Source organism: Sorex fumeus, unplaced genomic scaffold, assembly GCF_029834395.1.
Source record: "Sorex fumeus unplaced genomic scaffold, SorFum_2.1 ptg000047l, whole genome shotgun sequence".
Lineage (NCBI taxonomy): Eukaryota > Metazoa > Chordata > Mammalia > Eulipotyphla > Soricidae > Sorex > Sorex fumeus.
The window spans coordinates 12075214-12188050 of NW_026606104.1; the positions used below are offsets into that span (position 1 = coordinate 12075214).

Genomic DNA, 112837 nt, shown 5'->3' on the forward strand with positions numbered 1-112837 from the left:
TTACAAATTTTCGTGCTTGAGTTTCAGTCATACAATGATCGAGTACCCATCCCTCCAACAGTGCCCATTCTCCACCACCAATGATCCCAGTAGCCCTCCCAACCTCACACCCCAACCTCCCACCCCACCCAGCCTCTGTGGCAGGGCATTCCCTTTTGCTCATTCTTTCTTTTAGGGTGTTGTAGTTTGCAATAGAGGTATTGAATGGCTATTGTGTTCAGTCTGTAGTCTACTTTCAGCATGCATCTCCCACCCTGAGTGGGTCCTCCAAACATCCTTTACTTGGTGTTCCCTTCTCTGTCCGAGCTGCCTTTCCTCCTAGCATGTGAGGCCAGCTTCCAAGCCCTGGAGCAAAATTCCTAGTACTTACCTCAACTATTCTTGGGTGTTCGACTCCCATTCTGTTACTTTATATTCCCCAGATGAATGCAGTCTCTCTTTTTCTGTCCCTCTCTTTCTGGCTCATTTCACTTAGCATGATACTTTCCATGTACTTTCCATGATACTTGTATGTAAATTTCATGACTTCATCTTTCCTAACAGATGTGTAGTATTCCATTGTGGAGATGTACCAAAGTTTCTTTAACCAGTCATCTGTTCTCAGGCACTCGGGTTTTTCCCAAATTTTGGCCACTGTGAACAGTGAAGCAATGAACGTAGAAGTGCAGATGTCATTTCGACTGTACTTTTTTAACTCTCTGGGATATATCCCAGAAGTGGTATTGCAGGGTCAAATGGGAGCTCTATTTCTAATTTTTTGAGAATCGTCCATACTGTTTTCCAAGGGCTGAACCAGTCAGCATTCCCACCAGCAGTGAAGGAGGATTCCTTTCTCACCACATCCACGCCAACACTAGTTGCTTTTGTTCTTTTGGATGTGAGCCAGTCTCTGTGGTGTGAGATGATATCTCATTGTTGTTTTGATCTGCATCTCTGTTGGCCAAACTTTAACTACACAGCAGTTTCCAAGCATTATAAACTGTAATCCCTGTGATAGAGCACAGATTAACTACATCTAGATGCTATAACAGCTACAGGACAATGGTAATCACAAAATTGCCAGCTGTCATTTACGTGAACACAACTCAGAGCCCAACCACCCGCTAACTCTTGCAAACTTAAACAGCCCATAATTGCTCAGGCCAACTCAGACTCAGATCACCACTTCTAAGCCCTCATATAACACCAGGTGCCATGAAAAACTGTAAGATTAGGTTGCTTTGATGGATAGGGACAAAAACCCAGGAAGAGATTCAAAAACAATATAATTTTCAAAACTACTTTAGAAAACCTAAAAACAACAGTGCTATCAATGTGCGATAAACTGAAGAGACAATAAGCTTAATTAAAAGTTCACGGTTACGGTCCTCCCGTTGTTCATCGATTTGCTCAAGTGGGCCCAGTAACATCTCCATTGTGAGACTTTGTTGTTACTGTGTTTGGCATATCGAATACGTCACGGGTAGCTTGCCAGGCTTTGCCGTGTGGGCGAGATGCTCTAGGTAGCTTGCAGGGCTCTCTGAGAGGGGAGGAAGAATCGGACTTGGGTCTGCCATATTGGCTGTGTACAAGGCAAACGCCCTACCATTCTGCTATCGCTCCAGCCCTAATTAAAAGTTAATGGGAAAAAATTTAAAAACTCATTCAAATAGAAATAAATTAAGGGACCAACACAGTCACCAACCGAAGAGGAGAAAAAAAACAGAAGGACATCAGATCAGAATGAAAGAAGCTGAAATTAAATTAGTAACCTCAATGACAAGGTACACAACATTACAAATGAACAAGAAATTAAAAAGGAATCCATTTTCCACAGCCCCTGAAAGTGTCATCATTTCAATAAGAAAATTAATCACTGTCCCTGTCCTCCTGTTGTTCATTGATTTTCTTGAGTGGGCCCAGTATTGTCTCCATTGTGAGACTTGTTACTGTGTTTGGCATATCGAATACGTCACGGGTAGCTTCCAGGCTTTGCCATGTGGGCGAGATACTCTTGGTAGCTTGCCAGGCTCTCCGAGAGGGCGGAGGAATCAAACTTGGGTCGGCCATGTTGGCTACATGCAAGGCAAATGCTCTACTCACTGTGCGATCGCTCCAGCCCAAGAAAATTAATAACCACAAAAAATAGATGCATACACCGGATGGAAGAAAAATGAATCGCCGATTAAACTCGCAAAGGAATTCTGCACAGGAGTAAAATTTGGGACTGTACTATGTATCCAAGTGTAGTACACCTCCTAAATGTTGCCATCCAGACTCCTAAATTTATTCTCTATCTTTCTGCTATCCATGGAACTCATGCATCACTCTATACATGACTCTTAAAAAGAATAAAGTTGATGTTCAAGTTCATGATCATATATCACCTCTTAACTAGAATAAAGTTCATGACTGTGGTCCAAATGCTTTCTCAAACTCATTTCAATTACCTTGTTATGCTGCCTGGCTTTAGTGGACTCTAGCTGCTTCCTAATCCTTCTTCGATAATTTTGTAACCTATTTGTTCATTGTCTTTGCTTTAAATTACATTTTATATAATCTGCACTGCACTGTCCTCCTGTTGTTCATCGATTTGCTCGAAAGGGCACCAGTAACATCTCACAACAAAGTGTGAGACTTCTTGTTACTGTTTTTGGCATATCAAATACTCACAGGTAGCTTGCCATGCTTTGCCATGTGGGCGAGATACTCTCGGTAACTTGCATGGTAGGCTCTCCGAGAGAAGCAAAGGAATAGAACCTAGGTCGGCTTCACGCAAGACAAATGCCCTACCCATCGTGCTATCATTCCAGACCAAGAATGTCTACATAACTTTAAATAAATTATAATATTGAAGTGAAAATGATAAAGTCTTACACTGAAATTCAACAAAAATACAATCAAGACATGTCAGATAAAGCCCAATTAAAACCATAAAATCAAAAATTAAGAAATGCTGAAAATTCCAGTGACTAACCGTGACAAATATGATAAGGGGAGGAATGCATACTCATCCAAGAATGTTGAGCATTAATGGTTAGCATTACATGCAAAATCCCCAATACCTTGCCACAATGTGTTCAACACTGTGTTCAAGTATGATTTATGACAGGAATATAAGGATGATACAATACTAGCAAACCAGGTATTCTAATTTTGTTAAAAGATGAGGACAGAAAGATGCCTCTGGAGAGTGCACCAGGCTGAGTCTCATATCTGGGGCACTCCAGAGGGGGCCAGTGGAGCCTACCATCCACCCACACAGAGCCCCTGCACTTAAAAACCTACATAATCCAATATCTGCCGTGCTCACTGCCATATTCCACAGGCTCAGGACGAGCCTCATTCAAAAGGAATCTGTTGAAAATTCGGGTACCCCCATTTTGTGAGCAAAGTCTCCATCGATTTGGGCATGTGCAACTTCCTCCCATTCTCCTGTTCTTCCCAGAGCCTGGCAGTAATGTCCATGACCTGCCCCTGGCACCATATAATCTCATTAAATAGCCATGATTCAAAAACTCATAAATGAATCTCCAAAGAGATCAACAAGCTATAGAGATGCATCTAAAATCCAAAGTCACCATTCAGTTAAAAATTTAACTCCAGCTGTATCACCCCATTCAAAATTTTTTAATTTCTGGAGCATGTGGCCATGACATCTCATACTCTGCACCTCTGTAGCATCAGGAGTAGCATACCACATTCCATGGGATATAAAGTACAAGACAACCAATCTCAATTAAAACATAAACACACAAGGCTCAACCTGTAACAACATGTCAGTAATTTCTTATACAATGTCTCAAAGGCTCCAGGGTGAGATACAACAATCTTCACACACTTTTTTCTAAGGGAATCTTTTTTTGATCATTTTTAGCAAATTATTTGTAACAAGCAATATAAAATAAATTATTTAGGGCCTACTGTTTGGGCAGACTTGGGTGGTGGTTGGGAAATTGGAAATAATGGTGGTGGGAAGGTGCAATGGTGGTGGGATTGGTGGGGGAATTTCGAATGTAATAAATCATCAAGAACAACCTTATAAAATTTTAATATGAGGACACAGTACAATACATGAAAATCAAAATGATGTTTTAGTAAATTTCCTATATCACTTGATCACTTGATACCCCGTTACTCATCGATTTACTCGAGCGGGTGCCAGTAACGTCTCCATTCATCCCTGTTGCATGCTAATGTAGCCCAATGGCATCTGCTCGTTCTAGGAATATGCAGAGCCTCAAACCGATCATTCAGGGTCTTGATGAAGAAGTCTGACCATCTTGTAGGTGGGCATCCACGCAATCTTTTGACGTCCCGTGGAATCCAGTCAGTAATGGCTCTAGTCCAGCGGTCATCTCTAAACCTTATTACGTGTCCAGCCCATCTGATTTTTGATGCCTTGGCAAATGAGACAGCGTCCCTGATTCTTGAGCATTGACGGAGATGGGAACTCCAGATTCTATCTCTCATTTGAGTGAAGCGTGATACTCCAAACATAGCTCTTTCAATTCCTCTTTGAAAGACCCGAATAGCATTCTGATCCTGTTTTCGTAGGGCCCAGGTCTCTGAGGCATATATTAAAGCAGGAAGAACAGTGGAATCGAAGAGATGTGCCCGGAGCCGGAGGTTCTTTGTCCTCTTAGTTATTTCTTCAACGCTCTTGAAGGCATTCCAAGCCTCTCTCTTCCTCCTGCATAACTCAGGTGCCAGGTCATTCATCATGTTGATTTCTCGACCTAGGTATATATAACTGTTGCATTCAGAGATGGTGGTTCTGTTGAGAGTGAATGGAACATCAGGAACAAGACTGTTCTCATGAACATTGTCTTTGTGAGAATCAGTTATAATCCAACATTTCCACACTCACGGTCGAAGTCGGTCAGCATTTGTGCCACTTGGCTAATGTTTAGTGTTATTAGAATGATGTCATCAGCAAAGTGGAGGTGGTGTAGTTGCTGACCATCTATCTTCACTCCCATTCCTTCCCATTCCAGTCATTGCATGATGTTCTCGAGCATGGCACTGAAGAGTTTTGGTGAAATGGTATCAACCTGCCGAACTCCTCTCTTGACATGGATGATTACTTCTTTGTAGAATGGTGAGATCCTGGTAGTGAATTCCTAATAGAGCTCAAGGAGGATCCTGATGTATTGAGTTTGTACGCCCTGATTGGCTAGGGCTTCGATGACCGCTTTCGTCTCAACAAAATCAAAGCCTTCTTTAAATCAATGAATGTTGAACTCCTGAGAAACCTCAATGGGTTTAGTTATAGTGTGGATATGGTTGATGGTGCTGAATCCTTTTCGGAACCCGGCTTGTTCACATACATGGTTGTCCTTCATCTAGTGTTCTGCCAATCCTATTGAGGATGACTCGAGTGAACAGTTTGTAGATGACAGACAATAGGCAGATTGGGCTATAGTTGCCAATGCCGTGGATGTCTCCCTTCTTGTATAGAAGTACAGTCTTGCTGGTTTTCCACTGGGATGGAACCTTGCATTCAGACAGGTAGCGTGTGAAGAGCCAAGCCAGTGTATTGATGAGTACTGATGGTAAATTCTTCAGGTGTTCAGGTCTGACCTTGTCTGGGCCAGGTGCTCTTTGTTTCTTTACTGACAAGATGGCATGTTGGATTTCAGAAGGGATAACATTGGGGACAACATATCCATCCTGCAAAATTTGGTATGTGGGCAAGTGGATGTGCCTATTAAAGAGATCTGAGTAGAAGTCATGAATAATCTTCTTTATTGCCCTTCTGGAAGATGTGATAGATATACTGCTGCTCTCCTGTCTTTGAGGTCATCCTTGATCACTTATCTGCACTGTTTTGCCAGCTTGGAAGTTCGCTTGTGGTTGCCAGAGGCATGTGCCAAGCCACGTTGGTGAATAAGTTCAAGAGTGTTCGAAGAAAGGCGATTTTTTGTGGTTATCTCTCTCTTGGCATTCCTCGCACAATCATGGAGGTGCTGAATCATTCGATCATATTCCTCATCAATGTTGTCAATGACGTCATCTTCCCCTGTTGCCACAACAGAGCCAAAGAGCTCCCAGTTGGTGGTCGTTCTGGGAGTTCTATTCTTAAACTTTGCATTCTTTTCTCCCCGTTCTGTGAGGTAGAAATTTCCTATATATAATTCATACATATAACAATATTGTTATGCTGAATTTACATATGATGGAAATATCTTAACAATAGGAAAAAATCATTGTCACTGTCACTGTCCTCCCATTGTTCCTCAGTTTGCTCGAGTGGGCCCAGTAACATCTCTACTTTGAGACTTGTTGTTACTGTGTTTGGCATATTGAATACATCACAGGTAGCTTGCCAGGCTTTGCCATGGGGGTGAGATACTCTCAGTAACTTGCCAGGCTCTCCGAGAGGGGCTGAGGAATCGAACCGGGCTTGACTGGGCTGGCTGCGTGCAAGGCAAATGCCCTACCACTGTGCTATGGCTCCAACCCAATAGAAAAAAATGCTGAGACTATTTATAGAATTTTTCAGTTTTCAAAGATATCAGTTATGTGTTTTTCTTTTCACTGAATAGTCATTATTTTCCTTTTACATTTTTTGTTTTTTAGAGACAGACTTTCATGATTGCTTTTCAGTCCAACAATGTTCAAGTATCCACCCCTCCACCAGTGCACATTCCCCAAACCCACTGTTCCCATTATCCTTCCCCCCACTCCCACCTCTTCCCACCTTGTGCCTCTGTGGCAGGCACAATACCCTTACTCTCTCTGTCCTTTTTGGGTGTAATGCTTTGCAATATAGGTAACAAGCAGTCATCATGTTTGGTCCATAGTCTACTTTCAACATGCCTCTACTATTCCAAGTGATCCCTCTAACCATCATTTATTTAGTGCTCCTCTCTCCATCTCAGCTACTTTTCCCCCAGCGCATAATATCGGCTATCAAGCCTTAGGTGTTAGTCTCCTATTATGTTGCCTTACATTCCACAAATGAGGGCAGTCCTTTTATGTTTGTCCCTCTCTTTATGACTCATTTCACTTAGCATGATACTCTCCGTGTTGATCCACTTATATACAAATGTCATGACTTCATTTTTTAACAGCTGCATAGTATTCCATTGTGTAGGTATACTAAAGTTTCTTTCACCAGTCGTCATTTTCTATTATATTTATCTAAATGTGTGGTCAAGTTACATTGTCTTTCTCTCATACTCTAGCATAACTGAGCCACTGAAATATGAGAAAATTTTAGAAATGAAAATAACTGTAAATATGGAACAAAATATTTTTGTTACTCTATTATAAAAGCAATGTTTGATATATATGTAAATTTACACATATCCACACAAATAAGTTTATTCACTAAAAATATCATAGCTAAAAGCAATATATATATATATAGAGAGAGAGAGAGAGAAAGAGACTTCTATGCAGTGCACAGAAAGCCCTAAGGTCACTCCTGGCTCTAATTTGTGAATGGGCCTAATGTTTCTGTGTCACATCAGAGGTGCTTGGGGGCCACCACTGCTACTCCTGAAAGTGCTCAGAGCAGCATGAAGATTCAGTATTTAAATTCAGGGTCTAAGCATGCAAGGCATGTGCCCCAACACTTTGAACTCTCTCCCCATATCAAAAGCAAAATGTTTCTAAAAAATAAGTGAACAAGAAAATTTAAAAGATAAAATACTCACCCAGTTAAAACAACTCACTTCCTGAAAGACATAATATGAAACTCTCAGATGACTGGGCATGACCCACCTGCCTGCTTCACTGTGTTTGTTGAGAGATCAAGAAAACAAATCAACTGTGGAAGAGGAAAAGCCTGAAATTTTAAATCAAGCGTAGTAGAACTTCAGATATTCTCAACCATATCAGTCTTATTCACACACACACACACACACACACACACACACACACACAGAAAGAGAGAGAGAGAGAGAGAGAGAGAAAGCGAGAGAGAGAGAGAGAGAGAGAGAGTAAAATACTCCCCCTTCAAAAAAATTTTAAAAACAAGTCCTTTCACTTTTGGTTCCCCTTTCTCTTTTTTTCTTTTCAATTTTTATTTTCCTCCCTTTTCTTCTCTATATGATTGTTGTTGCAGACTGAGTAAAATACCTACTGGTTGTGATGCTCACACATTTCAGCTGTCTGTTGTACTCTCTCTAGTAGGTCATAACAAGTGGCTGCTTATTCAGTAAACCTCAGTGCTAACACACAGCTCTTGAGTTGTGTTGCTCACACACTGGCTACTGTGTCCAGAAGTCGCCCATGGCACTGCCCATATACACAACGGAGCTGTCATGTACAACCACCAGAGCATCATGATGACACTCAGAGGTACCAGGTACTAAACTCATGACTTTAAGTATTAAAGGTAGATTCTCTAACCCACTGGAATATTTCCTAGGACACAGACTTAATCAGAAAACCCCTCTTCTTCATCCTGTGCTCTGTAGTTGCTACTCTCTTTTCCTCCATAGTCTCTTTTTCTGACTTTCTGAGACTGGATAAGGTGTCTGCGCTTTGTTGTTATCTTCACAATAACATTTTTAAATAAATACAATGGAAACAGATTTTTCAAATGTTATACAATTTCAAGTGTCGTGTTCATTATTTTCTCCCCTTGGGCTTAATGTAGATGGCACACAAACATCAGGTACTCCAAATATACAGATAAATAAACACATGAGCCTTCATCCAACAGGTTCCCAAATTAACATTTCCTTAATATATCAACTGCTTTGTTTGTTGTCAAAATAAACAGCCAGTTTTAGGAAGTTCCATAAAAGGGACTCAGAAGCAAAAAGAACCTGCGCTCATCAGAACAAATGAACCTGCTGCCCTGTTCTGTCAAGAGAACAGGACATGCCTCAAGCTCTGCATCCTTGAATCATTTCCTTCACGAAACTGCCCAGCAATTACCAGAACATGCTTAACTCACAGCATACATATCATGTTTTAGTTTTTTTTATAAATTTATTTGCACTTGCATTTGCACATTTACACCTCCACTACCCAGCCACCTACATGCTCCAAGCCGCTTGCTGGACGCTCAGGCTGAGACTCACACATGAGTGAAGCCCCACAGAACCAGGTAAAGTAGAACTTTGTGATCTTGGACTCTAGCCTGAACGGGACCCAGAAACAAACTCTGCCTGCTTCCACCAATCTCCAGCGACCCAGGGATCACACCCATAAGATCCACCCTGCCAGAGCCAGATAAAGGAAGACCTTAAAGAGAAAAGAGCAGCAGTGGTGGCAGATGTGGCAGAAGCTAAGAAAAAGATTCACAACGCCGGTCTGTCCTTCACCAACTACAAGACAAAGATGACTGTCCTCCAACGTCCTGATGGATCTATCACATCTTCCAGAAGGGCAATGGAGATTATCCAAGACTTCTACTTGGATCTCTTCATAGCCACATCCACCTGCCCACATACCAAATTCCGCAGGATGGATATGTCCTTCCCAATGTTCTCCCTTCCAAAATCTGACACACATTTTTGTCGGTAAAGAAGTGAACAGTATCCAGACCAGACAAGGTCAAACCCAAACACCTGGAGAACCTACCATCAGTACTCATCAATACACTGGCTCAGCTCTTCACATGCTACCTGTCTGAATGCAAGGTACCGTCTCAATGGAAAATCAGCAGGACCGTTGTATTGTACAAGAAGGGAGACAACCACAACATTGGCAACAAGTGCCCGATCTGCCTTTGTCCGTCCTCTACAAGATAATCACTCGAGTCATCCTGAATAGGATTGGCAGACACTAGATGAAAGACAAACATGCGAGCAAGCCGGGTACTGAAAAGGATTCAGCACGATCAACCATATCCACATGGTTACCAAGCTCACTGAGGTTCCTTGGGAGTTCAAGATGCTGCTCTGTCTAATATTTATTGATTTAAAGAAGGCCTTTGATTCTGTTGGGACTGAAGCAGTCATCGAAGCCCTAGCCAAACAAGGCATTCAAACTCAATACATCAGGATCCTCCGTGAGTTGTATTACGGATTCACCACCAGGATCTAACCATTCTACAAGGAAGTGAGCATCGACATAAAAAGAGGGGTTTGGCAGGGTGATACTATTTCACTGAAACTCTTCAGTGCTACCCTATAGAACACCATGTGATGACTAGAATGGAAGGAATGGGAGTGGAGATAGATGATCAGCAACTACACCACCTCCGCTTTGCTGATGACATCGTTCTAATAACACTACACATTAGCCAAGCAGCAGAAATGTTGGCCGACTTTGACTGTGAGTGTGGAGAGGATGGACTGCACCTGAATCTCATCAAGACAATGTTTATGAGAAAAGGACTCATTCCTGACGTTCCATTCACTCTCACTGGAATGAATATCTCCAAATGCAACAGCTATATGTACCTAGATTGAGAACTCAACATGATGAACGACCTTCCACCTGAGTTGCGCAGGAGAAAGAGAGCAGCATGGAACACCTTTAAGAGCATCAAAGAAACAACTAAGAGGACGAAGAACCTCTGGCTCTGGGCACATCTCTGTGACTCCACCATTCTTCCTGCATTAATATATGCCTCAGAGACCTGGGCCCTGCGAAACCTGGGCCCCCCAAGAATGTTATCGGGTCTCCCATAGAGGATTTGAAAGAGCTATGCTTGGAGTATCACGCTTCACTCAAATGAGAAAAGGAATCCGAGTTCTGACCTCTGTCAACGATTGAGAATTAGGGACTCTGTCTTGTTTGCCAAGGCGTCGAAAGTTAGATGGGCTGGACATGTAATGCAATTTGGAGAGGACTACTGTACTGAAGCCGTTACTGACTAGATTCCACGGGACACCAAAAAATTGCATGTCTTCTTCATCAAGACCTTTTTTGAATGATTTGAGGCTCTTCATGCTCCTGGAGTGAGCAGATGCCATTGGGCTACACTAGCATGTGACTGGGATGAATGGAGACATTACTGGAGCTCGCTCGAGCAAATCAATGAGTATCGGGATGTCAAATGATCAAGTGATCAACTAATAAATTTATCTATTGGGTGCTGGAGAAATAGTTCAGCAGGTAGGGCGTTTGCCTTGCACGTGGCTGACCTGGTTCGATTCCCAGCATCCCTTATGGTCCCCCGAGCACCGCCAGTAGTAATTCCTGAATGCAGAGCCAGTAGTAACTCCTGTACATTGCTGGGTGTGACCCAAAAAGCAAAAGAATAATAATAAATTTATTCATTGAGTCACCATGAGAACGGCCTAGGCTGTTACAAAGAATGGTTACAAGCTTTCGGGTTTAAGTTTTGGTCATACAAAGATGAAACATCTGTCCCTTCGAGAGTGCACATTTTCCACCACCAAAACCCAAAACCCCCAGTAAACCCCCATCCCACACTCCCTCCCCCTACCTGTGTGGCAGATGATTTCCACATTACTCTCTCTCTACTTTAATTACATTCAATATCTGGACACCAGACCCACCATTATTACTTGGGATTTTCCCCCAACACTCAGATCTTCCAAAAGGCAATATTAGTTAATTTGTTTTCTATTACTGATTATAAATAGCATATGATGTCTCATGGTTTTGGAATTCTGAAATTTTAGTAACTAATCTGTAGGGAAGGGGTCTTCTTGGAGAGCCCAGCAAGCTACTGAGATTATCCCACCCACACTGCAGAGCCTGGCAAGCTCCCCGTGGCATATTCGATATGCCAAAAACAGGAACAATACGTCTCCAATGGAGATGTTACTGGTACCCACTTGAGCAAATCGATGAACAATGGGAGGACAGTGCTACATGCTAAAATCTTGGGGGATTTCTGCCAAAAGCTTCTGGGTTCTGAGATTTGTTTGCAAGGCTCTGGGATCATGGCCGTTAAGCAGCTTAATCAGTAGCTGGATTAACCATTCTTGGGCGGCTACTCAGGGTCTTTTTGGGGCATGTGTCATTTTTATTATTATTATTAATTTACATGAAATACAGAAACAAAAATTTCATGTTTGAACTTTGATCGTACAGTCATCAAACACCCATCCCTTCATCTTCCATCACCAAAATCCCCAATATCCCCCCCATTCCAGACCTTCCCCTGCCTGTGAAGCCAAGTGTCATGTTTTAAGTAGGAAATAGTCAAAGTATCTTGCAAACCTTTCAACTACAATTCTATCTATGTTCAAGGAGTTTCAGTTAAAAGCAAACTATATTTTCATCTGAGAATCCATTTCTGATTGAATCTGACACAGCCTGGCAGATAAGAGGAATCTACAAACTAGCTTTTCTTTCTTGAGGGTAATGAATTGGTGCTCAGTAATTTGATTCCTCCCCCCCCCCCCCACAAACACACACAAAAGGGATGCAGAATCGATTTTTCCATTTTGCTTTTTATCAAATCTTCCCAACTCATGTGACCATAATATAAATAAAAGACAGAGACCAAAGGATCATTTCAACATGAAATCATCATAATGAAAGGAAAGATGAGATGAGATGAATAATCGAAACCAAAGGAAAGGAATCATCCTCAGTTTCAAATTCAGCAAAAAGTCATGAGAGGTAGAAATAAAGTTTGTATCCCTAGAGAAAGCTTCAGGAAAAATGATATACCTCATACTTAAAAATTAATACATAATTTTACTTAAGAAATTATATATCTATAACAGTTTTTTTAGCAATCTTGTTAGAAGACAGCTCAGTCATTCTTTCCCATGATGCTTCAGTGCAATTAAGACTGATCTGTTTCCATCCCGCCTCCCCCAGATGGAACCCCGGTGACCAGAAGCCTCTACAAGCACAGCTCGAGTATGCGGGAACTAGGACTTTTCCTCAAATCTGCCGGAACTACAGCTCCCAGGTAACCTCTGATTCCGGAAGTCACGCCCACAGCCCACCCCCCAGCGCCATCTTTACAGCATACAGCCGGAAGAGAAGGGCCACATGGCTGATCTGTTTGGACATGATAACCTCTCAGCATCTGTATTACAAACCATAATGCCCAAATGGAGAGGGAGGGAGAGAGGGAGAGAGAGAGAGAGAGAGAGAGAGAGAGAGAGAGAGAGAGAGAGAGAGAGAGAGGAAGAAAGAAAGTGCCTGCCATAGAACCAGGTTAGGGGGTGAGTAGTGGGAGGAAACTGGGGTCATTTAAAAAAAACTGGGGTCATTGTAGTAGAATATGTACACTAGTGGAGGAATAGGTTTTGGAACACTGTATGACTGAAACCCAACCATGAGTAGCTGTATTTCACGGTGATTCAATTAAAAAAAAAAAAAGACTGATCTGTTTGGGCATTTCTACATTCCTTCTGCTTTCCCCAGATATATCTAAAACCTGCTTCAGGATTGCTTCTCTCTCCACTGTTACGAGTATAGTTTTCACAGAACCTATTTTTATTGGAAACTTTTAAGTATTACTAACACAAGGAGATATGTGAATGAAAGAGTTCTCAGTGACAGAGAAATAGTTAACAGGTTCCAGGGCTGGATCGATAGCACAGCGGGTAGGGCGTTTGCCTTGCACGTGGCTGACCTGGGTTCGATTCCCAGCATCCCATATGGTCCCTCGAGCACTGCCAGGATTAATTCCTGAGTGCATGAGCCTGGAGTAACCCCTGTGCATTGCCGGGTGTGACCCAAAAAAGAAAAAGATAGTTAACGGGTTCCTTGTGCACGGTCAACCCAGGTTCAATCCTTGGCACCACATACGGTCCCCAGAGCTTGCTGAGAAGAGAGCCAAGAGTAAGCCCTGAGCACTGAGTCAGGAGTAAGCTTTCAGTACTGCTAGATGTGATCCCAAAATAAAGCAAAGCAAAAAGACATAACATCAGTACACACTATGCACACACACACACACACACACACACACACACACACCTATATTTCCATATCCTAACAATGAATAGTTGGAAACTAAAATATAATACCACCTACAAAACTTTACAATAACAGTCAAAATGAAAATGATAGATTATGCACAAATCTAACAAAGGGTCTCTATTCTAAGACCTATGAATTAGATGGTAAGTAGGAAATAATACACTAAGCTCCTTAGATTCCATCCCCTAGTAGCTACTTCTTTATTTTAATGTTTTGGGGATTCTTCCAAGCAGTGCTCAGAAGACCCAGTGATACTCGACCAGCTGGACCAGCAGTTCAGAGCTACGTTTCCAAGAGTATGATGCTGGTCTCAAGGCAGGCAGTGTCAGGGATAGATCTGAAAGCTTTGCTATGTCCCAGCTCACCCTTCCAGATAGCTTTTATGTATCCTTTACTCAAAGTAAAGAATGTTTAAGGCCCTTTTTGTTTTCTTACCATTTTTGAGATATCGTGACCTACAATATTGTTAATCATACTTTTCATGCATACACTATTGCAACACCACACTCATCACCAGAGTTAAGACCCTTTTTTCTGGGGGGTATGGAGCCAAGTTCTTATCAGAACTTTTTTTTATGACATCTTATTGTCTCTTTCCTACTTTGGACAAACTTGCAGGCTATCGAATGTAGCCTGCCCACAGGGCAGAGTCTGGCAAACTCCCCGTGGCGTACCAAATATGCCAAATACCAGTAACAATGATGGGTCTCATTCTCCTAAAGAGCCTTGAATATAATCTCAGGACTAGGATGAAAGAGACGTTACTGGGGCCTGCTCGAGGCAATCGACGAACAACAGGATGATGAAATGAAAAAAAAATGAAATGGAGCCAAGAGCAGGTGAATCTGTACCTGTGAGGCGAGTGCATCAGCAGCCTGATGGCGCCATCAGCCTTCCAGATATCCCAAAATTGCTGCTGTGCCTTTGGCCAGACCCCAAAAACTTGGGGCAAAATTTACCAAGAAAGTAAACGGCCAAAAGCTAGTTATATGGGAGACTCACCTCCAGCTCAGCTATATAATTGGAGGCATGGCCACTCTGGTTCCTGATCAAACTGCTTAATGGCCAAGATCCCAGAGGCTCAGAAACAAATCTCGAAACCCTTTCCTCCCCATCCCAACGAGATCCTGAGTCGCCACCCATGAATGGCCTCTCTGGCTCTTGATCAAGCCATTTAATGGCCATGATCCCAGAGCCTCAGAAACAAATCGCAGAACCCATGGCTTGTGGCAGAAATGTGTCCAGTTCCTGCAGTAGGTTACCGGCGCTGGGCCACCCCAGGTGGGAATAGGTTTTGTGCCTTGCCCTATTCCCCCTGGCGGCCCAGTGGCCACCATCCTCCAGAGGCCAATGGACAGTCAGGTTTTTTCCCACAGTGACGAGACACTTGGGGCCTCACAGAATGGGGGTGGAGCCAGCCCTTTCCTCCCCATCCCAACAAGAACCCGAGTCATCACCCACAAAAGGCCTCTCTGGCTCCAGATCAAGCTGCCTAACGGCCATGATCCCAGAGACTCAGAAACAAATCTTGAAACCCAGCGGCTTCTGGCAGAAATGTGTCTGGACTGCACAGTAGGTTACTGTTGCCAGGCCACACCAGGAGCAAAAGGGTGCTGTCCCTCCACCTGCTCCCCCTTGGCAGTTCAGTGGCTGCCATCCGCCAGAGGCCACTGGACAGTCAGGTTTGGGCCCGCAGTGACGAGACATGCAGGGCCTCACGGGATAGGGGTGGAGCCGGCTCTTTCCTCCCCACCCCAACAAGACCCCGAATCGCCGCCCACGAATGGCCTCTCTGGCTCCTGATCAAGCTGCTTAACGGCCATGATCCCAGAGACTCAGAAACAAATCAAACAAATCTTGGAACCCAGTGGCTTTTGGCAGAAATGTGTCTGTACCCCGCAGTAGATTACTATCGCCAGGCCATTCCAGGGGGGGAAAGGTGCTGTCCCTCTGCCTGCTACCCCTAGGCGGCTCAGTGGCCGCCATCCTCCAGAGACCATTAGAAGTCAGGTTTGGGCTCTCAGTGATGAGATATGCAGGGCCTCACGGGATGGGGGTGGAGCTGGCCCTTTCCTCCCTGTCCCAATGAGACCCCAAGTCATCGCCCACGAACGGGTTCTTGTTCTCTGGCTCCTGATCAAGCTGCTTAATGGCCATGATCCAAAAGACTCAGGAACAAATCTCGAAAACCAGCAGATTTTGGCAGAAGTTCCTCCAGATTTAGTTGTTGAAATTTTGCAATTTCAAAATCGCACGGCCACTACTGCAGCCATGTGACATCATATGTTATTCATTATCAGCAATCATGTTATTCATAATAAGCATAAAAAAACAAGTTGTCTACTGTTACCTTTTCAGCAGGTCTGAGTGTTGGGGTAAAATACCACATAATAATGGTGGGTCTGGTATCAAAATACTGAATGTAATCAAAGTAGAGAGAGAGAGAGTAATGTGGAAATCATCTGCCCCACAGGTAGGGATGGGGGTATTTTGGGTTTTTTGGTGGTGGAGAATGGGCACTGGTGAAGGTTTGGGTGTTTCATTGTATGATCGAGACTTTAACCCAAAAGCTTTGTAACTGCTCTCACGGTGATTCAATAAATAAAATTATAAAAATATATTTAAAAAAAGAGTAAGGTGGAATTCATGCCCAGTTCAATCAGCTAATCAGTGGCTGAATAAATAGCAGTACTCCTAGATTTTAAAAAAAGACCCTTTTTCTAGAATTATACATGACAAAAACATGCCTAACATTAAATTCCACTGATCATTAAGTATTTGTCCACTGTGTGTATTAATTAGGCTTTTGTTCAACTTGAAAGAGGATAAAATATGGCCCAAAACTCAGAATGAGAGATAATATGCCTGCCATGAATGGACACATCCATCTCACTCCTTCCAAACACTGAGAGCTTTTAGACAGGGAAGCTCATAAAATATAATATGTTGTGCCCAAGTTTCAGGTCCCAAATTGCGAAGAGACCAAGTCCACACACGATAATGCAAAAGCAAAGGAATTTTATTACTAGCTTGAGCCATTGCTAGCTCGAGCTAGGGTCCAAGTCTAGCTCTAATGCAGTGGAGTCTTGATAAGGATCCCAACTCCAAATCACAAGCAGTTTTTATAGGGTTCAGAATTAAGTATCAATTTATATAGTGGTTTATTTTTAGCATCGGCCTTATTACAACAATGATCAGCAATTAGACAATGGTTGTAACAGTTTCTAAGGAGGGTACAGTGACCACTCCTGACTGGCCAGACCCAACTGCCGAATTCCTTATCTAGACACATTACTCAACTGGGAATCTACCAGAAACTGCAAGCTCTGCCTCAGGGAAACAGAAACTGAAGCCTAGTTTGAGACTTAATGTTAGCTGTAGGCTGTCATGGCATCAGTTTCGCCCTCACAAATCCAAAGGGTTGGAATACAGATGACAGGGTGTTTACCTTGCGTGTGGTCAACCAGGTTCAATGCCCAGAATCCCCTAAGGTCCCTGAGCAGGCCAGAAGTAAACTCTGAGTACTAACTAGATGTGACCCAAAAAACAAACAAAAACATAGTGCATGGGCCTAGAGAACAGCATAGTGCTTTGGAGTGCCTGCCCTTCAAACACATTGTCATGAGTCCAAATTCCTGGTCTCTCTTATGCACTGAGTACCATCCTGGCAGCTCTGCTATTTGATTGCTGTCTGTGATCCCTGGCACTGCCAGTAGTTCCCAGCCTCACCATAGGCAGGCGTATAAATATACCACCAAAAGGGTTGTGATATCCCTATATCACCCAGCAAGCATCACACCTAAAAATATGTGTGAACTGCATATCCAGAAAGTGTGGGCCCTGGAAAGTACACATGTGCCATCATAGCAAACTGTGTTGGGCCCCTCAACCATAATTTGTGTGCCTCAACTGTGAGGTGGGGTTAAAGAGTTAAGGCAACCCACATGGGCAAACAAAGAGGCACAAAAAGGTGAGCATCGCAACAGTGGTAGTGAGTAACAAAACCAGATATGGGAACCTTGAAGCACCACAGCAGAAATTTTGAGAGCAACACAGTCAGGTATGTGCAGCCTCCCATCCATGCAACAAGGAAGGGAAAGGGCAGGATGGAGGAAATAGAGAGAGAGATTCTTTATATAAGAAACCGTTCTTTATATAAGGACAGGTGGCAGTTTAAAAAATAAATTCTGCTCCAGAAAACTAAGTTGAGGGCTGGGGGGATTAAAGGGAAGGACTTTTGAGACCTTGGTGGAGGGAAGGAGGTACTCTGGTGGTGGGTGTGGCGCTGGAATGCTGTATGCATGACGCCATCACTAACAGTATTGTAAAACACAATACCTCAATTAAAAAGTTAAGTTTTAATAAATAAAGAAAAACTCAACCAATTTTTATTAGCTTTTACTACCTCCCAACCTCTTAAACAGAGTCTTAGTGAGGCAAAGAAAACAGCATTTACAAGTGAAATGAATCAGAAAGGGGGGAACAGACATAGAATGACTGCACTTAATTGTGGAATATAAATAACATCAGATGAGACTAACACCCAAGGACAGTAGAGACAAGGACCAGGAGGATCACTCTGCAGTTTAGAAATCTGCCTCATGTGCTGGGGGAAAAGGCAGTTGGGATGGAGAAGTGACCACTAAGTCAATGATGGCTGAAGGGATCACTCGTAATGGGAGATGTTTGCTGAAAATAGACAAAGGACCAAATGTGATGGCCTCTCCGTATCTGTATTGCAAACCATAATGCCCAAAAGGAGAGAGAGAGTAAGAAGGAAGGTACCTGCCACAGAGGTAGGGGGTGAAATGTGGTGGGGGTGGTGGGAGGGATACTGGAAACTGGTGATGGAAAATGCAAACTGGTGGAGGGATGGATGTTTGATTATTGTATGACTGAAACTCAACCATGAAAGCTTTATAACTGTAAATTACTGTATCTCACAGTTATTTAATTTTAAAAAAGAAGAAGAAATAAAACAGCATTTGCTTAGGTTATATTCACCCACTCATCACTTGATCACTTGATATCCCATTACTCATCGATTTGCTCAAGCGAGCACCAGTACCATCTCCATTCATCCCTGTTGTGTGCTAGCGTAGCCCAATGGCATCTGCTAGTTATAGGAAGATGAAGAGCCTCAAATCGATTGTTCAAGGCCTTGACAAAGAAGTCTGACCATCTTGTGGCCGTCCACACAATCTTTGGCATCCCATGGAATCCAGTTGGTAATAGCTCTAGTCCAGCGGTCGACTCTAAATCTCATTACGTGTTCAGTCCGAATGATTTTCATCTGATTTTCGATGACTTGGCAAATGAGACAGCATCCCTGATTCTTGAGCGTTGATGGAGGTCAGAACTCCGGATTTTTTCTCCCATTTGAGTGAAGCGTGATACTCCAAGCATAGCTCTTTCGATTCCTCTTTGAGAGACCTGAATAGCGTTCTCATCTTGTTTTCATAGGGCCCAGGTCTCTGAGGCGTATGTTAATTCAGGAAGAACAGTGGAATCGAAGAGATGTGCTCGGAGCTGGAGGTTCTTTGTCCTCTTAGTTATTTCTTCGACGCTCTTGAAGGCATTCCAAGCTGCTCTCTTCGTCCTGCGCAACTCAGGTGCCAGGTCATTCGTCATGTTGACTTCTCGACCTAGGTACACATAACTGTTGCATTTGGAGATGCTTATTCCATTGAGAGTCAGGAACAAGACCGTTTCTCTTGAACACTGTCTTTGTGAGATTCAGCTGTAATCTGACCTTTCCACACTCACAGTCAAAGTCAGTTAGCATTTGTGCTGCTTGGCTAATGTTTGGTGTTATTAGAACAATGTCATCAGCAAAGCAGAGGTGGTGTAGTTGCCGAACATCTATCTTCACTCCCATTCCTTCCCATTCCAGTAGTCGCATGATGTTCTCGAGGGTGGCACTGAAGAGTTTTGGTGAAATAGTATCACCCTGCCAAACCCTTCTCTTGACATGGATGATCACTTCATTGTAGAATGGTGAGATCCTGGTAGTGAATCTGTAATATAGCTCACAGAGGATGATAGTAGATCCTGGTAGTGAATCCATAACACAGCTCACCCACTCATATTTTTTTTACTGCTTTTTGGGTCACACCCGGCGATGCTCAGGGGTTACTTCTGGATCTGCACTCAGAAATTACTCCTGGCGGTGCTTGAGGGACCATATGGGATGCTGGGAATAGAACCCAGGTCGGCCGTATGCAAGGCAAACGCCCTACCTGCTGTGGTATCACTCCAGCCCCACTCATATGTTTTTGAATACCTACCAGGTGCTATTTCAAGGACTGAAAAACACGGTAGTAATCCCTCTTTTAAATAATCAAAAGCCTAGTGATAAATGAAGATGCTAAACAAATGCAGAAAATAAATTAGCAGGAAATTGAGGGGAAAAGATTTCAATGATCAAATATATCTGATTTTGTAGATATAATAACCAAAGACAGGTCCTTAGAATTTCTCAACCATATTTTCTCTAATCAGTTAGTAGGAAATTAAGAAGACAAACTTTTAAAAGGATATTAGGAAGAGAAACTGTCATCTGTCCCAGTACTCAACAGCAGAGAATCAAAATTTCAGCATCTCTTTGAAATTAAGAATGTAGTGAACTCCCTCTAGTGGTCAACAGTTTTATTTTCTTCACAATTTTGTTCATTTTATTTCCTGTGTCACCCACGAGAATATAACATCCATACGGGAATAAATTTCACTTTGTTCATCATAGAATCCGAAGAGTCTAGAAATAGTTCTTAAAGAGTTTTAAGAATCCATATATTAAGTACCTTTAAACTTACACGTGAATTTTTTTACTCTGTTTTCTCAGCTCCATTTCTGATGATTCTTCTTGAAAGCATGCTGTTTTTGTTTGGTTGATTGGTTCCCTGGTTTGGGGGCCACACCTGGTGGTGCTCAGGAAACCATATGGAATGCCGGGGGTCGAACCTGGCTCAGCAGTTCTATTTGACTATTTAATAATACATTGGCTATTCAGGAATTTGATAATCACTGATTTTCTTGTACTACTTAGAACAAAATCTTCTCCCTCTCTCTCCCCACAAAAGACTGTATCATTGTTCCTTCTTTCTAGACCCCAGAACCTGCTGCGGGCTTACATTTCTGTCATTGCTCTTCGTATTTGCTGGGCATAGAGCATGTGATACTATCTTTGAATCAGCAGAAGTGCCACAAGGACACTGCACTCTCTGACATGAGAGAGCAAATGGAAGTCTCATAAAAATCCTCCAGGGGTGAGAAACTGAACATGGATTTTGAAAGAAAAGCTTCTACAAATGAGATCTCCACTGTGAATTTGAACCAGAAGTTCCAGAGGCATTCTTTTGTGAGGGGGGGAATGGCATCTTCCTAAGGAGAACAATCTCTATCAGATTCTAACACCATGATAGGTAGCAGTGCAGAGATTCTTTCTAAAGCCATGAATCAATACCCCTGGCACATATCTTGAAGGACATAAAATTATCAAAGTTTTCAGGAAAATTGTGAGGGATCTCCCACACTGGGTCAATAACTTCAGTCCTATCCCACAGGCTCCAGAAAGAAAGAGACAGACTCCGGGTGCCATCTTAACGCACCAAAAGGCCTGGCCCAGAGACACACCAGCAAGTCCCGGAAGGCAATACAGCACTGGTGATCTCTCCGGGCCCCATACCAAGTCAATTTCACCAGGGCACCCCAGATGGAGCAAGTGCAGTCTCCCCATCTACTCCGGATGAAAACCCAGTGATTAAGAGCTTCCCCAAGCAAGACCCCGCCCCCAATATGCAGGTTCCAGAACTAAATCTCCAGACCACATGGTCCCTCCCCGGTCCCCCGCAGGGCCAGCAGACTGGCTGTCATGGCCTCTGGGTGCCATCTTAGCTCACCAACAGTCCTGGCCCAGAGACTCCCAATTGAATCCCAAAATGGATTAGTGCCATACAGAGATGTGTCTGGAACCCAACCATTTACTGATCACTTGACATCCCGTTACTCATTGATTTGCTCGAGCGGGCACCAGTAACATCTCCATTCATCCCTGTCGTGTGCTAGTATAGCCAAATGGCACCTGCTCATTCTTGAAACACAAAGAACGACAAACCGATCGTTCAAGCACTTGACGAAGAAGTCTGACCATCTCGCAGGAGGGCAGACACGCAATCTTTTGACATCTCGTGGAATCCAGTCAGTAATGGCTCTAGTACGGTGGTCATCTCCAAATCTCATTACATATCCAGCCCATCTGATTTTCGACACCTTGGCAAATGAGACAGCATCCCTGATTCTTAACCGTAAATGGAGGTCGGAACTCTGGATTCTTTCTCTCATTTGAGTTAAGCGTGATATTCCAAGCATAGCTCTTTCGATTCCTCTTTGAGAGATCCAAATAGCATTCTCATCCTATTTTCATAGGGCCCAGGTCTCTGAGGCCTATGTTAATGCAGGATAAATAGTGGAATCAAAGAAATGTGCCCAGAGCCAGAGGTTCATTGTCCTATTAGGTATTTCTTCTATGCTTTTGAAGGTGTTCCAAGCCGCTCTCTTCCTCCTGCACAACTCAGGTGCATGCTCATTCGTCATGTTGACTTCTTGACCTAGGTACACTTAACTGTTGCATTCGGAGATGTTCATTCCATTGAGAGTGAATGGAACATTAGGAATGAGACCGTTTCTCATAAACATTGTCTTCGTGAGATTCAGCTGTAGTTCAACCTTTCCAAACTCATGGACAAAGTAGGCCAGCACAATGCTGCTTGGCTAATGTTTGGTGTTATTAGAATGATGTCATCAGCAAAGCAGAGGTGGTATAGTTGCCAACCGTCTATCTTCACTCCCATTCCTTCCCATTCCAGTCATTGCATGACATTCTCGAGAGTGGCACCAAAGAGTTTCAGTGAAATGATGTCACCCTGCTGAACCCCTCTGCTCACATTGATGATCACTTCCTTGTAGAATGGTGAGATCCTGGTGGTGAATAGTAATATGGCTCACAGAGGATCCTGGTGTATTGAGTTTGAACACCCTGTTTGGCTAGGGCTTCAATGACTGCTTCAGTCTCAACAGAATCAAGAACCTTCTTTAAATCAATGAACATTAGACAGAGTGGCATCTTGAACTCCTGAGAAACCTCAATGAGCTTGGTTATTGTGTGGATATGGTCAATTGTGGTGAATCCTTTTTGGAGCCCAGCTTGCTTGCATGGTTGTCCTTCATCTAGTGGTCTGCCTGTTCTATTCAGGATCACACAAGTGAACAACTTGTAGACGATGGATAACAGGCAAATCGGATGATAGTTGCCGATGTCGTGGATGTCTCCCTTCTTGTATAGTAGAACAGTCCTGCTGGTTTTCCACTGGGATGCAACCTTGCATTCAGACAGGTAGCATGTGAAGAGTCGAGCCAGTGTATTGACAAGTACTGATGGCAGATTCTTCAGGTGTTCGGGTCTGACCTTGTCTGGACAGGGTGCTGTTTGTTTCTTCACCAACAAAATGGCATGTTGGATTTTAGAAGGGAGAACATTGGGAACGACATATCCATTCTGCAGAATTTGGTATGTGGGCAGGTGGACATGGCTATCAAAGAGATGCAAGCAGAAGTCGTGGATAATCTTCTCCATTGCCCTTCTGGAAGATGATATATCAATCAGGATGTCAGAGGGCAGTCATCTTGGTCTTGTAATTGGCAAAGGACAGGCGAGCGTTGTGAATACTTTTTTGGCTTCTGCTGCATCGGCCAACACTGCTGCTCATCTTTCTCTGAGGTCTTTCTTTATTGCTTCTCTGCACAGCTTTGCAAGCTCAGATGTTACCTTGTGATTGCCTGAGGCTTGTGCCAAATCACATTTGCGAATGAGTTCGAGAGTTTCCAAAGACAGGTGTGTTTGTGGCTTTACCACTCTTGGCATTCCTCATGCAGTCATGGAGGTGCTGAACCAGTGGATCACATTCCTCGTTGCTATTGTCAACGACGGCATCTTCCCATATTGCCACAATAGTACCAAAGAGTTCCCAGTTGGTGGTCATTCTGGGAGTTCTCTTCTTAAACTTTGAAGCCCTTTCTCCTGCTCCGTGAAGTAGAATTTTGCATAAAGGAGACAGTGGTCCAATTCCGTTTGGAATTTTGGGACAACAGTGACATCAGTCAGGCAAAACCGTCGATTGAATATGATGTGATCAATTTTGTTATGGAACTATCCACTGGGATATTCCCATGTCCAATGTTTAGATTCAGCCATCTGGAACTGTGAGTTACCATGGATGGTCTTGGTTGACATGATGAATGCAAACAGTCTCTCACCCTGTTCGTTCCATTCTAGGCCATGGGTCCAGATGTGGTGTTCTTTGGCTGATCTTCTACATCCTATCTTGGCATTAAAATCACTGACAATGATCTTGTAGAAGGTGTGGTCTTCTTTATAGAACTTCTCCAGCTCCATGTAGAATTTGTCAATTCCTTCTTCATTGTAGTTGGATGTTGGTGCGTAGACAACAAAGATAGAAACTGCTGGCAGTGAGCCACATCTATTCAAGTATAATAGTCGGATTGTTAGGCATTCGAATGATTCAATGCTCATGGCCAAGTTCATATTGACAAGGACACCAACACCACCGACACCTCTATTTTTGCATGTTCTGAGGAAAAGTTTTTCTCCAGTGTCGAAAATAGCTTGATGTGATTAATACCTTCTTGTCTCGGTCAGACCAATGATGTTGTACTTGATCTTCTGCGCTTGCATCATCAGGTCCTTGATGGACGCTTCTGATGCCAGCATACATGTGCTAAAAGTACAGACAGTCATATTAGTCCTTCTTCATTTGGGCAGCCTAGTTCATCCCTGAGATTTTATCAGCCTCTCCTTGCTCATCCTTCTTAAAGCTGCTGTGTTGGGGGCTCTTTCAGGGTCAGGGGAATGAGGCCCATTGTTTTTACTGTTTTGGGCATATTGAATACGCCACGGGTAGCTTGCCAGGCTCTGCCATGCGGGAGGGATATTCTTGGTAGCTTGCCAGGCTCTCCAAGAAGTATGGAGGCTTTTAAGTGTGGCCTCTAATTGCCCTTATAGGTATTACCAAATATGATGTGAACCCAATCAAATATGGTGCAGTAATTTTGGAAGATGAGTATTAAAAGTTTTATGATGTGCTATGCAGCTGAGAAGGTATTTACCTCATGGGGGAGGCTGGCTGATGAGGTATTTATCCGGCACCAGCAGGGTAGGGCTTCTGGGTAAGATCCCTGGGTCACCGGAGATTGGTGGAAGCAGGCAGAAGATCTCTGTTTCCGGGTCCCATTGAGCCTGGAGTTTCAAGGTCACAAAATTCCACTTACCTGGTTCTGTGGGGCTTCACTCATGTGTGAGGCTCAGCCCAAGCGTTCGGAAAGCGGCCTGGAACTTGTTGGTGGCTGGGAAGTGGAGGTAGTCTTTGTCATACAATGATGAAACACCCATCCCTTCACTAGTGTACATTTTCCACCACCGAAAACCCCAGTTTACCCCCGCATTCCACACATCCCCACCTGTGTGACACATGATTTTCACATTACTCTCTCTCTCTATTTTGATAACATTCAATATTTCAACATCAGACCCACCATTATTATTGAGAATTTTACCCCAACACTCACATCTGCTGAAAAGACAACATTAGACAATTTGTTTTCTATTGCTGAATATGAATAGCATATGATGTCATGCGGCCACAGTAGCAGCCACACGATTTTGGATTTCTGAAATCTAAATAATTTATTCTGGAGGAATTTCTGCCTAAAGCTGCTGGGTTCCAAGATTTGTTTCTGAGTCTCTGGGATCATGGCTTAAACAGCTTGTTGAGTAGCCAGAGGGCCCCGTTGTGGGCAATGACTTGGAATCTCGTTGGGGTGAGGGAGAAAAGGGCCAGCTCCGCCCCCATCACATGAGGCCCCACGTGTCTCATCACTGTGGCCCCCTACCTGGCTGTCCATTGGCCTCTGGAAGATGGTAAACCCCCGAGCCGCCACAGGGAAAAGGCAGTAGATTGGCACCTTTTCCCAATTGGGGTAGCTGGGGGCTGGTAACCTAATGCTGAGTATGGACGTATTACTGCCTAAAGCTGCTGGGTTCCAAGATTTGTTTCTGAGTCTCTGGGATCATGGCTTAAGCAGCTTGTTGAGTAGCCAGAGGGCCCAGTTGTGGGTGGTGACTCCTACTATGAGCAATTCTTAAGACATTTTATAACAGGAATATAAAGTGGAAAATAGTAGCTTTGTTTTGTTTTAAGAATTTACAACGCCAGTATTGTCTTTTTTTAATTACTGAATTACCATGAGATACAATTACAAAGCTTTCATGATTGAGTTTTAGTCATACAATGATCCAATACCCATCCCTCCACTAGTGTGCATTTTCCACCACCAATGTCTCCAGTATACCTCCCACTTCAACCACCCCATCCCACCCCCTGCCTCTGTGGCAGGCACCTTCCTTCTTATTCTCTCTCTACTTTGGGCATCATGGTTTGCAATACTGATACTGAAAGGCCATCATGTTTGGTACTTAGTCTACTTTTAGCACACATCTCCCATCCTGAGCAATCCCTCCAAGCATCAGTGACCAGTCTTCATTCCAACTGCCTTCTCCCCCAGCACATGAGGCAGGTTTTCAAACTGCAGAGTGATCCTCCTGGTCTTTGTCTGTACTGTTCTTGGGTGTTAGTCTTATCTGATATTATTTTATATCCCACAAATGAATGCAGTCATTCTATGTCTGTCCCTCTCTTTCTGACACATTTCACTTAGCATGATACTCTCCATGTTCATTCACTTATAAGCAAACTTCATGACTTCATCATTCCTAACAGCTGCATAATATTATTTTATATAGGTGTACTACATTTTCTTTAACCAGTCTTCTGTTCTCGGGCACCCCAGTTGTTTCCAGATTCTGACTATTGTGAACAGCGCTATAATAAACATTCAAGAGCAGATGTCATTTCTATTGTGCTTTTCTTTGCATAGCCAAAATACAATCCCAGAAGTGGTATTGCTGAGTCATACAGAAGCTCAATTTCTAGTTTTTGAAGAATGGCCATATTATTTTCCATAAAGGCTGGATCAGTTGGCATCCTCACCAACAATCAATGAGAGTCCCTTTCTCCCCACATTTGTGCCAGTATCTGCACCAGTGCATGTCAGCACTGGTTGTTCTTGTTTTTTATGATGCATGCCAGTTTTTGTGGCATAAGATGATATCTCATAGTTATTTTGATTTGCATTTCACTGGCGATGTGCCTTTTGACCATTTGTATTTCTTTTTTAAGGAAGTTTCTGCTCATCTCTTCTCCCTATTTTTTTAATGTGGTTAGGGTTTTTTTTTCCTGTAAAGTGCTACTAGTGTCTTGTATATCCTAGATATTAACTCCTTATCTGATGGGTATTGGGTAAAAAAAAATTTCCCTTTCCATGGGATCTCTCTGTATTTTGGTCACTGTTTCTTTTGAGGCGCAGAAGCTTCTTAGTTTAATGTAGTCCCATTTGTTTATCTTTCTTTCCACTTACTTGGTCAGTGGTGTTTCATCCTTAAAGAGATGCCTTGTCTCCAATATCATGGATGATTCTGCTTGCATTTTTCTCCATGTACCTTATGGATTCAGGTCTGGTATTGAGGTCTTGAATCCATTTTGATCTGACTTTTTTGCTTGGCCAGCCTTGTCTTTGTCACCTAGAGCAGGTCCTTATTAGTGCTGCTCTAGGTTCTGAAAAAAAAGCAGAAGTGAATCAATACCTAAAAGTGAGTGAGCTCTTGAGAAGCATTTTCGGATAATGAAGTATCACAAATATCTATAACTTTATTCTTCTCTATTGCCATTTTTATATCTATATAGAAGTCCCATATAAAAGTTTGGTAAAGAAATTAGAAGAATCAGTTATCATAGCTATACTGTGATGCATACCAAAAGTCATCTAAAAGAGTTAAACAAAACTGAAGTTGACTTTTGCCTTGTGTGCTTATATCAGACCTGGGGCTGGAATGCCAGCTCCAGGAAATGAGGACTCAACTCCTTCCTTCCCAGTCTATTTCCCTTCCATCTTCCAAATCAGATTCTACTGGTCCCAATGGGCTACAGTCATTACCTATACTCAAACTATCAGGAATATAAGCAATAAGGGAAGCAGTAAGGTCACTTTCCTTACCTAAACTTTTCCTGGAATCAGAAAGATAGTATAGAGCTTCAGCCCTTACACTGACCTGGATTCCATACTTGGCATTCTATCCCCAAACAGAACCAGGAGTGAACCCTGAACAGAGTCAGGAGTGGCCCAAGTTCCTCAAGTCACCCCCTACAACAATTTAAAAAATCCCCCAGAACAAGACTTTTCCCTGGAAGAACACACAGCTTTAATTTACTTCCCATTGATAATATTTAGTGATATGACTAATCCATTTACAACAGAGGTTTGGAAATTCAATCTTTACACCTAGAACGCTTATACTGTGCGGCAACTTGGAGATCCTGTGACTCTAGAAAAAGGAAATACAGAGCTTCTGAAAGATAACTGAAGTTCCACCATAAAGATTCTCATTCCACATAAGAAAAGATGAAATCTTATAGTTTGCTGCAATGTGGATGAAACTTGAAGAGATCATTTTCAGTAAAATAAGTCAAAGGAAGAAGAACAGATACCAAATAATCTCATTCATCCATGGAATAAAGAGAGACACTACAAAGTTGAACAATGACAAACACTATTCTTAAATTATAAAACATATTAAGAATATTGAGGGAGGGGGGTGCAGTGCCACCAGCAGGTTACCCTGTACTAGCATGGCAAGTGCATCAGCAGCCTGATGGTGCCTTCAGGCTTCCTAATACCCCCAACTTACCTCTGTACCTCTGGTACAGAGACCCCAACAACTTGGGACCAAGTTTCCTGAGAAATTAAATAGCCAAAAGTTTGGTATGTGGGAACCATGCCCACAAACCACCTCTGGCTCAGCTATACAAGTTCAATTTATCAGCCTTGGTTTAGAGACGCATAAATAAATCTCAAAAGAGATCAAAAGCTGCATATACTGTCAGACCTGTGCAAAGCTGAATAAACTATGGTAAATCAAAGGGCGTGGATCAACCTGGTGCCTGCCCAAGCAGAGACCCTGGTAGCCGCTTGCTCCCACAATTCAAAGTCATTGCCATGCCCCCAACCAGATTCCACTGAGATATTAACCTGTTGAAAATTCGAATATGCCAGTTTTGTGACTGAAATTTCCAGGCTTTCTCAAAGTTAGGATGGGTTACCTCCCCCCAATTCTGGAAGCACTGGCAGTCACCCCCACAAACCAATTCCAGTGTCATCATGTAAGCTCTTCTACTGGCCTTGCTTCAGAGACCCATAAATAAATCTTGAAAGAGATCAAAAGCCACAGTTAATCTCAGACCCTTGCAAGTCTGAACAAACTACATCTGACCATCTCCACATCTCAGAGCACTCATTTATCATGGAAGAATTAAATCCAGCACAAGTCTAGGACTTGCCTTCCTTACAAACCTGTCGATACTACCCAAGGCCTTGCTGTTTACCTGAGCCTCATCCTCAAGATCCAGCTATTCTGCCTAAGCCAGAGGCCACTAAGTTTCTGGGTCCAGAAAAATGCACAGGGCATCACATATATCAAAGGCACATTCCCATTCTGAGCTCCCAAACATGCTATTAGTCACAAATCCTTTTAGGTCAAAGACAAAACCTAAAAAAGTAGAAAAAAGCCAAACACCTATCCCATAAGCCCCATAAGGTTTTGTTTATTGATTGAACCACTTAATCTTGAAACTAGCACCAAAATTAAGGTTCAATTAAGTATCCATACTATATGAATTAAGAAATTGAAATAAGGAGAAATGAAGTAATTTGTACAAAATTACACAGCCAGAAAATTCAGAGCTGGAATGCAAGTCCAACAACTTAACTTAATTACTAGAGCCAATATATAGCTTTTACTTTTCTGTGTTTCAGGATAACTTCCATCTTCTATATGAAGCTATGAAAGAGGTTTTATCTACACAGGAAAATACGGTCCATTTTTCCACAGAAAATAAATGAGCAGAAGGTATAAATAAAATATGCCAATTAGATACTAATCTCAGGGAGTCACATACTTCTTTATTAAACACTGAATGTTAAGTAATCACATAAGTTATGAAACATTAATTAAAAATTATTTAAGGGCTCAGTATTTAATTACTTAGTCATTTGTTTTTTGTTTGTTTGTTTTGGTTCTTTGAATCACATCTGGAAATGCCCAGGGTTTATTCCCAACTCTGCACTCAAGAATCACTTCTGAAGGTGCTTTGGAGACCACATAAGATGTCAGGGATTGAATGATCAAATGAGGGTTGGCCAAATGCAAGGCAAGTTCCCTACCTGCTGTGCTATCACTCAGCCTCCTCACTTGGTCATTTAATGAATAACAACAAATTTATATTTTCTTTATCATAATCTTCATTAAAACAACGTCAGGAAGACTCTAAAATCCTAAACCTATGTGAACAAAAAACAGCAACAGGAAAGACAGGAGTAATAAATTAAAGACACTAGAAAACAAATAGGCAGTTAATAAGTGAGGACAGATGCAAGGAAGCTGAATTCTAGACCCGTGATGAACAAAGCAAAAGAGAAACTGGCTTTATAGGCCTCACCAAACTTTGTAATGGTACAGGAATACATACAGAGAATTTTAAAGGCCTTTCTAAGAATAGCTAGGTCCCTGGTGTCCGCACTCCGGGTTCCCTTGTACCTGAGAAAGATATGAGTCATTTTTTGCTCTGGAGGGGGTAAACAGAGAACATCTGAATTAAGAGAATCCAGACACAGTTGATGTTGGAGACAGTGCTGTTAGAGAAGAAATCTTTGCATGTCAGTGAGGTGAGCAAAACGTAGCTGAGTACAGCAGTGAGTCTCACAAATAAAAGCCAAGCTAGTATCTAAAACTATTCTGTTGACAGCCCAAATGTAGCCCAAAACTGTGAATGCTGGACCCCTTTTAGAGACGCAGGCTTGGGGTCTGATAAGAATTTAAATGATACTAGCACCAACCCAAAGCATTTCTTTTCTCACTCAGGAGAGAAGAAATGTCATCAGGGAATTCAGGTTATAATAAGATTGTGGAAGAAGACCCCCAGAAGATCTTCCCTCTTGAGAACACCTATAATTCCTACTTACATAGAAAGCCCTCAGCTAGAGAATTTTGGGCGAACCCTGCAAAGTCAATTTTACAAAAGCAAGTGCATTCCCATGCTGGGGTTGTCTGTCTTCCACCTTAGGGTATATTATCCCTTCCTCTACTCTATTGCATTCTCCTACCTGGGGAAGCTGCATTTTTTAATTACTATTTTTATTACTTATTTTTATAAAGCTGTTCATAATGATTTGTTACATTCAATATTCCAACACAATTCCACGACCATTGCACCTTCTCACCACCATTATTTTCAATGTTCCCAACCACCCCTCAAGCCTGTCCTAATAGCAGGTCCTAAATAATTTACTTTATATTGGTTGTTATGAATAATTCACTAAAAATGATCAGAGCGATTTCTCTATTGATCATTTATATCCCTTAGGAGAAAGTGTGTGAAAATTGTTGTACCTCACCATGGAACCACTAAGCCTTTGCATAAGAGATTACTAACATCTTGTCACAGGCTAAGCCTTGTATATTACTATTTTCTTACTTGTGATTGGTTGCCTTCTTCTTTACATCCCAAGCAATGTGGTGTGCTACTCCTGGTATATCAATAGTGCAAAGTTTGAGATGTCACAAGAATGCAGTCATATGCTCCAGAAATTCTAAAATTTTGAATGGGATGATACAGCTGGAGTTAAATTTTTAACCAGATGGTGACGTAGGGTCCAGAAACATCTCTGTAGCTTGTTGATCTCTTTCATTCTAAAATTTATTTGAGTCTCTGGATCATGGTCAGTTAATGAGCCTATATGGTGCCAGAGACGGCTCATGGGTATGACTGCTAGGCTCCCGGAAGAACACAGAGATGGGGGGAGGGAGTCTATCACCAGCTTGATGAGAGCCTGGAGATTTCAGTCACAAAACCTGCCTACTTGAGTTTTTCAATAGATCAATTTCTGGATGAAGTTTGATCTGAAGCCTGTGGAGTCTGGTCACAAGCATGGCGGGAATTGTACAATGTGGAGGTTCTTTGGCTGTAGGGAACTTTTTGGGTGGGTGGTGGGTTCCCCTGCCTCTCTGGGGTGCCCTGGATGAGACACAACCTGACATGGGGTCTGGAAGCACTCAATGCAGCTTGTTGATCTCTTTTGAGATTTATTTATGAGTCTATGGATCATGGCCAATTAATGAGCTTATTTGGAAGCTGTATTCTTTCTGGAATGCATACCCCATCTCTCTCACCTTTTCATAAAATTTCTTTTCATTTTTTTAAAAGTAACATTATTCAGTACATTTCTTTTTTTCATTTTGGGGGGAACTTAAGAGTTACACCCAGTGATGTTCTATACCCCAGAGAAGGCCCCTGGCAATACTCAATGGTCTATATGTGATTCTCTCTCTCTTTTTCTCTCTCTCTCTCTCTTTCTCTCTCTCTCTCTCCCTCTCTCTCTCCCTCTCTCCTTCTTTCTCTTAGACCTCTTAATAAACTTTTTTTACTTCACTATTTTTCTCCTGAAATTCTTTTCTGCAAAAGCAGATGATAAACCTGGGAAAACAGTGTGGCCTGTAGGATGACATGCTTTTTCTTGCAAAGAGTAATTCCTTGCTTCCTTCTGAGTCCACAGCTCCACCAAAAACACTGATTTAGGTAGCGGAGATGAGTTCACTTACTGCATAGATCACGTGGACCTCAGGTGCAGTTCGATAGGTGGGGCTGGTGGGACAACTGCATCTACATGTAGTGTTACCCTTCCTAACATATACCCAACATCCCTCCCCCTCCAGGAGCTCCCTTGGGGAGATCAAAGTGATTCAAACAGGAGGTCGGTAGCATTCTCTCTTCTGAGACTAATAATTTCCCCTCCACCCACCTCTCCCACCAATAATAACTTGAGCATGATTAACATTGTTATCCTTAGTCTTTGTCCCTCTTCTGCCACAACCCAAGGCTCAACCAACATAGTTCATTGTAAACTTTCAAATAGGTCTTCCTAATTCTGCCTGTCTAACTTTCTTCCTCCTTCCTTCCTCTCTGTCCTTCCTTCCCTCCTTAATTCCTTCCTTCCTCCCATTCTTTCTTTTTCTTTCCCTCCCCCTCCACTTCTTTTTTCTTTCTTTCTTTCTTTCTTTCTTTCTTTCTTTCTTTCTTTCTTTCTTCTTTCTTTCTGTTAATCCCTACCTGTTAGTAGTAGAAAGCAACCCTACTGTTAGTAGTAGGATTTTTTGTATAAATCATTCCAATACCACACCCTCCATCAGAGTTTTTGCTTCCCCCCAATTTTTGTCTCAGTGTTCCACCATTCTCCTTTGCCATTCCCAAGCCCACCATCCCATTCCTCTGGTAAGCTTCCGACAGAAGACCAGTTCTGTTTCAGTTGCCTTTGGGTATTTGTTATTCCCCTACTATGTTTCTTTATGTACCACATATGGAAGATCATATTGTATCTCTCCCTCTCTCTCTGACTAACTTCACCCAGCATGGTACTCTCCAGATCCATTCATGTGGCAGGAAATTGCATAATTTTATCTTTTCTTATAGCTGAGAACTATTCCATTATTTATATACCATAGTTTCTTTATCCAGTCGTCTTTTCTTGTGGCCACTTGCGTTGTTTCCAGATTTGTGCTACTGTTAATAGTGCTACAATAAACATAAAAATGCAAATGTTTTTTCATAATATAGTTTTGGGACCCTTGGAGTAGATGCCAAGAAGTAGAATTGCTGGGTCGTATGGAAGGTCAATTCTTAGTTGTTTTGAGGAGTATCCATATTGTTTTCAAAAAAGACTGGACCAGTGAACAATACCACCCACCCCCCGCAGTGACTGAGGATCCCCTTTTCCCCATATCAACACCAATATTTTTATTCTTTGTGATGTGTGCTAGTCTCATTGGTATGAGATGATCTCTCATTAGGTTTTTTGGGGGTGAGGTGGGGGTCATACCCAGCTATACTCAGGGGTTACTCCTGGCTCCGTACTCAGGAATTACTCTTGGAGGTGCTTGGGGGACCTTATGGGATGCTGGGGATTGAACCCAGATCAGCCACAAGCAAGACAAACACCCCTTGTTTTTGGTTTCCTTTTTTATTTACTTGCATTTTCCTCTTGATAAATGACACCGAGTTTTGGGTTTTGTTTTTTTTTTCTTTTCAGATATCTTTTGGGCATCTGTATGTGTTCTTCCTGCTTCCACTTTACCAACTCGTACTTTCTTCTCCAAAGCAGTAGGTGCTTTCCAAAAGTGCAATTAAGATTACAGCATTACTCTGCTTAATATTTTCTGATGTCTACTTCACAATAAAATTTAAACTCCTGGTCTACAAAACATGATCCATTCCATGCCTTCTCCATACCGATATGAATGCACGTTCTCTGCTGGATCATGATACTGCATACACTCTTTTATTCCTGAACATCAGAAGTTTGTTCCCAAATCAGGGTATTTTTGTCTATTGTTTTCCTTCCCCCCGTCTATTATTTTTTCAAGGTTGATTATTCATCAGTGAATTCTGAGTTCAAATATTGCCTCTTCAAAAATGTCTTTCCTGACCATACTATTTAAACTCTGCTGTCTTCCACTCACTGTGACATTTTTAATAGAATTTATCATCCTCTGAAGTACTACATTATACTTGTCCAAGCTATGTTTCCCTCTTTGTAAGTTCTGATTATTTGTAGAGTTTTTGTTTGGTTTGGTTTTGGGGTTTTGTTTAGTTTGGTTCTGTGTGTGTGTGTTTTGTTTGTTTGTTTGTTTGTTTTGGCTACACCTGGCAAGGTGTTTTTGATGTGCCAAAAACGGTAACAAGTCTCACAATGGAGACATTAGTGGTGCCTGCTCGAGCAAATCGATGAACAATGGGAGGACAGTGCTACAGTGCTACTCCTGTCTTTCACTCAGAAATTACTCCTAGTGGTGCTCAGGGGATCCTATGTGACACTAGGGGTTGAACTTGGATTGGCCATGTGCAAGGTAAGTAGCATATCCCACTGTCTTGTCACTCCAGCTCCATGTTTGTGTTTTGAGGATCTGGAGATTGAGGTCAAAGTCTTTCCACACTTGCAAGGCAAAGTGCTCTACTTCAGAACTGCATGCCCAGCACTCTCTGTGTTAATTTTAAGACACACACATTCTATCTCATTTCCATAATATCCTTAGTTCCAACATACTGAATTCATATTTGTTAAATGTAAGAAAAGAAAACCAGCATCACCTGGCATAAGGAACAGAACACTCTTCAGTGTGGTTAGGAACTACTCTCTTATTCCTGTATAATAACAAAACACCAGTCATAATGAAAGATTATTGGTATTAAAGTCACTCTGAATTAATGAGGAAGTTAGACCACAGGGAAGTTTACTTAATTCTTGCCTAACTTTGTTACTGGGTGGATGGCAGTAACACTGAATTCTGGCATAAATGTTAACATGATTGTAACCATGTTACTTAAAATACAGTTTTAGAAAAACAACACATTATTAAGAAATAGAGATATCACATAGGTTACAGCATTTGCCTTGCACATGGTGGACCCGAGGTTTATTTCTGGCACCATCTACAGTCCCCTAAGCATCTCCAGGAGTGATCCCTTAGCAAAGAGTCAAGAACAATCCCTGAGCACTACCAGGTATGGACGAAATCCCTAAAATAAAAATAATAATAATAATAATAACTAATGTTGCCTCCAGCCTCCAGGGCTGGAGCGATAGCACAGCGGGTAGGGCGTTCGCCTTACACGCGGCCAACATGGCCGACCCGAGTTCGATTCCTCCGCCCCTCTCGGAGAGCCCGGCAAGCTACCGAGAGTATTCGATATGCCAGACACAGTAACAACAAAGTCTCCAATGGAGACATTACTGGGCCCGCTCGAGCAAATCAACGATCAACGGGAGGGCCTTTACTTTTACTTTACTTACTTTAATGTTGCCTAAACATAGACCAATAAAGTTGTACAAACTACAAAAATTATCACTTCTCTTTACTCAGTTCTTTATGAAATGTAAGTTTAGCTTTGCAATTTTCCTTTCTTTTTACATAAACCATAACATATCAAATCTCAAAATTATAAAAAATTTTAACAACAGAATGCATCTCCATTCCCTTGAACTTTCCCTGCCCCACCCTAAGACAAGGTAAATTCTTGCTATGTTTCCACTGGAGAGTATTGACAACTGAATTTCTCAAAATAGATCAAAATCTCTGGTTAACTTTTCTATTGTACGAAGTAATTTCTTTAATCTCCCAAACATCTTTAGAACCTCCTTGAAGCGTATATTCCTTCTACTAGAGATACCTTTGTTCTTTCCTTTAGGTGTGAATAACAATCCTACAGTCCTACCCTCTTCACCAATCAATCCTTCCTTCTCCAAATGGGGGAGGTTATGATTCATAAAAGAAACTTTTATTTTAGGCGGTCGGTCCGGAAAGACTAAATCTGTTCACCCTTCTCTTAGTCATTTGTAAAGGGTCGTTTATTTTCCTCCTCCAGTCTCCCGTCCGTTTTCTGTTCAAACTCATGTAGCCGTTCAGAAGTGTAAAGTGCTTCTCTTCTCACCTTGATCACATGTGTAATCACCTATGATTGCATAACGTGATTACAAAATAAAAACATTTATAAACCTTTTTTTTTGGGGGGGGCACTCTATTTTCTCTCTGAAGCACCTTCAACATTAATTTAACTGTGACCCTTCTTTTGCCTAAATACGGTACGTAAACCCCATAAGATGTGCCTTTCTTGCAAACTGTCTCCAAGTTCTAACTCGCCACAATCCAATCACACACATGCAATTGAAACAGCCACATACTTACCCAGATCTGGCGCTTCACGCTGCCTTTATTGGCTCGCCTTGAACCAGCAAGGCTCAGCGCAGTTCCCCCCCTCCCCACAACACACACCCGCAGCCAATCAGAGCCCTGAGTCCTGACTTCTTGGCCAATCTCCGGCCAAATCCAGGCACCGCCCCGTAACTCCCTCCAGCCCTGCCCCTTTCACAGCCTCAGGGTAGTCTTTTCCTGCAATCAGCACTCAGGAGCAACCTCTCCACCAATCGGCGCTCGGAATTTGGACTGCCGCCTCAATTCCCGCCCCCGCGCCGGCCAAGTGTAAGAGGGTCGCGCACCCCAGTAAGAGGGAGCCCTGCGAGGCAGGTGAGCTGCAGGCGGGACGTGTACCCGGTTCCGGAGACTGCTGCGGTACCCGGGTGCGGAATCGCGCCGTCCGGGGCCGGGGAGGGTAGGACTTGGCGCGAGCCGCGCTGCAGGCGAGGCGGGGTGGGAGAGCCGTGCAACGTTCTTTCCTTGGGCCGTGGGAAGGGGCGTGCGCCCCCGGTTGCCGGGGTGGCAGCAGACAGGCCACGCGGGGGTTGTTCCCCACGAAGAGGTCACGTCTCTGAGGTCATTGACTTTCTTGGGTGGGTTTTCTGGATTCTCATCCTTTATCTCCCCTCCTCCTCCCTCACCCCATCCCATTATTATTGCTTTCGCAATTTTTGAAGACGATCGAGGGCATAACCCGGAATCCGATTCATCCCTCGTAGGGACTCCTAATAAGAAATAAAAGCTGTTGGAGTCGGAGAAATAATAACAGCGGTAGGGCACTTCCCTTGCACGAGGCAAGGTCTGGGGTTCGATCCCTTATGGTCCTGAGCCCCGCCAGGAGTAATCCCTATACATAGAGCCAGGAGTAAACCCTGAGAACCGCCGGGTCTGGCCTGAAAACAAAAACCTGTTAAGTTACCAACTAAGTAAATCTTTGTGAAATCCATAACTAGTCGGTAAAAGACCAAAAATCTGTTGCCTTCAGACCACAGCAACGCTCGAAGGGCTCCTGCTCGTGCTGCACCTGCTGAAGCCATAGCAAGGTATGTCTCCTGCGCTTAGTTCCAACTAAATCCTGCTAACTTCAACCATTCCGCTGTGTTTCTTCCCTCTGGAGAAATACAAAATGCATGACTTGGCATATGAAGCCTTTTGTTTGTTTGTTTGTTTGTTTGTTGATAGAGCAGCTTTACAGCAGTTTGGGGTCCACCACTGACCTTTTACGTTCCTTCTACAGTGACTTTGAGACATGGTCACACTGGGGTTACCTAACCAGGGCTTGTTCACTCCCTAGATGCCCTCTGGAGTACCAATGAGCGTTTAAACATTCTGGAAGTGGACTGGTAGATAGAACATGAAGTGACAATTATTTTTCTTTTGGTCAGATACCTGCAGCTACCCTGAGCTATGCATTAACTATACCTCTTATTTCATCTTTTCTTTCTTTTTTTTTTACAATATTAAACTTGTGCTCTTTATTTATTTTTTCAATTTTGATTAGTGAAACACCGTGAGGTACAGTTGTGGACATTACAAGTTTTTGTGCTTGGGTTTCAGTTATACAATGATCGAGTACCCATCCCTCCACCAGTGCCCATTCTCCACCACCAATGATCCTTTCATCTTTTCTGAACCTGCACTTAACCAAAACTTTAAGCTGCCCATTGTGGTAAATAAATTGACAGGTTAACTTTCTGTTTGAATTTGAATATGGAGTTCATCTCACATTTGATATGCTGTAATCAGATTTACTAGTTTATCCTGATTCACAGCTGCCGTGATTTCTTTGTAGAACATGATTTTAAATGAGAAACTAGAAAAGTAATTGTTTAGAATTAAAATTCTTTTTCTACAACTTTTTCGGAGAGCCCGGAAAGCTACCGAGAGTATTCGATATGCCAGACACAGTAACAACAAAGTCTCCAATGGAGACGTTACTGGGCCCGCTCGAGCAAATCGACGATCAACGGGAGGGCCTTTACCTTTTACCTTCTACAACTTTTAAACAAAACCCAGATTTATTTACTTACTTTATTGATGACTTTGGTTGGGAATGTTTGTTGCATTAGAAAAATGTGCTCAAAATATATCAAAGTGCAAAGAACCCCCTCTGTGCTATCACTCCAGCCCTTCAGAAATAATAAAACAAGAAATTACCTAGCTCTGAAGTAGCACAAAGACATGAGGATCACAACCCTTTCAGATGCAACTCTGAGGCCATTTGGAGAGAGAAAATGAGGCACCTCCCAGGATGGGTAGATCCCCCTCATTAAAGGAGAAGATTCGAATTTGAAGGACATGGTAAAATGAAAACTTTTGAAAGTGTGGAGGGGGAGAGAGTGAGTGAGAGAGTAACACACTCAAGAGAGAATGCGGGCTTCTCCAAGGGCGGAGAGAGCCCTATACACACTCCAGCATCACACAAGAAAGTACACATCTCATGAGGGAAGATGCGGGCACCACATGTGCTCGGGCGCCACATGTGCTCAGCCACATGGATGCAAGCAGCACATGGGCTAGGGCAGCATACGTGCCCCTCCTTTGTTCAAGGTGGTAAAGGTAAAGGCCCTCCCGTTGATCGTCGATTTTGCTCGAGCGGGCCCAGTAACGTCTCCATTGGAGACTTTGTTGTTACTGTGTCTGGCATATCGAATACTCTCGGTAGCTTGCCGGGCTCTCTGAGAGGGGTGGAGGAATCGAACTCGGGTCGGCCATGTTGGCCGCTTGTAAGGCAAACGCCCTACCCGCTGTGCTATCTTCTCAGGATATCTTGGTCTGGAATGTTCTGGAGTCTTCCCTGGGCTGAAGTGTCTTTTGGAAGATACTGAACTATTGGCTTCTGAATCAGTAAAGTTAATCAGATTAAGGGAGAGGTCCAAGGTAAAAGGTAAAGGCCCTCCCGTTGATCGTCGATTTGCTCGAGCGGGCCCAGTAACGTCTTCATTGGAGACTTTGTTGTTACTGTGTTTGGCATATCAAATACTCTCAGTAGCTTGCCGGGCTGTCCGAGAGGGGCGGAGGAATCGAACTCGGGTCGGCCATGTTGGCCGCGTGTAAGGCGAACGCCCTACCGCTGTGCTATCACTCCAGCCCTTAAAGTAAAGGCCCTCCCGTTGATCATCGATTTGCTCGAGCGGGCCCAGTAACATCTCCATTGGAGACTTTGTTGTTATTGTGTTTGGCATATCGAGTACGTCACGGGTAGCTTGCCAGGCTCTGCCGTGTGAGTGAGATACTCTCGGTAGCTTGCCGGGCTCTCCGAGAGGAGCAGAGGAATCGAACTCGGGTCGGCCATGTTGGCTCCATGCAAGGCAAACGCCCTACCGCTGTGCTATCGAGGTCCAAGGTATTCGAGGAATTTCCTTCTTGGATAAGTGTCCAGTCTCCTCAGGGTCTGTTGCTGGTGCAAGGTGAGGGTCTTATCAGGCCTTAGTTCCTGTTTTCTGCAAGGCTGGCTTTTGCAACTTCAGAGCAATTACTTTCTATTAAATTTACCGCCATCATCACCTGGGGAGGGGGCCTTCCCTCCTTCTTATGCCAACATCAGTCTCAGCTCCCTTAGTAATGAGTAACTTATAGAAGTAACTTATTCAGTTTATGAGTAACTTGCAGAACTTTCTAAGATTCACTTCAGACCAAAGAGTCATCATTGAGTGATAGCACAGCAGTAGGGCATTTGCCTGGCGCGCAGCCAGCCCGGCCGAGCCGGGTTCGATTCCTCTGCCCCTCTCAGAGAGCCCTGCAAGCTACCGAGAGTATCTCGCCCGCACGGCAAAGCCTGGCAAGCTACCCGTGATGTATTTGATATGCCAAACACAGTAACAACAAGTTTCAAAATGGAGACGTTACAGGGCCCGCTCGATCAAATCGATGGACAATGGGAGGAAAGTGTTTGACAGTGTTTGAATATTGAGGAAATGGAAATGCACCAAGAATCAGTGAGTTGCCCAAGAATAAAAATTATTTTGTAATGCTGCAATAAGGACTACAGTTCAGGTATTCTAATTCCTAATCCTAATTCTTCCCCTGCAGTTTCCCTTAAGAATATAGAAGATGCTTTTTTTCACTTGTCTACTTGCATGAAAGTATTTTTGCTTAAATGCCTAAGAAAGTATGCAGAATTTTAAGAAATTGCCATTTTAATGGGGGAAAATTTGTCTTTATGAGTAAGTCTATGATCTTAAATGTGGATTGTTATTTAGTTCTTATCATTTGGTAATAATGTACCTTAAAACTATCTACTGCCTTACCCAATTAATATTTTTCCTTAACAGATCATTTACTGAGAAAATAACAGCTACATCTTTTTTTTTCTTTTTGGGTCACACCTGGTGATACACAGAGGTTACTCCTGGCTCTGCACTCAGGAGTTACTCCTGGCGGTGCTCAGGGGACCATATCGGATGGTGGGAATCAAACCCGAGTCAGCCGCGTGCAAGGCAAACGCCCTACCCGCCATGCTATCTCTCCAGTCCACAGCTACATCTTGATTTAAGAAAACTTGGTCTTTCATTTGAAAGAATAAAGCATAAGTGTTTCCTTTATAAGGATTATTTCACACTAAGAAACATTTAGTATATTATTTTTTATATCTAAGTTTTTGTAGGTTTGAGGCCCTCCCATTGATCGTGGATTTGCTCGAACAGGCCCAGTAACGTCTCCATTGGAGACTTTGTTGTTACTGTGTCTGGCATATCGAATACGTCACAGGGAGTTTGCCAGGGTATGCCGCGCGGGCGAGATACTCTCGGTAGCTTGCCGGGCTCTCCGAGAGGGGCGGAGGAATCGAACTCGGGTCGGCCATGTTGGCCGCTTGTAAGGCGAACGCCCTACCCGCTGTGCTATCGCTCCAGCGATAGGTTTGAGAGTTGGGTAATATTCATATTCATATTCATATTCTTCTAAACCCATGAAAGGTATCCTTTTCTAAAGTTTGAGTCACTGATAGAAACAAAGGAAATAGTGACATCACTATTACAACATTCTCATACTCACGCCTTATGTGAGTCTGTTTGTCTGAAGTTTTTAGAAAACAGTTTTCTTCCACTTCTAAGTGATATAGTAAAACAATTTCAAGTTGCTTTCATCTCCCAATATTAACCTATGTTGATTTCCTCATGTAGAAGTTATTTAGAATTCATGCCTGTGTTGTAGAGTCTATTGAAATGACTACTAACCATATATGAAGTTGTTGGGGGAAGTACAATTCAAGAAGATAATCTAAAATTCAGACATTCTCTGTATCGACCACGGACTTACTATAATTCTTTTCAAATAACTTTCTATCTAACCTTTTTATAAAAATCCTAATTTACTGTGCTTTTCATTTGTTGTGCTTTTACTAGTGCCCATTAACCATTTGATTTTGAAATTAAAGTTGTTTTTTAATTGAAATATTCTATATTTCCTACCTGCTCAAAAATAGTAGGGCGTTTGCCTTGCACGCAGCCAACATGGCCGACCCGAGTTCGATTCCTCTGCCCCTCTCGGAGAGCCCGGCAAGCTACCGAGAGTATTCAATATGCCAGATACAGTAACAACAAAGTCTCCAATGGAGGCGTTACTGGGCCTGCTCGAGCAAATGGATGATCAACGGGAGGGCCTTTACTTTTACTTTACTTACATCTACTGTAATTTAATGCTCTTGACTAAAGTAGAGCTTTAATTTTTTTTAATTCGCAGTATCTTTATAGATGTCTAGTTTTTTTTTTTATTAGTGAAACACCATGAGGTAGTTATAGACTTATAAATTTTTGTGCTTGGGTTTCAGTTATACAATGATCAAGTACCCATCCCTCCACCAGTGCCCATCCTCCACCACCACAGGTCCCAGCCTCCCTCCCACCCCCCATCTCCCCCATCCCACCCTGCCTCTGTGGAAGGGCATTCCCCCTTGTTCTCTCTCTCTTCTTTTGGGTACTGTGTTTTGCAAGAGAGGCATTGAGTGGTGATCATGTTTGGTCTATAGACTACTTTCAGCATGCTTCTCCCACCCTGGGAGGATCCTCACAACACCCTTTTTTTGGTGCTCTCTTCTCTATCTGAGCTTCCTTTTCACCTAGCACGTGTGGCTGGTCTTCAAGTCATGGAGAAAAATTCCTGGTACTAATCTCAGCCATTCCTGGGTCTTAGTCTCCCGTTTTGTTGCTTTATGTTCCCCAGATGAATGCAATCTTTCTGTGTCTATCCCGCTCTTTCTGACTCATTTCGCTTAACATGATACTTTCCATGTAGTACCACTTGTATGTAAATTTCATAACTTCATCTTTTCTAACAGCTACATAGTACTCCGTTGTGTAAATGTACCAAAGTTTCTTTAACCAGTCAATATAGATGTCTAGTTTTAATGACATGCAAAACTGTGTTTTTAAAATGAGACAATAGAATCTGGTGATGAAAGATTTTATCAAAACTGAGTTATTGGAGGCTGGAGTGATAGAACAGCAGGTGGGGTGTTTGCCTTGCACTGGCCAACCCAGATTTGATCCCTAGCATCCCATATCGTCCCCCGAGCACCATCAATAGTAATCCCTGTGTGCGGAGCCAGGAGTAAGCCCTGAATACAACTGGGTATGACCCAGAAAGCCAAACAAATAAACAAACAAAAAACCTGAGTTTTCGAGGTTGGAGAGATAGTACATTGTGGATAGGGTTTATGCCTTGCATGTGGCCAACCTGGGTTTGACCCCCGGTATCCCATATGGTCCCTCAGCACCGGGATTAATTCCTGAGTGCAAATCCAGGAATAACACCTGAGCATCATTGGGTATGGCCAAAAAAAAAAAAAGGACTGAGTTATCATTTATTTTGTATTTATATAAGCTTTTGTTGTCTGTCATAAGCAAGTGTGTAACTATAAGGTAAGTAAAGTATCATGTATTTCCTTTCTTTTATTATTTTAAAATTATTTTTTTGGTTTGTTTTTTTTTTTCTTTTTGGGTCACACCTGGCGATCCATAGGGGTTACTCCTGGCTCTGCACTCAGGAGTTACTCCTGGCGGTGCTCAAGGGACCATATGGGATGCTGGGAATCAAACCCGAGTTGGCCGCGTGCAAGGCAAACGCTCTACCCACTGTGCTATCTCTCCAGCCCTCTTTTTTTGTTTTTAGGCCACACCTAGCAGTGCTCAGGGCTGACTCCTGGCTCTGTGCTCAGGGATTACTCCTGCCTTAGAGAACCATATTGGGTGCTGGGGATCAAACTCAGGTCAACTTCATGCAAAGCAAGTGCCCTACCCACTATACTATTGCTCCAGCCCCTATTTCCTTTCTTTTAAACTGTTTCTTTTATCACGCAGCATGTTTTGGTCCCAGTGGAGATTTGGCTCACTTGGTAGTAACACAAAATTCCTGAAGACAATTTATTCTTCAACAATCCTTGGACGCCCTACTTCTGCTGTAGGTATTGTTTATCACTTATAGATAAAATATTACACCTACTCTGTGATATCAAAAAGAAGAAATTTTTATTGGAATGAGTATTTTCACTGTATAAACTCACATTGTCTTTTGTTGTGGCTAAAACCAGCTTTCACTAAGAAGCTGTGTGCCTGTCTGTGCAGTAGGCAGAAACCTGGGTCTGCATATTTAGCTGAGTTATATTCTCAGTCTTCTCAAATTATGGATTTCTCTGGCTCTTTAGAAATGAGAAAATGGATGAGGGTAGAGTGATGGTACAGAGAGTAAGGTGCTTGCTTTGCTGAAACCTGGATTCAATCTCCAACACTTTATGTGTGCCCCCCCCCCACCAACCCTACCAGGAATGATCCTGAGCACAGAGTCAGGACTAAGCCCTGATCATCACCAATGTTGCTCAAAAATTTTACAAAAAAAAAAAAAAAGAAACAAGCCAGTGGAGATTAGATACATTTATTCAAAAGGTCACTCAACTAGCAAGAAATAAACCAAAATGCCATGTGCACCCCTTTCTGGCTATTAAATTTCAGAGGACAGGTTCCATCTACCCACCAAAGGGTGTTATAGTGACTCCACATGCAGGCCCTGTGACTTCCAGTTTTTCCAAGTGTACCAGGTTAGGTAACAAGTTAGAAAACAAATCCAGAAGTGGGTTATATGTAGGAGTTGATAATTCACCATTTGTTTTTTAGTATTTTTTTTAGTATGTGGCTTGGGAGAAGAATGTGTCAGTATTTCAGAGGAACTGCTCTCAGGTGAATAACTCAATAAGAATCACCTGCCAGATTCATGGACCAACTTTAGAAACCTGATTCAGTTAATCAAGGCATAAAAGATGTTTTTAGAGACAAGTGAAGAAATACAAATGTAGGTTAGGTTTGTGATAACAGAGGAACCTTTGTTAATTAGGTATCATGTGAAGTTAATAAGAAATTGTCCATATTATCCAGAGATAGACACCAAGTATACAAAGTATAAGATTTGCTTTAAAATTATGTAGCAAAAAGAGGTTATTAAAGTAAAATGACATCTATATGGTATGGTTCCATACTGGAAAAGACAGTATAGTGGGTTGGGCTCATCTTGCATGCAGCTGACTTGGGTTCAATTTCTGGTACCCTGTGTGGTCCCCCAAGTGCAACCAGAAGTAATCCCTGAGCTCTACCAGTTCTAACTACCCCGGAAAACACTATACTAGCACTGTGCTCCTGTTGTTCATTGATTTGCTTGAGTTGGCACCAGTAAAGTTTCACAATGTTGTGAGACTTGTTGTTACTGTATTTGGCATATCGAATAGGTCACAGGTAGCTTGCCAGGCTTTGCCAAGTGGGCGAGATACTCTTGGTAGCTTGCCGGGCTCTCCGAGAAGAGCAGAGGAATCGAACCCAGGTTGGCTGTGTGCAAGGCAAATGCCCTACCCACTGTGCTATCACTCCAGCCCACCCCTGAAAACAAATGAATAAAAATAAAATATAAATTAGCTAGAAAAATTAAAATTAAAAGGGATGAGCAACAATTCTTTGTGATTATAGAATCTGAACAATGTAATATTACAGTTAAACTTTTCCTATTATGTTATGAAATTTCCATTTCTGAAAATCAGGAATGGGTTGAATAATGGCTAAATAATATCATTCTCAACATTTATGTAGGTTTGAAATTTATATAAACCATTATGACTTTTATAAAACCATCACCAACTCTCCGTCTGCGTGAAAATGTGTAAACTAGTCACACAGATAAGTTGACCATGCTTTCACTATCTGGTCAATGAAAAAGGTCAATGAAAATTCTGTCTGCAGAATTGTCTCTTCCTGGCTATTCCACCATTCCCTTGGTTTAGGCCATCAATGCAGAGATATTGGTTGAAGCAAAGGAATAGGAAGAACAGGTGCATTCACCTAAAAGGATGTTACTAAGGATGTTCATTGTGATGAACGTCAACAACAGAATAAACATGACCACGGTATGTCCTGAAACATGTTCTGTAAACTTGGTGTATACTTTGAAAAACATGTGGGTAATTTTTATGCACATTCCTAATAAGAACCACTTATAAATCACTAGCCAAATTTTTAGGTTATTTAGGCAGTATTCAGCCCTTTTCCGCTTTAGCAATCACATCAGAAAAGTTCCTGTAGTGCATCAAAACCTTTGCAGTTAAACTAGTCCCACAGATAAGTTGACCATGCTTTCACTATCTGGTCAATGAAAAAGGCAGCATGATGAGTTTTTCCAAAGTCACTGTCACTGTCACTGTCCTCCCGTTGTTCATCAGTTTGCTCGAGCGAGCCCAGTAACATCTCCATTGTGACAATTGTTACTGTGTTTGGCATATCGAATACATCACGGGTAGCTTGCCAGGCTTTGCTGTGCGAACGAGATACTCTTGGTAACTTGCCGGGCTCTCTGAGAGGGGCGGAGAAATCGAACTCGGGTCAGCCATGTTGGCCGCTTGCAAGGCAAATGCCTTACCTGCTGTGCTATCGCTCCAGCCCTTTTCCAAAGTAGTAGCAATAAATTTAAGAAAGACCAGAACCAGCCATCACTACTTAATGTAAACCTGTTTTCCCCAGAAAATTCCTGTCATCCACAGTATTATTGACCTCAAACACTTACTCTCAAAATTAACTGAAGGGACCAGGGATGTAACTCAGTGTTTGAGTACTTGCTTTGTGTGTATGAGGCCCTGGATTCCCTCCCGGGCACCAAAAATAGAAAGGGTGCCACAGAGCAAGCGAAAATAATGATGTGGAATGTGCTGTGCTCTTTCTGTATCGTCTGCCTTTATTTTCTAATCTTTATTTTCTTCGAAGTGAAGTAAAGGTTTACTGGGGAAGGATAATAATTTTGTGTGGAGGTGGGTGCCAGTGGTGAGGGGTGAGCGGAGGCCTCACACTCCACAGTGGCCAGGGCATCAAAGCTTACCCTGACTGTGCACTCAGGATAACTTCTGGCAGAGTTCAGGGAACCATATGTGGTAAAAAAGGTAAAGGTAAAGGCCCTCCCGTTGATCGTCGATTTGCTCGAGCGGGCCCAGTAACATCTCCATTGGAGTGGTAACTGGGATTAAACCCATGATGACTGTGTGCAAGGCAAGCACCCAGTACCCTATACGATTGCTCTGGCTCCACACAAGGATGATCATTCTAAGGACAATATGAGAGTCTTCAGGGAGAGAGAGAGATGAAAGGGCCAAAAGAAAGGAATTGTGTGTGGTAAAGGCAGCCATGCACAGCCCCAAGGTGGGTGCTATAAGGGAAATAGATTATGTACCCAGAGTAAGAAGGCAGGTGACCAGAATGAAGAGCCTGTAAAAATATGTGTTGTTCCTAAAACTTTCAATAGATCACTTAAATCTTTCAATAAATCATTTGCATTTAAATGTTTTAATAGCATGAAGGACTGGAGCATATTCTTTACCTATGCAAGACCCAAATTATTTCCCAGTGTTTCATTGCCTTCCAAGCTACTCTGGGTATGGCCTGATGACTTCCAGCTCTTCAGGGTGGACTCAGGTAGCTCCTTATCACCATGCTTGAGCACTGAACCAGCAAGGCCACGCTGCAGAACCAAGTGCTGCTGAGAGTAGCCCCTGGGTCCCAGGCAACTCCCCCACCCATAGTAGTAACACAACAACTGCAATAATAACAAAGGGGGCGGAGTGCAAAGAAAGAAAGGAAGTGTGCTATATAGGAAGAAAAGAAAGAAGGAAAACCCAAAACAAAATCACTTCCCCCTATGTAATACCTCAATCATTAAAGTTTAGAAAATTTGTATTATTCTCTGGTCTCAGAAAGCCAGAGAAAAGATTGATAGGGAGAAAGAAAGAGGAAACAAGAAAAGACAGACCGAATAATTGTTTGTGAGAGATCTTAAGTCCCACCTCCTAATAATTAAGTGATACCTTTTGTGAAGCTAGTCATTATTTGAGGTTGAGCCATTCATATTACAATTTGTAGCCCATTGGTTTTTCTCTTCTCTCATTAATAGTCTACTGACTGCTTATCCTCAAAATGGCCTTTTCTTCTCAAGGAAGCTATTCTATATTACTGATTACTACGTATCCCATATGTGTCAAATCCAGTAGAATGTATAATACCAAATATGAACCCTTGTATGAACTATGGACTATGGACTATGGGGATAATAGTGTGTCAGTGTTGGTTCATTGACTATACTAAATGTACCCCTTTGACTGGGAGGATTAGTACAGAGGGGCAGGGGGCGAGGGGGTGGCACTGTGGCAAGGAGATACATGGAAATCCTCCAGTCAATTTTGTTGTAAGTCTAAAATACCCTTAAAAAGGTTATCACCATTTTTAATGGGGCTTTTGGTTTTTCAGTATCCAACAGAAAAAAGCAGAAATGTTTCCTTTGTATCAACCAAACAACTTTCCCTACTTCAGTCTGTATTTCCCTAAAGAAATCACAACCCTCTTTTTGCTGTGAAAATCTTGTCATACATTTACTCCAGACCCAACATATCTTTACCACTGTTTAAAAAAAACATGATAATTAGATCAGGGAGATAATACAAAGGTTCAAAACTTCATATGTACTTGGGTATGACCAAAGTTTGATCCCTGGCACTTCATAGTCCTCACAGAACAATAGGTGTGACCCTGCTAGTCCCAGCATTTCCAGGATGGGTCCAGTGGCCCCCAGCACCATGGGGCTCCAAACAATATCATATCACATGGTCTGGCATCCAAAAGTTTGCTAGGAAGAACCCCAGGCCTTCTGAGTACTGCTTGAAAATTCATCTAAATAAATTCAGATAATCTGATTTGCTTTCTGAAATAGTACATTCAAGTAGTCTTTTCATTCATGATGTAAAAAATAGTGTTTACAGGTTGCATGGGATAGGCTTTTATATAATCATAGTGTTAGATAAGAAAAGAAATATTTCAGAGAAAGTCACCCTCCCAGAGAAGAAAGTGGGGGTATGCATGTGGGAGGGGGTCTTAGGTAGATCGTCTCACAAGTTTAGACCAGGAAGCTCCAGAAATTCCACTTTTTGAAGGAGATTGGACCTGACGTTAGTAAGTCCTGCTGGGGTTTGACGCAAAAAAAAAAAAAAAAAAAAAAGACTCCAATTTTACCTGTTGTTTATTTTGGCACCACCTCTAATATAAAGTTACTCATTTTCCTTGTTGCATATCTGAGAACCTTTTCCCCTTTTCTACTGGACACAGGTATTTAAGTATATGCTGTATACCAAGAGTGGGCTTTTTCACTGTGGATTTAACTTATTTAGTCATCAGGGGGTAGGCATTCCTTTTCCTTATTACAAATGAGGAATATGCGTTTTAGAGAACCTGCCTGCTATGATAATACTTTTATGTCTGATGTGGCTGGCTTTCGTTAAACTTTCTGAGTACAGGCACACTGTGTCAAGGACACACAGTGACACTCCAGGCCACAGTGCTTGGTAGGTTTATGAGGAGCTGTGTTTGGACTTGTGCCTTATCTAGAGTTGTGCTTCATCCTGTAAAAGTGCCTAGCAGAAACTACCTGTCTCCTGGTCTTCAGTTTCCAAGAGTTTAGTTTGATTCTTTGCAACCTTATTCTAACTAGCAATGGGGGTGATGGAGTGTTGATTGTATGTAAACTGAAAAGGTAAAAGAACTCGCCCTTATATTTGATTGAGCTCAGTCATTTGATTTATTTAGTTCCTCAATTATGATCTTTGCTTAGATCCATTTTTCTCAGAAAATAAATCAGGCTCCTTTTTCTCTTGTCCTGACTTCATCCCCTGGTATTCCAGTCTATACCTATTCTATCAATACCATTCTATCAGCTCTCTAGTTTAAAGAAACACTTTTTTCAATAATATTTTTTCTAAAGGTACATAATCAAGCATAATTTTTAGAAAAAGGTGAAGTCAGGCTCATAGAAATATAGAAAAGAACATATGTTAAAGATTTTTATTAAATAGAACAGAAATTATATCCCCTTCAAAGGAAAAGTCAAATAGCACAAATTTATATACAGTAAAAAATTGAATTGTAAATGAAGGTAGAGCTAGTTTTTCCACAGGGTGTAGAGAAATCAATTAAAATTATAGGCCAGAGTTCACATATCTCTTCATCAACTTCAGTTTACAAAGGTGCAAATGATTCCAAGACTAATTCTAAACCTTTTCAGTCATTGCATAATTTTCATTCATTTTTTTCTACTTATTATATTATCTATTACAGGGAATCCATGTATATATGTTCCTTTCACTCATTTCTTTAGTCAACATATATATATACATATTTATATATGTCAAATACACAGCAGAGCCTGGCAAACTCCCCATGGCATATATGCCAAAAACAGTAACAAGTCTCACAATGGAGATGTTACTGGTGCCCGCTCAAGCACAACAGGAGGACAGTGCTACAGTGTTACATATATCAAATAGCTACAACATATTGGGTATAAGAACTATACAACAAAGCGACCAAACCAAAATTCCATTTAGGTCCAGAGAATTGCTTAAAGAACTAGAGTGTGATTTTTGAACCTGGTTTCAATCTCTACATTTCATAGTTCTCCTGAGCACCACTGGAAGTGACCCCTGAGCTAGGAGGAGCTTCCAAGCACAACTGGGTGTGAGCCAAAAACCAAAGCAAACAAACAAGTTCCATTTAAATGTGTCTCTCTGAGCTATAACTGATTGTTGTTTTGTTGTTCTACTAGTTCAACTAGTTCTACAAACCCTACCTTGCATTTCTTTCCATTTCTGAATTTGTTTACTACCATTACGGGAACTTTCTGGTTTTCTTATGCCATCTAGTGGCAAAAGCATGTAATTTGCCTTTTGTTATTAATGTTAATGCCTTTGGAAAATATCTAAAATCTTAGATGATTTTGGTAATAAGGTTGAGGAGCAAATGAAGGAAGAGGACATGAATTTCAGAATACCCAGGCAGCTTTTCTCATTTTCTGTTCTTTTTGTGGGGGCCAGCATTGCTCAGGCGCTGCCTTCCAGCTTGTTTTTCAGGGGTCATTCCTTCAGGAGCTCAGGAGACTATATGCTGTCTGGGAACTAAATGTGGGTCTCGTGCACACAAAGCAAGCACTCTGGCTCACTGAATTATCTCTGGCCCTTACTTTTTTTTTTTTTTGTTTCATGGGGTCAGAGAGATGGTACAGCAGGTAGGAAGCTTGCCTTACATGTGGCTGACCTGGGTTTGATCCCCGGCATTCCCTGATTCCTGAATGCAGTCCCAGGAGTAACCCCTACGCACCATAGAGTATGGCTTTAAAAAAAAACACACACAATCCCTCGCACCTGTATGTTTCCCTGAGTCCTCCTAGAATTATCCCTGAATACAGAGACAAGAGTAAGCCACAAGCATTGCCATGTGTGGCCCAAAAACAAAAACAAAAAAGCATTAAGAAATTATAGGAGGAAGTGCAGGGTATGTTCTTAGAATTCTACGGGTCTAGGGAGAGAGAACAGCAGGTAGGATGCTTGCCTTGCATGCAGCAGACCCAGGTTCTATCCCCCGCATCCCACATAGTCCCCCAAGAACTGCTGGGAGTGATTCCTGAATAAAGAGCCAGGAGTGACACCTGAGCATAACCAGCTGTGGCCCAAAGATATCTCCTCCCCCGCCAAAAAATGCTTTTGTTGTTTTCTTTGTTTTGGGCTTGGGGTCATACCTGGCTGTGCTCAGGGTTTACTCCTGACTCTGCTTATGGATCACTCCTGGCACTGCTCAAGGGGGCCATATTCCATGCTGGAAATCGAACATAGGTTGGCTGCATGGAAAGCCAGCACCTTACCCGCTGTACTATCCAGCTAATGGCCCTAAAATTTTTAATGAATGTTATGCTTAGAGAAGGGCTGGAGCGATAGCACAGCGGTAGGGCGTTCGCCTTACAAGCGGCCAACATGGCCGACCCGAGTTCGATTCCTCCGCCCCTCTCGGAGAGCCCGGCAAGCTACCGAGAGTATTCGATATGCCAGACACAGTAACAACAAAGTCTCCAATGGAGACGTTACTGGGCCCACTCGAGCAAATCAACGATCAACGGGAGAGCCTTTACCTTTACCTTTATGCTTAGAGAAATATGGATTCAGAAGACTGAACAGAAACTGCATTCCCATATATACTCCCCTATCCTTCCATTACATAACCTCCCACGTTTTCTAACATACCTAATAGAGTGTTATGGTTCTTACAATGAACTTAAGTTGACAGTATTGTTACCCAAAGTCTGTAGAGTTGCTGGAGTATACTTTTGTGTTATATATTCTGTGGGCTTTGAGAAATGTGTAAGATGTGTAATCACAAGTTCATATTAATGGAATATTCTCTTATTTACATTTCCCTCTCCACAGGTCCTGGAAACCACTCTGTTTACAATATTGCTTTTTCCAGAATGCATATAGTTGAAATCATAGTTGTAACCTTTTCTGATTAATTTCTTTAGAGATGTGCATTTAAGGCTCTTCCATGTCTTTTTAAATTTTTATTTATTTTTTATTACTATGGTATAGTAGTAAAGTTTCAATAGTGTTAAAGTTTTTGTTATTAATGTAAAAAGTAATAGTGCGTCTCACCACCAAAGTGCTCATAACCCTCCACCCCATTGCTATGTCACATCCTGTTTGATCTTCCTTCCCCCTCTCTCCTCACCCACTCTGTTGATTGATGGTTATAAATTTGGTACACACTGTTATTTCCTTCAGCCACCACCATGTGTTCTAGACCCTCTGTCTATGTTCCCATATGATAACTCATTTGTTTTTGGTACTAGTTAATATTCTCTTGTCTGAATATGCCATGATTTATTATCCATTCACTTGCTGAAGGTATCTTGCTTGCTTCCAAATTTTGACAGTTAGGAATAAAACTGCTAGAAATACCTATATGAAGGTTTTTATATGGACATGAATTTTACCTCTTCAGTAAATGCCAAAGATCTTAATTGCTGGATATTATAGCTTTATTTTTATAAGAAACTACCATGGAAGCGTTTTAAAATCAGCTTTATCTAGATACAATAAAATGGATACATTTAGAGTGCAGAGCTCATTGTTTATTTTTATATGCTTATAGCATATATGGAGATTCAATAACATAGGAGCATTTTGCTAGTCTCTAACTGCATTCGGTATTTTCATGTTCTTTGTAGTACCTCCCCGAACTATTCATTATTGTCACCATATGTTAGAGACATGAACTATGAAGAACATTTTAAGGTGAGAAGATTCAGGGGTCCTGCATGCAAAACATGTGCTCCAGAAAGTTTTTTCTTAATATTTTTTCTACTTGTTTTTGTTTTTGTTTTGTTTTAGGGGCACTCGTTAGAGCTCAGGAGTTCCTCCTGGCTCTGCACTCAGGAGTTACTCCTGATGGCGCTCAGGGGACCATCTGGGATGATCTCTACCCTTGTACTGACACTTTGGCCCTCCAAAGTAGATCTTCATTTTTGAAAAATGACAAAAAGAACAATATCATTGTGGTTTTTGGGACACAAATATATGTAATGTGTTAATTAATAAAAAATAGATACATATGTGTATATATTCCTCATATATTCTAATTCAGGACTTCTTCAACTTTTTCTACGTGTGGCTCCTTCTCATCTAAGAAAGTTTTATGGGACCCTGAGTAGACAAGTTTATAAAATAAACATACAGATGAAACACTTCTTGATAATAAATCATAAATTTAAAAGTTATATTACCCCTAGGATGACAACCCAGTGTTTAAGAAACTAGGATATAGCTGGGCCAGAGCCATACTACAGCAAGTAAGACTAAGACACTTGCCTGATATAGCCAACCTGACTCCTACGTACCCCATATGATCCCCAAACACAACACTGTCAGGAGTGAAACCTGAGTGCAAAGCCAGGAGTGACTCTGAGTATCACTAGGTGTGCCCCCCATAAGAAACTAGGATATATATCACTTATATAGAGATACACCTTTTGTATATTTTTAAATTTAAAATATGGGGAGCAGAATGATTTGATCCCTGGTACCCTAAAGGTCCCCTGAGCGCTGCCAGGAGTGATCCGTGAGCACAGTCAGTTGTAAGCCTTCAGCACCACCAGGTGTCGCTCAAAAACAAAATGTCTATGTTTAAATTTATTAAGTTTAAATACAAAATTTAAATGTAATTTGTAACAGCAAAGTTATTATGTGTGGTGGCTGGAGTGGTAGTACAGCGGGTAGGGTATTTGCCTTGCATGAGGCCGACCTGGGTTTGATTCCCAAGCATCCCATGTGGTCCCCTGAGCACCGCCAGGAGTAATTCTTGAGTGCATGAGCCAGGAGTAACCCCTGAGCATTGCTGGGTGTGACCCAAAAAGGAAAAAAAAAGTTATTATGCGTGATTAGCTTATATAAAACTAGGTTATTTTATATCTTAAGGATATTTGTCATCTTTTTGTGATAATACTTGTGTCATGATATGGCATGTACCTTCTACAACAAACTTGAAAACAAAAAATGATAAAGTAGGAATAATGTCATTAAATGCAAAATAGCCCATTAATAGAGGAATAGATGTACAAAAAATGGTACATAACTTGGAATATTACAACAATCTAAAAATAAAAATTCAAAAATGATGGAGAATTTATAATATGTTAAAGATACTGGGTTTTTTAGGACAATTTTTCAAATGGTCCCTGTTATTGTAACTATAAATACATAATACATATCTTAAATATAACAGATGTTAGCTGGAGAGATTGCTCAACAAGCTGAGCACATGATTTGCATGCAGCTATCGTGGGTTTGATCCTTGACACCACATGGCCCCCTAAGTACAGCCGGAAGCAATCCTCGAGCTCAGATCCAGAAGTCACATTTGAAGCCTTTTAGGTGTAGCCCCAAAACCCAAAAAAAATAAAATGAAAAAAAAGCTATTCTGACTAGCCTACCAGCCAGGTACCCCAGTAAAGAGATATTCAACATATTAGGCTTATATTTTGGTCAAAACTAGTCTTGAGTCCATCTATATCTCATGCCCAGTTAGTGTCTTGAGTTCTGGCCCCATTATCTGCTTTGTATTCAAAGATTTTCTTTGTCTTTCTAAGCTTTCTTGAACTTTCTATCTTCTGTACACCTGATTCAAAGCCTGTGATTCATAGATATTAACTACTGTAATGTGTTGCCAGCATTAATGTGCTATTTGAGAAAACTTCTACAACTGTCCTATTTTTTCTAAAAAATCGAACTTTATAAGCATGGTTCTAAAAGTTTATACAAACAAAAGTTTAATATGCTAGAATCTTAGGATATTGGTCAATATTTTTTTTCTTCCTTCTAACCTTTCCTTTTTCTAGCACCAGTGCAGAAAACATTTCAAACTCTTTTCTCATCTCTGTCAAGAGTGACACCTAGTGGTGATTCTATGGAGCTGCATGTTCAAGTTAAAATTTCTGGAAAAGAAAATTCTGCCCCCACACTTCCTTTCGGCATGTACTAAGTCAGCTCTTCCAGCGTCTGCAGCCTCCTGTATTGTCATATTTATTTTGAACTTTGCCAGCCCCACAAATTACACAGAAAATTTCTTAAAAGGGATATGTAGGGGGCTGGAGCAATAGCGCAGCGGGTAGGGCGTTTGCCTTGCACGCGGCCAACCCGGGTTCAATTCCCAGCATCCCATATGGTCCCCTGAGCACTGCCAGGAGTGATTCCTGAGTGCAGAGCCAGGAGTAACCCCTGTGCATTGCCAAGTGTGGCCAAAAAGCCAAGAGAGAGAGAGAGAGAGAGAGAGAGAGAGAGAGAGAGAGAGAGATGTAGATCCCTTAAAGCATTTCCTTAAAATGGGTAAAATAGGTTCCAGCCCCACGAATCACACAAAATTGTTCCTTAAAATAGATAATGTCTACATAGAGTACAAATATATAGAAAGTCATATAAGTGATATAAACATATATGAATATCTTGCTAAACACATACCAGTGAATAAATGTTAAATAATCCTGCTCTGCTCTGAGAGTTTTCAATCTAAAGGAGGATATAGTCCAGAGAATGAGAAAATACATTAGATGTAAATGCCCTATGTGGTAGGAACCTGTTGGAGGAGCACCTTATATGACATGGAATTAGCTCTCAGGTGGAAAAGTCTCACCTGAGAACAGAAGGGAGCAATGGAGTAGGAATTAGTGCAGGGGAAGTAGGGGTTGGATTTTCTCTAAGCCATTTATTCTCAGCAGGGACATAATACCCCAAAAGGGGAGAACATTTGTGCTTGACTAGTGAAAAAATCTTAACTATTGCAACATTTGGTGACCATGCAGAGCTCAACCTTAACAAAAATTCATTCCTTAATATTTCATTGGGGTTAGGGCGTTATTTAGAAAACATCTGAAAGTTCCCTCAGACAAATACTGGATGATCTCACTCAAATATATAGAGGGGGGAAAAGTGGGAAATAGACCTTTTTTGTAGATGACAGACACTTGACCTTGGATTACAAAATTGAAATTACCAAGCAGTTTGGAGAGGGCAGGGAGACAATGAAGAAGTGGACTGGAAGCAAAATAATGACAATGGGCAATTTGGTGGTGGTGAGGTGCATTACCTGTACATTGAGACTATAAATGTTAACAGTATGGTTGAGTCGAGATTCAAACCCCAGCGCCCCATGTGGTCACTGGGCATCATCAGGAGTGACCTGAGCACAGAGTTAGAGTAAGCCCTGAGCACCACCCTTACCTTCTTCCCAAAAATAAGGAAAGGAGATTGATAAACACTGCATAGAGATATAAGGTGAAGGTAGAGAGAATGTAGAATTTTAAAATATTAGAGTAGTTACCACTCCTGGGAATATATTCCAGAGAGGCAAAAAAGTATAGTCGAAGTGACATCTGCAATTGTTTGTTCATTGCAGCACTCTTTACAATAGCCAGAATCTGAAAAAAACCTGAGTGCCCAGGAACAGATGACTGATTAAAGAAACTTTGGTAGTTTACACAATGGAGTACTATGTAGCTGTTAGAAAAGACGAAGTCACGAAATTTACATACAAGTGGTACTACATGGAAAGTATCATGTTAAGTGAAACGACTCAGAAAGAAAGGGATAGACATAGAAAGATTGCATTCATCTGGGGAACATAAAGTAACAAAATAGGAGACTAACACCCAAGAATAGCCGACATTAGGACCAGGAATTTTACTCCATGGCTCGGAGGCCAACCACACATACTAGGAGAAAGGGGAGCTCAGATAGAGAAGGGAGCACCAAATAAAGAGTATTGGGAGGATCCTCCCAGGATGGGAGAAGCATGCTTAAAGTAGACTATAGACCAAACATGATTGTCACCCATTGCCTCTTTTGCAAACCACAACACCCAATAAGAGAGAGAGAACAAAAGAGAATGCCCTGCCACAGAGGAGGTGGGGGGGATGGGGGAGATGGAGGGTGGGAGGGATACTGGGATCCGTAGTGGTGGGAAATGGGCACTGGTGGAGGGATGGGTATTTGATCATTGTATAATTGAAACCCAAGCACAAAAATTTGTAAGTCTACAACTATACCTCATGATGTCTCATTAATAAAAATTTTTTTTAAAAAAATTAGAGTAGTTGAAGTAAGAGTTTGGAAGAAGCAAAGGGGGTGAAAGTACTAAAAAGAGGCTGGACACAAATTTTAAGAAAATTAAACCTGAAAATGCATATGGACCTCAATTATGTAAATATTTTAAGTAAAATTGGACTATATAAATTATTTACTGAAGATTTTGCTTTCTTTTTATGGTGAATGTGTACTTTGTGTTGTAGTCATGCACTGAAATAAATCATTGGGTTGTAAATATTTTTTAGAGATGCTAGGGACCTTTGTTAAAATATCTTTTTCTGTCTATCATACTGGGATTTATGTAGGCTTATATTATAGTCTCTAGAATAGCACCATCATAAGGTGGGTGCTTATTCATAATTGACCTCTACAGAATTTGTCTAATCTTTATTTCAGGAATTAAAAATATGAGAATAAAATTGTTTAGGATTTGGTTTTGTTCTTTTGGTTTCATAACTGGAATAAAATGAGAACAGTGTACTATTTAATAACCACTATTATTTTCTTTCTCATCAATTGAAAGAGATTAACTTTCATTTTTATTAGAAAATTCTTTGCAAAAATTTTAATTATTTTAATACCCAACATCCTGTTAACAATGAACTCAAAGCTAATTCCATGCTTTTGATGAATAGTATAAGCATAATTTTAAGGTTAAAGAACTAAAAAAGTAATTACTGTGCAATACTTTTATGTTTTAATATTTTTCTACCATTCTTCTAGCTAACTTCACATAATAAACCCTGATTTAAATGTCTGATATGCTTTTACAGAGGTAGCATTTTAGTAAATTTTTTATTATTTAAAATTAAGTCTAAAATACAGAAGTGGTTCTAACTGTGGTTCTATTGGCAAACTATCTGAGTTCATATCCTGAGTTAAATCAGTTTAAGTTTAAATGTTACTAACTTTCTTTTGTAAACTTGGGGCGATATATAAAATACGACATCTTATCCTCTCTAGCTCTCTTAGCAAATCAAGACTCATAATAGAACAACTACATGAGATTGCGAGTACTAAATGAACTAGTTATGTAAAGCACTTAGAAAAGTGCCAGGTCCATCCTCAGTACTCAGTAATGTTACCTATTATTATTTTGAACCCCTTATTGAGTAGTTTCAAAAAAAACATTCATTGAGTGCTTCCTGTGTACCACAAAGAGAGCTACTTGTGAAATTCTTAGTACATCTTGTGTAATAGGTCTTTAGAGCCTGAGTCAACATCTTTGCAACTTTTTTTTTTGTAGGAGTACTGCTATTTATTCAGCCACTGATTAGCTGATTGAATTCGGCATGAACTGCACCTTAATTTTTTTTATTTTTCTTATTTTTATATTTATTTATTGAATCACTGTGGGAAAAGTCACTAAGCTTTCAGGTTTAAGTCATACATTGATCAAACACCTTTCCCTTCACCAGTACTCATTTTTCACCACCAAGAACCCCAGTATACCCCCCCTCCCACCCTCCAAATGCCTGTGAGGCAGATGATTTCCACTTAACTCTTCTCTACATTGATTACATTCATTATTTCAACAAAAGATGCACCATTATTGTTTAGAATTTCCCCCCAAACAATCAGAATTGCTGAAAAGGCATTGTGAAATATTTTGTTTTCTATAGCTGGTTATAAGAATCATATAATGTCACACGGCCACGATTTTGGATTTCTGCAAAGAGCCAGATAATTACGAGATTGGTTTCTGTGTGTCTGGTGTTATGGCCATCACTGTGCTGGAAAGCTGCTTGGGGGGGGTGGGGGGTTGTGTAACTCGTGACTTTGTATCATTATTGTTGTGTTTCCTGTATTTCCTGTCTTTAAGTTCACTTATTTTTTTCAAGTAGGATATTTTTTACTTTTGGGGGGTGATGACACCTGGCATTACTTGGCCAGCTGTGTGGGCTTCACTGGTCACCAATGGCAGTGCTGTGCTGTGTGGGCTAAGTGGCACTTAGCACCAGAGCCCAGGACTCTACCCTACAGTGTAGCATGGGGAGGGGTGTTCTTGCTGGGGTTCCAGCCCTTTGAACTTTCTCCTGTGAACGTCATGGATTTGGGTTTCAGTTGGGACCACTCCTAGTGGTGTTCAGGGGCTGTTTGCAGCTCAGAGCTGGGGACCAGGTGGCAAAGGGGATGGAACTTGGGCCTCCTGCAACCAAAGCATGTTTTCCAGCCTATGGAACTATCTCTGGATTGAAGATTCTTAAGAGAAAGCACACCTAGGGCAGTAAATGGGAAAATGGACTCCTTATCAGAATTTTCATTAGATTCTAGGATTTCTTTATGATATTGCTTCATCAAAGAGACAGTAGGGGAAAAGGAACAGTTACTTATGACTTCCTTACTTTTTAAATTTTTTTTTCTTTTTTTTTCCTTTATTTTATTTTATTTTTTTTAAAGTTGTAGATTTACAATTTTTTGTGCTTTGGTTTCAGTTATACAATGATCAGATACCCATCCCTCCACCAGTGCCCATTTTCCACCACCATAGATAATATCCCTCCCACCCCCATCCCCCCATCCCCCCTGTCTCTGTGGCAGGGCAATCCCCTGTGTTCTCTCTCTCCTTTTGGGTGTTGTGGTACTTTTTAAATTTTTGACTAAAGCAAATTAAAAACACTTTTAATGTTTATATTTTTCAGAACATGTCTTCAAAATTCAAAAATACAAAACGAATCGAAGGACTTGATGAAAATGTATGGTAAGTATCTTAGAATAAGCAATAATAATGTGGTGAGGCTTTTTCCTTTATTTTTTATATCTGTAGCTAGAATTATTGGCCTTATGGTCTATAAGTAAAACCACTTATTTTAGTTCCTCTATTAAATAGAAATGAAAGGAATTTGAGAATCCATACACTGATTTATTTATTTTTCAAAGCACCAATTCCCATGCTAGTTACTGGAAACAGGGGTAAAAGGAAAAATATGATTGATATCTCATCAGTAAATTTTTCTTATTGGCTCATTATTTATTTAAAAAAATGATGCTTTATTAAGAGCTTAGCAGTAGCTAGAATGATTGAGAAAATATATCTGTCGCTATAATAATGGTATTGTGAAATTTATATTTGTTAGAAGCATTAAGATTTTGTGCATTTAGCAATAATTATAGCAGGTTAAAAAAGTCATTTTATATAAGATAAATTTTTGTCACCCTTTTAAATCATCAAAGTCTTTTGTAGACAATGGGGGATAAAGATCTTGGTTTTTAATTAGAGTATTTCTTAATATAAGTCTCTTTTAATCTTAGGATTGAATTTACCAAGTTGGCTGCAGACCCCTCTGTTGTGAATTTAGGCCAAGGGCTTCCAGATATTTCCCCTCCTGTATATTTAAAGGAAGAATTATCAAAGATCGCAGCAATTGATTGCCAGAATCAGTATACACGTGGCTTTGTAAGTAGAGGAGGGGTGTGAACTTGTTTTTTTGTATTGCATTGTGGGAATGTACTTTCATCACTTACATGCAAGTGACTTTCTGGGACTAAATGTCCCAATGTGAGGGGAGGAACCCACCCTTGCCCTTATCTCCTAGGATAAGCCTGCCTTCCTCTCCTCCGCACAACTTTCTTGGCCCTTTCATATTGTTGGTGCAGGACAGAATCCTATGGTCAAAAAGAAGGGAGAATAATCTCGAGACTATTCTGTTAACACTGGTGCTACTTCAGCATTAGCCTTTTATTTAATACTCTGAGTTTCTAATAAATTATTTTCTTCCTCTCTACCTCATCCTACCCCTAATACTGCGACTAATGCCCAGGATATGCAGAGATTCCCTGGATTCCAAATAAATATATAAATAAATTTTTTAAAAATACAATACATTGCAAGGTTATAGGCCCATGTTGACTATATACAAATCAGTTGTATGGAGGCTGGAGCAATAATATAGTGTAGGGCATTTGCTTTGCACATAGCCAACCCAGGTTGGATCCGGGCATCCCATATGGTTTTCCAAACCCGCCAGAAGTAATTCCTAACCACAGAGTCAGAGTAAACCCTGAGCACCATCAGGTATGGCCCCAAAACAAACAAAAAATCAATTGTATGTCTATATACTTAAAATTCCTCATTGAAAAGTAAAATTTCCTAAACTAGCATAATAGCAGCCAAATCGACAAATACTTAAAAGAGATTGTTTCTGTTCTTGTTTTCATGTCAGGGATTAGCATATAGCCTCATACATTCAAGGCATACTTCGCCACTGAGCCACATTTCCAGATCTAGATTAAATATTCTTAGGATGTCAGTTCTCCCTAAATCCATCCATAGCAGAGTCTGGCAAACTCTGGCCTCTGGGCTATATTCTACCTATGCCCAATTTTGACAAATCCATCTTTGATGCACAAATTAAAAACCTTATTTTGAATTGAAGTGGAAAACTTGGAAACAACAAAAGGTTTTTCCCTCATAAAACCAAGGTTTAACAACCAGCCCCTTTCTTCTCCTGGAATGTGATCCCATATACTTATACTTAGGTGCTTTCCAAACAAAAAGCCAGGTAACCAGCATTTAGATACTCACTTGAAATAATAGAATATCACTGGAGGACAATTCCTTTCCACCCTCCACCATACCTCCCCCGACCCTCCCCCCCAAAAAAAGTAGATGGGCAGAAGAAAAAAATTTATATCAACATTAACACCAAATAAGACAGGATAAAAGGAAATAATAAAAAAGTAACATTAGAAAAGATGATGGAAGAGAGAGAATCATGGTGTCATAAAACTCCCTGCAGGTGTCAGACTTTGTGATTTTATACTCAATTCCCTCGTGAAAGTTGTTCTCCTACATAACTGCTGCTTGCCTACTGATCGATTTTAATCATATTCCACTTCCTCCTGATATTTGTTTTTCTTTGGGAAAGTTGTGTTTGGTCTCAACAGTCCATGGGCTACATAATACCTCCATCACCATGGAGGGAGAGTTCAGGGTATACACAGATGGCGCCTTATTTTACCGGGGAGAAAATCTAATTCTATTGTATGCTTTAATTGCTTTCAAAAATGGAGAAATTAAATATGATGTAGTTTCTGTCAAAAATGTATTGATATTGAAGTTGATTTCTTTTCAAAGCAAATATCTTAAAATTTTGTATTCTAAAATCAATGAAGAGAATGTATTCAGTCAATGCCACATCTTTATCACCATTCATGCAGAAACCTGCCTAACATAGAAAAAAAGGTTTAATTTATTTCCATTAAAAATATTTTCCCTTTGAGTAATTACAAAATAAAACCCATTTTGAGCCAAAGTGATGGAACAGCAGATAGGGCATTTGTCTTGCACACAGCTGATCTCAGTTTGATCCCCAGAACCACCTATGATCGAACCCACCAGGAATGATCCCTGAGTGTAGAACCAAAAGTAAGCCCTGAGCACTGCAGGTGTGGCCACCAAACCAAAGTAGGATAAAACACATTTTTAAAAATTCTTGCTTTCTAGAATCAGTAACCTCAAAGTTGATCCCATCATCAGATTCAGTGTTTTCTCTCTCTTTTTTTTTTTTTCAATTAGGGTCATCCATCACTTGTGAAAGCTCTTTCTTCCCTGTATGGAAGGTTTTATAAAAATCAAATCGATCCAAATAAAGAAATCCTTGTGACTGTAGGAGCATATGGATCTCTGTTTAGCACCATTCAAGGTTTAATTGATGTGGGAGATGAAGTAAGTATGTTCACATTACCATTTTAACTATGTTAATCATTATCATTTGCCCTGCCTCTGTATCTTTTATGTTCTTTTTAAAGTTGTTTTTGGGCTGGAGCGATAGCACAGTGGTTAGTGCATTTGCCTTGCACGCAGCCAACATGGCCAGCACAGATTCGATTCCCAGCATCCCATATGATCCCCAGAGCACCGCCAGGAGCAATTCCTGAGTGCATGATCCAGGAGTAACCCATGGGCATCACCGGGTGTGACCCAAAGAGCAAAAAAATAAATAACTAAATAAATAAAGTTGTTTTTAAGGGGCTGGAGTGATAGTATAGCAGGTAGGGTGTTTTCCTTGCATGCAGCCAACCCGGGTTTGATTCCAACATCCCATATGCTCCCCTAAGCACCGCCAGGAGTAATTCCTGAGTGCATGAGCCAGGAGTAAACCCTGTGTATCACCAGGTGTGACCCAAAAAGAAAAAACAAATGAAGTTGTTTTTAAGGTATAATGCATAAGCAGTAAAGTTCACAAATTTTAAATATAGCTCAGTAAGTTTTTGCCTGTGTTCACACACACAACACACACACACACACACACACACACACACACACACACACACACTCTGATTGTACATGGCTAACCTGGGTTCATTTCCCAGAACCCCATATGGTTCCCTGAGCATAGCATTAGTGATCCCAGCACAGATTCAGGAGTGATCGCTGAGTACCACGAGGTGTGGTTCCCCACAAAGGTAAATATAAATATATTAGTGACATATATACATATATATATACATATATATATATATATACATTGATAAATTATGGGGCTGGAGCAATAGCACAGCGGTAGGGCGTTTGCCTTACAAGTGGCCAACATGGCCAACCCGAGTTCGACTCCTCCACCCCTCTCGGAGAGCCCGGCAAGCTACCGAGAGTATCTCGCCCCCACGGCAGAGCCTGGCAAACTCCCCATGGCATATTCGATATGCCAAACACAGTAACAACAAGTCTCATGATGGAGATGTTACTGGGCCCGCTCGAGCAAATCGATGAACAACAGGAGGACTGTGACCGTGACCGGTAAATTATGTATACAGACTCTTAATATAAAAATGTAAAAAGTCAGTCATGCTAGACCTAATCTGGCAGATTACAAATGAAACTGGTGAGATTGACCCACTGACCTGCTGACCTGCTGACCCAGAAGCCTGGACAGGAGTTGTGAGACAGGATATAGGGTCAAAGAGTCAAGGACTATGCCTCAATGCTAGGCAAAAGACAGAATACAGCTGTAAATCCCCAGGAGGGGACTTGTGTACACTAGACTATAAGAGTGGCCCTCTTATCTCTTCTCCTTAGATCCACTTCAGGATTTCAGGATGCTTTTGAGAAATATCTCTACCCCCAAAATAATTCTTATGAATTCATAACCTCCAACTGTTTTTGCAGTTTTCTTTTCCTTATAGACTTGTTTCTGATCCTATCTGATATTTTATTTTCTAACAAATTTTGAAAAAACAAGATTCTCAATGTTTTTTGGCTGAAACATCCTTTTAAGACTGTGAAGAAAACTACGGCTTCTTCCCTTGTCCCCACAGTATTACCTATGCAAATCTATAATTGTAAAATTTGGCATACAATATTATAAGTCTCTACAGAAAACCTACCCACTTGTCTCCAGTTAAGTAAAACTTCTGGCCAAGTTCACTCACTTCTCCAAGGGGATGACAGCGCTGTGAAAGCAAGGTCTGCTATTTCCTCATGGCTGCCTCTCAGCCTGGTGTTCAGTGCTTCACACGTTCATGACTGCTCAGTATTGGCTAAATGAATTGGCGATTGATATGTGTTCTTGGTTTTTATTTCAGGTCATAATAATAGTGCCTTTCTATGACTGCTATGCGCCCATGGTGAGAATGGCTGGAGCCACACCTGTTTTTGTTCCCCTAAGATCTGTAAGTTTGCCAAAGTAAATCACATGCTTCAAGAAGTCTCAGAAATATGAGTATCTTTATTACTTTGAAATAATTTTTTGTTTTAATTTGAGTTTTTGTTGTTGCTAATAAAGTGCTACTTGCATGATATAATATAATATATATTTTAATATATCGATGAACAATGGAAGGGCAATGCTAAAAAATACTGCTTTTTTAATATATAATATATTTTAAAATTTAATATAATACAGTATTACTTTTTTCTCCTGAAAATTTTATCAAAATAAATAACAGTAAAGTTATCAGATTTTCTCTCATCTTAAAAGTTTCAGACATGGCAGGGCTGGAGCAATAGCACAGTGGATAGGGAGTTTGCCTTGCATGCGGCCAACCCAGGTTTGATTCCCAGCATCCCATATGGTCCCCCAAGTACCGCCAGGAGTAATTTCTGAGTGCAGAGCCAGGAATAACGTCTGTGTATTGCCGGGTGTGAGCCAAAAAGAAAAAAAAAGAAAAAAAAAGGTTTCAGATATGTTCTCCAGAGTTGCAGCTGATATCTTTCATAAATAAAGGCATTTCAGTAGTAGTTAATGTGGACAAAGTTTGGGGTCAGAAAGATAGTGCAGCAGATAGGGTACTTGCCTTATACACAGCCAATCCAGGTTAGACCCCCAGTACCCAATATGGTTCCCAGAACCTGCCAGAAGTACTTTGTCAGCACAGAGCAAGGAGTAAGCACTGAGCACTGCTGGGTATAACTCAAAAGCGAAAAATAATAAATAAATAACATATGTGGACAGAGTTTATTATTCCATTTAGCATGAAACTCGTATTTGCTATGGTTCTCCGGGCAGAACTAAATTTTAGTTGTTTGTTTTCTTTGTCAGTCAGATCATCAGTTACATTTGCCATGTCTGTGGGTTTTTTTTTCTTCATTATTTATTTGTAAAATAGAAAACAAGTATTAGTTGAGTTAAATCACAGCTTTGTTTTTCATACTTAGAAATCTGTTGCTGGGGAAAAACGATCTAGCTCTGACTGGAAAATAGATCCTAAAGAACTGGAAAGTAAATTTAATTCCAAAACCAAAGCTATTATACTTAATACTCCACACAACCCCATTGGCAAGGTGAGTGGGTCTTTGAACTCTTTATGCAATCTTCTGACCTATCATTTTCTTGCATGTTGAACAGTAATTGACTGCCCTTTTATTTCTTTTAATACATGTAGGTGTATACCAAAGAGGAACTCCAAGTAATTGCTGACCTTTGCATCAAATATGACACACTCTGCATCAGTGATGAGGTGTATGAATGGCTTGTGTATACTGGACATAAGCATTTAAAAATAGGTACCGATTATTACATGGAGTCACAAATCTAAATGTGTTTTGGCACATGTGAAGCAGCTGATGGGAAAGGGTCCCAGAACAGCTTTAAAATAGTCTTTGTAATGCTATCTGTGTGAGCACCTAAAAATGGCCTTTGAGTGAATGATAGCTGAGTACATTAATGGACTGATTAAAGGACAAATGATAGAAACTGAGGGGAAGAGATTTTGTCATACTATAAAGCTATGAAATTAGAGTTGTATTACTTTAGCTGTGTCCGTTGTTGTTGTTGTTTTTGTTGTTGTTGTTGTTTTGAGGGGTAGGTTTGAGGCTTGCAGCCATAGCCAGCAGTACTCAGGGCTTACCCCAGGCCCTGCACACAGGGATCACTCTTGTTATTGGTCAGGGGATCATAGGATGCTGGGGAATCGAATCCAGGTTGGCTGTTACAAGGTAAATGCCCTACCCTCGATACTATCACTCTGTCTCCTGTCCTTGGCTTTTTAGCCAAAATTCAGTTATTGCTTGATAAATAAGATACAAGAAGTAACTTTCTCTTGACCAAGACTGTCTCTGCTGAGCAAGTTACCAAAATACCAAGTCAATTGGAGAAAATAATAAGGAGCTTAGATGATTGTTGTATCATTCTTGTCTGATTTTTTTCATTTTTACTGCTGAGCTATTTGCAAATGCCAGAGTGTCGTCTTCTTCTTTTTATTTTTACCTCCTTTTTTTGCCACACCCAGTGGTCTTCAGGGCTTACTCCTCGTTCTGTGCTGAGAGATCACTTCAGGTGGCACATGGGGGACCACATGTGGTACTGGGAATCAACCCAGGTCAACTGTGTGCAAGGCAAGCATCCTATCTGCTGTTCTATTGCTCCTGCTGAACCAGAGTCTCTTCTGAGATCATCCAGATTCAAATCAATGATAGGATCACAAGTGGACTTTAGACTTTGGGTCTTTGCAAATTGCCTTTCCAGTGCCTGGAGGAAATTGCGTTTCCTGGGCCCTCCCTCCCAAATACACACAGTCCTCCATCACTCACCTCATTTTTTTTTTTATTGTTTTGATATACCCCCAGATGGGACTCAGTTTTCATGACCATGACATCTAGGATAGGCACAATACTCCTTCCAGTATTTCTTTTAAGCTTTTTCAGTTCAATTTAATTTTTCCTGCATAGCAACTACCAGGCTTTATATATTTTATCTCTAAGCTTTAATAAATAAGGATTTGGGAGCTGGAGTGATAGTATAGTGGGTAGGTTGCTTGTCTTGTATGCAGCCAACCCGGTTTTAATCCCTGGCACCCTGATGGTCCCCTGATCACCGCTAGGAGTGATCCCTGAGTGCCAAGTCAGAAGTATACCTTAAGCATTGCCAGGTGTTGTCTAAGAAACTATAAAACTATATGTGTGTGTGCATTACCTTTCTTTAGTGTGTGTATATGTGTGTGTGTGTGTACTAAATACTTCTGTTCTATTCTCTGCATGGCAAAGGCCTATATAGTTTCCAAGTCCTGAAACTTTACAAGCTGCAGAAAACTACTCTGAGCTTCTATCCTGAAATACTACTCCAATACTCTAATACTGCTGCTGTGAGAGTATGGATCTAAATTTACAGTTCTTGTTTTGCTTGTGTCCTACCCCCAGCTAGAATTAAGCTCTTTGGAAATAGAAGCTGCCTCTTTCTTGTCTGTTTCCTCTAGAGCTTGTTCAGTCCATCAGTCCATGTTGCCTGATAGTTGCTAGTAAATGTTTAATGAGTGAAAGAATGAATGACTTTATTACATATTATTAATCACAGAGCCTAGCTATAGCATAGCAGGTAGGGCATGTACTGGGAAGCTTTGATTCCTGGCACCATCTGGTCCCCAAGCGAGCTGAATACAGCCCTGGAGGCCCCAGCACCCCATGATGGCCCGAGTAATTCCTGCACCCCAGAGCCTGAGCAACATCATATCCACTAATAGAAAGATTATCTCTTGAAAACCCTTAACATTCATTTCTCATTACTCCTATAATCTGTATCATTGTAAATCCCTTATTAACACTTGTGGCACTTCATTTGATGACCTGCAAATGGACAAAAATCTGAGACATCCCATATGCATGCTTCCAGTTAAAGTCAAGCACTGCAATACAGCCTTCGTGTTTCACTTTATACTCTAAGCAGGTGTTCATTTCATTATGGTGTAGTTGTTTGAAAAGGTCCCAAAACACAGTGTCAGGCACTGTCTAATGTCTCAAAGTACATAAGAGCTATGGTGTACATTATGAAGAATATACATGCCATTCAGTCACAGATTCTAATGCTCTTGGCCATGGAATATTAGGGATTTATATCTAAAAGTTTCAAGGTTAGAAAAATTGTTTTAAAATTGATATGGTAATGGTTGCATAGCTCTGTGGATATACTTTTTTAAATCTTTGATTATATATCAGGGAATTTATAGCTTAGTGACATTATTGATGAAACATGCATACACGTATAAGCAAGAGCACACACATCGATTTCTGGGCCCTACCTGTTTTTTATTTTATAGGTCTGGATTGTAGACCAAGAATGTGCCTTTTTCACAAGTTGCCAAGTGAGGTTGACATTGCTGATACCGCAGTCACTTTTTATTGTTTTGGGGCCACGTTTTGTTGCTTTGTTGTTTTCTGGCAGTGCTCTGAACTGGCTCTTGGCTCTGTGCTCATGAGATCGAATGCGTTCCTGGGGATCAAACTCAGGTCGGACACATGCAAAGCAAGTACCCACTGTACTATCGCTCCAGCCCCAGCAGCAATCATATTTTAAGATCTGTTACTCTAGAAATCCTGTATAAGTAGACAAAGAAAAAGTGGTAGGCTAAGCAGTAGCCAAGAATACAACCAAAACCATGTCACAGAATGATAGTATCAAACATGTAGCCAAAACGAGCAGTGTGTACTGACTACCCTTGCTGATGAGACAGCTTTATTGACCCACTCAGAACTTGACCTGTTGACCCCTTTGCCACTCCCACCCCTGAAATAATTTTGCTACTTAAGATTAGTAAGGCTATATTTTACTTTGATGTGAAATTAATATCTTAAAGCATAGTCACGTTTTAAATTTGCTCTAATTCTAATTTAGTTATATTATCTTTCTTAAAACCTTTGAAATACCCATACTGATTACACCATAAAGCATTGATTTGTATTGAATTTGTGTGTTTTGTGTTTTTAGATTATGCTAAGTGTAGCTTGATATTTTTCCCCCTGTTCAGCCTCTCTTCCAGGTATGTGGGAGCGAACAATCACAATAGGAAGTGCTGGAAAGACTTTCACTGTTACTGGCTGGAAGGTCAGATGAATAAGAATTTTTTTGCTTAAAATAGGCATGTATCTTATTTTTTAGTAGAGTGTTTTAAATGCATATAGATTCAGTTTGTACAGGTCTTCATGCTTAGTGATCTTTTACTTCTTACTTAGCTTTTATGTTGTCCTTTATTCTTTTTACGATCTAATCATTCCCTTAAAAGAAAGAAAAGTAGGTAATTATCAGTTGACAAGTTGCCACTTACTGACAGCTTTGTCTTTGCCATACTCTTAGATTACTGCATTTTAATATTAGAGGAAAAAAATAATAGCAAACATTTTGGCACTTACTATGTACCAGGATTAAGTGCTTTACATTAAATGATTCATGTTCATAACCACATTATGAGGTGTTATAATTTATTATTCCCATTTTACTGACAATAAAACTAAAGTACAGATACATTAAGTGACTTGCCTGAGGTCATACTATATTAAAGTCAAACCAGGACAGAATATCTAGCGGCTAAATCCATACATCTAACCACTTTACTATGTATAAGATGGCATCAATTTATCCAACTGAAACTTGGTTATCCTCTAACCTTACCTGCCTAGAACTTGCTAAAGAAATGGGGAATACCAGAAAGAAAGTGTGCAGAACCAAATTGTGGAAAAGTTTCATAGGCCCTCTTTGAGTTACTTGTATCTGTGTGTAGTTTAAACAATATACCATTAAACAATGGTGGTTTAAACAAGCATCATTACTGACTTTTAAGCCTCCAGACTAGCAGAGGTAGCAAGAAGAAGAAAGAAAGTTCATTCAGATGCTGTGTATCTTCTGATGACAGAGTTTACTGATACCTGTTGGCAGCTTTTACACATTAAAAAGCTTTGAAATTGTACTAAACACTAAAATTAAATTACTTTCATAGTATAAACTAGATTACATTTTTTGATAATTTCATTAAGCTTAGCTACTTTTTCAAATTTGGTATATACAACTGATTGATTTATTTTAAATCTACTTTTTTCCTTTTCAGCTTGGATGGTCCATTGGTCCTCATCATCTGATAAAACATTTACAGACAGTTCAACAAAATACCATTTATACTTGTGCAACTCCTTTACAAGTTAGTGTTATTTCAAACAACGTTTGAAGTATGGTCTTTTGTGAAGGGATTATATTTATGCTTATATTTCAGTTGGTTTAATTCTTCTATTCATGTCCCTTCTTCAACTGTACCTTCTAATAAAATTTGTCCTTTCTAATATAATTTGGGTAGGGCATTTTCTCACAGGTAGGGTATTTGCCCTGCGCACTGCCGACCCAGGTTCAATTTCTCCATCCCTCTCAGAGAGCCCGGCAAGCTACTGAGAGTATCCTGCTTGCAAGGAAGAGCCTGGCTAGCTCCCTGTGGTGTATCCGATATGCCAAAAACAGTAACAACAAGTCTCACAATGGAGACGTTACTGGTGCCCACTTGAGCAAATCCATGACAAACGAGAGGATAGTGCTACAGTGAAATATAATTTGGGAGCAGACTCCTACTCATTCTTAATAGGAATTAACTGGAGTGGCTGGGTGTTAGTTTGGGGGTTTTTCCTGTGGATTGTAGTGCTCAGGAATCAGTCCTGGTGGTACTTTGGGGGCCATGGGATGTCAGGGATTGAACCCAGGCCAGCTGTGTGCAAGTCAAGTACACTACTTCCTGTACTATCTCTGCTAGCCCTAACTTACTATTTTTAATAGAGTAAGTCTTAACTTTGAGAACTCATACATTGCTGGGGCGGGGAGGTCCTGAATATTGCAAACTCTTATACCACCACTAAGCATAATCATAGATGTGAAGCTCTGTGAAACAGCCGTCCATCTTCTAGAATCTGGCCTATAGCTATTATATACATATGTATAAAGGCTCTTTTGTCCATGATCATTTATTATAGAAGATAGTTCTAATCTGTATCTGTAAATAAATGGTTAAATAAGTTAGAGTTTACCCAAACATTCAAATATGATCTCACTGTAGTAGCTTCTTCTTCTCTAATGTTGCCACAGAAAGTTGCTTTTAAAACATCAAACATTTTTATCTTACAGTTCTGCAGGTAAGCAGCTTTGCAGGGTACATACAAGGTATTGACATCACTACACACCTTCTGGAGATTCGCAGAGACTGGTTCCTTGTCCTTTCTAGAACCCAGGGACTATTCTTGACTTCATAGTAATTTCACTACAACTTCTGCTTCTGCTAACTCGTATCCTGAGATTCCAACTCCTGCCTCTCTCTTTCACTTATAAGGATCCATTGTGACTGCATTACACACAGATAATCCAAGACCATCTCTTTATCTCAAGATTCATAACTTAAACCACATTTCAGAGTTCCTGTTACCATTCAGGGTAACATTTACAAAGTAGGAGTTTTGAAACACGAACATCTTTCAGAGGTGATGGTCATTATTCTAACACAATGACGGCTTTAAAAGTAATACAGAAAGAGAATGACTTGCTTTATTGCAATAAGCACTTTTTTGAACTGGTTTAGAACTGATCCGTTCAGTGTCTCCCAGATATATCTATATTCATGTGTGCCTTGGTTCCATTTGTTAACCTGATCCTGCTGCCCTCTCATATCTGATCCTAAATAATATCGTTTCAACCCTCCCTACTTACTTTCCTTTTTCTTCTCATAGAAAAGCTATTCAAGATACATGCATATAATTCCTATGGCACTTCAGCCCCCTTCGTGGTATATGAATTATTAGAGCAGGGATTTTCATGCCTCTGTGGAATGACAAAATAGGTGTACTTTCATTTCCACTATATTCTCTAAGGTAATAAGGAAAAGCTGGGTAATTCATCATAACTCTGGTTATTTTTTAGACTCAGATTTAACAAGTCATTCTACAGTTTCCCTAATTAGAAAATAACTTAAGGAGACTGAAGCAATAAGATAGTGAGTAAGACAGTTGCCTAGCATGTTACTGATCTAGGTCAATCCCTGGCATCCCATATGCTTCACTGGGCACTACCAGAAGTGATTCCTGAATGCAGATCCAGGAGTAAGCCCTGAGCACTGTTGAGTGTGTTGAGAGAGAGAAAAGAAAGAGGAAGGAAGGAAGGAAGGAAGGAAGGAAGGAAGGAAGGAAAGGAGGGAGGGACGGAGGGAGGAAGAAAGCTCCAAAAAAGAAAAAAGGGGGAGGGTCTGGAGACATAGTACAGTATAGTGTTTGCCTTGCACAGGGCTGACCTGGGTTCTACCCCAACATCCCATATGGCACCCCCAGGTATTACCAGGAGTAATTCCTGAGTACAGAGCCAGGAGTAACCCATGATCATCTCTGGGTGTGCTCCAAAGCAAAAAAAGAGAGAAAGAAAGGCATATATAAAAGAAGAAAAGAAAGAGAGAAGGAGAAAGAAAGAAAGAAAGAAAGAAAGAAAGAAAGAAAGAAAGAAAGAAAAGAAAGAAAGAAAGAAAATAATGGATAAAATGAAAGAGTACTGGAGGAGAAGAAAAAAATTTTGTGCTTTCAAGTCATCTTTATATAAAACTTATTTCTCAATTTGGATTTCCATGGTCAATTCTCAGTTCACATTAGATCTAATCATTTGATATATCTGATTCTTCTGTTATTCTATAGTTTTGATTTTGATTATTTTGGATGCTCGTAGTACCAAATGGGAAATTAGGGATCAACTCTGAGTCTGTTGCATGCAAGGCAAGCATCCTAACTTCTGTACTGTCATTCTGGCTCCAGTTAATCCAAGTTTGATAAAGATGTATAGGAATTAACTAATTACTCAAAAAACCATTTTGCCATATTATTACCAAACTATCTTCATTGATTATACCAATAGACTTGACAGTAAATAAATTATGATTTTTTTTCTCCACTTTTGCATGTAACATACAGGAAGCCTTGGCTCAAGCCTTTTGGATTGACATCAAACGCATGAATGAACCAGAGTGTTACTTTAATTCTCTACCTAAAATGTTAGAAGTAAAAAGAGATCGGATGGTGCATTTACTTGAAAGTGTGGGCCTGACCCCCATAATTCCTGATGGAGGTTACTTCATCGTTGCTGATGTTTCTTCACTAGGTGTGTAAAGTTCTTATTATTTCAAATACAGGGAAGCTCACATGGGAAATTAAAGTAGAATAAAGAGAGACTATTATCAAAATATCTATAGAAAAGTTGATTTCACCATGTCAGTATTTTATTGTAATTTCCTTGATCTTGCATAGTTAGGGAGTCAGTGTTGTTCGGGGAGGGGTCTGTCAGACAGAATTATGATTCACACTTTGTTTGGCCATGTGAAAGAATATATGAACTCTGTATTCTTTAAAATGTCTTTTCTATTGAAGAAAAATAATATTTCTAAAATTGTTGATACCATTGGGGAAGGTTTACCATTTTAAAATATACTAAAGTGAGGAAGTGCCAAACACTCAAGTACCTGCATAAAAAATTTACATTTAGGGGCTGAAGCAATAGCATAGCAGGTAGGGTGTTTGCCTTGTACATGGCTGACCTGAGTTTGTTTCCCAGAATCCCATATCCCCCGAGCACTGCCAGGAGTGATTCCTGAGTGCAGAGCCAGGAGTTACCCCTGAGCATCATTGGGTGTGACCCAAAAAGCAAAAAGAAAAAAACTATAATGTTAATAATAGGAGGGTTTTTTTTTTTGGGTCACACCCAGCGATGCTCAGGGGTTATTCCTGGCTCTGCATTCAGGAATTATTCCTGGCAGTGCTTGGGGAACCATATGGGATGCCGGGAATTGAACCCAGGTCGGTCGCATGCAAGGCAAACACCCTACCTGCTGTGCTATTGCTCTGGCCCCAATAATAGGAGTTTTGAAAGCATAATTTATTCTGTCAAATTAGTCATTCTAAGTAGTTTTAAATGTTTGAAGCTTTGTTTCAGTAAAGTTTATGCCACAGAAGTTGAAAAGTCTTTATTTTCAAAAATAAAACTTGAAAATTTTGCTTTTATAGCAAAAAACAGTAGTTATTATTAAAAGAGAGAGTTTTGGAGTCCTATTGCAGAAAGCTATACTTATCCCCCCAAGTTCCATTCATAGGCCAAAGCCCTTAAGGTTATCAACACTCTGAAGTTTAGAAAAGACTAATCTGACTTTGGGTCCAAATGTACAGCTTCTTCATGAACAGTTTTCTCACTTACATTTTTGCTCTTAGAGTTGAAATCTACAAGATTTTCAGTACAAACTATTTTATTTAAAACAGATTGATTTATGCTTCATCTGCTTTTAAAAAGAATTTGAGTCCATCTATTTTCAATGAACGTGAAGGGAAATGTTTTTATTCTAGACCAAACCAGTATCACATAGGGGGAAGCACTATACTTGGAAGCAAAAACTTCCATCATCTCATTTTATAAAGTACCGTAATTGACTCTAATTGGAGTCCAGAATTCATGAGAGCAAAGGCAAATAGAAAACTCAGTTATATAACTCTTGGCTAACAGAAGACTTTTTTTTAGATAATAATCTTTTTAGATAAGAATAATTATTTGGGGGCCAGAGTGATAGTACAGAGGATAGGGTACTTGCCCTGCACCCAGCTGACCCAGATTCAATTCCCTGCACCCCATACGGTCCCCTGAGCTCCACCAGGCGTGATCTCTAAACAAAGAGCCATAAGTCAGCCCTGAGCACTGCCAGGTGTGATTCCAAAGGAAACAAACAAACAAAAAGAATGGTTCTTTTCTGGATCTTAACATTTCCTGAGAGTAAATTAAATTCTAAAAGGAATTTATCCTATTGTGACATCAAATGAGACAGTGATTCAGCTTTTGGTTGAATAGTTACATCAATTAGTTTCATTTTTAAAGAGTTTCTCAATTTGTCCTTAGCTGATATTTCCTGCTCCTGGTATTCAGTTAATTCCTAGATATGGAGCTGCTGTGGTTAGAAAGCCTTTCCTGATGATGGAAAGGAAAATATTTTTTCTTCATGGACCTCTTTCCCCTGGTCTGAAAGTAATAGTGTCTATATAAGCACTGTCCTATGTATGGACAGACAGATCTTTTAAAAAAAATCATTTTCTTTCATCTACTAAGAAAGTTTACTTTACCGGTTGCTAAAGACATAAACAGACCAAAAAAAATGTTTGGAACTTTTTATTTCTAAAAAGCTAAAATTGGGTCGGAATGATAGCGACAGCACAGCGGGTAGGGCATTTGCCTTGCGGCCAACCCAGGTTTGATTCCCAGCATCCCATATAGTCCCCTGAGCACCGCCAGGAGTAATTCCTGAGTGCAAAGCCAGGAGTAACCCCTGTGCATCGCCAGGTGTGACCAAAAATGCAAAAAAAAAAAAAAAAAGCTAAAATTGAAAGTAATCCATACCATTCATGAATATAGAAATTTCTTCCCTTTATAATTCATATCAATGAGTGCCTGCTTAATCTTCATTTATGATATACTACGCAGAGTGTAAAGAGCTTCATAAATAATTAGATCTTGGGGCCAGAGAAATAATGCAGCAGGCAGAATGATTGCCTTGCACATGGCTGACCCAGGTTCTATCCCCAGAACCCCATATGGGTCCCCAGGCACTGCCAAGAGTGATCCCTAAGTTCAGAGCCAGAAGTAAGCCCTGAGCACTGCTGGTATGGGCCAAAATCCATACAAACAAAAAGTTCTCACAAAACTACGTAGGAGACTGATGATATTATGTCCCTAATATTAGATAAGAAAGATGAAATAGAGAATTGAGGAATCTACTGAAGTTAATCAACAAATAAATAGCAAACTGGGCTCTGATCCTAGAGTCTCATACAACCTATCTTTTATCTTTTTTTCTACTGTGATCACCAACTTTCCACATCAGTAAGCTTCCTCCTATAAACATAAAAGGGAACATTTGATTTGAAAACAAAATGATGAATAAGGAGATTAATATAGTTATTCCAGTGAGATAATAAGGTCTAAAATGCAATAATCAGTGTTGGTTTTCATAAATTTCTTAAACACTAATGCTTTTATAATATGACTCAAATTCTTATCACCAATAAAGAACTATTTTATGTAGTTACTTTTTTGGATGTGTCTTAGGTATTCAAAAGAAATAGATCACCGCTTTCTTCTCACTAAAATTCTATTTACTCAGTCCTTTCTTAACCACATGGCAATAAATCCTCCTTTTCTTTAAACTTTATATCAATAAATTTGCCACTACCTGAATGGAACTGGTGGGCATCATGCTAAGTTAAGTCAGTCAAAAGGAGAGGGATACAGCGAGACTCTCATTCATAATAGAAAGAACAACACACAGTTTCACAGACAAACAACAGCTCAGGAACTTCATAGACTCAAAACCGTGGTTACAAGAACAACTAAATGGGCTACTTTAAGGCAAGAAAGGCCCCTCAAATACACCAAATTTCAACAGAACAATGGGACAAAATCCCATAACAATAATCTCTCTCAATGTCAATAGGCTAAACGTACCAATTAAAAGATATAGAGTGGCAGGATGGATTCGAAAATTGAACCCAACATTCTGCTGCCTGCAAGAAACACATCTCAATAGTCAAAGCAAACACAGACTCAGAGTCAAAGGCTGGAAAACAATCCTACAGGCAAACAGCTCCCAGAAAAAAGCTGGGGTAGCCATCCTAATATCAGACCACATCGATTTCAGAGTGAGGAAGGTCATAAGAGACAGTGAAGGCCATTTCTTATTGATCAAAGGATCTGTACAACAGGAAGAACTTACAATAATAAATGTATATGCACCTAATGAGAGACCAGCAAAGTACTTAAAACAACTACTCATAGATTTGGAAAAAGACATCAATAGCAACACAATACTAGTCGGAGACTTCAACACTGCTTTGTCACCTCTTGATAGATCAACCAGACTCAAGCTTAGCAAGGACATACTTCATCTGAAGGAAACAATGGAAGAAAGGGACTTAGTAGATATATACAGGAATCTTCATCCACAAAAAGCTGAATACACATTCCTCTCAAGCGTACATGGAACATTCTCCAAGATAGACCACATGCTGAGCCACAAAACATGCCTCCATAAAATTAAGAAGATAGAGATTGTATCAACAATCTTCTCAGACCATAATGCGCTGAAATTAGCAGTAAATCACACACAAAAACAGAAAACTAAATCAAACACCTGGAAATTAAACAGTGCTCTATTGAACAACGAGTGACTTAGACTGGAAATCAAAGAGGAAATCAAAAGATTCCTAGAAACGAATGAAAATGAGAACATGAGTTACCAAAACTTATGGGACACAGCAAAGGCTGTGCTAAGAGGAAAGTTTATAGCTCTACAAGCATTCCTCAGGAAGGAGGAGCGAGCACACATAAGTAACCTAACCTCACAGCTTAAGAGCTTGGAGAAGGACCAAAAAAAGGAGCACAACCCGAACAGGAGAAAGGAAATAATAAAACTCAGAGCAGAGATTAACGAGATGGAAACCCAAAAAACAATCCGAAAGATCAATGAAACCAAGAGCTGGTTCTTCGAGAAAATTAACAAGATTGATAAGCCTCTAGCAAAACTCACAAAGAAAGGGAGAGAGAAAACCCTAATAAACCGAATCAGAAATGAAAAGGGGGTCATTACAACAGAAACTACAGAAATTCAAAGGATCCTCAGGGAATACTTTGAGAAGCTTTATGCCACGGAACATCAAATCTTCGAGGAAATGGATAAATTCCTAGACTCCTACAGACTCCCAAGGCTGAACCAAGAAGACCTGGAATACCTGAACAGACCTATCACCATCAAGGAAATTGAAATAGTAATAAAAAGTCTCCCCAAGCACAAAAGTCCTGGCCCGGATGGATTCACTAGTGAATTCTTCCAAATCTTTAAAGAGGACTTACTCCCAATCCTCTTTAAGCTTTTCCACGAAATTGAAATATCAAAAACACTTCCGAACAGTTTCTGCGAAGCAAATATCACACTATTACCAAAAGTAGACAGAGATACCACAAAGAAAGAGAATTACAGACTGATATCCCTGATGAACACAGATGCAAAGATCCTCAACAAACTACTAGCAAATAGAATCCAACTACTCATCAAAAAGATCATACACCATGACCAAGTAGGATTTATCCCAGGGATGCAAGGATGGTTCAAAATTCGGAAATCAATCAACATAATCCATCATATCAACAAAAGAAAAGATAAAAAGCATATGATTATATCAATAGATGCAGAGAAAGCATTTGACAAGATCCAACACCCCTTTATGATGAAAACCCTAGCCAAAATGGGTATAGAGAGGACCTTCCTCAACATAATTAAAGTCATCTACCACAAGCCTACAGCAAGCATCATCCTCAATGGGGAAAAACTGAGAGCCTTCCCTCTAAGATCAGGGACGAGACAAGGATGCCCACTATCTCCACTGCTGTTCAATATAGTACTGGAAGTACTTGCAATAGCGATTAGGCAAGAAAAAGATATTAAGGACATTCAGGTAGGAAAGGAAGAAATCAAGCTCTCACTATTCGCACATGATATGATACTATACTTAGAGAACCCAATAACCTCCACAAAAAAACTCCTAGAAACAATAGACTCGTATAGTAAAGTTGCAGGCTATAAAATCAATACCCAAAAGTCCATGGCTTTCCTATATGCAAACAGTGAGAGAGAAGAAAGCAACATGAAAAAAAAATCCCGTTCACAATTGTGCCCCAGAAAATCAAGTACTTAGGAATCAGCTTAACTAAGGAAGTAAAGGACCTGTGCAAAGAAAACTACAAAACGCTACTTCAGGAAATAAAAGAGGACATGAGGAAATGGAAAGATATCCCCTGCTCATGGGTCGGGAGACTTAACATTGTCAAAATGGTAATACTACCGAAAGCATTGTATAAATTCAATGCAGTCCCTATAAGGATATCCATGACATTCTTCAAAGAAATGGAGCAAACACTCCTGAAATTTATATGGAACAATAAGCCCCCACGAATAGCTAAAGCAATTCTTGGGAAAAAGAAAATGGGAGGAATCAACCTCCCGAACTTCAAACTGTACTACAAAGCAGTCATAATTAAAACAGCATGGTACTGGAACAAAGGCAGAACTGCAGACCAATGGAACAGGGTTGAATACACTGACATCTCCCCTCAATCATATGATCATCTAATCTTTGATAAAGGTGCAAGTAATGTGAAGTGGCGTAAGGAAAGCCTCTTTAACAAATTGTGCTGGCATCACTGGACTGCTACATGCAAAAAAAATGGGCTCAGAACTCTGCCAAAAGTAAGATCAAAATGGATTAAAGACCTCAACATCAGACCAGAAACCATAAAGTACATTGAAGACAAAGTTGGCAAAACCCTCCATGACATTGAAGCTAATGGTATCTTCAAAGATGCCATGCCACTGGCCGAGCAAGTGAAAACAGAGATAGATAAATGGGACTATCTTAAACTAAGAAGCTTCTGCACCTCCAAAGAAACAGTGACCAAAATACAAAGACAGCCTACAGAATGGGAAAGGATATTCGCCGAATACACATCTGACAAGGGGTTGATATCCAGGGTATACAAAATACTGGTTAAACTCCACAAGAAGAAAACATCCAACCCCATCCAAAAATGGGGCAATGAAATGAACAGAAACTTTCTCAAAGAAGAAATCTGAATGGCAAAAAAGCACATGAGAAAATGCTCTACATCATTAAACATCAGGGAGATGCAGATCAAAACCACAATGATATACCATCTCACACCTCAGAGACTGGCCCACATTCAAAAGAACAAAAGCAACCGATGCTGGCATGGATGTGGCGAGAAAGGGACACTCCTTCACTGTTGGTGGGAATGTCGGCTGGTTCAGCCCTTCTGGAAAACAGTATGGACGATTCTCAAAAAATTAGAAATTGAGCTCCCATTTGACCCAGCAATACCACTCCTGGGAATATATCCCAGAGAGGCAAAAATGTATAGTCGAAGTGACCTCTGCACTTGTTTGTTCATTGCAGCACTCTTTACAATAGCCAGAAACTAGAAGAAACCTGAATGCCCAAGAACAGATGACTGGTTAAAGAAACTTTGGTACATCTACACAATGGAGTACTATGTAGCTGTTAGAAAAGATGAAGTCATGAAATTTACATACAAGTGGTACAACATGGAAAGTATCATGCTAAGCGAAATGAGTCAGAAAGAGAGGGATAGACATAGAAAGATTGCATTCATCTGGGGAATATAAAGTAACAAAATATGAAATTAATACCTAAGAATAGCTGAGATCAGCACCAGGAGGATTACTCCATAGCTTAGTGGCCAGTCGGGCATTCTAGAGGAAAGGGCAGCTCAGATAGAGAAGGGAACACCAAATACAAGGTGTTTGGAGGATCCTCCCAGGAGGGGAGATGCATGTCGAAAGTAGACTATGGACTGAACATGTTTGCCACTCAATGCCTCTTTTGCAGACCACAACACCCAAAAGGAGAGAGAGAACGCAGGGGATTGCCCTGCCACAGAGGCTGGGGGGATGGGGGTGGGGGGGATACTATCCATGGTGGTGGAAAATGGGCACTGGTGGAGGGATGGGTATCTGATCATTGTATAATCAAACCCAAGCACAAAAAATTGTAAATCTACAACTGTACCTCATGGTGTTTCACTAATAAAAAAAAATTTAAAAATTTAAAAAATATAAAATAAAAAAACATTATTCAAAAGTTGATTTATCCTGATACAGATAAAAAAAAGGAGAGGGATAGATACAGAATAATCTCTCTCATATGTGGGATATAAGAAAAATAATATGGGGGATAACAAATGATCAAAGGCTGCAGAACCTGAGAACTGGTTACAGAAATGAGCTTACCAGGATGGGTGGTGTAGTGTTGGGGGGTTGGGAAGGAACCCTCAGAAAAAGGTGGAGGATACTGTGTTGGAATATTGTGCGCATGAAAGCCTATCATTAAATCATAGTGCTTTTTTTTTTAAATCATAGTGCTTTAAATTTTTTAAAAAGAACAAACAAGCAGTGCAGCCAGTGTCAAGTATAGTTAGCTATCCCCTTCTGCTTTTCTAGTCCTATAGATTATTGATTGGCCTTCCTTGACATTACCCTTGTACCTTGAATGCACTGCTATTGTGTACTGATTATGGAGTTCTCACATGATTTGCACTGAAACAATTACCCTTTTAACTTGTCACTTTTGTAGAATTAAACCTTGAATTAAACATATACATACATGTATTTAATTTGAAATGTAATTTAATTTCCTCATCTGTTATGACAGTTGTAACTGCCTCTTAGAATTATAGAACACAAAAATAAGACTTAATATGAGTAACAATAGTAAGCTTTCAATGAATGGTAGGATATTATTAGCATCGTTTTATGGAAATAATTTATTTTTATAATACAGAAGATGGGCGGAAATTAAGTAAAAATATATTGAAAAAAAAAGCAGATGAGGGCCAGAGAGTTGGTATAGGGGTTAAGGCATTTGTCTTTCATGCAGCTGACACTGGTTCAGCACCCAGTACCACATATAGTTCTCCGAGTACCTCCAGGAGAAGCCCCAGAGAAGCCCCAGAGCATACTGGATGTGTCCTAAAAGCCCTCAGGCTACCCCCTAAACCCCCCCAAAAAAAGTTTTTTCAATGTCAGCATTTTTAATTTGAAGGCACCCAATGATTTTGAATAGTGGGGGACCAGAGAAATAGTTCAACAATCTAGAGTCTGAGCTTCACAATAAGGAGGCCCTTGTCCCCTCCCTGGTAATACTTAGTCCCCTGAACACTTCTAGGAGTGACCCTAAGCACCAAGCTGGGAGTAGCACTTGAGCACTACTGTTCTGTATGTGGTGCTCATACAGAGTTATGCTGTAGCTCTCCAAGTACCTCCAGGAGTAAGCCTAGGGTGTCACCAAAATATAACAATAATAATAATTTAAAAATAATTGAATCTAGTAAACATCAGTTTTAACTGTTTGGGCACTCAGAAAGACCTTAGAGTACAAGTCAGTAAAATTGAAAACATCTGAAATATAAATTCCCAAAATTGAACACCACAAAAATATCATGTATAGACCTTAAACAAGATTGTAGCAAGAGATGAAATGAGGAATACATAATGAAGTTTTTCCCCCAAGTTAAAATATTTTGTTGTCGGTTTTTGGTTTGTTTTGGTTCTGGCTTTTGGGCCACACCTGGTGGTGCTCAGGGGTTAACCCCCGGAGCTCAAGGGTCACTCCTGACAGTATTTCGGGGCCATTGCCATCCAATGGAAGTGAACAAGGCCTCCAACTCATTAGGCTATCTTTCTAGCCAATAAAATGTTTTTTACTTTTATTTATTTTTTTCAAAGCTTTTCATGATTGGATTTCAGTCATATAATATTCCAACACCCATCCCTCCACCAATGTACATGTCCCAGCACCAGTGTTCCCAGATTCCCTCCCATCACCTCCCACCCACTGCCTGCCTCTATGGCAGGCACTTTTCTTCTCTCTCTCTCTCTCTCTCTCTCTCTCTCTCTCTCTCTCTCTCTCTCTCTCTCTCTTTCTCTCTCTCTCTCTCACACACACACACACACTCTCTCTCCCCCCTCTCTTTCTCTCCCCATCTCTTTCCCTCTCCCCCTCTCCCTCTCTCTCTACCCCCTCTCTCTCCTCTCTTTTTCTCTCTCCCTCCTCTTTCTCCCTCTCTCCCTCTCTCTCTCCTCCTCTCTCCTCTTTTTCTCTCTCCCTCCTCCTCCCTCTACCCTTTTCCCTCTCTCTCTCCTCCCCCCCACTCACTCTCTCTCTCTCTCTCTCTCTCTCTCTCTCTCTCTCTCTCTCTTCTCTCTCTCACCCCCCACTCACGCCTTTTGGGCATTGTGGTGTGCAGTATTAATACTGAAAGGTTATCAAAAATGTCCCTTTACCTACTTTTAACCCTCCAATCTTGTCCAGTGTGATCATTCCTAGCTATTACTGTCATACTGGTCTCTTCTCTATCTTACCTACCCTCAGCCCCACCACACTTGTGGTTAATTCCAACCGTTGACCGGTCCTCCTAATCCCTGTAAAAAAAAATTTTTTTAACATAATATATCAAGAAAGAAGTAAAGACTATTGGAAGAATCTACAAAGACATCCTTCCTTTATCAATAATGAATGCCACTGATTTGTTCAAACAATGCCTTTCATTATTCACATGGGAAACTCCAACCCAGGAGTCAGGGAAATGACTGGCAGCAGCATCAAAACTTGACTCACCGGAACTCACAGTTTTATGATCAGTGACTCTTTGGAGGCATAGTTGCTACTGATAACTACTCTATACATTGAGATGATTGTTTTCTTGCTAGGGAACATGGAGACTCAGATTATTTCTAGATGGAAATGTAGCACCCCTTTCTTCTTCTCCTTTCCTACTCTCTTGCGGCGCTGAGCTGAGTGCACAATCATGATCAACCAGATCCTTCTGTGAGTACTGTCTTAAGCACCAGTAAAGCTTATGTCAGTTCCTTACTTCCAACCTCTCCCTACAACATGAGATCTCAGCAGATTCTGTAAATATCTTCTGAGAAAATTTTGAATCTTTCTAGACTTAAGTGAAATCCATCTTGCCCTATATTTGTAATAAGTCATCTAAATTTCATTGTTCTTTAGATGCAGACGTCTCTGACATGAAGAGCAGTGAGCCTTATGACTATAAGTTTGTGAAGTGGATGATTAAAAATAAGGTACTATTTATTTGTCTTTTGCAATACTATATTATGTTTTACATATTTAATATGGCTGGAGCAATAGCACAGCAGTAGGGCGTTTGCCTTGCGTGCAGCCAGCCCGGCCGAGCTGGGTTCGATTCCTCCGCCCCTCTTGGAGAGCCCGGCAAGCTACCAAGAGTATTTTGCCCGCACGACAAAACCTAGCAAGTTGCCCGTGACGTATTCAATATGCCAAACACAGTAACAACAAGTCTCAAAAATGGAGACGTTACTGGACCCACTCGAGCAAATCGATGAACAACAGGAGGACAGACAGACAGATATATAACATAGGAAATAAGCCTGCTGACACGCCTTGAACTATGTTTGCTGTAGTTTTATTATATTCTGGTGGTGGATACTTGATATTTTTCTTTTAGAAATTATGAATATCTATAAGTATCTATTGGTTTTTAATATTTATTGTCCTAAAATTAATGTGAATTGTGAGCCACTGTTTTTTTCAATCTCCTATTTAATTTTTTTAGAAACTTTCAGCCATCCCAGTTTCAGCATTCTGTAACTCAGAGAACAAATCACAGTTTGAGAAGTTTGTGCGATTTTGCTTTATTAAGGTAAGTTACCTGTTCTACTCCTTCCTTCTGATTTATAATCCTAATATATCTATTGGTGGTCATGGAGAGCTCCTATGCAGTTCTTTGTTTGTTTGTTTGTTTGTTTGTTTTTAATGAATCACCATGAGATACAGTTACAGACTTAACAAAACTTCATGATTATGCTTTAGTCATACAATGATCGAGTACCCATCCCTCCAACAGTGCCCATTCTGCACCACCAGTGTTCCAAGTATCCCTCCCGCCAAGCCCCCCATAGCTCCCCCCAGCCTCTATGGTAGGCATACTCCCTTACTCTCTCTCTCCTTTTGGGTGTTATGGTTTGTAGTAAAGGTACTAAGTGACCATCATGTTTGTTCTATAGTCTGCTTTCAGCACGCATCTCCTATCCTGAGCAAGCCCTCTATGCATCATTTACTTAGTGGTCCCTTCTCTACCCCAACTGCCTTTTATCCCAGCATGTGAGGCCAGCTTCCAAGCCATGGAGTGATCCTCCTAACCCTTATCTCTACTATCCTTGGGTGTCAGTCTCCCATTATGTCACTTTATATTCCACAAATAAATGCAGTCATCCTATGTCTGTCCCTCTCTCTCTAACTCAATTCATTTAGCATGATACTCTGTCAATCCACATATATGCAAATTTCATGATTACATCTTTTCTAATAGCTGCAGAGTATTTCATTGTGTAGATGTACCAAAGTTTCTTTAAGCAGTTATCTGTTCTCAGGCACTCTGATTTTTTCCAAATTCTGTCTATTGTAAATAGTGCTGCAATAAACATACAAGTGCTGATGTCATTTCTACTGTATTTTTTTTTTTGCATCCCTGGGATATTTTCCCAGAAGTGATAATCCTGGGTCAAATGGGAACTAATTTTTTAAGAAACGTCCATACTGTTTTCCAAAAAGGCTGAACCAGTTGGCATTCCCACCAGTGGTGAAGAAGAGCCCCCTTCTCCCCACATCCATGCCAATACTGATTGCTTTTATTCTTTTGGATGTGTGCCAGTCTCTGTGGTGTGAGATGACATCTTACCTCATTGTTGTTTTGATCTGCATCTCCCTGATGATTAGTGATGAAGAATATTTCTTCACGTGCCTTTTGGCCCGTTCGGATTTGTTTGTTTTTTTTTTTTTTTTGGATTTCTGGATTTTTGAGTCATACCCAGCGAAGCTCAGTGGTTACTCTTGGCTCTGGCTCTGGCTCTGCACTCAGGAATCACTCCTGTGGTGCTCGGGGGACCGTATGGGATACTGGGAATTGAATCTGAGTCAATCATGTGCAGGGCAAATGCCCTCCCCGCTGCACTATCACTCTGGCCCTTGGATTTCTTCTTTAGAAAAGAAGAAATTCTCTTTCTTCATTTGCCTTTCTTCATTTCATTGACCTATTTTCTGATGGGATTGGATATTTTCTTCTTGTAGAGTTCAACCAGTGCGTTGTATATCCTTGATATTAACCCCTTATCAGAAGGGTATTGGATGAATATCCTTTCCCATTCTGTAGACTGTCTTTGTGTTCTGGTCACTTTTTCTCTTGAGGTGCAGAAAATTCTTAGTTTAAGATAGTCCCATTTGTTTATCTCTGTTTCCACTTGCTTGGTCAGTGGCATTTTGACTATGCAGATTTTTTAATTGAACAAAACTCAACAAAGTTCAAAAGGAATTTAAAACAGATATTACAAGTATGTTTAAGAAATTAAAGGCAGGACTAGAGGTATTGTGTAGCAGATAGGGTGCTTTCCTTGCTCTTGGCCAGGCATCCAACAGTGTGAATTGTACCTGGTACCATATATGGTCTCCTGAGCCCCACTAGGAATGGTTATTGAGCTCAGAGCCAGGTATAAGCCCTGAGAACCACTAAGTGTGCACCCAAATATTAGTTAGTTAATTAAAGGCAGACCCAGGCAATAACACAGTGATCAAGGCATGTACAGAGACCTGAGTTCAAACCCTTGTACTACATGGTCCCTGAGCATTGCCAGGAATAGCCCTGATGGTCCCTAAGTACCACCAGCATTCCCTCATAACCCCAGTCTAGCCTTGTTCACCAAGTATTATAGGAAGTGGTCCCCCAGGACCCCTGAGCATTGCTTGAGAGTGCCCCCATCCCCCAAAAAAGGGAAAGAGAAAGGAAATTATGGTGCCTTTGTATGCACCAGTCATAATCCTAGCAGCTCTGCTATTCATGCCTGAAATCTCTGCTGTGATCTCCCCACCGCTTTCTGCACCTCAGCCAGGTGTCTGTATGTAAGTAAAGGGGCTCAGGCCCCCGTGAGCAACACTAAAATATGTGCAAGCACCATGTCCATAAATTGTGATCCCTGGTGAGAACTGTGAAAGCACCACACAAGTCCCAGAGAGCACTACAGCCAAACGGTGCACAAGCACCACAACTATAGAATGTGGCCCCCAGCAAGCACTGCAACTCAATATAAGACATTAGAAATGTGTGTGTGTGGGTATGTGTGCGTACATACATACTCTGGTCATTAGGGGCCAGAATGACAGAACTGTAGGTAGAGCATTCATCTTGCCGGTGGCCAACCTGGGTTTGATCCCTGGCATCCCATGTAGTCACATGAGCACTGCCAGGAATGATTCCTGAGTGCAGAGCCAGAACTGAGCATCACTGGGTATAGCTCAAAACCAAAACAAAACAAAAAACAGTAGTCATCACAGCAACAAATGGGGCCAGAGAAATAGTCCAGCAGGTAGGGCACTTGTCTTGCAGGGAGCTAAGCTGAGTTCAATTTCCAGCATCCCATATGGTCCCCCAAACCTCCTCAAGAGTGATCCCTGAACACAGAACCAGGAATAAGCCCTGAGCACATCCAGGTGTGGCCCAGAAACCAAAACAAATAAAGGAAGGGATGAGGTGGGGCGGGGTGGGGGGGGTGAGGAAGAAATCAGTAGGAATTCAAGAATTTAAAAGTATGATGTCTGATGTGGAAAATGTATGGGGTTAACCATATAGAATACTGAGAGTGTTGAGGGAAATGGGCACACCTGAATACAGATGCAAGAAATTATCAAATCTGATTTTATAAAAGAGGGAAAAATCATGTTTGAACTATCAAGGGTCTCAGGATAATATCAAATAACACATGTAACCAAAATACCAAAAAAAGAGAGGACTAAACTTGGGTTTCTAAATTTTTGAGATATGATATTTGAGATGTGGCTCAGTGAGCCAACTCTGAATAAGTTAAAGAATACCACACCTGGACACAGAATCAAGTTGCAGAAAACCAAGGGTAATGATAGGATCTTAAAAGCAGTCAGAGGAAAAAAACTACGCTTCACCTGCACAAGAACAGAGATATCCATGTTAATTCGCATTTTTTAACTGAAACACCGTGAGATATAGTTACAAGCTTTCATGATTGAGTTACAATCACACAATGATCAAACACCCATCCCTCCACCAGTGCACATTCCCCACCACCAATCTCCCCAGTATTTCCCCCTTTCCCACCCGCCCACTGCCTCCATGGCAGGCAATATTCCCCGTACTTTCTCTACTTTGGGGCATTATGCTTTGTAATACAGATACTGAAAGATTATGATGTTTGGTCCTTTATCTACTTTCACCACACATCTCTTATCACAAATGATACCATAACCATCATTTTCTTAGTGATCCCTTCTCTGTTCCAGCTGCCACGCCCCCTCCCCACCCCTCATGAGGCAGGCTTCCAACTATGGAGCAATCTTCATCGCCCTTGTATCTACTGTCCTTGGCTCTTAGTCTCATACTATGTTATTATTTTATACTCCACAAATGAGTGCAGTCCTTCTATATCTGTCCCTCTTTTCTGACTCATTTCACTTAGCATGATACTCTCTATGTCTATCCACTAATAAGCAAAATTCATTACTTCATCTCTCCTAACAGCTGCATATTAACAAACATTGTATCACAAAGAGTAGGACCAGAGTATAATAAAATGACATATAGTAAGTATTGAAATAAAAAAGATACTGTCCCAATATTCTATAGTAGCACTGTCCTCTCGTTGTTTATCTATTTGCTTGAGCGGGCACCAGTAACATCTCCATTGTGAGACTTGTTGTTATTGTTTTTGGCACATCAAATATGCCACGGTAGCTTGCCAGGCTCTGCCATGCAGGAGGGATGCTCTCGGTAGCTTGCCAGGCTCTCCAAGAGGGATGGAGGAATCGAACCTGGGTCGACCACATGCAAGGCAAATGCCCTACCTACTGTGCTCTCGCTCCAGCCCATGATAATGTAATCTATAGCTAGGATAAATGATAGCTGAGAGAATTTATCATTATCAAACCTACATTTTTATGTATGAAAGAATCATTTCCAAATAATGATGTGGTTATTAAAATCATCTTCCTGCAATCAAGGCACTTTGTATACCAACTTACTCACCTGTCAACCTGGTCTGAGTAATATATACTTGATTTTTTTTTTTTTACTTTTAGAGACAGCTAATAAACAATGGAAGACTTATGCAGAGTAGAATATAAAATTTTAACATCCCAATAATGTTAACATTTAGTAAACTAACATACAGAACAAAGGGTAAGGCCATTGATGTTCTCATCTTACAGTGGATCTAGACATAAAGGTATAAACATCTTATTTAAAGTTATAAACATGGACTAGAGAGATAGTACAGCAGGTAGGATGTGTGCCTTGCATGCAGCTGACTCAAGTTCGATCCCCAGCATCCCATATGGTCCCCACCATCCCCAGGAGTGATTCCTGAGGAATAGAGTCAACAGTAACCCTGAACATTGCTGGGTGTGGCCACTAAACAAAAGTTATAAACAAAACTAAGAGAAGGAGCGGAAAGTAGCACAGGAGCTGGAGAGATGGCTCAAGGGCTAGAGCACACGCTTTACATGCGAAATCCCAGCTTCAGTCCCCAATACTACGTGGCCCTGAGCACTTTTCCAGTGTGCCACTCCCTTCTCACCCCCCTCCAAGAAAAATAGAAAGAAGAAGAAAAATGTACCATAGACTCCATTCTTCCCTATTCTGTCCCTGTAAGTTATTGAAAACCAGGCATGTGGCTCACCTGGCAGAGTGTAGCCTTCATGTGCAAGGTCCAGGTTTAACCCCCTGCATGCCAGTGGCTTCAGAGCACTGCTGGATGAGGTCCTAATGACCCCTGCACAGGGGCAGGGCACCAAAACTAAAGCAGAATTTTTTATCTATTTACATTCATTTTGTTTTTGGATTTGGGAACCACAGCAGGTTGTAGTCAGGGACTATTCCTGGCTCTGTGTTCAGGCCCCATCCCATCCCCCTCCTCCTACAGGGACAACCACTTCATTCCACCATGTGCCTAAGCCACCCAAATTCAATTTTAGTGTAGAACTGCAAAGCTCGAGATGGATCTGTCCCGAATGTGACTGGTCACGAGGGAGTAGTAATGTGGAAAAGAGGAACTAATTTTGAAAAGTGAACAGAGCCTCTGGCCATCCTATAGACTAACCTGGTAGAAGGGAGAGGAAAAGAAGTAGGGCAAAATCTGGAGGTTTGATTTTCACTATCTAGCCCTCAACTTTGTTTATCCATTTGCAGGTAGTGCCTATTCAGAGAACAGATGGAGTTTATTTGCAGTTGTAACTGAAGCCTTAATAAGTAGGAACAGAGTGGTGTTAATGGACTAGTTCCTCATTCAGAGCAAAGATTGGCAAATATTATCTGAAATATGGAAAATTCAATATTTAGATTTGGGAGTAACTAATAGAACTGAAGTCAGAAATTACCATACAAGATGGTCAGGATATAGGGTGGGGAGTATGGGATGAGCCGCCATGGTAGAGCACATTTCTACTTTGTGCCACATTTCAACTCCTGGCACTGTAAAATGAAACTAGTGAGGGATATCTTGATAATTGACATAAATAGGGGCTTGAGCGAGAGAGTACAGTGGAAAGGACGTTTGCTTTGAAGATAGCTGACCCAGTTTTCATTCCCAGTATTCTATATGGTCCCCTGAGCTCATCAGGAGTAATTCCTGAGCACAGAGCTAGGAGTAACTTTAAGTACCACCAGGAGTGGCTCCCCAAAAAACAATAATAATAATAATAATAATAATAATAATAATAATACATGGGAGGGGAAGGAAAGAGGAAGGATAGACAATACTTTTTCATTTTAAGATATTCTGAATCTTTGACTTGCTTCTGTAAGTATGTTGTTTTGCTTGCTTTGTAGCATCTGCCTTTGAATTTTTTTATTTTTCTTGAGATCTGATATTCATTTGAAACTTCATTTATTTCTGTTGTTTCACATTTGCTTCACCTTTAATTTATTTGTAAATCTAATGGTCATCAATGGCATTTATTTGCAGAAAGACAGTACACTGGACGCTGCTGAAGAAATCATCAAGGCCTGGAGTAAAAAGTCCTAATCCATCCACACCCGCTGTGTAGCATTACTGTTCAGTGCTGCCACCTGCTGGATACTTAGAGACAAACATTTCCATACAAATGAAATTGCAACTCTTCCATTATTTTTCCAGTGAAGTTCACACCACCATTGATAGTACTCAGGGAATTTGATTTCTTTGTGTGACTTGCTAGATAGCATAATGAATAAGAACAGGGAGATGCTGATTACTGCTTGATTTGTTTCCTAATCCTAACAAGGGTATAAAAATAGCACTTTATATTAATTTTGTGGGGTGTTTGTCAGAATGACATGGGCTGACAATATGGGCTGGCAATCAATAAACACTCAACTGATGTTAACCAGCTTCCCTTCTCTACCATTGTGAAAAACCTTTTAAGCCAGTTTACATTCTCTCCACGTCCCTATCTTTGCTAAGCCCACCTGTATTCTCCTTCCATCATGTAGGTATGACTCTGAACTTTGCTCACAGTTCTGTCTGTCTTTCTTCCAAGTACCTTATCATCTGGGATGGCTTCAGGTTCCGTGTGGATTACCTCGTCCCTGGGAACCTTGACCTCCTCACGTCTGCTGAGATTCACCTGCACTTAACTCTCCGTTTCAATCATCCACTCCCTTGGGCACACATTGAACCTTTTAAGCCTTGTCCATCATTGAAATAATAAATTAGTCATCTCAAATTTTAGTTGTCTACTCTTAATAATATTATATATCTTTTTTTTCTTTTCTGCTCCTCTCAAAATATCATTCTTTAAACTTACTGTAATTCTATTTAGTCATATCTACCATTTTTTTAAAAAATATATTGACCCATGACCCTATTCCATTAGAAAATGGATTTTGCTCTCCATACTAGACCTAAAGTATAGTAATTTTAACGTCTGGCATTCTGCAGGCAACTAGTCTGAGAATCCTTCACTGTCACTGTCCTCCCATTGTTCGTCGATTTGCTCGAGCAGGCCCAGTAACATTGTGAGACTTGTTACTGTGTTTGGCATATCAAATATGTCACGGATAGCTTGCCAGGCTTTGCCATGCGGGCAAGATACTCTTGGTAGCTTGCCGGGCTCTCCGAGAGGGGCAGAGGAATCGAACTCAGGCCAGCCTCGCCAGCTGTGTGCAAGGCAAATGCCCTACCGCTGTGCTATCACTCCAGCCCTAAGAATCCTTAATTCATTTCTATTAGTCTCCACATAGCTTCATTCTCTTCCTTATCTAAGTTAGATTTCATTTTCCATCGCTTACTTCAACCAAGATTCTTTTGCTGCCTGAAATTTCTGGGTTTTTTTGTTTCCGGGGGGTGTATTAGCTTTTTGGGTCACACCCAGCCGATGCTCAGGGGTTACTCCTGGCTCTGTACTCAGAAATCACTCCTGGTAGTGCTTGGAGGACCATATGGGATGCCGGGGATTGAACTCAGGTCAGCTGCGTGCAGGGCAAATACCCTCCCTACTGTCCTATCGCTCAGGCTCTGCTGCCTGAAATTTCTTGTTCATTGTCCTTTTTCACCAAAGGAGGGAAAGGAGAACAAAATGTGTGTATTGGGCAGGTTCTAACAACCATGAATGTACATCACTGACCTTAATTAGACTTAATTCTTCTCTGATCCTCTAACAAATTTTCTCTCCCATTTATCATATAACAACTCCTAACATTTTCACACTTTCCATTTAAAAGAGCCAGCCTTCTCAGACCTCAGTCACAGCAAATGACATCAACTTCTATTTCTCTGAAAAAAACAAAACCTACTAAACAGCTCTCCCATCTGGGATTCTACGAGTAAACCTATGACTTAGCTGCATCAGCATCCATCCTTAAGTTCTTCCTGGGAGTGGTGGCAGAGTGGAGGAGGGCTGATGGCTAAACAGAACCACCCTGCAGGTGGCCAGTGACCTCATGATCTAGCTATTGCACTGCACTGCAGTGCCCAGGTAAAATCCCTTGTCTGTTCACTGCTGTGGGGGTTTCTCTGTGCTAATCCCATAAACTGCTCTGGGTCTCATTTCTTTTCACATTCTTAAGGGACTTCCTGAGCTCATCCTCTTATCTCTTCAGCCTCTCCGGCTCCCTTCCTTAGCAGGATGACAAATTCCAATTCCTGTCATCTTAGAAAATATTTCCTCGGATCTTATATCTCTCTGCTTCTGGGCAAAAAAAATTTTTTTTTAAAGTTTCTCTCTTCCAGACTCCCTTTTTCCTTTTCTTTTTCAAAAAAATATTCATTAAAATCCTGCTATGTGCCATGCCTAGGCATTGCTCTAAGCTGTTCAGATATATCAGTAAGCATAAAATTCCCTGTATCCCAGGGCTTTCCTTCTGGGGAGAGAAATTATATAAAATGATATAATGAATATAATGAAACATGTATTAGACTTATACATGGTAATTGTGTAAAAAAAAGAAGTAGAAGGGCCAGAGCGATAGCATAGTAGATAGGGTGCTTTGTTGCACGTGCTGACCTGGGTTGAATTCCTGGCACTGCATATGGTCCCCTAAGTCCACCAGGAGTGATCCCTGAGTTCAGAACCAGGAGTAATCCCTGAGCACCACTGCATATAACCAAAAAGGAAAAAAAAAGAGGGGGGGAGTAGGATAAAGAGGAATGAAAAATTTTAAAGAACCATGGAGAGTGATTAAAGGGTATTAAGACGCTTGAGATATTTGCTTACTCACTTCCTTCCTTCTCCACTCTGTCCCTTCTTTCAAGTTATGTAGTTGTGTGGATTTAACCTTGGATTTGCCTAAAATATTTAGCATGTCCAATTCCCTTCACTACACCAGTAGTTCATGCAACAAAAAGCACAAGAGTAAAAGCCTCCACAGTAAGAATGGCAGAGCAGAAATTGGTAAGCCGGAGGCAATTTGGAGTCACTATACTTACCCTAGACTTTGTAATTCATGAGGAGAAAAAAATCCTTATTTAAACTACTGTAATAGAGTTTCCTATCATTACAGATGAGTGAATCTTTACATAATATAGAGGACATGGTACAAAGGTCATTTTTTTCTAGTTGAAGCAACCTGATGTATAAATGTTGACTCAGAAGGAGTGTGTTTGTGTGTGTGTGTGTGTGTGTGTGTGTGTGTGTGTGAGAGAGAGAGAGAGAGAGAGAGAGAGAGAGAGAGACATTAGGAGGCTACTCGAGCTGAGGTAAATGATGGTAAGGGTCTGATTGGATAAGAGAAGGGCGAATATTATCATAAATCATAGACTCATGACTCTTTCTCATGATCCTGTGGTTATAATTATGTAACAAATTACCAAATATTTTAAATCAAAACCATTCCCAAGTTTAAAGAAAATGTAGTCTCTGGTCTCAGTTGAATAATTCCAAGATGAAAACAAAACAAAAACTTCAGCCACATTCCTGAATCATGTGTCTCATTTTATTACTATTCTGAGAATATATCTAATTACTCAATCGTGCCAATTAAAGGGGAAGTTCACCTGCTGATAAACAGCTATCTTTGGATGTATCAGAATAAACTGTATAAATAATTGGATTTTCTAATCAAATATTAACTTCACCATATCATGTAACTGCTACTTACTTTTACTTTTAGATTCACCGATTTCCTTACATATAAAACCTCACAAAGAGCAACATATCTGGTTAAAATACGAAATAATTTTGTCCCTTTGTTTCTGAGAATAGTTAATCTGTCTTAATATCCTGGAGTTTTTTTCTTTATAAACTCTTCTTATCACTCTCATTATCCACTGCAAGTATAGACATATTTTGTGGCTGGAGAAATAATACAGCTGGTAGAGCAGTTACCTTGCATAGTGCCCTACCCGGGTTGAACCCCAACATTCCATATTGTCCCCCTGGCACCACCAGAAGCAGTTCCTGAGTGCTGAGCCAAGAGTAACCCCTGAGCATTGCCAGGTATGGCCAAAAAAAAAGGTATACACATATTTTAGCTGAAACCTAGAGCTATACTTCTAACACCATTGCTCCATTTGCTGTATAAATTCCTGAGATGAATCATTATAAGCACTGCTCTTATAATTATTCTTGAAGCGATCTTCTGACCAATATATGCATGAAAAGTAAAATTCATGACAGTTGTCCCATTTTACAAGATATTTTTCCCTCTGGACTATATTCCTCCTGATGGAACAGAGTTGCTCATTCCATCATGATATTTCCCCATTTCAGAGGGATGTTGGAGAACAGGGGGGAATTCCTTTCATGACTCGCCACTTCACTCCCAAAAGAACCAACATCCTCACTTAGGCTCTCTGAGCTCCTGTGTGATTTGACTCTGTTCTCTAACCTCATCAACTACTCTTCTTCCTTCTTTGGGTTTTTTTTTTGTTTTTTTTTTGTTTGTTTTTTGCTTTTTGGGTCACACGTGGCTATGCATAGGGGTTACTCCTGGCTCTGTACTCAGGAATTACTCCTGGCGATGCTCAGGGGACCATATGGGATGCTGGGAATTGAACCCGGGTCGGCCGTGTGCAAGGCAAACGCCCTACCCGCTGTGCTATCATTCCAGCCCTCCCCTTCCTTCTTTGGACCTCTTTTTTTTTTTCTTTTTGAGTCACACCCGGTGATGCTCAGGAGTTAATTCTGGCTCTGTACTCAGGAATCACTCCTGGCGGTGCTCAGGGAACCCTATGGGATGCTGGGAATCGAACCTGGGTTGGCCGCATGCAAGACAAACACCCTACCCGCTGTGCTATTGCTCCAGCCCCTCCCCTTCCTTCTTTGTACTCCTTCCCTTCTTCCTCCTATGGACTCATTTTTTGTCCATCCTTTAACACCACGCATGGTAAACTGAGACTCAACTCCAACTTAGGAAAAAGTGTTCTTCAACACAGAGGAAGAATCTGTAACCAAAGCATGGGAACAGCCTGAACAGGAATGGAGGTGGCGGGTAGCCTAGGATCTGCTCTGGTGGTGAGCTGTGACAAAACTTCTACCATTTTTTTCTTTCATGGACACACACAAAAGAAATGTATGTGCATGTGTGTGTGTGTGTGTGTGTGTGTGTGTGTGTGTGTTCATTAGGTACAGAGAAGCTAGAATCAGAGAGGTAAGGTAGATGTGACTAATAATGATAAAAAGAACGATTATTTTTATATTCTGCTTTTTAAAAATTCTCAAGATGCTACCCTTCCAAGATTTAAAACCTACTATTGATGGTCTATTTAATTAAGAGTTTATGTAATACGTTCATTTAATCAGTATAAAATCATGAGTAATGTAAAAAGTACAGATAATATTAAAATACACATTAGGAAAAAAAAATACCAAGCATACTCCAGATACTCATTTGTACCTGAGTTTCCTTTTCCCTGGAACATTTTCCTTTCTGTGTCCACTGGCTACTTCAGGTCTTTATTCAAATACTATAATTTGAATATTATTCAGATTTTATAATTTGAAATTATAAAACTTCCTGCTTGAAATTTCTGAGGCTAGAGAGAAAGTGAAAATGTAGGGCACTTGCCTTGCATGTGACTGAGGGGATCATAGCACCAGTTTAACCCTCAGCATCAATATGTCTCTGAAACACCACCAGGGGTCACTTCTTTTTTTTTCTTTTCTTTTTTGGTTATTTTTTTGCTTTTCAGTCATACCCAGTGATGCTCAGGGGTTACTCCTGGGTCTGCACTCAGGAATTACTCCTGGCAATTCTCGGGAACCATATGGGATGCCAAGGATCAAACTCAGGTCGGCCATGTGCTAGGCAAATGCCCTACCCGCTGTGCTATCGCTCCAGGCCCCCAGGGGTCACTTCTGAACACAGAAACAAGAATATCCCCTGAGCACTTCCAGATGTGACCCCAAACTCAAAACTCACAGTCTTTTGTGAGCCTATGTTCTTTCTTGAACACTTTTTTTCCTTTCTGTACTCTGATTTTGTTCCACTTTGGAGAAGCCCATGTTCTCTCTTGAATATGTCTCCTCTCCCATATCCCTTACTTCCATAAAAACTATTTTGTTTCACTAAAATCAAAACAAGGAAATAATATTGTAGGCCCTGGGACAGTCAGCTCAAATTGGTGGTGTGCTTGCCTTGCAAGCAAAAGATCCCAAGTTTGTTCCCTGGACCAACCATTTGGTTCCCTAGCACCACTGGGTATGGCTGTGCTGCCCAAAGTAAATTTAGGAGAGATCCCTACATTCCAGGACATCAGATCCCATAACACCACTGAGAAGGCATCTATAAAATTTTAAGGGGCTGGGGTGATAGCACAGCAGGTAGGGTGTTTGCCTTGTACGCGGCCTACCTGGGTTCTATTCCCAGCATCCCATGTGGTCCCCCGAGCACTGCCAGGAGTAATTCCTGAGTTCAGAGCCAGGAGTAACCCCTGTACATCACTGGTGTGACCCAAAAAAATTTTTTTAAATAAAAAGGGAACCTGAATATCAATAAGCATATAGGGCATTTGTCTTGCATGAGGCAGACCCAGGTTCAATCCCCAGTATCCCATAAGTTCCCCCAAGCCTACCAGGAGTGATTCTTGAGCACAGAGCCCTGAGGAATTCCCAGGTGTAGCTCCTACCTCACACAAAATTTGAATTAAATCTGTTTGTGAAAAGAAAACAACAACAAAAAAACCCAGTAAATTATCGTGTAAGGGTACAATATGCCTGCATTTTATTTTGAGCTATATTCAGATTAAATTATATTAAAAAGTTGATAGTCATTCTTCAACTTAGAATTTTAAATTCAGTAGACTGGAATCGCTTGTGCTCCAGGAATTGTGATGTGTTGGTGTCATATTAGCATAAACAGTGCCATATTTGCCCACAGTGCTGTGTCAGAAAGAAGGGTAATGGAAGACCAGTCATCAGCACTATTTTAAGTCTAAGACTTTTGTTCAAGAAATGAGTGTAACTTTCATCTGTGCTTGATGATGCATCTGTTCATGAGAGGACATACAATCTTTCTCTTATTTTGTAATCAACCAAATGGAAAATTGTACTTCCATCTCATCAGATACAAATAATTTTGAGTTCCAAATAAAAGGTACAATCTATCATAGTACATAGTCATAACTAAAGTCATAAATAAATAAGCCTTAACTAAAATCTCATGGACTTAGTGTAGTTCATAAGATACTACAGGGAAATTTCATGAAAATTTCATGAAAATTTTAAAGAAACAAGTCCAGTGAGTATAGAAGAAGAGATTTAGGAGCATTTTGGTTAGTGAGAAACATGCAAAATCTAACTGTTGACCTTCGGCTTGCAAGAAATTGTTCTTTTAATATCAGCTTCCCTGTAACAGAAAACATGGAGATATAACTTGTCCCTCATTCCAAAATAGACAATAATGTAAGACTTCTGTCAGAGTTAAGAATAACAACTGATACAAATATATATAGATATGTAAAGAGTCAGCATTTTCAGAGTGTTTCAGAATTACCTTGAGTAGGTAAAAACACTGTTAGAAATGCTTTTTACGACTGTGAACATGGACTTTTGGGGCCCGTCCAGTAGGAAGCGGGTAGGACATTTGCTTTGCACACAGCAGAGCTGGGTTCAATCTGCAGCACCCGATATGGTTCCCTGAGCCTACCTGGAGTGATCCCTGGGTGCAGAGTTAGGAGTAAGCCCTGAGCACAGTTGGGTGTGGCCCCCCCAAAGTCAGTGGAAGATGATTAGCTCTGATAAGAGAAATGACTTTTACAATATCCCAACCATGTTCACACCCAGTCCGGAAACTGAGATAAAGAGAACCTAAACTTGGGACTCCTGCTGCAAGTTCCTAGCTTGCTATTTTTCTGGGATACTTTATAAAATAACAATATAGTGACCTGGGGGAATCATGAAAGGGATTAGAGCACCACCTTACAAGTCTATGATCAGTAGTTCAAATTCCTGATGTCCCTTGTATGCTGAGCACAGTCGCAGCAATTCTGCTCTTGGGCACTTGCAGTTCTGGCTAACCTATACTACCACAGTAGTGTCTGGCTGTACTACAGACAGGTGTGTATAGGCACCACCAAAAAAGAATCAAGCACATGGAACATCAAGTACAAGCACCACAAGCGCCGTAGCAAAAAATATGTGCAAGCACCACTGCCAGCACTTGAGACTTCTGGGGAGTGCATGTGTGAGCACCCAACAAGTTCTCCACCCAGGAGGTGCACAACGACCATAATTTGAAAGAATGCCCAACAAAGGAGGGGGCTTGGAGAGACCTTGGAGACCTTGGAGAGAACAGCAAACAAGTGTGCAAGCACCACTGATATGAGACCCTGGAGAGCCCCAGAGCTAAACGTGTGTGCAACTCCCACTCACATCCTTAAAAATAACATGGGGGGGGGGAGGCAGGAATAAAAATAAAGTAAGCTTTAAGTTAACCTCCATATGTTAGGGGAAAAAATATATACATACATATTATAAGACTAATATCCACGATCAGGAAAACAAGGGCTAAGAGGACTGGTTTATGGTTAGAACCAACCACAAGTGTGTGTGGGGCAGAGAGTAGGTAAGATAAAGAAGGGACCAGTACGACATTAATAGCCAGAAATGATCACACTGGACAAGAACAGAGTGCTAAAAGTAGGTTACAGAGATATACCTGATAACCTCTCAGTATCTGTATTGCAAACCACAATGCCTAAATGGAGACAGACAGACAGACAGATAGACAGACAGAAACAGAGACAGACAAAAAGAGAAAGTAGGGCCTGCCATTAAGGCAGGCTTTGGAGGTGGTAATAGGAGGGAAACTGGAGATACTGGTGCTGGGAAATGTACACTGGTAAAGGGATGGGTGCTGGAATACTGTATGACTGAAATCTAATTATGAGCAACTTTGCAAGGATCTATCTCACAGTGATTCAACTAAAAATATTTTTTAAAAATTTTTAAATAAAAATAAATAAATATATTATAAGCATTAAATTAAATTAAAATTAACCTCTGGTCTTAAAGGTATTCTGTGCTGGCCTCCAAGCTCTCCAGATGCAAGTAGTGAAGCTCAGGCTTTTGCTTCCATTGCGTGAGTGTGTTGCAACTGTGCAGTCAATTAAAAGAACTCTCAGGGTTTCATTTCTCAAAACGGAAACTGGGATGCTTCCTGTGGACCATGCGTGGGTGGGTGGCATCTGTCCTGCTTTCTCATCCAAGAGGTCATAATCTGCATATTCTCAATTCAGTTAACCAGCTCCAACTTCTCAAACTACTCAACTCTGTGGGCTTTGGGTTTACAATAGAAAATTTATATTCAAACTCACTCAGAGGTTGAATCACACACACACTGGGGCTTAGGGTCCATTCCTGGCTTTGTTGTGTTCTGGGGACAGACCAGCTGCATGCGAGCACCTTAACCCCTGTACTGTCTCCCTGGCTCTGCATTCACTTTTGTTTTCAACTTGAAAAAGAGCATCTTACTAAAAGCACTTTCAACCGATGGTGAACCAAATACCTCCTCTTGTCAGCTATATTTGGGAACTGCTTATCTTACTGTCATTCAAAGCACTTTTGAAGAATTCAGTTTAGTAGTGAGTAAGTTGTCAATACAGACGGTGGCACAAACTCTTGTCTGTATATAAGACACTGAAACGGGTCTATCCGTTTTTAGTGACTAGACATGGGTGGCAAAAGCTTTACTTTAAAAATGTGTGAAGCAGGGGATTGCCCTGCCACAGAGGCAGGGGGGGATGGGGGGATGGGTGTGGGGGGATATTATCCATGGTGGTGGAAAATGGGCACTGGTGGAGGGATGGGTATCTGATCATTGTATTATCGAAACCCAAGCACAAAAAATTGTAAATCTACAACTGTACCTCATGGTGTTTCACTAATAAAAAAAAAATCTCAAAAAAAAAATGTGTGAAGCAGGGTCCTTTCGGCTTGTTAACATGAAAATTCCTAGGTAGGAAAAGTTAGAAAAGAGAAAACGCAGGCATAATAGGGTATTTTGGGGAGGCGGGGAAAGGCTAGCTATACTAGGAAACTCCTCTTGATAAGCTTTATTTCATATAATTTTGGAGTAGGAAGTACTGGGCCACACACAGCAGTGCTTGGGAGTGACTCCTGGCTGTGCTGGGGAAAATATATATAGTACAGGGACTGGAGATCTAATTGCATTTGGCCACATACAGGACAAGTGCCTTTACCCCTGTTCTATCTTTCTGGCTCCTACTTTAATTTAAATTTTATGAAAACAATCAGAATAAGAATATTTTTAAATCTATTTTTCATTTATGACCAGAGAGCTAGTGCATTCGTAAAAATACATGTTCCCTATGAATGTGGTCCTGGTTTCAATCCCCAGCATCCAAAAAAAAATAGAAAATATTTATTATTTCATTCAATCTGCCCAAACTCATATAAACCAACACTTGTTGGGGGTTAGCTCTATAAAAAATATTAGTCACAAAGTTTCATAGAAAAATTTAAGATGCCTCAGTCCATAGGGAACTCACTGAAATTTACTTTCAAGCAATTTTCGGTTCTAATAAAGTATACAGGCTGTCCTAGGTATGTGCTTTGGTTTTGACACCTAAATTAAACTAAGGCTTAGGTACTTTTGTATAAACCATTCTCCTATTTCAGTAAAGGTCAATTCCTGTTTTATAAAATTTTAACCAAAGTTATAATTTTCTTATTTTTGGAATTTGTCTTGTTTCTGCTTTATTTTATTATAAATAACATTACAAAGAACATTTTCACTAACATCAAGTATCACATATTTTAGACTTATTCCTTACCCCTGTTCTCAGAAGTGGGATTACTGACTCAAGAGTCTTTAGCAACTAATCATTCTTGGAGTATTTCCAAATAGCTTTCTCAAAGGGTTAGATCAATTTATAATACCCTGAGCAATGCATGGCAGTAATCAGAGAAGCAATCTTATATTTTCATTGCAAAGTCATACTTCATAATACTTTCAGGGTTTTCATTTATATTCAAAGAATATGCAATTATTTTTAAATAGGTTCTTATTTTACACAATAAGGTTTTTATCGTGTAATTTTCATGGCAACAATAAACTTCTAATATTAAGATTCAATCTTTTAGGAAATAGTAAACATTAGACCAAGTGAATATGAATGAGTTTGTTTCAGTATTATATTCACATTTTCTTTCAGCATTTTATCAGGGCATTTGAAAACCATTAATGGGATTTTCAATACAAATTTTGTCTACACTAAAATAAATATACTTAAAAACATTTTGTGGAAATTTGTTGTTGTTGTTTTTGGGTCATACTTGGCAGTGTTCAGGGGTCGCTCCTGTCTCTGTACTTGGGAACCATTCTTGGTGGGTCAGGGGACCATATAGGATGCCAGAGATCAAACCCAGTTGGCCACATGCCAGACAAATGTCTTACTTGCTGTACTATCTCTCTGGCCCCTGTGGAGAATTTAATTTTATTTATTTATTTATTTATTTATTTATTTGCTTTTTGGGTCACACCCGGCAATGCACAGGGGTCACTCCTGGCTCTGCGCTCAGGAATTACCCCTGGCGGTGCTCAGGGGACCATATGGGATGCTGGGAATCGAACCCAGGTCAGCCGCGTGCAAGGCAAACACCCTACCCACTGTGCTATCGCTCCAGCCCCCTTGTGGAGAATTTTAAAGGAAATTGTAGTCTCATTTATCATTTGATTTCCCCATTTTTAAATTATGAGTTGTTATTTTGAGAAAATAAACACTTCTTTTTTTTCTTCTTTCGCTTTTGGGCCCACACCCAGCAGTGTTCAGGGCTTAGTGTTCACACCCTCTTGGCATGACTTGGGAAACCATCAAGGGTATAGGGGTAGGATTTGGACCCGGGTTAGTCTCATGCAAGGCAAGCACCTAACCCATTACACTACCTCTTTGACTCATGGGGAGGAAATACTTTAAGACATACTAAATCACACTAAATAGTGCAGCACAACTTTGTGGGGGAGGGTTTTGGGCCACATCTGGTGGTGCTCCAGGGCGACTTCTAGCTCTGAGGTCAAGGGCAATTCCAGCAGTGTGCAGGGGATCAAACTGGGGGCAGCTTCATGCAGTACTGTAAACCCTCAGCTCTCTCCGGCCTTCTTTGAAGTCGTATAACTGTAAAATAATCTTTTTTTTAAAGAATTTAAAAAAACTTATTTAAGTATAAATTTGATTTACTGAAATACTATGAGATCCACTGTACCCTGCAATAAGATGTAATTTTATTTTTGTCAATTTTTTTTGGTCTTGGGGTCACACCCTGCTGTGCTCCAGATTTACTCCTGACTCTGCACTCAGTGATCACTCCTGGCAGCCTTGGGAGACCATATGTGGTGCCAGGAATTGAACCCAGGTCCACCATGTACATGTACAAGGCAAACACGCTACCCACTGTACTATCACTCTGACCCAATGTAATTTTATTTATTTATCTACTTATTAATTTTTAAGTCACATACAGTGATGCTCAGGGCTTACTCCTGGCTCTGCACTTAGGTTTCACTCCTGACAGAGCTTGGGAGACTATATGTGGTTCTAGGGATTGAATATAGGTTGCTACATTCAAGGCAAGGACCTTACACATTGTACTATCTATCTCTCCAGCCCCTAAAATGTGATTTTAAAATAAAAAATTCAGTTAAGTACTGAAAAATATTATTTATAGTTTTCTTAATATGTTACAGTAGTGTTAACATTTATGGTACTGCAAAGAATTCATTTTAAAGGTCACACTATTAATGTAATAATATTTAGAGTTATTTTGAGCTCTTTGGTATATTTTGTTTTAACATGGGTAATTCAGAGGTTTAAAAGAAAACTACTAGTCACTGAAGGGTAAATATAAAATGTTCATTTATAGTAGTCTTCTTCTAGTAAGCATATAACTGATATTTAACACACATTATTAAGACTATATATTCTGCTTCCTAAACCTGAAGAAGTTACTGGTTTTCTTAATAAAATGCTGGATTTATTCTCAAGTGAAAGATAAGACAGCAATTCTTGGGAGTCACTGATTTCCATTAAATCAATAAACAAATGGAAAAATTAACTTCGGGTCCACAGATTGAGCTAAGGGATATGAGCCAGACACATTTCAGTTAGGTAGCACATGGTCTGGCAAACTCAAGTATCCTTATGGGGACAGCTGGCAGTTTATTTTAGGGCACAGCTTCCAATAAAATTAAGCCCACATGATTACTGCAGGTGCCTGCCTGTTGAACCCATTGACTCATCTGAGCTTCTAGATATTGAGTTTCTGTGTATTGAGTATATTTGGAGGCACACTGCATGGCTCTGGAGTCAGGTTCTCAGGGTTCACTCCCAGTGCCTTACCTCCACCATCTCAGCAGGCCCACATTCACATCTCAGGTCCTCTGCTTGCTCATTCAACCTTCCAGGCTCACACCCGTACCCTGCACATATAACTCCACTTGTCATTTGTACCTCATCCACACCCTGTGCCCATACCTCCACCTGTACCCTGAACTGCATAACAGCTCTACTCATTACATCTCACACGGCTCACACTCATGCTTCATGTCACTGAGTAAGGACTAGAATGGAAGGAAAAGAGCAATGATTCAGTCTAATCCCTCAAGACTGCCTATGGGGCCAACAACAAAGATTCACCCTCAGAGCACAATAAACACAGTAGGGAAGCCCTGTAAAGCCCATTAAGCTCAGTGAGTGGAGATAATAGCATGGAAGGCTCTGCTAGTACCAACGAGCTCCAGCTGGCTGAACTCTCTAAGAATAACTTTAGCAACACCATGTTGAGGATGTTTCATGAGTTCAAGGAAACAGTGATACAGGTAATCAGCGAACCACCATAAATTAAAAGCAAAAACGAGAAAACTACAAACAGAAGAGACAGAAGAGAAAAATATGATAGTTGAAATTAAAAAAAAAAAATAGAAGGCCTGAGCAGCATAATAGCAGCAGCTTAGCAATCTTTAGGGAACAGAAGATAGGAAAATGTCTGAAAAGAAATCAACAGCACACCAGAAACTATGGGATCAATTCAAGTATCATCAGAGCCTCTGAGAAACAGGAAGGCATATTTAATGAGAACTACTTACTAAAGAAATCATGGATAAGATCTCCCCAGAGCTTAGGAGTGCAGGAACCCAAATCCAAAAAGTCTAAAGGGTTCCAATGAAAATAGACCTGAATAGAAAAACTCCGATACACTAATCAGAACAACAAAATCATATAAACTATCCTTTCATGGTACTTTGAAAATAAAAACTCAAACACTTGGAATTTTTTTCTTTTTGGGTACACCCAATGATGCTCAGGGTAACTCCTGGCTCTGGACTCAGTAAATCCTGCACTCAGGATTTACTCCTGGCAATGCTCAGGGGAAGGAACCATATGGAATGCCAGAGAGCGAACCCAGGTCAACTACATGCAAGGCAAATGCCCTCTCCGCTATATTATCGCTCTGGCCCAACACTTAGAAATTAATTAATTAAATAAATAAATAAATAAATAAGAGGAAATATAAAACAAGAGGTAGCATGCTGGCCTTGTATGTGTTTGACCCAAATTCAATTCCCAGCACTCAGAGCAGTGCCTAATCTTAAATCAATAAACAAGTGGAACAGTTAACTTGGAATGATCTCAGAGCACAGAACCAAGAGTAAGCCTTGAGCATTGCTAGGTATGGCCCACTCCCTTCCCCAAATAAGTAAAGATTTTCTAAATTTAAAAAATGTCATTAAAAATGAAATCTCTGGCTTACGGGGCTGAAGCAATAGCACAGCGGATAGAGCGTTTTCCTCTGGCTTAAAAGTTTTTCATTAAGACACCATCATTTACAAAGTTGTTCATAATAGAGTTGTTTCAGGCAAACTATGTTCCAACATCAATCCCATAACCAATGGCCCTTTCTCTCCACCAATGCCCCCATGTCCCTTCTCACAACCCAGCTTGCTCTTTTGCAGGCATATCAAAACTTCACTTCATATTATTTTTTCCATCAAAAGTTAAAGGAATGGCAAATGGAATTGTCAGGAAATAAAACAGCAAAAGTCAAGTTGGGATTGCTATGTTTTGAATCTTTCTTTTTTAATCTATTAGAGGGCAATCATATGCATCATTAGTGAGTGCTGTACTCAATCTTACATGTTAGAAAGTTTCTCTTGTCCTCTAACGGGCTCTTTTAATGACTTTTGCAATTTTGGTTTCAGGGCTATGAATTCCTTTAACTGTTGCCTGTCCATGAAACTCTGTACTGTTCCTTCAAGTCTAAATGATAATGTAGCTGGGTAGAGTATTCTTGGTGAGGTGTTCATTTTGTTGAGGTTTTTGTACTATATCCTTCCACACTCTTTTGATTGTAGAGTCTCATTTGATAGAGACTGCTATACATCTTGTGGGTCTTATTTGTATGTGCTTCTTTTTTGATCTTTCTGCTTTTAATGGTTTGTCTCTACCTTTGGATAATGTCATTTTGAGTATAATGTGTCTGTAGTTTTCCTAGTTCAGTCTAGGAACCCTTCAGGTCTCTTGAATTTCAGTGTCTGTGTTCCTCAACTCTAAAATATTTTTATCGGTGATTTCTGTAACTCTTACTTCTTCATAACATTTGTCTTCCTGTTCTTCAAGGATGCTGATGATTCTGATACTGTTCCTCTTGAACTCATCCCATAGTCACTGGTATAATTTTCATTTCTTTTCAGATTACCTTCTACCTTCTGCTGTTTCCTAGCAGTTTTCTCTTTATTATCTTGGGATTACTTCATCTTTAGCTCAGCTGCTATTATTCAGAACTTCTATTGGGTTCTGTATATAACCTATCCTGATTGCTGTTTCTGTCATTTCTGATTGTAGTTATTTTCATTTTGACTCATACTTTCTTGTACTTTGCTACCCATTCTATTGTTCATTGAACATTCTCATAAGAGTGTTCCTAAAAACATTGAGAACTTACATTGTTTGTGTCTTCAGTGAGATGTATGTTTGTGTGTGTATGTGTGTGTGTTTACTCATGAGCTTGGTGTACTTCTACACGTCTTTACCCCTTGGTTTTCTAGTGTTCTTGCTATGCTAGACCCCTTAGTAGATGCTAAGGGATTAGGCTAGAAGTTGTTCTGTTTCTTCTCTGCCTGTCCTGACTGAATAACAGGAAGCATAATTGTGAACAGAATGCAATTTGCTGAGCAGATCTGTCACACTTTGGAAGTTGTGGTGTGGGCCCTTAATAGGGCTCAGGTTGGGTGTGAAGGGTACTAGGACCTAGCTGGAAGGGAGGGGCTTAGCTCCTGTTTTGGAGGAGGCCCGGTGATATCAGCCAAAGATAAGCCTCATCTGGAATGGAGGAGCAGCAAGCAGAAAGTCTGGCATATCTCTGGCTTTTTTCTTTTCTGGAGAAACCTAGTTCTCTCTTGAACATATATCACGCTCCTTCTCCCCCCACTTCCTTAGTGAAATTTCATTAAATAAAAACTATGTTGTTTTCCTATGGACTGGAGCAGTATGGGCTGGAATGATAGCATAGTGGGTAGGGCATTTGCCTTGCACATGGCCGTCCCGGGTTCGATTCCTTCGTCCCTCTCGGAGAGCCCGGCAAGCTACTGAGAGTATCTTGCCTGCATGGCAAAGCCTGGAAAGCTCCCTTTGGGGTATTCAATATGCCAAAAATACTAACAACAAGTCTCACAATGGAGACGTTACTGGTGCCCACTTGAGCAAATCAATGAACAACGGGAGGACAGTGCTACAGTTGTTTTCCTAATTTTTTAAATAAAATAGAAACAATCCCTAAAAAAATAAAATAAAGATACATTTAAGTCTGGCAGGGGGAAGTCCCCCTACTTATGTAATCATCATGTACCTCATTCAAAAATGGGGAAGAGATGAACACTTTCCCAAAGAAGGCATATAGGTGGTCGGCAGGCAAATCAAAAAGTGCTCATTGTTACTCATGATTATGGAAATGAAAATCATTCTCATGCCTGTGAGAAGATCACACAAAAATTCTAGAAACAGTTAGTGTTGTGGTGAGAAAAGGACCCTCACATCTACTGTTGGTAGGAATATCCTCTGGTTCAGCCTCTATGAAAAACAATATGGGGATTTCTAACCCCCACCCAAAAAATTGGAAGAGAACTCCCATATGACCCAGCAATACCACTCTTTGGCATCTATCCCCAAAACACAAGAACATTGACTTGAAAGGATTTATGTAAACTGATGTTCACTGCAAGTGTCACATTGGAGATGTTACTGGTGCCCACTAGAGCAAATCGATGAACAATGGAGAGGACAGTGACAGTGACAGTGACAAATGTTCACTGAAGCATTTATTGCAATAGCAATTATATGGGAACAACCCAAATGTCCAACCACAGATGAATGAACTGAGAGGTTGTGATAGACAATTGATACTGTACAGCTCCAAGAAAGAACAAAATCTTACAATTTGCTGTAACATTGATGGAACTAGAGGATATTATACTGAGTGAAATCAGAGGAAAGAGATAGATACAGAATGATCTTGTTCATATGTGGGACTTAGAGATACACAGTAAGGTTCCAATAAAGGACAAAGGCAACACAATGGGAGAATTGATCCACACAACTGGGTTTGGGAGGGAAAGTTGAAGAGGAGGGGCATTAGGGTCCTTGGAGGTGAATACACTGGTGATGAGTGTGAAATTATGTTGAAATCATGTACATGGGAAACCATGTAATCTGTAAAGAAAAAAAAGTTTTTTAAATGGGGACAATAGGGTGTTGAAGCAATAGTTCAATGGGTAGGGCACTTGTCTTGCACATGGTTCACCTGGGTTTGATTGCCATCATTCAATATGTTCCCCCAACCACCATCAGAAGTAATTTCTGAGTGCTTAGCCAGGAGTAAGCCCTGAGCACTTCCAGGTGTGGTACACACACACACACACACACACACACACACACACACACACACAGGAGACAATAATAGTTTCCAACTTATACAGTAGCTAGGAAGAATAAATGAATTGGTATATGCAAAGTCTTAAAATAGTGCAGGCTAATGGTGATTGGATTGGTGTTAGTATATTAAATATCTAACGAAAAAAAGAAAAATATATATATATCTTTATATATGTAGTATCTGTTAGACTAAGCTTTATGTGTGCATACTAGTACTATTAGTATCATGATTTGATTTGCATTATTACTTCTACCTAAATTTATTTTTTAAACTTTTTTATTAAATCACTGTGAGACAGACCCTTACAAAGCTGTTCATGATTGGATTTCAGTCATACAGTAGTCCAATACCCATTCCTTCACTAGTGTACATTTCTCATGGCAGGCACCTTTCCTCTCTCTCTTTCTCTATCTCTCTCTCTCTCTCTCACACACACACACACACTCTCTCTCTCTCCTTCTCTCCCCTTCTCTCTCCTGTAGCAGTCACCTTTCTTCTCTCTGTCTCTCTGCTTGTCTCTGTCTCTGTCTCTGTCTCTCTCTCCCTTTCTCGCTCTCCTTTTGGGCATTGTAGTTTGCAATATTGATACAGAAAAACATTATCAAGAAAATCCCTTTACCTATTTTTTAACCCTCAGATCTTGTCCAATGTGATAATTCCCAGCTATTATTGTCATACTGGTCTTTTCTCTATCATACCTACCCTCAGCCCACACATACTTGTGGTTAGTTACAACCACTGACCAGTCCTCCTAACCCCGGTTTTCTCTGGCCATGGGTATTAGTTTTCTACTATATATTTATATATATGTATATATATATTAATATACCACAAATGAATGTAGTCATTCTGTATATGCCCCTCTCCTGTCTCATTTCACACAGCATAATACTCTCCATGTCCATTCGTTTATAGGCAAATTTCATTACTTCACTTTTCCTAAGAGTTACATAGAATTCCCTTGTGTACATATGCCATAGAATCTTTATCCATTTGTCTTTTCTTGGGCACTCAGGTTGTTTCCAGATTCTGGCTATGGGAAATAGTGCTGCAATGAATATAGGAGTGCAGATGGTGTTTCTGCTGTGTTTTTGAGTCCCCCAGGGTATATCCCCAGAAGTGGTATTGCTGGGTCAAACGGGAGCTCAACTTCTAGTTTTCTGAGAAAAGTCCATATTGTTTCCCCAAAAGGCTGGACCAGTTGGCATTCCCACCAACAATGAAGGAGAATCCCTTTCTCTCCACATCCACACCAGTACTAGTTGCTTTTGTTCTTTTGGATGTGCACCAGTCTCTGTAGTGTGAGATGATATCTCATTATTGGTTGATATGCATCTCCTTGATGATTAGTGATGAAGAGCATTTTTTCATGTGCCTTTTGGTCATTAGAAGTTTTACTTTGAGAAAGTTTCTGTTCATTTTATCTCCCTATTTTCTGATGGCCATGTTGGCTGCGTGCAAGGCAAACGCCCTACCCGCTGTGCTATCACTCCAGTCCTAACACAAAGGACTTTAGACCTCCTTGACCAAATTGAGTTCTTGAGAAATCAACTAATTCTTGCAACTCCACATGGGGACCTTTTGGGCTCTCTGCCTTCGACTTTGTCTTACTTTTCTGCCTGGGGAAAGCAAATGACTTAGATATCCCCAGGATAATCATCAAATGAAACAAAACACAAGAAATCATTGTTATATGTATATATGTGTGTGTGTGTGCATACAGACATATATATGTGTGTATATACAGACATATATGTGTGTGTATGTGTGTGTATATATATATATATATATATATATAGTTTTCAGTCTGGAGTGATATAGAGCTGGAGCGATAGCACAGCATTAGGACATTCGCCTTACAAGTGGCTGGCCAACATGGCCGACCCGAGTTCGATTCCTCCGCCCCTCTCAGAGAGCCCGACAAGCTACCGAGAGTATCTCGCCTGCAGGGCAAAGCTATCCGTGACATATTCGATATGACAAACACAGTAACAACAAGTCTCATGATGAAGACGTTACTGGGCCCGCTCGTGCAAATCCATGAACAACGGGAGGACTGTGACTGACTGTGACTGATGGTTTTCAGTCAGACCCAGCAGTGCTCAGTGGTGCTCAGTAACACAAGAGTACTACAAGTTTGGTGAAATTTTAGTCTAGGTCATTAATTCTTAGACGATAAGCTCCCAGGGGTGGATGGATGTGGGAGTTGTGTGTGTTTTAATCTCAATCAGGACTAAAAGGAATGCTGATGAAAATGCTTTGGAAACAGCCATTGCTGTGCTAACAAAAGAAGGGAATAGCTACTTAAGCAGAAGCTTCTTTAGTATAAAAAAACCTAACTAGGTTAGGACAGATAAGATACTCTCCAGGTGGGGCTATAGTAATTTAACCGGTTTCCCAGCTTCCTTCCCCTGGAGTTTCAGTTTCTTGATGGGTTCCTCCTTCCATAAACAATTTTGAATACCTATTATGAATCCATTAACTGAGAAATCTTATTTCTTAAACTTCTCGATGTGCCCAGGTGTCTCCTCATACTCTCTCGTCTCTTTATCTCAAGCCAAGGACCATGAAAACTTCCCGCAGGATTGGTTCACCAGAGGGTTTCCTGGATGCACTTGGCACAGTAGAAATAACTTGACATTTTATTTCATTTATTTATTTTTCCTTTTTGGGTCACACCCAGCGATGCTCAGGGGTTACTCCTGGCTCATGCACTCAGAAATTGCTCCTCGTGGTGCTCAGGGGATCATATGGGGTGCTGGGAATCGAACCTGTGTCGTCCATGTTGGCTGCAAGCAAGGCAAATGCCCTACCCGCTGTGCTATTGCTCCAGTCCCATAACTTGACATTTTAAAAAATCGTTTCCAAATAGGAAGAAACCGATAAACAGAGGTACAATCAAGTTTTTTTTAATTACAGAATTAACATTGGAACACTAAAGAGAAAGACATGCTCTCCCATCCACTCCCTTCTACATTTCAGCTTCAACAGGCCTGGTCCTTGCCGTCCTTGTTCTAAGGAAGGAAGCCTTTCCTACCTTTCAAGAAAACAATGTGTGCTCAGAGGCATTAAGTCCTCTTCCCAAATGAACAAAGCAGCCAGTATATTCTAAGTTCTCATCGCCATAGTAACCTGGAACACCTTTTTCCTGCCATCCTCACAGGATCAAGGGTGCTTTGTGTTTCGGCAAGGTAGTGATTTAACGGTTGTTATTATTACTATACTGATATTAGTTTGGCTAGTTGGTGAAGCTTGTGCTCTAGCCAACCGCCTACTACGTTCTTTATATTGCAGCTAACTGTCCATATGCCAAGGACAAAGAGAAAGAAACATG

The 112837-nt window shown here is 40.7% G+C and overlaps 1 protein-coding gene across 6 annotated transcripts; it reads left to right on the forward strand.

Moving 5' to 3' along the window:
• Positions 1-37043: 37043 nt before the first annotated feature.
• Positions 37044-92012, forward strand: KYAT3 (kynurenine aminotransferase 3). Of its 6 annotated transcripts, none has more exons than XM_056123131.1 (15): positions 37044-37120; positions 37776-37833; positions 44089-44188; positions 60395-60453; positions 61005-61149; positions 63271-63420; positions 65277-65363; positions 66349-66474; positions 66576-66696; positions 69930-70006; positions 71004-71093; positions 73876-74062; positions 84595-84668; positions 85181-85267; positions 91608-92012. In XM_056123131.1, the coding sequence occupies exons 3-15, from the start codon at positions 44090-44092 to the stop codon at positions 91665-91667; spliced, it is 1362 nt and encodes a 453-aa protein (XP_055979106.1). In that variant the 5' UTR covers positions 37044-37120; positions 37776-37833; position 44089; the 3' UTR covers positions 91668-92012. The 6 variants fall into 6 exon arrangements, with proteins under 6 accessions (XP_055979106.1, XP_055979110.1, XP_055979107.1 ...); XM_056123132.1 differs by having other exon boundaries at positions 37098-37173; XM_056123134.1 differs by lacking the exon at positions 37044-37120 and adding an exon at positions 37182-37205.
• Positions 92013-112837: the final 20825 nt, after the last annotated feature.

Coding starts and splice junctions, on each gene's coding strand:
- KYAT3 (XM_056123131.1), top strand. CDS start 44,090: ATGTTTTGGTCCCAGTGGAGATTTGGCTCACTTGGTAGTAACACAAAA. Junction 74,063..84,594: donor TGCTGATGTTTCTTCACTAG/GTGTGTAAAGTT, acceptor ATTGTTCTTTAG/ATGCAGACGTCTCTGACATG. Junction 84,669..85,180: donor AGTGGATGATTAAAAATAAG/GTACTATTTATT, acceptor TAATTTTTTTAG/AAACTTTCAGCCATCCCAGT.